Source organism: Leptinotarsa decemlineata, unplaced genomic scaffold, assembly GCF_025532065.1.
Source record: "Leptinotarsa decemlineata unplaced genomic scaffold, Ldec_3_MD MMD2_tig00026307_RagTag_RagTag, whole genome shotgun sequence".
In the NCBI taxonomy this organism is placed as follows: domain Eukaryota; kingdom Metazoa; phylum Arthropoda; class Insecta; order Coleoptera; family Chrysomelidae; genus Leptinotarsa; species Leptinotarsa decemlineata.
In genome coordinates this window covers 7735750-7859928 of record NW_027412681.1, presented here as the reverse complement: position 1 = coordinate 7859928, position 124179 = coordinate 7735750, and the positions used below count along the sequence as shown (strand labels likewise).

The window sequence follows — 124179 nt, the reverse complement described above, 5'->3', positions numbered from 1 at the left end:
TGTTTCGAAAAATTTCAACATGCATTATACTGCTAACGATGAATTTATGTATCACACACCGTTTTTCAGCTAATCCCACTATTGGTAACTCTTAAACCGGCCCACAAGGTCGGTTGAACTGGACCAAAGTTTTTTGTTTTCAGATCGAGAATATCAGTGGTTGTTTCCGAAATACTCTTCAAAAACTAGAACGTTTCGTCCATGCAATTTCATCATCAACTTTACTTTTTCAAATACGGACCCGAATTGTAATATATGGCTGAATGTGTTATCACAGAGGCTACAGAAATCGATGATCCATATTTGAAAAAAAAGTTGATGATGAAATCTATTGAACGAAACGTTCCATTGCAAATTAGTTTATACCAGATCATTATATCATGAAAAAGTATTGGAAGTTCTTCTGCATTATTTTATATCATTTTTAGTTTTTAGTTCTTGCCGAATATTCCAAAAACAACCACGAATATTTTTGATTTGGTGAAAACTTATCCTGGTTTCTCAAAGTATCAAACTTTTGGCCCAATTACCCACCTTGTGGGTCTTCCTTTTTTCGAGATAGTAATAGTATGATAAGCTATAATCAACGGTTTGTATATTAAGTCGATGAAGTTGAACAAATTCATTCTCGACAAAAAAAGTTTGAATATTTTCAACAATCAATTGAACTGTTGTAAAGTTCTTCACTTGCTGAGCTTTTGTTAATGTTTGTTCGATTTTTTCTCGAGAAAAATATTGTTGCGGATTATCCTCCGGTAAAAATAACGTCGGTCGCCGCTGCTCGTCATCAACCGACTGTGACATATAGTCCAGTCATTTTAGGTCGATATATGCCTGTATTTCGGAAAATTGACATACCCAGCTGTGAATTTGTATAAACTTCATATTTTGGCATCATAAAAGTATTCCCAAGATTCACATATCATTAGATAACCGCAACTTCAAAAATTGGGGGTGAAAAGTCAAAAAAACGACTTTCTGTAAGTTTTTTTCCAATATCTCGTTTCCAATGGGTTTTATGCTAATTGTAAACATTATCAATATTGTAGAGAATTAAATTCTCTACAACTTTTGTTTCAAACATTTTTTCATACGTTGAACCGTTTTTGAAATAGAGGGCAGCGCGAGCGCAAATTAAATATTATTTAAAATCAACTGGTTGTCCCGATCGAAATCAGCTCATTTGAAGTTCATAAATTGTTACTTAATATATAATTATTGATAATTTTCATTTTTTATCTACAAATACATTATATTCAAATATTTTTATCATTAATGAACTGATCTATGAATATGATTACTAGGCTTATTGAAAAATTAGGAGCTGTTGACATCAACACTAAACAGGCCAGAGATGATGCGGATGTTCTCATTATAGAGACAGCTATTGAAGAATATAAACGTCAAAGAACAGCAATTATAGTCGATGAAGATATTGATTCACTTGTGATTTTAATTGGGCGTACACTATATCTTGAACAAGAAATTTTCTTTAAAAAAGTTGGCAAAGCAAATGCGAAAATGGAAATATACTCCTCTAAGAGTTTCGACAAATATTCAAGTTCTAAAAAACACATTTTGTTCCTTCACGCTTTAAGCGGCTGTTATACGATTTCTGCGCTCTTTGAAAAGTAAAAAAAAACGTTTTTAAGAACATCAGAGAAAATATCTAATTTGGATGAACTTGCCGCAGCATTTGAAGAAGAAAACTGACCGGTTCAAAGATTATTTGATAGTGGATTGCAAACTATATTAGCTGTTTATAATGCTCCAAAGTCTGTAGATACTATCTCATTCATTATGAACAATATGTCAAGCTAACAAAGCTCAATAAACCTGTGCAGTCATCAAATATTCCACCAACAAGTGGAGAAGCTCACGAACATTTTAATCGTGTTTATTACCAGGACATGATTTGGAACTCCAGGAATGGGGTTTGACAATGCGTAATGGATTGCTAGAACCTATCATGATCATTTTACCACTTGCTCCAGATGAGTTAATCAATACGATATTCTGTAACTGCAAAAGTGGTTGTGGTTCAAGATGTGTATGCAGGAAAGCGGGGTTGCAATGCTAGTTAGATTGTGGCCAGTGTAATGGGCAAGCTTGTCTCAATGCTGTACCATGTACCATGTTAACGAAGATAGGTCCTTTGATCCAGAAATCATGGAAGAATTGGAAATGAATCTGAGTGAAGGTGACAATGAAGATGATAACGCCCTTGAATTTATACAGGTGCGAGGAGACGACGATGGAGAAGAAGAAGAAAAGTGAAATTAAAGCTCATTATTCTTTTAATTATTTTATCTGTTTTTGTAATTTCGACATTCACAAATGTATCAAATGAGATTTTTTAATGAAAATATTATTCGAAATTTTATTTCTGTTCTATTAATTTTTATTTATTAAAGAATAATTACTATAGATTAGATTTAAATTATAATGTAACATATATTTTTCCCTCTACAAATAATGAAAAAAAATTCAAATATAATGTATTTGTTAATAAAAAATGAAAATTATATATAATTATTCATTGAGTGATGATTTATAAATCTTAAATGAGCTGATTTCGATCGGAACAACCAGTTGATTTCAAATAATATTTAATCCGCGCTCGCGCTGCCCTCTATCTCAAAAATGATTCAACGTATAAAAAATTTTTGAAACAAAAGTTGTAGAGAATTTAATTCTCTACAATATTGATAATTAATACAATCAGCATAAAACCCATTGGAAACAAGATATTGGCGAAAAACCTGGAAAAAGTAGTTTTTTTTTTACTTTTGAGCCCCAATTTTTGAAGTTGCGGCCGTCGAATCATGTGAATTTTGAGAATACTTTTATGATGCCAAAATACAAAGTTCATACAAATTTACAGCTGGATATGGCCACTTTCCTAGGAAAACCCCCTAAAATGATTGGACTATTAACTACGTCACGCTCAACTCGACTTGCATTTCGCGATTGTTCTGAATGTCGCGTCGCTTCAAGAAACTTCCAGGGACTTCCCCAGCGGCTTCCAGAGACTTCCAGTACGATATATATCTGCCAATAGGCAGATGGGAAAAGTCTAGTTTAAAGTGCGGAACGAAGTGAGCTGATAAAACGATAGACATTCGAGTAATAGTGTAATGAAGGCAGTGTGATAGTGAAATGAAGTTGAATTTAATTTTACAGTGTAGTCAGTTATTATCAAACCCACGGGGGAAACGTAATAATATCAATCAATTGTTCCACTAATAATTGTGAGATCCAGATGAGAATTAAAATTTTTCTGTGTCTCAAATAAATGAAGTTACTCATATTTATATATTGGATTTGAATTATTCAATTTTTCTGGTTCAAATATTTTCTGGTTCTTTAGATTTAAATAAAAAATACATATCATCAATCAATTCCGCCTAGAACACTAGAATAATCCATTGCACTGCATAAAGGTGGAACATTTACACCCCTTTTTTTGAGAAATGAAGCCTTCATGACGCCTCTGGTTTGTCAGGAGAAAGGAATTATCAAAAATATTGAAGTATTTTCAGCTTATCTCGATATTATGTTCACAAATTGCGATTCAGTTACTTCCACCGCCACATCTAAGAATGAGCAATATCTACGATTGACAATAGTTTACTGTTTGCCGATAAAAACCTACATTGATAACAAGATACAACTAAAATAATTTCCATCAGTCAGGTACACATCATGCTGTTGAATTACTTCTCGCTAATTTCTGTTCTTATTGCAATCAAACTATGTTACGGAGATATTTCAGGTGAGTGCTTTGCTCAGCTTATAAACACCCATGTCATATATTTTTCACGAAATGTTTTTCACATCACAAAAATTCAATCACAGAGTCTCCATCCTGTGCGAAGTATATAAATAAATATAGTTTAAAAAACTGAAAAACACGCTTTTGAAGAACATCGAACTAAGAAGTTGAAAATATATTTTTTTTAATAAGCTTGAAACAATAATGAACCAAAATACTACTAGTATTATTGTGAAAAAGCAACGACGCATGATATACAAAAAATATGGCACAAAGCGCCCACGTTTTTTCACAAAAACACTAGTATTTTTCGTTCGTTTTTGTTTTAAGCTCATTTTAAAAAATATTTTTTACATTTTCAATATCCTTCAATTACTTTTTTGAAATCGACGTAGTGCTTATCGTGAAATGATGTTATGAACTCAATGATCAGCGAACACGAAAAAAGTTGCCTTTCATCATTTTTAACCAACATTCCTTTGACGACAATTCTGTTGAAAGATCATTTACTTTTAGCACATTTTCAAAGTTTGAACCTAAAAAAGGATGATAATCAAGTTGAGTAACATTTCTATACAGACATTTTGTATATAAGGTGTTCACGTTAAAAAGAGAATGACGTCATTTTTGGTAATTTTGTATATCCAACATAATAACGTTTAAATGCCCACTGAAATGCGTTCAAAAGCAATGAAATTAGTAACAGTTCATTTTGTAAGTTGCTCAGCAAAAATTTCGGACGTTGCCGAATCGAAAAAAACTCGAAAACTGTCAGTTGTTCTTTTCTTTTCAGAACTAATCATTTCGTTTGATAAGACCTGCGTATATTCAATATGCCTAAAACATTGTCGAAATAGTCCCAACAAATACTAAAAGAAAATAAGAATAATAGCAATAAAACATATCAACAGAACAAAAAAATTAAAAGTTCGAAATAGTGCACAGTTTGCAACGCCGTAACTTGTCATCTTGTGACGTCATTCTCTTCTTAACGTGAACAACCTATATCTCAACAACTGTTGATTTCAATTTCAAAATTGCTAATTTTCTATTCACAAAAAGAACACAAAAGAAAAATGTGACCTCAAACTTTGAAGGTGATTCAATACATCTCTATCAGGCATAAAACCAATATTTGTAACCTATAGACAGATAGACGTAAAACGATAAATCCTGATTGTAGCTAGAGATGGGCTTATCGATACGATATATCGATAAGGTATCGATAAACATTTTGAACATCGAATATCGATACAAAAGTAATATCGATAAGAATATCGATACAAAAAGTAATATCCATAAGAATATCGAAATAATTTGTGTAATTGATGACTTATTATGAAAAGAATGAATCACTTTTGTTGTTATAAAACGTTACTTCTTCCACGTTGCTATTAAGTAAGACGATTGGCTAGTTGGCAACATAGTTTCATTGTACAGCTCAGAAGAAGAAGTGAAGGTGGGAAAGAAGAGTGTCTGTCTTCGAGACTTGCAATTTGCAATTTGTCATTTGTCATATGACATTACTGTTAGGTCAACGTAAATTAAAAAATAGTTTTGTCACTTTATCCTATCTACTTTTTTTTTGACTTTGTTGGTTTGTTTCTATTTCCTAACAATAACAATCTTTCATCATCTTAATATACCAAGGAATATGACATCCCTTGAAAAAGTAAAAAAAGGAAAGGTTAAGAAACCCAGACAAAAACGCAGTGTATGCTGGATATATTTTGAAAATATTTATGGAAATGATTCATGGAGACAAGCCAGGTGTACAGTAATTCAATATTTTATAACTAAATACCAAATGGAACTGATTGTTATATTTTTTAGATATGCAATCTTATAGTTACACACTCAGGAAATAGTTCAAATTTATTACATCACTTGACTCGACACCACCCAGATGAACGTGAGGCTTTAAATGATGAAACGGAAACCGCCACAAAGCCTAGAAAAATGAGTCAGTTTCTAAAGCCAAGTATCTCTGTTCATAAATATCCTTCCAACTCGAAGAAACACAAAGAAATCACAAAAACGCTAATCAAAATGAGATGCAGGGACTTCGAGACTTTCAGTATTGTTGAAAGAACGGTATTTATTCAATTCATGGAAACTATAGACCCATCTTATAGTTTGCCAACTAGAAAATGGCTCAATAATAACGAGTTGAATGAATTATACAGTGATACTGCTGCTAGGGTGAAGAACGAGTTGATAAATAGGGATATATTGCACTGCACAACAGAAATGTGGTCAGATACGCATAGACAGCTGTCTTATTTGTGTATTACAGCACACTTCTGGTGCAAAGTTGAAATGCAATTGAAAACTTTTAATTTAACTACTTGTGAGTTTAAAGAATATCATACTGGTGAAAATATAAGAAAAAAATTAGAAGAAAACTTCGAAAAATGGGGTGTGACAGACAAGGTGTTAATTATAGTATCAGATAATGGTTCAAATGCAGTGAAAGCTGTCAAGTTGGGAAAATGGAATCACCTTCCTTGTTTTGCCCACACTTTGAATCTAATCGTTAAGGATGCTCTTAATGACGATCAATCTGAAACTAAAAATGTAATTCAAATTTGCAAACAAATAGTACATTTGTTCAAAAGTAGCAACAAGGCAACTGAGTTACTCATGTCCGAACAGAAGCAGCTAGGTTTGAATGTAAAAAGTTTGAAAAAAGATGTTGATACCAGATGGAACTCTACCTTAACAATGCTCCAAAGTGTTTATGATTTGAGGGAGATTCTACCCAGAGTATTAATGAAACTGGATAGAAGGGATGTTCCCAATTTGATTTCAACTGACTGGGTGTTAATCAAAAATTTAATTGATACCTTAAATCCATTTAATTGTATTACAGAAGAAATGTCTGCTGAGAAAATTGTGACCTCATCTAAAATTATTCCCATTGTTAAATGCCTGAAAGCTCAACTGAATGCTTTGACAAATCTTGATGAAAATACAAGAATTCTGAGAAATGGGCTTCTGGAAGGGATAAACCAACGAATGGGTTTACTTGAACAAAATAATACTTTAGTAATGAGCACTCTGCTGGATCCTAGATTCAAACAAATTGTTATAAGTCCAGAAGCTTGCAATAAGTGCAGAAATAAAATGAAGAATGAAATTATGAATAAAAAACAAGAAATTTCAATGCAAGTGAGCATTGACGGAGGGGTAAATAATGAAGAGAAAAAAAATGAGACTAATGAGAAGATTAATGAAAAGACAAATGAAGTTGAAGAAGTTTCAACTCATGAAATCAAAAATAACTTGCATCAGGCTATATGGGAATACTTTGACAATAAAATTTCTGCTGTATCGACTTCCTCCTCTTCCTCAGTAACTATTGATCTTCAAGCAGAAGCTGAAATTCGAACTCATTTCATTCACAAGACAATTAGTAGAAAATTAGACCCTATCCAATGATAGGAAAATCGTGGATAGGTTCATTTTCCAAATTTATACCAATTGGCAGTAAAATATTTGTCTATACCAGCTACGTCTATTCCATCGGAAAGAGTTTTTTCTAAAAGTGGACAACTCCTACGAGACCGTAGAACTCGCCTCAGTCCCAAGAGAGTTGCAAAAATTATATTTTTAGCTTCAAATTTGGATTAAGTTTCTAGGTATATATTTAGTTCATCCAGAATCATTGTTTTGTTTCATGTAAATATTTTTATTTCACAAATTTAATTTATTTAGGTTATGTTGTTACTTTTCGTTTTCCGATTGTTAGAATTTATTTAATTTATTTAGATTACTTTTTGTTTTCGAGTTGTGAGAATTTGATTTATTTAGTAATATATTTTACATAATGTATGTTTTTTTATCTATTATATATCGATAAAAAATATCGATACGAATTCAAAATATCGGTATCGATAAGATATCATATCGATTACCTCTAATATCGATAAGCCCATCTCTAGCGTCTACACTGATAGCGAGAGTTTTGTTGTATAACGATGAATGAGCAAATGAATAAAAACCGACCGGCGCGGCGGACAGTTGATAGCCGACAACCGATCGGTGTAGTATTGATAAAGTGTGTACATCATGCTGTTGAATTACTTCTCGCTAATTTCTGTTCTTATTGCAATCAAACTATGTTACGGAGATATTTCAGGTGAGTGCTTTGCTCAGCATATGAACTCCCATGTCACATATTTTTCACGAAATGTTTTTCACAGTACACAAATTCAATCACATAGTTTCAGTCCTATGTGCAAATTATATAAATAAATATAGTTTAAAAAACTAAAAAACACGCTTTCAAAGAACATCGAACTGAAAAGTTGAAAATATTTTTTTTGAATAAGCTCAAAACAACAATGAACGAAAAATACTAGTATTATTGTGAAAAAAGTGACAGGCGCCTGATATAAAAAAATATGGCACAAAGCGCCCACGGTTTTTTCACAATAATACTAGTATTTTTCGTTCCTTTATGTTTAAAGCTTATTAAAAAAACTATTTTTAACATTTTCAATACCCTTCATTTACTTTTTTGAAATCGACGCAGTGCTTATCGTGAAATGATGTTATGAACTCAATGATCCGCGAACACGAAAAACATTGCCTTCCATCATTTTCAACTAACATTCTTTTGACGCCAATTCTGTTGAAAGATCATTCGTTTTTAGCACATTTTTAAAGTTTGAACCTAATAAATATAGTTTAAAATACTAAAAACACCCTTTTGAAGAACATCGAACTGAAAAGTTGAAAATATATTTTTTAAATAAGTTTAAAACAATAACAAACGAAAAATACTAGTATTATCGTGAAAAAAGCGACGGGCGCCTTATATACAAAAATATAGCACAAAGCGCCCACACTTTTTCACAATAATACTACTATTTTTCGTTCATTATTGTTTTAAGCTCATTTAAAAAACTTGTATAAAGTTCTCCATTATAATTTTTATATTTTTTCAGATTGTGGAAGGTAACAATTACCCAAAAAAAAGGTCAATAAAAAACTGATTTTTTTCCTCCACAAAAAATGACTTTTGTTGAATATTAAAAAAGATGTTCTTTAAAAGCGTGTTTTTTTAGTTTTCCTAAACTATATTCATTTTTCACTTTTTAGTCCGATTTATTGTAAAAAATTTTTTTTTTAAGTTCTAGTCACTAGTATTATAAATATTCAACAGACGGCACACGAATGTAAAATTCCTCTCAAACAACATATTACAGTTTGAGGTCTCAAATTCTATAGAAATACTGAGATGCAGTAAGTCTCCAACAGAGGGTTGACAGTTGTTAAATTTGTTTCGAAGTAAAGAGGAAATTTGCAGTAATAATTTCAAAAAACAATTCAGTCTTGATGTTTTGATTTGAAGTTTCATTCAAAATATTAATGGACTAAAAATATTTTTTCAGTGAATAATTTTATTTTTCAAATCAATTTTTTGATATGATATGTATGTCAAGCACCTTAATTCTAATTTTTCGATTTTTTTAAATATTTGAGTAACTGAATTTTTTAGGTGTACAATTTACAATAAAGTGCCATTGTTGAAATCCAAGCAATAATGCCGATAATTCTGTCAATACAGATCCCGAGCTTGAGAGTTACAAACAAACATACATACAAATGAACAAACATACATACAGGTGAAGCTAATATAAAGCGTGTGAAAAAGGATGATAATCAAGTTGAGTAACTTTTAAAAATCTGTTTAAAAATCTGTTTTTCCGTTAATCAGCTGTCGCCCCCATACGAACGACAACTCTCAAAAATTGAAAAACTTGTGCGATCTAAGGACTAACGAGGTCTTACCTTTTCACGTGTGATTCCTAACAGGTACGATGCATGATTGATTCCATGTATGATGTCTGTATGATTCCATACATATATTTTGTATATCTCAACAACTGTTGATTTCAATTTCAAAATTGCTAATCTTCTATTCACGAAAAGAACACGAGAAGAAGAATGTGACCTCAAACTTTAAAGTGATTCAATGCATAAAAGAAAACAAATGCAATTGCAACCGTTCTCTATCACGCATATAACCAATATTCCTGACCTATAGACATATAAAACCATAAATCCTGATCACTTCTATATGTGATGAAGTTTTCTGTACTAATATGAAAAGTATCATATTTGGTGATTTCAACTTAAATTATATTAGTAATACTCATTATTGTGAAAAAATAAAAAATATGTTGAATATGTTTGGAGTTGAACAAATAATTAAGGATTGTACAAGATGTACTAGTGAGAGTTCCACTCTTGTAGATTACGTGCTCACAAATTTTGAAATTGATGCATATGTACATGATATACCAAAAATTACTGACCATTCTATTATTTCCGCTAATATTTGTAATAAAAACCCTTGTAGAACTGAATGGTCATGTACGATGTATAGAAATCTAAGTGTAACTAATATGCATAAAATTAATCTGGAACTAATATCATGTGATTTCATGCTGAATTGTGTCGATGTAAATATTATATATATAAAAATTCACTAGACAACTGTACCCACGTTGTGGATAAAATTGCACCAATGAAATCATTATTGAGCAGAGAGGATAGCTTACCTTATTATGATTACGAAATGAGAGTAAAGGCAAAAGAAAGAGATACAGCATTCAAACTATTCAAATCACAGAATAGCACGAACAACTGGGCCAGTTATAAAAAAATTTGAAATGAATATATCAATTTATTAAAAAGTAAAAAAGCAAATTACTATTTCAATAAGATAGATTTAAATAAGAAAGATCCAAATAAGATGTGGAAAACTTTAAAAAGCCTTGTCAACTCAAGGAGAAATGTTAACTGCTTCCGTAGAGGTATTGAATTTGAATACAATGGGGCCATAACAAAAGTTAATGATATGCACAGAATTTCAATTTTTATTACATTGAAAGCATTGAAAATATTTTAAATACTATTGATACTGGACCAGAATGGAGTGATCCGTACCATTTTGTATGTACCGTCTCTGATTTTAAATTAATTGGATTGTCTGAGTTAGCAAAATCGGTCAATGAACTAGACAACAAACAAGGCAGTGAAATAATAGATATGAGGTTCATTAAATCTACTTTTGGAGTCATTGGGCATGTGTTACTTCACTTTATTTACAATTCTTTATCGTATGGAAAGTTTCCAAATGACTTGAAAACTAGTAAAGTTGTACCAATACAAAAAAATCCAAATTCCATAAAATCATGTGAATTTCGACCAATTAATACATTACCGGGAACTACTAGAATCTGTCGTATATAAACAATTACTGAGATATTTGAATGTCAATAATATACTAATGTCAAATCAGTCTGGCTTTAGGCAAAATCATTCATGTGAATCTGCGCTTCAGTTAACAATAACTAAATGGAAACAATCAATAGACCAAGGGCAATATATAGTGGCTGTATTTTTGGACCTCAAACGTGCATTCGAAACAATTGATAGAAGAATTCTTATAATGAAGCTAAAAAGCATTGGCATTGATGGTAATGTACTTGACTGGTTTATTGATTATTTGTCAAACAGAAGCCAGAACCCCAAGAATTCGGAACAATCCTCTTGTTGTCCTAACTAGTATTTAGTAGACTTCAAAGACTCCAGGAAATCGGTTGGAGGGAAAGATGATACCTTCTTACGAAACTGCAGCTGCATGAACAGTTGTTTGAGTTTGATGAATAAGCAGGAAACATTCCCGTTCTCGTTCATCATTAAAACTTTGTTCTTGAAATTCTTCGTCATGAACAACACTTGTAAAATGCTATTCATGTAACAAGTGTTTCCTAAATTATCCAATCCATTTTTCTTCTCTAGATTTTTAGGACCACTCTCTACTGATTCGTAAGGAAGAACACGTTTCACAGAATCTCCATAAGAACCATTTCTCAAGCTGCGATCGATCCTTCCAAGTGAAAAAGGGTTTCGTAGAGGGATCGATTCGTCTCTTGCTTCAAGAAGCGCTTCCACTGAAATGGTACCAGTTCTACGAGGAATGCAACTCATTTTTTGGGGCCAAGAATGACCTGAGTCCACTGACCGCACTGAAAAAGAAGAAGGTGGATCAATCACTTGTGAATTAACCTTGATAGGAGACTGATAAATATCCACATATTTTGGCTTGTTTCGAAGAGGTTTCAGTTCCGTACTGAAATTAGGGCAATGCATGATCTCATCAAAATTATGTGAAGGAGGAATAGTTCCAAGTACTGAAGCAGCATTGTCACGTTGAATAGCAATACTAATTCTTTCTATCAAAAAAGAGGTAGAACGGTGATCTTTCGTTGCTTGGCCTATTCTCCTTCCGAGTTCATGAACGAATAACACAGACTCCGGGCCATAAACACCAAAAGTTTCAACCGATTCTGGATGTAACAGATAGTTGTTTCCAAGATTTTGGTATTTTTTCCTTTTCAATGTCTCGCCAGACAATGCTGCAGTTCCAGCAGACTTGGAACTTTCGGCTAGATGGGAAGCCGCGACCGTGTCAACGCAAGTAAAGTCCCATACCACAGATTTACCGTATTTCCATGGTATGAGAGACATGCCATCTGGTCGTTTACCATCATCTCTACTGGTACCTAAGGGTTCCAGAATCGCAGGAACATCCGCTGACAACATAGCTGTGATATTTTACATTTTTACTTTTTGAATCTACTATATGTGACGTATGTATACCGGGTGTCCCAGAGCTTTTATGCCAGCAGGTATCTCAGTCACCTGCAGAAAAAAATTGAAAAAAAATATGTATATCATAGAAGACCACCAGCACTTTCATGTAGCAGAGCAAAATCCCCCTCGCAAAATCCCCCTCGCGAGCAACCCCTGCGAAACCACCCCTAACTTTTGTTTTTCAAATGGCAACCCCATGTTGTTTGTCGTTCAACTGACAGCTCTTGTTATTTCTCAACCAACGATATTTCATAATTGTTCGAGAAAATTGAATACGTTAGTGGGTACTATTAACTGGACTGATCGAATTGTTCTGCATTGTAGACACCAGAAAAAGTGGACGCTGCGCAGAAAAAGAGGCGATAAAATGTTAGAACTTTTTGTGCTTCCTTTCATTCCTCTGATATCTGGATGACACATTGCCATCAGTCGTGATATTGTTGTTGTATATCAAAATGCCTTTTACCTTCACTCCCAACGAATACGTTGATATGCTTTTAATTTTTGGTGAATGCCGAAAGAATAAACGTGCTGCGGAGAGGCTGTATGGGCAGCGCTTTCCTGATCGTCGACAACCAGGTCGTAATACGTTTTCGTATGTAGAAAATACCATGCGAACGGGATCATTTCCAGGAAAAACAGATCAAGTACATCCTACTCCCGTGCGAACTGAGGAAAATTGCATAAATGGCCTACGCCGAAGCACATCCTCATATTTCGGTTCGTGCAAAGAATTTTCAAACAGTACAAGTATCATCCCTTCAAAATTCATTTACACCAAGGACTCAGACCTACCGATTTCGAAAGACGAACGGCATTCATTGCTCACATTCAAGTTTTAGTCCATGACAATCCAAACATCCTCAATCAAATCTTGTGGAGTGACGAATCCCGCTTCCATAATAATGGTACTGTTAATCGACATAACATGCACTATTGGTCACAGGACAACCCTCACTGGATTAGAGAAACCAATTTCCAAACAATGTGGGGTGTGAACGTGTGGTGTGGTTTACATAATGGACGACTCATCGGGCCCCATTTTTTCCAAGACATTTTGACGGGCCACCGATATTTACATTTCTTGGAAAATTGTTTACCTCCCCTCCTGGAAGATATTCCACTTGAAGAACGACAACAAATGTGGTGGCAACAAGATGGTGCTCCTGCACATAACCATGATGTAGTTACTACATTCCTCAATGATACTTTTCGAGACCGTTGGATTGGAAATAGTGGACCTGTGCGATGGCCTGCACGTTCTCCAGATCTCACGCCACTGGACTTTTTCCTGTGGGGATATCTGAAACGAGTTGCCTTCGAAACACAACCAATGAATATTGACGATTTAACCCAAAAAATTTTAGAGGCTTGTCATACCGTTACTCCGGAAATGATTAGGGCTTCCTGTACTCGCGCGCTGATTCGGCGACTTGAAGCATGTGTGGCAAGTGCTGGCCAACATTTTGAACATTTTCTGTAGTATCATGTATCAAAATACAGATGACCTTAAACATTAATATTTCATTTGTGTTTTTATTTTTTATGATTCTGCATGTCATTTTACCTACCATGATACATCATTGACCGAGAAATGAAAAAGACTGTAAGTTGAACCAAAACAAACATGGGCGTGCCATTTGAAAAACAAAAGTTAGGGGTGGTTTCTTGGGGGTTGTTTACCAGGGGGTGGATTTTGCTATGCTGCATGAAAGTGCTTGTGTTCTCCTATGATACATATTTTTGTTTTAATTTTTGTTCTGCAGGTAACTGAGATATCTGCTGGCCTAAAAGCTCTGGGACACCCGGTATACACTTCTGTGTAATGACATGAATAAAATATCTATCTATCTATCTATAATGACAGATTAAATCCAGAAAAGGGTCATCCGCCTGATTGGAGACGCGAACATCACGTGCCTAATAGCCTGGAACGCCAAAGAAAGGTTGGAGATTCGTCTCTCTTCTTTATATACTTTCACGGGAAGTGTTCAAGTGACTTGGCACATTTGATTCCACCAAGAGCGGTACATATAAGAAACACGCGGCGAACGACTCATCGTTTTAAGGTTTAACTCAGTACACCTTGAACTTCACTGTTTAAGCACTCTTCCTTTTGGAGGACTGCGTTCATGTGGAATAAACTTCCTGAGAACGTTTTCCCAAATGAATTCAATATCCAACGATTCAAATCCAATGTGAATCGCTACTTTCACACAGTCACCGCTCTGAGAGCGCCTTAAAAATTTTCCTGTAGTGCTTGTTGTTTTATCCTTGAAAAAATGCAGATTCCCATTTACTGAAACGTTCAGTCAATATCAACAACTTTTTCCATCCACCAGAAAGCGAGTTTTTATCTCCTCAGGACGCCAACTCGATTGGTGAAACGCGCGTCGAGAAGAGCATTGCATTTCTGGTGATTGGTAAAAGTGCTTGTTTTGCGTTCATTTTACGCCAGAGATTTCGGTTTCACCAGTTATTGATTTTTTCAGATAAACAATATGCCACCATGCCACCACTTTTCCACCAAGACAACTACGATCAGTGTATGCTTTTGGACGATGACGCTTTGTATTGTTCATTCACTTACAAAGTCAGATCGAAAACCAATGGTGAAAATGGTATGTGGAAGATAATCCAGGTAGGAAGCTTGTAAAAAATGTGTAACTTTTTGGCCTGGTCAGATGATAGTCCCAAAATAATTTTCTCGATCACTTTCAAAAAAAGGAAGTTCCTAATGATTCCTTGTACTCATTTGAAGAATAAGGAATTGATATTTGTACGAGCTCTACTCGAAAATTGAGGTGGAAGTTCAAATTTCGCGGGCTACGATTCGATAAACGATTTTTTTATGCTTTTATGTCGGTACACTCATCTGGTGTATACCAACATATTTTTGAGACAAGTGGATCAAATAATTTGCATCAAATTTCATGTAGAACATGGAATTAAGTGCTCAAAAGCACTTACAATACTGACAGTGGCATACGGTGATTGTACTCTAAGCCAGAAAAACGTTTTTCAAGTCGTACAAGCTTCTCACAGAAGGCCGAGAAGAAATGAATGATGATGCCCGCGCTGGACGCCCCAGCATATATTGAGAAAGTGAAGAAGAACGTCGAATCACTATATAAGGAAAGTTGCTGAAATATTAGTCTAATGCAAAACGCCTGCATTAGACTAATATTCAGCTTGAATTACAGAGATCATGTGACCCCTTCAATCAATCAATTGAATTGGTTAAAAATGCAAAACAGAAGAGAATTTGCATTTCGCCTGTTTCTTTTCGATTTATTGATCTTTTAGATACAAATAAGATAAACCACATATATACACATACATTATTACTCAAGAATGAATATTATACTATATATGTCGTTCTCCACGTTCAATACAAATTATGGTCCTCCTACTGACATCTGTAACTGCATTTTTAATAAATCGGGGATTTATATTTGCACAGCACTCGCGAATGGTATTTTCCAGATGTTGTATGTCAGTAAATGCTCTACTTCGGTACACTTTTTGTTCCAGGTAACCACACAAAAAAAGTCTAAAGGCGTCAAGTCGGGTGATCTAGGTGGCCAATAATGTTCCCAGTTACGTCCAATAACTTTGCCTCTGAACATTTGTTGGAGGGACTGATACCATCAAGCTGATACCATATGTGGTATTTAATATTTGATGGTTGAGATAACCGACGGATGATAAATTTTCCCTAAAGAAAAATGGCCCAATCATTTGGTCGTTAAGTATCCCACACCATACATTAGTTTTAAAGGAATACTGATCACCACATTCAACTGTGAAATTGGGATTTTCTTGGGCCCACCATCGGCAATTTTGAGAACTTTCCGTTCCATTTAAAGAGAACGTTGCCTCATCTGTCCATAAAATTTTATACGGAAATTTTACATTTTCTTCTCTCTCTCCTTGAGACCAGAATGAAAACCCAAAACGAACATCAAAATCTCGTTCTTTTAATGTGTTAATAAATTTTGGCTTGCAAGGCCAAAATTTATTCTTCTCTCGCTCTTGTAGTCGGTATTTTTTATAATATCGGTTATGCTCGATTGCCCGTGTTCAATAACTTTTAAACAAATGTTAAGTTGGGCCTCCTCATCATATTTACTTGGAGTGTGCTTTTTCTTAAATTGATTTGCTACGGATCCTGTTTCTCTGAATTTTGACATTATCCTTGACACAGTAGTTGAACATTTTTTCCTGGATGCCGTTCATTAAAAATGTTAGCTACTTGCCGGTATGGTGTATTCTCACCACATATTAAAACTTTTGCTATTCTTTCTTGAAGAGACATTATTGCAACAATAACTGTTAAAAATTTGACAAGTAATTCAACAACTTGACACTACCATAGCATGTATTTTGTTTATGAAGACCTACTTAAAAATTTTATTCAACGTGATTAAACATCCTTACCGCCCTAGTTAGTGTTTATAAATAATCTGTAAATACTGAATATTGAAATTTTAATGTAATTTCAACTCTAGTAATTTTATTAATACTTATTGCAGTGTTTGAGTTGTGACTGCTTTTTCAAAATTGAAGGTACTGACGTTTGTTTAAGAAAATAGCCAAGTGATTGAAACTTTGCACCAGTCATGTTGAAATTTTTATAGCACATTTTTAATTTCTCTCTAAAAATGTCTGTATGAGTCAAAATTTATCAGAAAAGTTAAACTCCATGATGAGTTTGTTATGTATACATGAACAACATGACAACTAACCGAACTTGTTTTTTAAAATAAAGGGGATATCTGTCAATACTAAGCAAAACGTTAACTTTATCCTAGTTGCATAAAATTTGGCATATGGATATAAAATTGCCGTAGACACAACTTTTTCAAGTAATTTTTTGTTAAATTCGATCTAGAAATGCAATTTTTCAATTAAAAAAAACGAAAGTTGAATTTAACAAACACTGAACGTCAGTGGGTCGCAGTTGGCCGCATCATTTTAAGTTAAATTTGAAGCACAAACAGGTGCCGAAGTTGAACTTCATTGAAACTTTTCGAAAAAAAGTTTCCCATATGGTGCGCACTTTAATGGTGACACTGTACATTATTTGTCTCGAATATTTTGAAATGAATCAATTGGTTGTATTTTATATTTTTTATGAATCATTCAGTAACCCTTTCCTTTTATTTTCTCATAATGCTTTCGTTCCATGTATACATGTGTTTAAAAATCTGTTGAGAAACTGTCGTTTGGTTAACCAGGTATCATTACTTCGTGAAACACGACCCCAGAACTCATGCGTGCTAGTGATTAACGAGGTTTCACCTTCCAACTAGCGATTCCTATCAAGAGTTGGACGATGTGCAGTAAAAATCGATGGTTCATCTTTTCGGTTCGAACCAACATTCAAATGGCAGTCGATTAAATTAATAAAACGAACCACTTACGATAACTAATTGACTAGCGTCTCTCCTGGTTTGACCCATATATTGCATCCACGATTTTTTTTCAGGAAGTAAGTTCTGACAAGTACAACTACAGGCACGACCATCTTCGACACTGGATTTGTGTTCCATCAACTTGCCCTGAAATTAACTTCCATGGCAAAAATCACTCGGAAGTTCAGAAGGACGTTGAACATTGTTATAATACGAAATATTCCCGATACGGGCTAAGGGGCAGTATAGAAAATTTCAATTGTGACAACAGATCATCAAAGTATCCAATGGATTGGCTTGATATTGTTGTGGCGTGAGTAAATTGACAACTTTGATACCATTGACAGACTACAAAAATTATTTCGAATATTTTTTCTATAACTATAATAGTTTGGGAAATTTACAACAGAAAATATAAATTTCATTGGCTCATCAAGTTTGGTCGGAGAAGACAAGTTGAAACTAGGTATTTGTTAATGATAATAAACAAACTGAAACAATTAGGTCGTAGTTGCTATTGTTTACGAAATGTTTGTTGAACATGAGATAGAAATCAAATATCCAGTTTTGTAGATCTTGAATTGCATTTTCTGTTCATGAATTATTCGGGAAATGCTATAAAATCATGCAATCTAATTCAAATTTTTTATTAATTTTGTTTGTGTTGGTATCTTCAATTTCAGTAGATAGGATATGAGAGTTCTGGCATTCTATAAAAGTAGAATAAATTCTCTTCATCTAAATGACTTTCAATGAAAAATATAATAGTGAAATGAAATCGTATATAAATTGTTAAGGAAACTAACAAAATTATCAATCGACCGAAAAATTCACCAATGGGAGATTAGTTGAAATGAACTCTGAAAATATTGAAAATGAACTGTATTTGTTGCCAAGGGAATTAATAAAACACTTCATTAGGATTTTGAAGTCATTGCCATGGTATGGAAAATTTTTTTCACAATTTTAATAAGTCGTATTTTCTATAAGTGGAGCTGGAATAATTCGAATTTTCCGGGTCAATTCTATAGATCTCAATGATTCTTGAAAAAAAGTTTTCGTGACTTTTCTCTTGAAGTCAATTGAGTAAGAATATGTCTGTACCTGTATCTGTAGAGTAGGGAAACTGAGTGTAGGTACACAGCACTAGGGCCACATGTGACCCCTTGTACATTCTCTCGAGGAGTTGTCCTCCTAGATCATCGTCCATCCTGTCCTTACCAGGAAGGTGGACAGGTCACTAGGAGACATCTCCTTTATTTCGGCAGGTGTAGGCCAATACTTGCCGAACACACACTCTCTTATTGACGATAACACCGGATACTCGCATAGGACATGCCTGACAGTTTCATCTTCCTGTTCATAGATCCTGCTCATCGCCAGATACTTCTTCGGCGCCAGCTTCCCGGGGCCAGGGTGATCCTGGCAAGATTACATCCTTTGATTCCATCCCATTTCTTTAGGGATCGAGCATGGGTGTGACGTTTGGCTAGTTCCGCAATTGTTGAAGTCTTCAGGTGGTAGGTGCCACTGGGTACTAAAATTTGGCAATGCGATTATCTCTACTCCTGTCGTGCCCTTCAACTCAGGATAATGTTATTATCTACCGAGGCTTTGGCTAAGTCTTGGTGGCACTCAAGTACTAGCCCTGAGGTAACACGTTGTCTGTTCAAGGCTAATAGGGCAGATTGTTATATTTTTGCCAGAAATTTGAACCACGCTGGTATTTTTTCCCATTCTCCACTCAATCCTCAGGCTTAGTGACTTTGTGTTCTGTTTTATTTGCATTTTGTAAGGTTTATTAAACACAAACCTGGTTTCAGTTGCAACACTGGTTGCCTGCAGCAGAGGTTGCACAGTAAGCGATTACTTGTCATAGGCTCAGTTGCCTCAATTGACCCATTCCTACTTCGAAGTTTACACCAGCCGTGCGCAATCGTAACATGGTCATTAACACAATCTCCTTAACGTACAGGTCCAGAGGGGTCAGACCAGAGTAAGAATATATTTCATCAGTTTGGAAACGACGTCATAGAATTTATACCATTATCATACTATTATCCGGTCAACGTTCGACTGCAGTATTTTCATAAATGTTAGCCAAAAATAGCTTTGACCTTTCTCTTGAAGATGATCACTTGGTGATGGAAACAAGTGTCGAGGTGTTAAAATAACGGTTTGGTGTTGGGAAAAAAAATTACGTAATTTTCATTACTACACCAAAGGTTCCAAACAGTGCATCACAAGTACTTTGAAGTTCGAGGTATATGACTCAAACCACCGTTGTATGGTCGTAGTATTTATATGTGATTTTTCACATGGGAATAGTAAGACTAAAAGACGTTCCATTCGAACTTTTGAACTGATCCAAGAAACATTTTATTGTGAGATTTTCGCTGAAAAGTTTTGCGCCACTGCCGATATGCGATATTTTTGGAGACGACAACTTCCTCGTAATCTTTGTTGAACCAAAGTTCGCCGTTGTAAGTTTGTTTCAATGAATAAGAAAAATATGAATCACTCAGCCTAAGGATAACTTCCGTTATTTCAAATGCACAAGTTGTCCCATTTGTAATCTGAGTAGTCTGTTGCTTATTGCAAAAGCCTCAGCTTCGCGAATTTCTTCGTTGTTGATATTTGAAAATTTGATCCATTCGATATGATGGACATTGAAGTCCCTGAATAAGGAAATTTCGGACCTGGGATGATTGATTTGTAGAAAGTTAATGGTTTGCAAGTAAAGGGAATAATGTCCTATATTTGTATCGCTCAGTGGTCGATAAACGCAGCATTGAATTTAGTGATCTTCTGCTTTACCACATTCTCATCGCATCTTGAACTTAATTGTATTATGAGTATATAAGAAAAATCATGGTAATTATTTTTTATTTCTTGTTCCACAGCATGATTTTCACACTAAATGTAGTGGTTGTTGTATTTGGCACATTCTACGAAGGAACAGCTCGGTTCAAATCAGAAGAGGAGTATCAAAAATCGACTAGTAAAGGTTGGAGAAGAATAGTATCTGCCTTTTCTATACCAAGGAACTGGCATAGACTAATAACCGTAAACATCACACCAGATAATGAGAAACTGCGGTCTATGCAAGGTATTCGGTTTTACACGAGCCTTATAGTTATTCTTGCCCATACCGTCCTGAGTGCAATGATGGGACCAGTCGCTAATACAAAATACGTGGAGATGGTGAGTATACTGATCTGGCATAACATTCGGGTTCAGGAGTTCTGAGTACTCTTATATTATACCAACCTTCACGTTGTTCAACATCCCTACCAGAATTTTCTTAGGATTAACAGGTGAACATGCCTTTCGATGACTCACCATCAGCTACGAATTCACACAAGAATGCTGAATTTTCAACCACAAAATCTCCAGATGATGAAGAGTCAATAAAAAAAATTCAGGAGTCTGAGTCAACTCAGTTTTCCGATACGCATATGTCCTTCGGCGTAACAATCAAAGATGATAGTAGTATATTACAGATGCAAAGTTCAAGGACTATTTTCGTTGCCATTTCTATCATTTGTCATACTAGCCTGCCTTTGAATATTGAAAAAAAAACTCCCGGTTTTCTAGCTAGTTCAAAACAGAGCTGTAGGGTTGAACAACTTGGAGAAGACTGATGTCAACAACTGTTAATTAAGTGCCGTCTGATACTGTAGATTTTTATGTGCTTGAGGCCAAGAACGATTAATTCAGTAATGTCTTTCTGGGGTAACAATACTTTTCGAATATTCACATTATTATTTCTTCATCATTCTTCTCTTGACTTTTGAGCTCAAATATATAGGGGAATTAGAAAAAAACCTCTTGCTGAACTAATTGTTCGAAATCTTTCTGGTCGAAGAGTAATGCAGTTAGTGAATATTTCACCAAGACAATGTCATAATCTTCAACAGCGGACGGTTCAGTACCAACAGCAGCGATAGAAACAACGAATTTAGTTGCTGTACACTCTGCATCCAAAACTACAATTGGCTTTCAAAGAAAAACGCCGACCACTCTTCTCCCTGTACAATCCCCAATGCCAGATATTGATTTTCGACTGTTTATTATCAGATGGACAGCTCAATATCAACAAACCTGGTCCTGATAAAGTTCTTGTCTACTCAAAAATGCACCAATAAACTAGTATCAGTTTTGTCTTACGAAAAAGGGGTTCCTTCTCGTTGGAAAACCGCTGGAAATCACCCACACCTAAATATAGCAAGAATGATGTTTTAAAAAACCATAAACCAGTTACTTTACTGTTGGTTATATCAGAAAATGTGAAGAAAGCAGGTAGTCGACACATTCTTCAATATACGGACTGCTCCAATATCTCAAGCGATCATGAACAGGTTTCTGGAAGCCAAGGTCAACGGACTATGTTCTTACATGAGTTACTCACATTCGTTCCAATGTAATACATGCAATATTTTCAAGGCCTTCAACCGTGTCTTGCATGATAGTTTACTAATTGAACTTTGATGTTATAGCTTGGCAATTCTTCTTTGTTCTTGACTTTTCAGTTTTCTTCAAAACTATGGCATTGATAGTTTTCTTGTCAATACCTTGCAATTAACGCTGGTACAATTATTTTTGGTACAATGAATCGTAGGAAGAATAAAAAAATACGTCAACCATAGTACATAGTTGATGTTACTACCCCTATCGCACCCCCCAAGAGCATGTCTCCATTTCTTTTTAAATGGATCACCCTATATTGTTTCGCATTATCCGATGCTTCATGATGATCAGATTTTAATAAAGTATAAAACATATGGTCTGAAGCTTATGGTTCGGGAGCTACAAATTATTTTAGTTGAAAACCTATAGTTGACGTGTTTTTTTATTTTTCCTGAAAAATGAGGATGAGTGAAACAATATTTGGGTGTTCAGCAGGCCAAAACATGTATTTTTATAACATACATTCCAAGCTTTTCACAATCTTCACTATGACCATCAGGGATACTACAGTATGGATAAAAAACAAATTAGATCTATTAAAAGAGATCACTCAATAACACAACTTACAGTGTGTGTGTGAGGTTAGGCTGCAGGATTGAAATGTGAACACAACAATAGATGTAGAGACCAAAAAGTAACCTCCGGAAGTTAAAGACAAACACAAATAATTAAGAAAATTCCTGTGGTTATTTTTTGGTCTCTACACCTATATATGTTGTGTTCACATTTTAATCATCTTGCCGCCTAACCTCACATGAACTGTAAGTTGTGTTTTTGACTGATCTCTTTTGATACATATAATATGTTCTCTTATCCATATTGTAGCATACCTGATGATGATAATAAAGATAGTCGAAGTATAGTAAATATATTCGACTATCAATTGTCGATGCACATCCTGGGCAAGAAGCTAGCGTTTCATATCTCAATGAGGATCTGGAAGATCAATATGGTGGATCCGGACATCATGAAGTCAGGGCAATGCTGCTACTTGCGCTGATCAATTTGTTGGTTATGAAATTGGATACCATTAGGTCTTGTCATAATCACGTTACTGGTATAGCGAAGTCAGCTTCTCAGAAACTTTGAGCTCTAACCAGAAAATTTTAAGCGTTTCAATAACTTCTAGAGTTTCATCACGATCGAATCAGACTGGATTTGAAATATTGCTCACATGCATGGAACTCCACTCCCGAGCATATCTTGAGACTGCTCTTGATTGTAGTCTCAAACATGACAAGTAACCTTAATAGCTCAAAACATCAAAAGATTTCAACTGATTTGGACCGCTTGATTTCACCAAGAGCAGTTTATACCAGAAGAAGATAGCCAAATATAGCTGCTCGACGTTCCAAAGTTCAACCCAACACACTCGTTCTATAGTTTTTAGTCCTGGTGGAAAGGACTGGTAATGTTTTTCCAAATCAATAAAATCTCACCATGAGAAACTTCTTTGACGATAACTATCAGCCATCTCATTCTAATATTCATCGCTCATTGTATAGTCGAAGTAACCGGTATTGTTAATAGTTAAAGCTGTCGGCGAGCTCACAGGTCAAAAAAACCAATACAAAGAAATGATGCCGCTGCAAACTAATCCGCGTGGACTGAAGAATTGGCGGTTCGTATTGGATAATTTTTACTAACCGAGTTTTATGATAGGCTGAAGAGTCATAAAATTGAATTTGAAGTCATGTTACGGTGACAAATAGAATGCGAGGATGTTTATACCCGGTTGTTGTCAATGTTCAGTTTAGGAACTGATCGCGATTTGAGTGTTGAAATTCGATATTGGTGCAGTTATAATTACTTAAAATTTTTGTTATCTGTTTAAAATGTGGCGTCCTTGGAGAAGTACTAATAGTAATAACGAGTGTGATAACAACGCAGACTTTTTCTTGTATAGTAATTTCAATAGCGATGGTGAACAATGCGAAAAAAATATACCAGTGAATAAGATTTGGATGCATTTGAACATTGAAACACAGAGAGTATGTTTCAATGTATATAAGAATCTGCATATCAAGTTTAGTTTCAAGGGAAACGAAATCATCAACATTAGAAAAACAATATACCACTGTTACAAAAGCAATGAGATTTCTAAAAGTGAAATCATTAGGAAGAAATTGAATACATCCGGCAATAACGTGAGCTGCTGTGGCAAAACTCTTCAGAATTGGATAAAGAAACTAGGATTTAGGTTTAAAATAATAAACAAACGTCAAGCAGTTATGGAAAGCATAAGAATAGTGGAATTGTGTGACAAATACTTAGAACAAATAACTGAATATAGACAAGAACAACGGCAAATTTTCTATTTGGATGAAACTTGGTATGAAACTCACGACACAGTTACGAAAGGGTGGACTGATGGTTCGGGAATGTGTACGCCTAACATGCCCGCAAACAAAGGATCGCGACTAATCATTGTGTATTGGGGAGGAGGAAGAGAAGGATAGGTTCCGAATTTTTTGAAATTATGTGGAAAAAAACTTGAGGACTGCAATGTTGACTATCATAAGGACATGGAAGCTAATTTTTTTGAGGAATGGTTTGAAAACACATTGATCCCAAATTTGGATGCGAATAGTATAATAGTTCTTGACAACGTTTCCTCTCATTCGCGACAGCTCATCAAAGTACCGAATAAAATATCAAGGAAAGATGATATACAAACTTTTGTAATGGATAGCAATTTGTATTTTGAAGATAACTAGGCCAAAAACCAACTAATTGAAGTTTTACAGACAAAAACATTTGAAAAAGTGTATGCCCTTGAGAGTATTGCTGAAAAGTATGGACACATCATACTGGGACTTCCACCCATTTTTGTGTTTTCAATCCCATCGAGTTGATTTGGGGAAAATTGAAACAAAGCATCAGGCGTAAAAATAATTTTCCAAAATTTGATAAGAAAGTAATAAAGCTAGTTGAATATTACCGAAGAAGACTGGCAGAAAAGGATTGAAAAAGTAATTTTAGTTGAAAAAGACTAGGTATATGGAGATTGGACACTTCCATCATTATCATACAAACGATGGAAATGAACTCATTATTGATTTATATGACGACAGTAATAGTGAAACAGAGAATATGGAAGAGGAATTATCAGAAGCTTTCAAAAAAAGTTGGATAAGTGTTTTTGAAGCGATCGATTTTGTATATAAATATATGTAATTAAGTAGTATTCAGAAGTATTTTCAATCATCACTCTGTTATTTGAGTCCATACTTTCCCACTCATCTATTATAAACAAAATTAGTTAGCTCCCCAACTATATTATTAAAGAGGAACTGTTCCACTAGGTAGGTTCCACTACATCGTTTACTTGCATTATAAAAACAATCATATACCTACTAGAGAATAATAAATGCGAAAATGAAATGTCCATGAGAGGTATGATGTAGAGCTCCAAATAAAGTTTTATGACTCCCTCAAACGTACATTGATCAAGTTGATATTCAGGAAATGATTTCAGTCCGAAATTATGTTATTTCCGGAAGTTTCCAATCAGGCAGTTGGAAGTTCAATTAGACTAAGTTCTTCATCAAACATATTCTGAGGAGGATTTAATATTGTTCTGCTGTATTCCGTAAGAAGTTTCAGAAATGAGCATGACGATCACTTCATGGCGACGCCCTCTTTGGGATCGACAGAAAACCAAAACTCTGTTTTCCAAAGTTGACTGATGTTGAAGCTTGACTTTAAATACAAATGATATATCACTGGCATTTCTTATCGTTCTACTCAGAATTGTTTTTATTGAAAACAATTGATGTTAAACGTTCATTCATAGCAAGTTGATTTTAACTACTACAATTTTTTTCAGATTCCAGGAACGGCAGTATCTGTACTATTGTCAAACGGTTGCCTAATAATGTCCTTATTTTTTTTCACGTCCGCTTTTTTTGTGATGTATGGACTTTTCTCGCAATTTGAGAAGAGAGAATTGAAGTTGAAAGATCTAGTCGGAGCTGTCATCAGTAGATATATTAGGTATGTAGTTCTTTTCATCAATATCAATTCATATAATGAAAGTGTTTGTCTGCTTGTCGGTGCGTTGAAATGCGCTAATTTAAAAAACAGACTAATCGATTTTGGTGTGGTTTTCAGTAATGCATTCATTTCAGTCGGTTGGTGAATGGAAAAAATGAGTCAATACTACTATGAGAATACCGTTGTTTAGGCTGAAACTCTTATCAACTCTATATTTTCTTTGTTAAACATTATTATTTTCAATCAAAGATAGGTGGCAAACACATGAGCTCTAGCTGTTAGAAAATCTTGGAAAACAAGTGTTGCGTGACTAGAATGATTGTCTAGCACTAGCAGAACTGGTTGATCTTGACTCGGTTTTGTGAATTTAACAAAATGCTTCAGCCATAACAGAAACATCTCATCGTTGGTCCAGCCATTGGATGTGACCTGATATTCTGCATCAGCGGGTCCGCCTTTAGCTAGTAATGGTGAAAATCGTTTTCTTCGAAACAAAAAGAAAGGTGGCACATATGATCCAACAGCACTCATGGCGCAAATTACGGTAATATTTTTGCCACGTTCCCAACTAGTTGCTGAACCCATTCTTTTATGCCCTTTTTTTGCTAAAATGTTTTCTGGTTCTTGATGCCGGTCTCATCCATATTATATATATTCGACTTTTGAAATTTATATTTGGACATAACTGCTTCAAGATTTTCAAAGAATCGTGTGACTTCTGTTTTGTTGAAACCTTTGATACGATTGATACTCGTGGCTTCGGGCTTACGGACACTAATGGTAGGATTCCGTTTCAAAAAACCTTCCAACCATTCTCTTCCAGCTAGCTGCCTCTGGGTATTGAATCGATGCTTTATCTTAAGATTTTCTGCGCATCTATAGGCAAGGCCACAAAATTGCCATCTAGATAGACCATAGAATATGTTAGAGAGCTTAATTAGATGGGCAGCCATTTCTTTTTCTTGTTCGAATGTAAAACAAGGACGTCTGCCTAATTGCGCCGAATACTGCAAGTTGCCTTCTTTAATCTTCTCTGGAAGGTTTGGTAGGGGATATTACATTGAAGAGCTGCTTTTCTTATACCCATTCCATTAGCCACCAACCTAGCACCCCTTTGGAGGTCTTCTACAAACCCTTATCGGTTTTTCTCTTCCACGTCCTAGGAATCTGAAATAAACATTAGGATAATGGGGTAATGGGAGCCATTAACAGAAAATCAGATGTGATGCAATGAAATTACATACTTTTACGAACCTATAGTGATAAAATAATATGGATTAGACGAAAACCAATAATACTTACCGCGCCAATAACTTGCACGAATCTCTAGAACAAGATTTCACAATTTCACTCCTCTCCGGTCAACAGTTTAAAACGAACTGATTTAAATAACAGCGGTATCTATGAGCCATCAACGCTCAAGGTGAAGCGTAGAGGGCGTTCAGAAGTTACAATCTCCCCATCTCCCCTACCACAAGTAATGGGACCATACTTTCTGGTGAAAACCCACTTCATTAGAAAATAATTACTTTTTGAAAAATTACCGTTGTATTTGGAGGATGTTGACGATCGGAACATGAATATTTTAGTTATTCACTAGGAGATGGAAAATCAATTTTCTTGTTGTACGTATTAGAAACAATATATGATGAACAGCACGTTTTTACCATAGTTGAGGAAAAGGAATTGAACAGTTTGAAGCTGATGATGAAATATTACATAATTTTCGGCCACCTGATTGTTCGGAAAAAAGATTTTCTTCCATCAATGAAACTTCAAAGTTTTGGTATTATCTCACAGAAATTTGATAAGTACTCAGATAATGGATCATAAATAAAATTGGCTGCATGCAATCTAAATGTCAACGGATCCTTTCGTAATCGCTGTTTTTTTTTTGGGAAATGAAACTAATAAATAATTTCAAGTAGATATTCAAATTGCAACGAATTAAAAAATCAACTGTCTTCACCTTCGCGGTGATGTCATGCGTTTGGTGTCTGAGACAACGGTCAGGGCCGGCTTCAGATTCATTACATTGCCCCCTTCTTAAAGACGTTTCGTCCCGAAATGTCATCCTTGGCGTGTGTCGATATCTGCACTGTGAAGTTCGATGGAAGTATTACTTGGACAAGTGGCGGTTTATGGTCTTATTCATTCGTTCCACCATTCCATAGGACTGTGGATGTAAGGCTGTGGTTCTGGTCTTTCGAATGTCCAACAGTTTACATATTTCTTGGAACAGGTTGGACTCAAAATTTCTACCCTGGTCCGAATGCAGCTCCAATGGGACACCGAATCGACATATCCATTCCTTCACCAGGACGTCAGCGACGGTAAAGGATTTCTGATTGGGCATGGCATAGGCTTCTGCCCACTTGCTGAAGTAGTCCATGGCTACCAGGATGTATTTGTTCCCATGGTTGGACTCTGGGAACGTTCCGGCGATATCGATGGCGATTCTCTCGAAAGGACTACCCACGTTATACTGGCGCATTGGAGCTTTCGGTCGTATCCTAGGTCCGTTACTGGCAGCGCATACAGCACACTTTCTGCACCAGTCCTTGACGTCGGCTTGACAATTAACCCAATAAAACCGTTGTCTTACTTTCTGGAGGGTTTTCGTTACTCTCAGATGTCCTCCAGTGACTCCGTCATGGATTTCTTTGAGCACATCCCGTCGTCTGCTCCTGGGTACCACTGTCTGGCGCCTTCTGCACCGTCTTCAGACTCCAACACCCGCTTCTGAACCTCGTTTTCCATGGTGAGGGAGTTTCATTGTGCCCAGTAGGACTTAACCGCTGGCGAATAAACTGCTATCTCGTGCCACGATGGTCTTCGGTTACTTTTCTTCCATCCGATAACTAAACCAAGATCTGGGTCTTTCTCTTGGTCTTCCTTGATCTTATAATCCTCCCAGTTGTCGTCCACAGCTCTAGTTCTACAAATAGCCGCTTTCTTCTCTTCTGCTCGTCGGCAATCTGAGCAGTCATCGGGGCATGGTCTCCATGATAGGGCATCTGCGTTTTTATGGCTAGTCCCAGCTATTCTATTTCGAAGTCAAATTCTTGTAGTCTCTCAATCCAGCGCGCTACTTGGCTCTCAGGATTTTTGAACTGCAGAAGCCATTTGAGAGCCGCATGGTCCGTTCTCAACAGAAATCTTCTTCCATACACGTATTTGTAGAAATGTTCTACACCTTTAACAATGGCCAACAGCTCTTGCCTGGTGACACAAAAATTGCGCTCTGGTTTACTGAGCGTTTTGCTGAAATAGCCAATAACTTCCTCCTGCCCATCCTGGATCTGAGAAAGGACTGCTCCAAGTCCCATGTTGCTGGCATCCGTATTTAAAATGAACTTGGCATTCCTCAGACCACTGGAACTGGATCTGCCCTTCTGTGAGTCGGGTCAATGGTTTGGCGATATTGACAAAACCCAGTACGTACCTGCGGTAGTAGGTGCATAAACCAAGAAAGCTCCGAAGCTGATGTATGTCTTTTGGAATAGGCCAATCCTTAACTGCTTTGGTCTTTTGTTCGTCCACTGCCACTCCATCCCCAGAGACACCGTGGCCAAGGTAACGGACTTATTTCTGGAACAGATGGCATTTCTTGGGACTAAGTTTAAATCCAGAACTTCTCAGGCGCATGACCACCTCCTCCAGATTTTTCAAGTGATCGTCGAACGATTTTCCGACCACGATTATATCGTCGAGATACACTAGACATGTTTTCCATGAGAGCCCCTTGAAAACCGTCTCCATCAATCTCTTGAAGGTCACTGGAGCATTACAAAGCCCGAGTGGCATAACCGTGAATTGCCACAATCCTGAGCCGATGGTGAAAGCTGTCTTTTCTCGATCTTCTGGGGCCAATTCAACTTGCCAATATCCACTCTTCAAATCCAAAGTCGAGAAAATTGTGGAGCCGGCCAGCGTGTCTAGGGTGTCGTCGATTCTTGGAAGAGGGTAGCTGTCTTTCTTCGTCACGTGATTTAGTTGGCGATAATCCACGCAGAACCTTGTCGAGCCGTCCTTCTTGTTCACTAACACGACTGGGGCAGACCAGGGGCTGTCAGAAGGTTCGATGACTGCTTCTTCTCCCATATCGCTGACTATCTTGTCTGCCTCTTCTCTCTTGGCAAGAGGGAGTCTTCTAGCTAATTGCCGGATTGGTTGGGCATACCCAGTGTCGATTCTATGCTGCACCACATTCGTTCTGCCGCCTTTTCCTTCGCCAATGTCGAAGATTTCCTGGTACTTCTTGACTAACTCCCTCAGTTTTGATCGGTGAGTTGGTGGTATGTCCTTGGAGGAAATGTCAATTAACTTCTCCAACTCTTCAGGCAAGTTGTTGGCTTGGCTGATCGAACTGCGTACACTCCGTATCACCGAGGAAATGGACGAGCAGTGCCCCAGAATTGTTCCCTTCTTCAAGGTCACGGAAAAGTAGTTGACATTCATGACCCTGACCGGCACAACTTTATCAACACGCAACAGGGTCTTCCCCAGTGCGATTCCTCGTCCAATTTTCTCGTCATGTATCTTGGGTTCGAACATTACCACATTTCCGCTGCTCGCACCTCCGTCCAAGCGAGCCTCTAGTATGGTTTCAGCCCTCTCAGGTATGCACACGTCTTCGGCCAACAGGACTCTAATCATCTCTTCGCTTCTTTCATGAAGCACCAGCTCTTCTTCGCCGACACGTAGGACGCCGTCTTGAAAATTCAGCTCGAACCCTCTGGAATTCATTATGTCCATTTCAATAATCGCATCCTTCTCGATGTCCGCCACCAATGCACGATGTTTCAATTTAGTGCTGCCCAACACCAATTCAATTGGTGTTTCTCCAAAAACAGTGGCTGGTTCCCCTATGGCGGTGCGTAGCTTCCAGCTTGACGGTTCAATTCTTGCCGGTGTTTTGGCAAAGGTTGGCCCAAGAATGTTTCTCGTCGCACCTGTATCTAGCAGCATGGTGCAAGGCTCGTTGTTGAAGAACGGCAACATATGCGTTTTTTACGGGGGCTTGCTGGGTAGAGGCCGACGTTTGCCCCGTCCCATTGACCCCCTCTAGTTTTCCTGATTTGAAAGCTGGACATTTGCTACGCACATGTCCAATTTTCCCACAGTTCCAGCATCTTATATTTTTTCTCTCAGGCAAAACTTCCTTCATTACTTTTCTGATGGTGGCCCCAATATCTGCAGGCACTTGTCCATCTTCCTCGATAACTCGAACTTTGCTCTGGCTCTTGCAAGATTGTTTTGCAGCCTCAAACTCCAGAGCGCTTGCCAGTGCATCCACGAGATGTTTGGGATAAGCTAGCGTCAAGGCCTGCCTCGTTTCTTGGTCGCGAAGTCCATCCATCCAAGAATGCCTGAACTGGTAACCGCTCCATTACATTTTCGGGTGTAGCAGGATATGCCAGACGGACCAATAGAGCTATGTCGGTTTCAAACTCCTGTAGGGATTCTCCTGATTTCTGGCAGCGGTTCTTCAGCTGTGAATGGTAAACGTGTAAAAGTTAGGGGTTTCCAGGCAGTTGAAAGTCTCTGACCATCATCACGTTTGTTCAGGCAGAAAGGTCGCTTCTCGATTTCGATGGCCTCGCGAATTATCCAAGCTTGTAGTGTTTTCGCTGTGGCGATGTTTTTAGTGTTCACAAAGTCCATGTTGTGTCCTGTCTCTTGATGATGTTTGGACAGGCTTGAGGATAGGTCTGATTTCCGAAAATCACATAGTGGTTTCGAAGTTTCGAATCAAAAAAGAAACAATTAGTGGACATAACATTCCAAAACGAAAAGGGGGGGGCAAACCGCGGACACGTGTTTCTATATATATATATATATATATATATATATATATATATATATATATATATATATATATATATATATATATACATACATCATTTCCTTGTTGAAGTGTGATTCATTTACTCTTTTATTCTTTTTAGGTTGACTCCATGCTTGTTGGTGATGATTGCCTTTTCCTCAACATGGTTTCGTCAACAAGCATGGAGTCAACCTAGACACGTGTTTCGAGCTTTTGGCCCATCATCAGTATGGTGCAGCCAAGTGTAAGGATGGGCAACACTTGGTTACCAAGTGTTGCCCATCCTTACACTTGGCTGCACTATATATATATATATATATATATATATATATATATATATGTATATATATATATACATACATACATCATTTCCTTGTTGAAGTGTGATTCATTTACTCTTTTATTCTTTTTAGGTTGACTCCATGCTTGTTGGTGATGATTGCCTTTTCCTCAACATGGTTTCGTCATTTGGGAGATGGCCCTATTTGGAGCGATTTCATCGACACACAATTCATCAGGTGTAGAAAAAATTGGTGGACAAACTTGCTTTACGTGAATAATTTTGTAGACAGTACAAATATGGTACGTAAAACTTCAAAAATCCTTGATGAATATAATCCTATACCCTTCCAAACCATATATTCACAAAAGTTTTCAAAAATAAGGTAACGGCATTCAATCATTTTCAGCTGAATCAATACACAAAGTTACTGCGATAAACTGTCTGTGATAAACTGAAAAACTACGAAACGGATTTTCATGTAGTTGCCTCTGGTTTGATTGAAATCAACAAATCAAAAGTTGAAAAAGTATTTTTAATTTTAGAAAAATTACCACCACCAGAAATAAATTAAATGATAAATGGAGCAGTTTCTTCAGATATTGGAGTTTTCAATATATTCTCCTTCAAGCTCTATACATTTTTCATAACATGGTCTCAAATTGTGGCGGAACTTCCTCAATTGGCCTGGTGTTATTCCTCCACCTTATGCTATCCTTCAATTCGTTAAAATTTCATGGTATATTTCTATAAACACTTTTTTTCAAATATCCCCACAGAATAAAAATCTAATGGAGTCAGGTCTGGTGATCGAGGGGGCCAACAAATAAAATGGCTGTTCCTTCCAATCTATCTTCCTCGAAAGTTTTCAACAAAATATTTCGACACAGCAATCACATTGTGAATGGAGGCACCATCCAGCTGAAATATAACATTTCTGCGTTCTTCAATGCTTAGTTCTTCCATGAAATCCAAGATTTTCGTTATCAAAATATTGCTAAATCCTCCACTGTTAAGTGTGTTTTCAAAAAACACTGGACTTCATATACGGTTTTTGAATATTTCTAGCCAGACACTGATTTTTTGTGAATATTGTCTTTTTGCATTCATCATCCAGTGTAGATTCTCCCTTGCCTAGTACCTGGAATTCTGAGTGGACACTGTACCGTTATTGGTAAATGTCATCGGTGAAGGGAATATCACCCAGAAAGTTATAATAATTGAAATATTCACCTTGGCAGAATAAACAGAATTCCAACCTTCGTTCCTTATCGCCTCTTTCTAACGTGTGCATCATTTTCAGTTCGAAGCAAATAACTTTTTTTCAAACATATGCGTATTTCAGATATACTAACGTGTAAATCTCGTGAAAACTGCCGCAAGCTATTTTTCGGGTGTTCTTGAACATACTGTAAAATTCGTCTATCTATACATTCCCTCTTTGTCTCAGTACATGTATTTCATTTAATCTCCCGGTTCTATTGAATAACGTATTGATCCTGGAGACGGTTGTATAGTGAATTGGTTCACGATCTAGATGTCTTCTGTCGAGTTCTTCCGTGGCCACCAGCGTGACCACATTTTATTTGAGAAATCTACCTACGGTGTCATCGAAAATCTACTGAAATATACTAATGTATTCGAAGTGGTGTACTCTTTGATTTGAAGTTTGAATAGCACCAACATTACCAACATAGTGAAAATTTGAATTTTCGACCACTAGAGGTTGCGCTTGTGAAGCCATTAGAATAGCATCACTAAATCTAGAAGGCCTTGGCCTTCTTACGGGTATGGCTAATGGGCGTGGTCTAATACTCGTACTTGAATTGGCAAGTTGATTTCTAGTTGGTTATTTCCAATACTTGGACTATTTCAAATATTAGATTTCAAGATTCAACAAAAGAAAGGTTTCATTTTTGAAATGAAACTTTCAATTCTTTGAAAGTCTGAAAACGAAAACTGAAATGAGGTTATGTATTATTACCTTATTCTTCTTCAGAGAACAGTCTCAAACAATCGGAAAATTCGACTAAGTTGAGATTTATCATTTTGAAAACTCGCAAAACTCTTTTATAACTGTCTTCACCAAATACTCGTGGAAAGCATTTAAGGATACCTAACTGTCAAAATTATAACAACGAAACAAGAAACAACTTAATTTCAAAGCATGCTATGAAAAACCGTGCCTAGCTTATTGATCCAATCATATGAATTTTGCCGAAATTTGTCACCTGGTTGAGACAAATGTTTAAAAAAAGAATACAATAAAGGGGTATTTTTATAATCTTTGATTGACCACTCATTATACCAAAAATCAAAAAATATTTCATCTGTTTCTCATTTCAATGGCTACTTCACCTTTCCTTTGAAGTGTATAGTTTGTTATTCAGGGTCAGTGAAAAAATCATAACTTTGGGAATTTGTCATCGTATAACTAAAGCACTGTATGAGATATTGGGCTAAAACTTGGTATATAGGTTACAGAGTTTCAAAACAGCGGGGACAAACCCCTCCCCTGAGAAACTCGTGCTACCCATGTCACTAATATGCTTGACAGTTTTTATAGTACCTTCAATGCAACTTGTTCGATTGATGACCTATTTATTTAGTGAAAATTCATATTGAATATAGGATAAAAAAAAAACTTTTGTCTGATTTCTATTAAGTGCACTTTTGTCAACGTGACACAAGTCTATTGATTCCGTTGGCATGGAAATTGAGTGCTCGGGATTCGATGAAGTCGACAAAAGCCGTTTTTGCCTGGTCCTGATTGGTAAAATTTCTACTGTTGAGGAAGTTATCGAAGTGCTTTAAAAGAAGGTACTTGGTTGGCGAGAGGTTGTTTGATTTTTTGACGATAGGATAGTGCTGTGTTGGTTTGATAGGGTTGCAGAATTTTATAGTAGATCACACCATCTGCTAACCACCATACTGTAGGTTAGGTTAGGTGTAAAGTGAGTGGGTCTATTCGACCCTTCACTGCAACCCACAAGAGTTTATTGTGGCTCACACCTATTCACACCCGACCAAATGAACCCAGCTTCTGAACGAAGCCGATTAGTTTGTATGGTGAGTGGCCTTTGAGGTCAGATGGTGAGAGTACGGCTTTACCGATCTCTAAAAGCCTGATTCGGTATCCAGCGGGGCAGACACAAAGTATGTGCTCTGCTGTTTCATCATTTTCCTAACATAGGCGACAGACACTGCCTTCCGACAGTCCGAGTCTCTGCATACGATGATTAACCTGTAAAAAGGCTTATTAAACATCGTAGTTCATTCCTACTATAGTCCAACAACTGTTTGAAATCAAGTTTCGAGGGTGAATAAACGCCTTGGGGTGAACCAGTCCTGGAAGATTCTGCCGGAAGTCCATAAATCTTCTTGCCCTCCAGGTGTTCAATCTTTGTTTGGCTAAGCCTAAAGCGATGCCAATAACAGGTTCTGGTCTGATGAAGCTGTTCGCAGTACCCTCTTCTGCAAGAGAGTGAGCAGCCTCATCATTTTTTAGGCCAGTATGACCAGGAATCCAGTTCAGAACCAATCTGTTGAGTCTTCCTATCGAGGAGAGCCGTTTTTGGCAATTTGCTACCAATTTAGACGTTGCTCGGTAGGAGCCAAGAGCTTCCAACGCCACTTGACTGTCCGAGAATATTTTCAATGACTTGTGTATAAGGTTGGATTCTTCTACTCTCTCCGCACACAATTCAATAGTAAATTTTCTCTTGAAATACAGTCACATAGGTTAATAGGCAGATTGATATCTCTGTCCTAGGTCTGCGACTGAAAACACCTGCACCAGAACCGGAAGGAGTTTTTTATCCATCTGTGAACCAACAACTATCTGCTCTCATTATTTCCTTCTCCCAACCATACAGTAACCATGATCCTTTTTTGATTTTTTTTTCGCCTTTGGGAAGTGCCTGGTTTACTCATCGATGTCGGACCTCTGTACTGTCCATACTTGTACAGTTATGTTTTCAAACGTCAAATTCATTCATTGAACCGATATTTCGTTTTGAAATATATAGTTTCTGATGAGAAACAAGTATAAGCCACCAAAAATTTCTAATGTGAAGTAAAAGTAATCAAAAACTCGAATACCTTTATATTACATTAACTTGTGCGCTTCTTCTTGGAGTAGTTATTAGAACATTAAACTTGAGTACCAGTGGTCCTGAGTTCAATCTCTTTGATTTGATTTGATACTAGGATTTGACATATCTTTCCTGAATGATTTTTCTGTTTTTTTTTTGTTTGTGTCATAGAAAAAGTATAGTACTTCATTTCATGGTCATTATTTGCTCAAATGATTCACTGTGCAACATTATTATCAAAAGTAATGACCCCGTTTTTCGCTCGTTCAACACGTTTTATGAGCTCATTAATCGATTGTTTTTTTAGTGTTTAACCCATACATGGTACATGGCTTCGGACACTCAATATTTCATAATAATGTTACTAATAGTGTGGATTCTGAAGAAAAATGAGAGATTAGTATGGCCCATCCTTGGTTCACTATTCAGCATTGCGGTTGTAGCTACATTTCTCGATAACTACGTTGAAGACTACGAAGGCCTCATTGTACCACTTCCAGAGTGAGTATACGAACTCTTTTTTCTAAACTGAAAAACTGATTAAAGGGGTAATGAAGTGTTTAGCTACCTTTACGAATAACCTTCAACAATGAATCTGGCATGACTTGATTCTTTATCGTACTCAGCTTATCAAACTGAAGTTCAGTCTGTCGCTCACCTCCTTGGAGCTTGACATCTTGTGTGGACATCTCAAGTCCAAGATTTTTGTGACACCCTGAAAATTTGAACGAACTACGTCAAAGAATTGTGAATGAGTGTCGTCAAATAACTCCAATTATACTGAACCATGTCAAAGACGGTTTTCAGTCAAGATTGTATTATTGTATGGAAGTCAATGGAGGACAATTTGAACATTTGATTGAACACGCAGATTTTACTTTTTTGAATGTAAGCATAATGATAAAACAATTAAATTTTTTCAAGAATGTGATTTTTTGAAGATTGTTTAAGTTTGTAAAAAGGGCTTAATAAAAATGGGCTTGTACATGTAAAAGTAACCAAATTATTCAAGGTGGCTCATTCGAGCTGCAAAATTGATTTTTGGCGAAAACGATTAATCAAATTCACGTTTTGAATTCACCGTTGTAAATAGGCTTCCAAGACCTTTCAAATATAGTATCACTCAAACCCTCTCCTCTATTCAAGTTTGAGGGGTAGAAGAGCCCCCTATTAGGGGGTTTCTCGTTCAAGCCTAAAATATACCTCAAAAGATGTCACCCAAACAAAATCATTTTACGTGTTTCGGGAAATTTTTCCACTCACTATGGGATAAGTAATAGAGGGGGTGGCTCGTCTGATATGGAACACCCTGTATAGTAAAATCCTAATTCAGCAGTTAAATTCATTTTCTATGTAATTATGAATGCAAACAAGTTAAAATTCATAACATAACAAGATAATTAATAGACTAATCAATCGTGATAGGTATTTGATTCTAGGGATGTTTGTTTGTATGAAATAAAGTTACTCATTTCCTGATTATGTAAGTGCAAAAATCAAAAAGTACTGTAAGGCTGAATAAAGAATTGAAAACTCGTGTGAATGAGGTAGCACACGCTATCCCTTCTAATTGAACATTTTTACAGACGTACTTCCCACGGGGTTGAATAATTTCATTGTGAAAATTTATTTTCATATACAAAAACTGACCTGTTCGATGATTTTCTGTTTGCATTCATATTTACGTATAAAATTAATTTATTCGGTACTTTAGGACCTCACTGTATATCAGGTAAAGTCGGAAGATAGGTCCTTGGGGAACCCCATATAGATGACGTAATTAATAAATTTTCACTTTTTCGGACTTCCATTGTCTACTTCATAAAATGATTTGAAATCCCTGAAACAACTAAAAAAGAAGAATTGAAAATGAATAGCTGAAAATAACAATTATATTAACCAAAATAAACCTGAAATGAAATAATAGTGAAATGAAATACAATTAAAAATAAAACAATTAAATAAATAAAAAATAAAAATAAAGAGAAGAAAATAAAATAAAAAGTGGAGAGATTCCAAGCCACGTTAGTTCACGACGTTTCGATTGTTAGTATTTGCAATCGTGTTCGGGTGATGACTGGACTGATTCCTCCGAGAGATGACTATTTATAGGTCGTTCGAGTACTTTCACTTATCCCCGCTTTCCATTTTCCGCTTCACTGGTTCCGTGGGAGATGACCGTTTTGGCGGGAGTTGGCCATTTTTCGCTTGATGATGGGTTTCCATATGTTGCGTATTTCTACGCTGGCTTGGCTGAATACGTTGTTGGACAACATGTATGCGGCTTCCTTGAATTTTCTCCAAAACCAATGTTCCTCTCTGTGCAAGATCTCAGCTTGGGACCACTCGATGTTGTGTTGATGGGTCCAAACATGGTCTGCAATTCTTGGAATCGCAGTCCGTGATTCCAAGAATTGCATTTACCGGATACCCTGTGAGTGCGGAGAATCCTATATTGGTGAAACTAAAAGGCCATTGAATGTTCGCATTGCCGAGCACAAGAAACACACACAGCGAGGGGAAACCAGCAAATCAGGAATAGCAAACCATGTTTGTACCCATCAACATAACATCGAGTGGTCCCAAGCTGAGATTTTGCACAGAGAGGAACATTGGTTTAGGAGAAAATTCAAGGAAGCCGCATACATGTTGTCCAACAACGTATTCAGCCAAGCCAGCGTAGAAATACGCAACATATGGAAACCCATCATCAAGCGAAAAATGGCCAACTCCCGCCAAAACGGTCATCTCCCACGGAACCAATGAAGCGGAAAATGGAAAGCGGGGATTAGTGAAAGTACTCGAACGACCTATAAATAGTCATCTTTCGGAGGAATCGGTTCAGTCATCACCCGAAGACGATTGTAGATACTAACAATCGAAACGTCGTGAACTAACGTGGCTGGGAATCTCTCCACTTTTATTTTCTTCTCTTTATTTTTATTTTTTATTCATTCAATTGTTCTATTTTTACTTGTATTTCATTTCACTATTATTTTATTTCAGGTTTATTTTGGTTAATATAATTGTTATTTTCAGCTATTCATTTTCAATTCTCCTTTTTTAGTTGTTTCAGGGATTTCAAATCATTTTATCTAGTAGACAATGGAAGTCCGAACTAGTGAAATTCATGAAACATTGTCAATCACCTTCAAACAAACGACGTAATTAGTATTAAATCCATAATATTTACTGATGGAAGAATTTTAATTTCAGGAAACTTTACTTGTTGAAGATGGTTTTGCATAATAATCAGTGGCACCACCAATCGAAAAGTTTTCAAGGAAACTTCATCGGAAGCATAGTGGGATTAGCCTTCGGATACCTGTTTTACAAAAACAGAAACAAGTCACCTTTCAATAAAAATGTAAGAAACTGCACCTTTTGAAAACATGAATGTACTGTACTTGAACCTGTATCAACTATCTGTGAATGTAAACTGGGCTTGTGAAGAAATTGATTTGAATGTTTTCGGATAGTTTCGTTCTGGTTCTCTGCCCGGACGCATATTCGTAAATACCTGACGTGTTATCAGCCGAAGTAGGTTTGTGTATAACAGACATGTCAGACTAACGCGTCAGTTATTTAAGGCGTTAATACTAGTAGTAAGGTAATCAATTAATAAATTATAAAGGTATGTGTCGCAATATTTTGTTTCCACAAAAAAATTGTGTTAATAACTATAACAGTTATAGCAGAATGTTGGACAATAATCTTAGAAACTAGAACATTTGTTTATATTGAAAGTATAATTATAGTAGAATAATTTACAGGATTTGTCCAACAATTTTGGATTTAAAAAACGATCAGCCATTTTTATCAGTGAGTTTAGAAGAACAGCAGGGACTTGAGGTGAATAGCAAAATGAAAGAAAATCAATTGATGACATAAAAGGTATATTTTCGGACGCTTTCTGAATTTACTAAATCAAAAAAATGTTTTCAAACAAGTTTTTTTACCCGACAGATATAATTCATTAAACTCTTTCCAGAGGTATGTCCTTTAACAAACGGAACATTTCCTCGGTGTAGTTATTGGTATCACTCCCTCTCAGTGGCAAATTTAATCTGTAAAAATACACCATATTTGTTCTTGATTAATATACGTTTGGCAAATAAATTCTTTAAAACCCTCATGCTCACAATCACACACGAGAAATTTTCTTTTGCTGCTTTGAGTTCATTTAGTGTTGTTGCGTACAAAATAAACTTGAAAAGTTTGTAATAGTTTTGGGCATCGTTTCAGGGAACTCCATTTTTGCTAGTGAGTATCCAACGCCATATCGCCTTATGAACATGAAATGTACACAATAATAGTGTTGCAAGAGGCCAATTCTTTTGCAAAACCTTACGTTCGCCAAGATGATTATCTGTCAAAATTACTTTCGACTGAATCTTTTTGGGCATTATTTCTATCAAGTCCACCACTGCTACATCAAACAAATCAGATTTTTGACAGTCCTCAGTATACAACCAATAGGTAATCCTCCCGCCGCGGTCTGAGTTACAAAAAAGTATACTTTGTGGTCATAAACGTCACAGTTGCCCGACGCATATAGAAACATGATATCGTTATCTTGATTCTTGATTCTTGATTCAGTTGATTCAGTACAAATAGCGACAGCACAATCTTCACGAAAACGAGATATATTATAAAGCACATTATTGTTTTCTTCATGTTTCGTTAATGTTTCTTCTAATTTTTCTAACATGCAACTACCAGTTCTGTCACCGAAGTCCTTCTTGAATTTCTTTTTCGACACATTGACGACATCATTTTTAGTTGGCATATAGAACCTGAAAATATACATAAGAGTTGGCTGAATTAAAGATGTTTAGCACCTTTAAGTTTCGCGTAAAAAATAAGAATTGACGATGAAACTTCGTATTGTGTACAGGGTGTCCCATAAAATCGGTACTTACCTATCGTATAGAATAGTTTCATAATCATCTCCATATTCTTCCATTTTCTCCGCACAAATTGTGTTATAGCAGAAGCAGCAGAGTGACCTCGGTTGAAAAGTTCTATTAAGTGACTTTTATAGCTTCGTCGCCTTATGCTTCCACAACATCAATCTTATGATTATGAGAATCTTGAAATTTTATCATACAAGGCCATTCTTCTGTAAAGTAGGTCTCCTTCTTTGACTTAGACTTCTCAAATATCTCCTTCATAACGACAATTATTTTTGCTTCCTTTTACGTTTATTGCTTTTAGTTTCATGTTCTTTTATTTTCAATTGATATATTTAAATGACATCTATATATTCTTTTGAATAAATTTCGAGGAGAATTAGGAGGCACCTTAAAAGTTTTCTAAATAGTCCATGTTTCTTTCGTAAAAGTTTGTAGGTCAGCCATCCATTTCTGTAATACAACCAATTTACCAAAATTAAACTTGTTTTTACAACATATTTTGCAATTTTAACAATAAAGTGATATACAAATTTACTACAAATTTGTTAAAGACGTTTTCTGAATACAATTTTTTGGAAAATATATTTTTTTTCAATGTGGTACAGCCACATTGAAATATCATTTCGATTCTGAAAGATTTCAGGAGAGGCTCAAAAGAACACTGTGGTTACTAAGTTCGCTATTGACATTAAACATAGCCCCTACTATATTGAACCGCTGCGCCATTTCGATACATTTCGGATATTGAGAATCCCACTTTCATTTTCAAACACAATTACATGCATACACGTTGAGAACATTGCACTATTTTTGCTATCGCGCATTCGGGTAGAAAATATACAAAATAACGTTATCAACTTACCTCAACATCTTCTTTGGACTTAAATTTGGTCATTATACATTACATTTCTGTCAATTATTGCTTTGTATTGATAGTTTTCTGGTAGATTACTTAAATCACGCATATTAACTTTTTAAATTAAAACTACGTGCACAAACGTTGAACTTCTGAACCTAAATGATTAATACATGAAAAATTGAGGGTAGAATACCAAACATATCATCATGATACGTCATGTATTAACCAAACGCTCGACCGCCGTCGAAATATCCCGAACGTTATCCGTTGGGATATTTCGCGTCGGCTATTTACGAATATTCTGCCCGGACTGTTCCTAACAGTCAGAAGAAGTCACCCAACTAAATACTGAGCATGTTGTCGCTTAAACCTCTCCAGTACACAACTGACTCACTGATTTTATCCGGTTTGAAACAGTAGGGGAGACCGGATATGGTTATCTCACAGGTTGGTTGTCACAGCGGCCATATTGAAAAATTGAACGAACGAAAGAGTTTATCGAACAAAATCGAAGGATCGCGAGAGCAATATCTCCATCCTAACGTCACTTCAGTTCACCCTCATACTGTTTCAGGGAAATACGTACATTTGTTTTTTTTGGACGGCAAAAGTAAATTTTTGTGCATTTGTGTCAAGTATCATAAGTATGTGACATATGTGGTTCATGATATCACTATTCGTTTTTATGAATGAATATCTATTCTGAGTTATTACAGGGGTTATATTTTGAAATGTGGTTTGGGGCTGGTTGTCTCAACTTGACGGGGGCTGGTAGTCACATGTGACAACCAACACCTATTATGTGTGCTGCATTTTTTGTTGACGTTTTGTGCTTCTGCTACATACAACTTTGTTTGCATGAGAAAATCTGATCGATTAGAAATGAGAGATTTTTTTGCTGGTATCTTTTCGGCAACACAGTTTTTGACAGATCACGCGTGAATCGTGTGTTGTGTCAGTGTTAAACTTGTTCAGTTTGGTCTATAATTTGACCACGAATGAACAACGCTTGCAAATTATTAAATTTTATTATCAAAATTCTTTCACAAATATCTCTTCTCAAAAAATGATGAGTTCAAATCTTAGCGAGGTGAAAGATGTAATTTGGGTAACCTAATCCTCAGGAAATCATCTGGGATCCCGTTGGTAATATAAAAATTGAATAATAGAAAGTACGGTAGGTTTTTATAACCATTACAGCCCTTCTCATAGCCGTAGAAGAATATAATAATAAGACTGCTAAAGATGTCTTGGTGGTGTCCTATATGGACTTTCTATGGATGTCCTTTAAAAGTCCATATCCACAGGAATAATTTACCATTTGCGGATATCTTGTATTCACCAATTTCTACGTGTCTACATTTCATGAGTACCCCTATCTTAAGGGTAGAGTAGCAAAGTGACTTCGACTTCAGACAAGCTCGCCCCCACCGAAACGCCTCGTTTCGGTGGGGGCGTCAGGGCGATTGGTTAATGTGCCTCCTGCCGCCAAGGCTTATGCACACCATTACATGGTTTTGATATTCAGGTCAATCAAATGATAAAATAACTGTCGATATGTTGTTTGGCTAGATACTCCTGGAAAAAGTTAATGAAAAAACCAGGACAGAATGTCCGTTAATTAGCTGTCGCCTCTCATGAACAAGCCTCTGAAGTTGAAACTTGTACGTGTTAGTGACCAACGAGGTCATACCTTTCAACGTGAGTTTCCTAGTAGCTCGAAATGAAATTTCATTTTTGTTTTAGGTGATGAATCAAATCATTTTTCACATATTGGTGTATGGATTAGGACTAGGAATGGCAATTCTGCCACCTGTTATCATCATGAACAAAGAAACCGAACACGATATATTTTGGGCTTCTCTGAACGTTGCGTTAGGTCGAACGATTTTCATAATTGCCATTGGATCTGCGTTGTTTTTAACATTTTTTGGAGTGGGATGTGAGTATAACCATGTTAATTCAAAAATTAATGGAGTTTTGAAATTTGTTTTTTGTTCATAATGAATTTTTTTCCCGGGATATCTCATATAAAGCGTGATCATTTTTCAATGACACAATATTACCCGCGTCCTGACTGTTTTCCACTTTTCAGTTGAATTAGCTTTGTAGCGTTACGTAACTAGTGATTTTTATTTTTTGGTCAACTTGTTTGAATAATAATAATGACAAACAATACATTTTTTGATTTTCCTATCAAATTCCGCATTTATTGCCAACTAGGTGAGGTTACAAAAATGAATCTCCTTCAAAAATACTTCATTCATAATGAATGGGCTTGTTTCATGATTTTTGGTTTATAGTTCACTTGATAGAAATTTTAAATTGAGAAACAGTGCACTTTGTTTCATCTCTCTAAGTACCGTAGTTTTCCCGTAATTAATTATTAAAAATCGAATGTGGTAGACCCCTATTCCCGCTTCTTGTTCGATTGACCAATAGGAAGAATAGAAATGATCAACATTGCCAAATCGTAAAAATTACGGAGCCTATAATTATCAATTTAATTATGGAAGTGTATATGAACCCGTTAACGTTTCAATTAATGGAAACTTCTCCACATGGAATAAAATGTACACGAAAAATCATGTTTGGAAATAAGTTCTATATCTAAAATCAGTACACAAAGTCGATAGATCACAAAATATTTACCTAAACTATGATTTTATGCATTATTCAATAATATACAGTTATGAAAATAAAAAAATATAGCAAGCTGGATTAAATAATCATTTCAAATATTCAATTTATTCTACAATCCTCATTCTGTACAACTGCAATTTATTATAAAAAAAAAATTCCTACATACATACTTCTTTCTAATATAGATACTAATTTCAAGCGTTATAGGCTCGCTTGGGTAATCTGTGGAATCTTCCAAAACTTGAGAGGAAGGTTGAATGAGGTCAAGTATAGACAAAATTGATTGTACTCGAACTGATCCAACAAAAGCTTCTGAGGTAATAGTACCATTAATCATATGATAAAGTTTAAATAATTTTATTTCATACTTTCAGTAACAGAATTAACTACAGATAATACTTTCTGTGGAGAATACTTGAAGTTGAAATAAAAAACTGTGTCATCAAAATCAATATTTTCGTTCCCCTTTCATTTAAAGTCACTTTTTGAATGATTTCTATAAAGTCTTGAAAGAGTAGAAGGATTGTAGTTCTCTCTTTTCAATACTTTCACCCATTTTTTTTCTCATCGTTTATCCTTTGGGTACCTGAACTTATTATATGAAATAACTAACTCACTTATAAACCAATGTGCTTTCTGTTTTCTTTTGCCTTTCCGCACAATTAAAATCAGCACAAGAATGCACCATATTGATATTCAAATATATCTCTAAAACACTTTTAAAACATACTAAACACAAACTAAACTCGATGAAAAAACGAATTTTTCCTACGCAAACTGTCAGGTAAGAAAAAGTTGAAAGTCAATGTTGCAAAAACAAGCAGAATGAATTCGATATGACATACATTTTCAATATCGAATAAATCATTGAATTGTGATATGGGTACCCCATTTTCCTGAGAAAATGAACGATCATTAAAATTTTCTGTAATTATTCATTAATTTTTTTAATAATAGAGTCAGCAAACAAATAAAAATACAATAATAAAATCGCTCGAATATTCATTCATTTCTTCAAGAATAAAGCCAGCAAATAAATAAAAATACACGAGAAGATCGCTCGAATCCACGAATTAATCATAAAAATGGTACAAGTAATATCTGAATATGATTCTGAATAGAATAAAACGAGCTGTATTTTCAAATGGTTTTCGAATGCTCATGAATCCCAATAAAATAAATCAATTATGCATTCATGCCATCCACCAAAAATAAGAAATTCAACGTTACTGGTATATTAGCCATATTGTCATCCAGTCAGGCAGCGTCCTCTGTAGTGTATGCGACAGTGTGCTATTTCTAATGTCAAAGGTTTCCACAAACTTTCACTTTCACAATGAATGTTGAGCCTAGTTATGTTAAAGCTGACTCCCGACAACTTACCAAGAGTCGATTTTGAAATGATCCATGAATTTCACTTGAAAAATTGGCAATACTTTGGTACCGAAATGAAGAATGAAAAATTGAAACGGTAGATGGTATATTTAGTAGGTCCCTTTTATTTATATGACATTCATTTCAGACTCTGAGACTTTGTCTTTTATCGAAGGATGGTTAGTTTTGATTTAATATTTATTTTATCTCGGCCAAGGAGCAGTGTGACACGGAATATGCAGCAAAATAGACACCCGACGAGACCTAACTTCTAGAAAAAAACGTTCTTTAATTAGATAATTGTAACAGTTGTATTCACACCGAGTTGACAACAATAACAACAAAAATGGCGTCTGCCAAATTGGATCATCAGATCTGTGAGTGGATATTAAAAACCAATACACTTGGCAACTCCGCTCTAGACATGATCAATTTTATTGGTCAACAGACAGGCGGCCAATTCAAATTATTGCTTTTCGAATTATTCTTTTTTCTGTAAATATAAAGAGATTTTGGGGCCGATTAGGCTTGATAAGTATAATATACCCCTAACTCGATCTGTCTATAAGCAAACCAGTATCATTTTCCATAGTATGAAACAAGCCCATTGATATGTTGTGGTTTGGATTGTAGTAACTAGGTGGAAATACGGATGATTTTCACGAACACTTCTATTGTGGCCAAATAGATATGTCAGTGCAAAATACGAATAGACTCAATGAATCAATTTCATTTTTCTCTCTCTGGAAGTTTAGTTTTTTATTTTTTTATGAATCAATGAAGAAGTGGAAAGCCTTAAAAATTTTCTTAGAAGAGCTTGTTGACTTCTATTCGATTTGGAATCGAATTAATAAAATGAATGTACTTGTATGAATGTAGGCTAGGTTAGGTTAGGTCCAAATTGAGTGGGTCTATTCGACCCACCACCGCAACCGCAAGGGTTTATTGTGGCTCACACCTATTCACACTCGATGAAATAAACCCAGTTTCTTAACGAAGCCGATTAGTTTGTATGGTGAGTGATCTTTAAGGTTAGATGGTAAGAGTACGGCTCTGCCGAACTTTAAAAACTTGATTCGGTCCCCAGCGGGGCAGGCAAAAAGTATGTGCTCTGATGTTTTCATCATTTTCCAAACAGGGGCGACAAACACTGTCTTCCAACAGTATGAGTCTCTGCAGCCTGTTAGACATCATGGTTCATACCCACTGTAGTCCAACAACTGTTTGGTATAAAGCTTCGAAGGGTGAGTGAAGGCCTTGGAGTGGAAGATTCTGCTAGAAGTCTATAAACCTTCTTGCCATCCAGGTGTTTGATTTTTGTTTGGCAAAGCCTAAATCGATGCCAATGACAGGTTCTGGTTTAATGAAGCTGCTTGCAGCACCCTCCTTTGCAAGGTAGTCAGCAGCTTGATTGCCTTCCAGGCCAGTATGGCCAGAAATCCAGATCAGACACATTGTGTTAAGTCTTCCTATCGAGGAGAGTCGTTTTTGGTAATTTGCTACCATTTCAGACGTTGCTCGGTAGGAGCCAAGAACTTCCAACGCCGACTGTCCGAGAATATTTTCATTGAGGTTGGATTCTTCCAATCTGTCCGCGCACAATTCAATAGCGTAAATTTTCGCTTGAAATACAGTCGCATAGGTTCCTAGGCAGGTTGATATCTCTGTCCTGGGTCTGCGACTGGAAACACCTGCAGCAGAACCGAAAGGTGTCTTTGATCCATCTGTGAACCAACAAATATCTGCTCTTAATATTTCCTTCTCCCAAAGGATCCAGTACTCTCTACTCGGGAACATTACTTATAAGGCAGTTCGTAGTTGATAGTTGGAGGCATAAAACCAGAGGTCATTTCCAGAATGCTGTGAATTCCAGTGTCAACCAACAGTCTGTTGCACTCTGTAGTAGCAATAGCGAATTCTGAACCATGGCGAAGTCTCAGAATTTATAGTTCCTACATAGGAACTAAGATACACTAAAGGATTTTTGAAAAATAAAGTATGAAAGTCGCTTTCAAAAGTCGTACACTTCAACATGTGTTGGGCAACCTGGATGACTGGATTTGCGAAATAAGCTGTAGAAATTGCGATAAAGAAGATGTTGGTCAAACTGAGCATACTATAATGAATTGCTTCAGAGAACATGTTTGACATAGACATCATAAGCCAGACATATAGGAATAGTGATAAAAGCCCAATAATCGTGCTTTTACGTTATTACAGGTAGAACACTGGTAGAAGTTAGGGATCAAACAGGTAGCAAATAACAATGGGAACAATAACAAAGAACCTCATCAGCAGGTTGATAAATTTGTCCAGATGCATATGGAGACATAACCATTGTTTCAAGCAGTAGTCTCAGTCAACTATTGATGGTGTTAACTTGATTAGCGAAACGTGCTCCGAGAAACAGCATTTCTGTTCTGAAGGGAAAAAATGTTTCCAATTCAAAGACTTAAGGTCTCACCAACAACCAGCTCAAAGTTCACATTGTGAAAAGATGATTTTTTTCGTTAAAAAAAACTGAAAATCAAGTATTTGGTTGTGAGAAGCCAGTCTCTTGCAAGTGGAACGAAGACACGAAGTTGTGAAGGTTAGCTGCTTTTAATTCAATTTCAAAAACTATTAAACCAATGAATCAAACTGAATACCATCGAAAATCAAAAATGTTTTTTAAAATGTGTGTAATGATATTTACATCAATCGGTACTACCTAATAAATACTCTGACTTGATGTTCAAATTCAATATTCACATTTCCTCACCCCAGAAATTTTTTATTTCATTTTCATACTTGAAAATTCTTAATAAACTACACGAAATTTCAAAAATCATTCAGTTCTATCTTACTACGAATAACTGATTGATGAATACATTTTCAGGGATCACAAAAGCTATTCTGGAATGGCATCCATCTTATATTTTAGCAAGATTATCCTTCAGTGCTTACTTGGTTCACACTACAATAATATACTACAGGGTGGCCAGTTCAAGATTTCCTACGTACGTCAGTGATTTTCATCTGGTAAATATCGCAACATTATTCGTGGCTCATAATGTTTATAATTCTTTAAATACGAGGTGAACAGGATGACTCGATAATTATTTCCCCAAATTATTGCGCTGAAGTGCATTGAAGTTCAATCAATAGGAATCCCAGATATTCCTGAAAATATATCGACCGACAATTTGAAATTAGCCTAACTAATATAATGCAGGTAATATTCAGAGATATCCAGACTCTTTGAAGAATGTTTTTCTAAACACAAAACGTCAGGTTAATTTCAATATTGTAACTTTTTCAGTGCTTGTGGAAAAAATTGTTATACAAATTTTATGTATATTATGTATTTAAGGGGCTGTATCTTAACAAGGGATGCTCCAATGAAGTTTCTTTATATGAAACTTCATTAGAAACTTCATATTAGAGGAATCACCTCCTTGAATGTCCTACACTTATTTAGTTACACCCTGTATAATGTCGATCACTTCACCAGCAAAGACTGCAAAAAATTGCGTAGACTCCAAATTCATTTATTATTTTCCTTTGTGTATGTTTGTCGATAGAATCATTACTTGAATCATATATTACGTTGTTTTATTATCACGTGTTTTTGTAGCTAGATATCTCAATAAATATTTATTCCACTATATTGTGGTATATACTATACAATAATGCTGTTATTTTGTCTAAATTTTAATTTTACACACCTATTTAGCTCATAACTATATGATATCGTTGAGCAATTTTTGACCATTTTTGTACGAATTCAAATTGACGTTGGTTTGCGAAATTTCATTTTGGAGAATTTATCTTCGGAGATGAGCCCCGAAGTAGTCAACATACAAAACATCAATGAAGTAATTGACCTACAGTAATCTAGGACGAGGATTTGAGGAGCCTGGTGGAGATTGACTCATCATAACGAGGCGTGGGATGGCGGAAGAACTGGTCGTCAGCTCCCGTGCGATTTTTGATGATTTGGAACGTATAGAAAAGGTCAAAAAGCTCGATCAGAGGGTGCTCCATGATTTGAACGATCGATAGAAATTGTCACATTTCGAAGTCTGTTTTTCTTCGGATCGGATTGTCACGTGTGATGAAAAGTGGATCCTCCACAACAGAAGACCTTGAGGATAATGGTTGGATAGCGATGAGCCATCCAGGCGCTTCTCAAAAGCGAAAACCCATCGAAAAAAGACCATGTTTACTGTATTATTGTAAGCGGCTGGTGTGATTTACTATAACTTTCTTCAACCGGGCCAAACCATTATAGCCGAGTCCCATCGTGAGGAAATCGATGAGATGTACCGTAAATTGATTTAGGAAAATCCGGCACTAGCCAACATAAAAAGTCCTATCCTGCTCCACGACAACGATCGTCCACACGTTTCACAAATCATCGTGCGTAAATTTAACGAGTTGAGCGTCGAAGTTCTGCCTCTCTCACCATACTATCCAGACCTTTGGCCAACCGACTACCATCTTTTAAAGCACTCTGATAACCGGTTCTACCGCTGGGAAAGTTATCAAAAAACAGTGAAAAACGGCCTTCATCGACTTCATCGAATCCGAGTATCCTACTCTCATGATGACGTTGGCAGAAGTGCACTGTTTCAAATGGTCCATTTCGATTAGATTGAATGAGTATTCACTGAGATATTGTAGTTCAAAGTAGACCCATGAAAATGAAGAAAACTTTTGGAACAACCTAATATTAGTTCATTCAATGTACATGTTTTCAAAGCTTGGAAATGATTTCATTTCAATATTCCACAAAATGTTTATGTTCTCCTGAAATGTTGTTTTTTATCGAAAAATATATATGTCACTCAAATTTCAAAATATTTACGAGATATTCTGACAAATATCGTCGATTTGCTCAACAGAATGTATTGGGACATGCCAGTGTATTATTTTTTTACTGTCTTCAAAACATGGTTTTTACTTCAATTTGTGATTGTCAACCAAAATGGCTACAGTGGTTGCATTGTATTTCTCCAATTGTAAAGCTATTATCATCAATTATAGTCTATTATTTAAAAAATCAAATTTGTCGGAAAGATTCAAATCAAAATCTCTAATAATAGGCTGAGTTAGGTCAATCAGTATCTGTAGCGTAGGGAGAGGGAGACCCACAGCACTTAGGCCACATGTGACTCATTGTACATCCGCCCGAGGAGTTATCCTCTTAGGTCATCATCCATCCTATTTTTTCCAGGAAGGTGGACAGGCCACTGGGAGACATATCCTTTATATCGGCAGGTGTAAGCCAAGACTCGCCGAACACATACTCTATTATTGATGATAACTCCGGCCACTCGCACAGGACATGCCTGACAGTCTCATCTTCCTGTTCACACAACCTGCATAGAGGTGTGTCCACTAGCCCCATATTATGGAGGTGTTTCCTTAGTTGACAGTGGCCAGTCAGAAATCCTACTGTTAGCATTTTTCCTGGTCATTGCCAGATATTTCTTCGGCGCCAGCTTCCCATGGTCGCCCAAAGTAATCCTGACAAGATTACATCCTTTGGTTTCGTCCCATCTCTTTAAGGATTGAGCAAGGGTGTAACATTTGACTAGTTCCGCAATTCTCGAAATCATCAGGCCGTAGGTGCTACTGGGTCCTAAAATTCTTAGTCCAGCCGCGTCCTTGGCTAAGGAGTCGGAAATGCGATTACCTTTACTCCTGTCGTGCCCTTTAACCCACCTCAGGATAATGTTATTATCTACCGAGGCTTTGGCTAAATATTGGTGACACTCTAGTACTAGCTCCGAGGTTATACGTTGTCTGTTCAAGACTAATAGGACTTCTCTGCTGTCAGTGCAGATTGTTATGTTTTGCCAGAAATTCCTTTCCTGGTTATTTCTTTTGTGGCGATTAAGATACCAGCCAGTTCTGTTTGGACCACGCTGGAATTTCTTCCCATTCCCCACTTAATTCTAAGGCTTAGTGATCTGGAGTACACTCCACACCCTGAGCCTTCTGTGGTTTTGAGCCGTCTGTATATATCTGTATACATGCGTATTGCATTTGTGTTGTGTTCTGTTTTATTTGTATTTTGTAAAGTTTATTAAACACAAACCTGGGTTCAATTGCATCAGTTGCATTTCTCGCCATAGGCTCAGCCTCAATTAGCAATTCCTACTTCGAGGTGTACAACAGCCGTACGCAATCGTAACATGGCCATTAACGCAACCTCCTTAATGAACAGGTCCTGAGGGGTGGTTAGACCAGTAATTAATCCCATTGCCGCGGTTGGTGTGGATGTAATATATTTGATATAAATTTTGGGTGGCTGTTGCTTGTAGAATTTTTGGTTCCGAAACAATGGCTTCGTACGTTAACATAGCTCTTATTATTGCAGTGTAGATTCAGGTGACTACACGGGGTGAAAGACCCCATGCGCGTCCCACTGTCCTCCGACATTGCTCATAAGCCACATATGCTTTTTTTGCTCTACTCCGTAGGTAGCTTCCTGTCGAGGGTAGCACCAAGGTATTTCACCTCTTCAGAGAAGTTCAGTTTGCTTTTAAAGATTTCTGGAGGTTTTAAGCCCGATAAACTTCTTTTCCTGGTGAAAAGGACCTTCTCAATCTTCTTGAGATCGATCGACAGGGAGTGTTCCTTACACCATGTTTCTATTTATTTGAGCCCTTTCTGTGTTCTATCGCACATGGTGTTCATAAATTTTCCGGTCTGCAAGATAACTATCATCTGCATATGCAATTGTGTAGAATCCATTAGGGTAGGTCAGAAGTGAGTAGTTATATTCGATTCTCCACCACAACCCGCAAAGGTTTATTGTGGCTCACACCTATTCAAACTCGACCAAATAAACCCGGCTTGTCAACGAAGACGATTAGTTTAAGTACTGAGTGATCTTTCAGGTCAGATGGTAAGAGTATGTCTCTGCCAAACTCTAAAAACCTGATTCGGTCTGCAGCGGGGCAGGCACAAAGTATGTGCTCTTTTGTTTCTTCATTTCACAAAAAGGGGCGACACACACTGTCTTCCGACAGTCCGAGTTACGACATATGATGATTCAGACGATTTTGACCTGTGAGAAGGCCTGTTAGACTTCATAGTTCATCCCTACTGTGGTCCAAGAACTGTTTGGTTTCAAGCTTCGAAGGGTGTATGAACGCTTCGGAGTGAGTCAATCCTGGAAAAGTGAGCTAATCCTGGAAGATTGTATCAGAATTCCTCCGATGATAACAATATTCTGCTTTTTGTAAATAGACGTTGAAATCGTTTTGCACACTAGATGGTCCTGTTCTTCAAAATTTTTCATATAGTTTTGCAATTACATGCAACAGAACCCAACATTCTGTTATTTATCTCAAAAAGATTGCAAAAATTTGACTAAAATTAATTTTTTTAGATTTATCAATCCTAAACCAGTTTTATGAAAAATAGTGATGCTCCATAGAAATTTGAATCTGTTTTTTAACTTTTTTGATGTGTGGGTTGAATATTTTCCAATAGTTATTCATTCATACAAGTTATACAACAGTATTCTATGACTTTTTGACTTTTATTTGTGAAGGACTCAATACTGTTTATTCGAGTATACAACCTTCCACAATCTGAAAAATAAACAAATCTAAATCACTAGAGAATCTGCTGATATTTACTGAAGGGAAAACTGAAAAGTCCACCCCAAAATATTACTGCGTAATATAAACCACTGAAAGTCCAAAGTCCAATTGGTCAGTGACTTGTCGTATCAATAAATTTTGGCTACAAATTGAAAAAAATCAATTGAGGAAATGAAATATCAATACTTAGCTTTCTTTATTGGTTGATTTTTCATAAAACAATCTTTCTCCGGTTTTGACATACGTTAAAAAAAATAAAGCTATTCAGTATTCGAAAATTGTGAAAAGGTAAAATACTTTTCTAAATAATCCAAATTCAAATTGATGTATCACAGAAAAACGTCTTTGAAGTAATGAATAATTTTCAGAAGTAATGAATATTTTTTGCATAAACATACCTAGTAAACTTATTTCCTTCCTTTCTTCGCTCAGCTGATTCTTCTTTTTCAGGACATACATACCCCAATAATATTGAAGTTTTTCAGTTTTCAAACTGATCTTCCTCTTTGATGTTGGGAAAAAACTCCAGTAATATTCATTAGTACACGAAAGGTTCCAAACACTGCATCACAATAGCCAAAGTAACAAAGTTGGGAAATTTTGTTGATTCATCCTGTATTCGCTCATTTCAAATGAATTGGGGAGATTTAAATAATTCATAACAATATATCGATAAGTTTCGGTAACTCATCTGATGCGATTATAATAGCAAAGAAGTTTTATTACATGTTCTATTATTTAAATAATGTTGGCAGGTATACTATTGGTGTGGAGATGTGATCACGTCCTACATACTAGGTCTTCTCATGACTCTTTTTGTTGAATTGCCAACATCCGAACTACAGAAAATGATGATACCGACTAGGTCCGAGAAGAAGGAATGAAAAATACACTCGAAATATCGCTCAGCGTAATGCTCCTCAGACAACAACAATGTAGATTATACCACATATTATTCGTTTACACAATTTTGAAAATGATTTATTTTTATCATCAAATCCTGACACCTGACACAATAGTTCAGTATTGAATTGAAGGGGTTATATTTTTAGGAGTGATTAATTTTTGGGAAAGAAAGTTTTTGGCTTTCTTCTACTCCATCTTGATTAGACAAAAAAAAGATGGAGTAGTAGAAAGCCAAAAACTTTCTTTCAGTATTGAATTTAATAAATGTGTAATATAATAAGAATTGTTGCAATTGACCTCGGAAAAATCATCAATATATTTTATAGTTGAAATATTGATTGTGTATACAATGGAAAAGTGACAAAGAAGAAATATATTACAGCTCATTTTTATAGTAATATACAGGTGACGAACTGTACATTCCTCAAGAGCTACTAACTGGAAAGTATATCATTTTTTTATTAAAATTCTCATATTTGTCATCCCATATGGGAGTTTATTGAATGTTCCGGATTATAATAAACTCAATTTCTCAAAATACAGGACGTCAATTTGAAAATTTCTCACCCTTAAAATCTTCTTTCCAGTAAACAAGATGGGAAAATGAAAAGAGGCTGTTTTTATTTGTTTGAAGGTGGTTGACAATGTTTCGTGGTGTATTTAATCAGTTCGTACTTCCATTGTCTAATCTAATATAAATTGACCTCCAGATATTCAGCCACTCAGAAATTGTCCAGATTTTTACTACCAATAATCAAACCACTGCAAGGTAAAACATCATCTTTTGTGAAAAATTCAAGGCATTTCGTTGAACTACTAGGGGAAATCGAAGTCAAAGAGCAGGATCAACTGATCAGTTTCGACGTGGAAAGCCTCTACACCAACGTTCTACACCAACGTCGAAGAAGCACTTCAAATCATGCAGAAGGAGCTATCCGAAGATGGAGACCTGAAAGGTGAAACATCGTAAACTCACTCACACAGGACAGTATCTGAACCAGTAATCCAACCCATCATCAATCGACTAAGAAAGGAATCATCAAGACTCTGCTAGACCGTGCTTTTGGGCTCTGTAATACAAAGCAACGTCTCGAAAAGGAACTAGGCATCATCAAAAATGACCTACAACGAAATGGTTACTCCAGAGTGATGGTAGAACAGGCATTAGCTAAAAGACAGCAAAAACTCCACAAGGAAGAGAAGCAGCCACAACCAGTACTTGTACTTCCCTACATCAGAGGATTATCGGAAAGGATAAGTAGGATTGGGTCCAATACAAAATTAGGACCTGCTTCAGATCTGGGAACACTATCCGTAACAGCCTTACGAAAACCAGGCCACCAAACGCGGAAACTAAGAGGCCATTGAAAGTTCGCATTGCTGAGCATAAGAAACGCACACAGCGAGGAGAAACCAGCAAATCCGGAATAGTAAAGCATGTTTGGACTCATTAACATAAAATCAAGTGGGCTCAAGCTGAAATCATCCACAAAGAGGAACACTGATTCAGGAGAAAATTCAAAGAAGCCGCGTATATGTTGTCCAACAACGCATTTACCCCGCAAGGTAACGAGGTAAGAAAGTTGAAGTATTGAGAAAACACACTTGCGTTCTAGATAAAAAGTAAGTTAAGGTAACGTCGGTAACCCCTGGTTTATAAAAACGCAAGGTAACGAGGTAAGGTAAGGTAAGAAAGTTGAAGCATTGTGAAAACACAATTGCGTTCTAGATAAAAAGTAAGGTAAGGTAACGTCGGTAAGGCAAAGTAACGCAAGGTAACAAGTCGGCTATTTTCAACTTTCTGCGTTGCGTTCTTACCTCCCACCAATCAAAAAGCGCCATACTACGAACTTTGACGGATATATTCGAATGGTGTAAAGGTAATGCCACCAGATAAACTTAAACGTCACATTGTGAAATTTGATTTTTCTTTTGATAGATATAACTACAAAAATTGCCGAGATCGTGTCAATAGTAAGTGTCTATCTTTTACTCAAGAGGAAGAAACAAAAAAGGAGGAGGTTTAATGTTAGACCCATTCTGAGAAGCAGAAAGACCAGGTGTACACAAGAATGAACAAAATATGTTTTGAACATCTACTTAGTGAAATTGTTAGCGCCTTCATTGTTAAAAAAAATTAGGATCGATATCTCCAGAAGAGAAATTGGCTATAACACTCCAGTAAAGTAAATTGTTGAAATTGTAAATATGTATCTAACAAAAATATGTTGAGCTATTTATCGCAAGAAACTTCGCAACAGTCGGAGGCGTGGGCATACCATTTGGGAAAGACCACAATCCATAAAATCATTAAGGAAATTTGTGGTGTTCTATGGAAAATTTTAGCCCCAATATATCTTTGACATTGCTCCTCTGGTAGCCCTTTTATTTTGGCAATCACCTGCTATGCCTTTCCTTCATTCATTTGTTTTGAATTTTTTTTATTATAAATTTTTGGGTATTGTTCTTTTAATGATATAAAATATGCGTCTTCCATAATATTATAGAAATGAAAGTTATTATTTATTTCATATGAATGATTGCTGCTGTCAAGATTATGGAAATGGAATGTTATGTCAATATTTTTTGTTTATGCATTCCTGCCAACCCCAAAATTACCAAAACCCATAATCACTATGGCAATTCTTCATACTTTACTTTATCGTGAACGTCAAAAAATTTATACCTTGCCTTACCTCTCTGCATTACCTTAACTTACCTTACCTTGCATTATTATAAACTAGGGGTAAGGCAAGGTAACGCAAGGTAAAAAGTTGGTTAATATCAACTTTCTGCGTTGCGTTCTTACCTCCGACCAATCAAAAAGCGCCATACTACGAACTTTAACGGATATATCCGAATGTAGTAATGGTAATGTCACTAGATAAACTTGAACGTCACATTGTGAAATTTGGGTATTGTTCTATTAATGATATAAAATATGCGTCTTGCATATTATTATAGAAATGAAAATTATTATTTATTTCATATGAATGATTGCTGCTGTCAAGATTATGAAAAGTCAATATTTGTTCATGCAATCCTGCCAACTCAAAAATTACCAAAACCTATAATCACTATGGCAATTCTTCATACTTTACTTTTTCGTGAACGTTAAAAAATGGATACCTTACCTCACCTTACCTTGCATTAGTTAGTCAAGCTAGCGTAGAGATACGTAACATATGGAAACCTGCAATCAAGCGAAAAACGACGAATTCCCGCCAAACGGTCATCTCCCGCTAAAAACCAATGAAGCGGAAAGAGTGAAGAGAAAATAGGTGAAAGTACTTGAGTGACCTATAAATAGTCAGATCTCGGAGGAATAAATCTGAGGACTTCATGCCGCCAACATCTCAGTCTTCAACCTGAATAAGGTCAAGATGACGTGCAGGAATGAGTCCAGTTATCACCTGAAGACGATTGTGGATACTTACAATAGAAACGTCGTGACATAACTTGGTTTGAAATCTTTCAATTTTTCATTTTTTATCAGCAATATTTTTTAATTTTTATTTTTCAGCCTTTATTAATATTTCAATTTTTTTTATCTGCTTGGTTGTTGCTTGTATGTAATTTTTTTGTAATTTCAGTTTCTTGTTCAATAAAATTGTTATTTTCGGTTATTCTTATTAAATTTTCAATTGTTTTCTTCAGGGTTTTCAAATCAATTTATATTAGAACTGATGTTCGGACTTCCATCATTGTCAAGGGAGACACTTTCGAAGCCCTCATGGTTCAACCCTATAGGAGGGATAGATAAGAATTTTGAATGGAAAGGGGGGTCAAGTGGCAAATCATTTTAATTGTCGTTCAATTCTGCTTTCAGTGGTACCCTGACCTGGTACCCGGAAATGAGTGTTCCAAACTAACAAAAGTAATTATTAGTACGCCTATACTGAGACGCATGGTTTGACCAGGATTGATAAGAATATTAGGTAGTGTCCTTTATTAGAGGGTTCGAACGGTACCACCAAATAATTTATATCAAAAAGTAATCTAACAGTAGAATGTAGATGGTAGTAAAGTTGTGTTAAGTAAATACTGAATTTTTATTTCTCATTACAAAAAGTGTACTTCTGCTGTAAAAAGTTGCTGTTTTCAGGCAAAAAATAAGTTCCCAATTTTGAACGATGTGGTAGTATTGTGCATATAGTTGTACCTGTTGGGCTGTTAAGTAATTACTTTAATATAAGTGTATAAACGTGTAAAAATGGTTTACATTCTCCAAGACACAATTGAAATGACTGTGATTTATGGGGAAGTTGGAAAGTGCACTCGAAGGGCGGTATATGTTTTTAACGGAAGACGTCAAAATCGTAATGTAAATCTGTATGTGCTTGATTTGGTAAATGAGTTTCACGAAACTTGTTCAGTGACGAATCAAAAAAATAACGCCAGAGTACTAAATGAAGCAGCTCAAATTGAAGTTTTGGGAACATTTGCTACAGAGCCCACAAGCTCCTTACGATCAGTATCAGAACAGACGGTGATGTCTTGCGAGACTGTAAGAAAAACATTGAAAATACATTAATTTCATCGTTATAAAATGCATTTTTTCCAGGGGCTCCACGAAGATGATTATGATAGAAGAATAGAGTTTTGTGAAATCATGTCTCATCTAGTCAATACAATTCCTAATCTTCTGTTAAACATGTGTTTCAGCGATGAGTGTTAATTTTTTCTGAAATTAACCCACATATATTTCAGAAAGGACATACGTATACACAAAACCTACAAAATGTCAATGTTTGGCCTCGTATTCTTGGAAATGCCATTATTGGTCCATTATTTCTGGAAGACAATTCGACTGGCACGCTGTACTTCGAAATGTTTGAAGAGACTATCGCTTTCACGAGATAGAAACTCGAATAGATGCAGAAAATGATGTACTTTTACAGGAGGGTCTGTTACATTTCCAGCAAGACGGTGCTCCACCTCATTATTTTCTTCCCATCCGACAGTGGTTAAACGAGAGATTTCCAGATGAATGGATCAGCAGAAGGGGAGCCCAAGCAATACAGAAAAATCCACAAGGCGCTCTAAGAGCGGTGCCTGTGCAAAAGTAGGGACACATATTGGATTTGAATTACTGGAGTTGAATCCATTTGTTCCAGACTATCAAGGTTTCAAGTGATATTCGTGTCTCCAATCAGGCGGATGACTCTTTTCTGGATGAAATTTAGCAGCTTCAGGGTATCCTCATTGGCGGAGATCCATACATGAGAACAATATTCCAAAGAAGAATTCAACACCCTCATATTTTTTTCGTTGGAGGCATATTCACTCCGTTGTTAATATATCCCAATCTTCTTATATTAAAGAACTTAAAGACGAATTACAGCGGCATGCCAGTCAATTCCTAGTGAAGTTTTCCGTAATGTTGAAGGGGAGTTCGAAAATAGACTTCAATACTGTTTAGAGCAAAATAGACGACATTTCGAACAGTTTATAAGACAAGCATAAGCAGATTTGATGTTTGAAATGTCTTTCTCGCAAATAAAAAGTCCCACACGTAAAACATTTCATTCCTATTCATTCAAGGGTTGGAACGGTTTCACCTACTCTCCTAACTATTTTTATTAAAAGGCCTGCATGTCGTCTTGATTTGGTTCAGGTTGGAGCCCAGCTCCCTTACCCTTTGAACTGATTTTTGTCGATGAAGGACAAATTGTTTCATGACTGAGATGTCGGCGGCATGAAGTCCTCAAACATCATTGTCGCCCTTCACGGTGTACCCCTACCTGGCTGGGGTGGGATGGATGAAAAAATTATTCATCTTTTTAACGGAAGACACAGGGGCCTCATTCGACAGAGTGTCGGGGCCATCTATAACGGGAGGGGTCGTCTACAGCATAATCTATAGCTTCCCTAACTAACGGATGGATGGCTTCATTCCGCACGAACCAAGGAGCATTCACAATCATCCTCATCAGCTTATTTTGCGATACCTCCAGAATGGAGATATTATATTTCTCCGCTTGTCCCCAGACGTCTGAAGCATACATGATGACAGGCTTGAACATCATGTTGTAGATGGTAATCTTGTTTTTCAAACTCATTTTTGATTTTCTGTTGATCAGAGGGTACAGACTTGCAATCCGACCCTCGATCTATGATTTGACGTACATAATGTGCGGGTTCCAAGTGAGCCTGCGGTCTATTAGAAGGCCGAGGTACCTTACCCGCGCTTGCCAGTCAATCTCCCTTCCAGAGATTCTCACTATTCTGGCCGGAGAAGATAGCAATCTTCCCATGGTTATCGCCTGAGTTTTGTCCGGATTCACTCGGATCCTCCAATAGAGGTACCAGCGCTCGAGGTCGTCCAGTGCACGTTGCATATAGACGACGCCGACCCATGGAAGATGAGAGGAGAGCCGTGTCATCAGCGTATAGAGATATCTTCACACGCTCGAGCATCGGAAGGTCACTGGTGTGAAGTGAGTACAGCGTCGAAGAGAGCACTGCTCCCTGTTTTATTGAAAGGAGTCAATACAGTAATCCATCTCAGAATAGGAAAATTCCAATTACATGTTTAAGTTTAGAATGATATTTTTCGGAAACTGCTCATCAAAAAATAAAACGTCAGGGTATCATTGGAAGCAGAATTGAACGCCAATCATAATGATGTGCCAATTGACACCATTTGAAAGTCTAAGGGTTACATCTACTCCTCCTTGGAGGTTGAACCCACATGGCCTACAAATATTCTTTGATTGTGTTCCCCTTGACTATAAAATTGACCTGATTTTTCAACACCCCCTTTTTTAACTAGAAGGAAGATACTGAGGGTGGGAAGTTTTCATTGTCACCCCGTGTATATGTTTCTATACCTAGTATTGAGTAGTTTTAATTCATGATTGAATGAGCATGTAGTGTAGTCGCTCTTTCTCAACGTTGCCTAATGTTGTAAGTTTCGTACAAACTGGGACCATTTTTCGTGAATTTCATCGATTTATTTTCAGTCTCATCTGTGATCTATTCATTTATACATTCTGTGGTTAATAAAATGTCCATGATATTTTCATTATATCGTCGATAAATAAATGATTAGATTATCTCAAGCAGATTTCTGCTTAGGCGATTCGGATATGGATAGTCCCAATTTCACTAAAACTCTCATTGAATATATAAATATGAATGAAGCCAAAAGTACACAAATTGATAGGAACGCCAGAACATCGACCATGAAATACTCGAAGAAAGTCATGTCAGCAGCTTCACTGCGGAGGTGAGGCGCACCCTTGTGTCTGAGCACGTATTCAATCCACCAGACCGCTTTCTCCACCCCTACCAAGGGCTCATCCAACAAGATTGACTTCGCTTTCTTGATTTGTTTTTTGTACCTGGAAAAAAGTTGTGTTGAAAGAAACTCCGATCGTGTGATAAGTTACACCCATGACACCCTCTCGAATTCAAAGTGTAAAATACTGAATGAAGTATCAACGTTTGAAAGTTGAATAATAATAATGATCTTTATCAACCCCAAGAAACAACAACAAAAAACAAACGTTGAACAGTGCGTTCTAATAACACTATCATTGCCAAATGCATGCTTAATTTTTCGGGCTCTTTCGGCAGCGCTTTGAGTAATGAGCTAAAGAGGCAATCTGAATAAAAATGAATAGCATCAGTGTATACAGAGTGTTTAACATTCGATCCTCACCATTGGGATATCGGAGGGGAGATAGGAAGATGGTTAAATTGGGGCAAAGTTGGGCATTTACCTGACTAACGATATGCCGTTGAGAAAGTTCCGAGTATATCCGGAGATATCCGGAAAAACATAAATTTCGGAAAATGGTTTTTATTTTTTTCAGCTTTATTTTTCGAACGATTCGAAAACAAATCGCATTTCCACATTGCCACTTTTTTACTGCTATATAATGGTGTTTTCAGATTTGCTATCCGACGTTTTGTCTTCCTGCCATCATCATCAACTTTATTTTTTTCTTATGAGCGCTACATTGGATTCTTTTTGTTTTGAATAGAACCAAATTTTACCTTTTCAATGATGTATCATAAGGTACCATTCTTTTTCGAAAAATTGGAGATATTGAAAAAAATGAATTCTTCTCATAATAGGCTTAGACGCTGATGTTTCTAAATTTGACTTCCAATTTGTTACACTCGATGACATTTTGTTATTGTACAAGTCATTGAATTTTTGGCGAAAAATGGCTTTCACGAATGAAGAAAAAAGAGATATGATACAAATTTATTACAAATACGATAGAAACAGTGTTAGGACATCGGAAAGGCGACAACCACATCGAACTATGTTCAAGTTATTAAATCAAAATTCCACCAAGTTTGGTTCATTTGAAAAGCTGAGGAAAAAATACTTAGAATTTCTGAACTTACTCAACGGCATATTGTTAGTCAGGTAAATACGCAACTTTGCCCCAATTTAACCATCTTCGTATCGCTCATAGTTTCCGAGATCCCAATGGTGAGGATCGAATTTGAAACACCCTGTAGAGAACGAAATTTTCTATCGATCAGTATACAGAGTGGCCATTTTTTAATGGGATTGTATTGGTAACTTTCAAACCATCAGAGTCGGAAGGTCGGTCAAATGGAGAAAAAGTTGCATTCATAGAAGCATTGTCAATTTGTTCGAATAGATCAAGAATGTCATGGCCGGTTATTGACATATCATGAGAAAAGTAAATTCTGCCATCTTGATTTTTCCTTTTTTCCACGTTATTTCAAATACTATTTGTTGGAGGACTTTTTAATTCGATAGTAAATTCTCCTCAATTTGGCACAATCAGATTTCGATTTCAACGTTTCGTACTCTCTGGCCACCCTCAGCATTTTTTTTTATAACTACGGACCTGCATATTTTATGACACTTTTCGAAATTCATTCAAAGTTAATTTTCAGGTGATTTTGGTCCTTATTCAAATTTTTTTGGGTTGGATCTGTATTACATTTACCTTCAGGTTAATTAACAACATGCAATACATTTTGATCGATAAATCAACTCGCTCATCTTGAACTGAATGGATACCATCAGATCAAAGGAAGAAACAAGTGATAATCATTTACATATTTCAAAAGAGTAGAAAAAAGTAATTCATAATAATTAAACGGAGCTATCATTTATTCGAAAAAAAAGCATTCGAAAGTAAATGAATATTAATGAAGTAAGTGTTCGAAATTTCATGTCGTCTCCTTGAATACCTTCTGTAGAGTCCAGAAGAAAAAACTAGCCGTTTAACTCCGGTTCTCTCAGTTCAATGGAAATTGTCAAATGAGTATCTACTGTTCGTACAGCGATTACTGCGAACCCCAACAACAATACAATTTATCGGCAAAAACTTTTTATTGACGTTAGTACATTGGCAAAAATTGACAACTCTTGTGACAGAAATAGTATTTTCAATATGAAAAAATATTACAGGGTGGTTTGGTACAATCCAGCGGATTCAGATCCGGGAATCTGGCAGGTCATGCTACTGGACCTCTTGTTCCAATCCATGAATCGAAAAAAGTTCGATTTAGATGATCTGTAACTATCCTTGGTTTGTATGGACCACATTCGTCTTGTTGGAACCATGGACTATTATGCCGAAACCGTACAGGATGATCATTCAACATTTCTTTTATAATTTCTGCAGTAATTTATAATTCAACAAACCACACTATATTTGAGTGGCATACAAATATTTGTTTTTTCGATTGAACATGCCAGAATTTATGAATATCGTTTCGTCTGCCCAAACGATTGTTATTATTCCGCACTTCCAATGAAACCAATTACAGAATTTCAAATTTCTTTCAGGATCATTACGATATAGTTTTCGCACAGCTTGGTATTTACACTCATGAATACGTCTTGGATTCATTTGAATTTGGGCCAGAACATTGCTGTCATTGATAGGCTCGTCTTACATAAGGAACTCTAGGATTAATGAATGAATTATGTGCAAGTAACGTTGTAGATGAACGTCGAAACATTTTATTATTTGGTGTTGTTTTTTCAGGATATGATTCATCATACCTTTGTTGTGCTTTGAACGAATGCCTACCTAGTTTTATGTATACTCCATACATATCTCTCTTTTCATTTGTATATCTTACCATATCGAATAAGTCAAATTTAAATCACACAGAAGAGTAGTCAATGACAAGAAGTTCTTGTAACACAATAATGAACGAAGTGATAAAAAATATGGCATTTCTTGTTATCTTTCTTTTTATCGACTGCCTATATTCAATAAATCCAGAGTTGTGTGTATGTAACAAAAAACAAGTCTATCAACGATATCAATGTTCTGACCCAAATTCAAATGCATTCAGAAAAAGATCGAGAACTGTGGCCAGTAGATGCCATTTATCAAAAACTGCTGTTAATAAAATAGTCAAGAGATGCGAATACAATGATTTTAAATTTTAATACCAAGCCTTGTAAAACTTATATCGTAATGGTCTTGAAAAAAACGTTCGATTCAATTTTTCTTTGAAATAAATGATAGTTTCGTTTAATTATTATCAATTAGGTTTTTCTCCTCTTGAAATTTGTAAATATTTATTATTTGTTTCTTGCTTTGATTCTGATACTTTTCATTCAGTTTAAGATGAGTGAGTTGATTTTCTTATCGAAATGTATTGCATGTTGTTAATTAAACTAAAGGTAAATTTAGTTTTCTTGTAAACACAAGATCTATTAAGTAAAACCACAAATGTGCGGCTGGCTCCTGCTGGTGGCTCCGTGCATTTGTATTTATTTCTTCTGGTAACCAAGTGTTGCCCATCCTTACACTTGGCTGCACCATACTGATGATGGGCCAAAAGCCCGAAACACGTGTCTATGGTTTGCCACTTCTTTGAGTGCTATGTCCGATTAAAAAACTCCTTTATCTATATCAAGACACTCGATAACCTTCGTATTTATATTATTTCCTGGACCCGGATGTCACGCAGGTAGCTATAGCTGCCTCCGTGGTGATTTTGATAGTTTTCTTGTAAACACAAGATCTATTAAGTAAAACCACAAATGTGCGGCTGGCTCCTGCTGGTGGCTCCGTGCATTTGTATTTATTTCTTCTGGTAACCAAGTGTTGCCCATCCTTACACTTGGCTGCACCATACTGATGATGGGCCAAAAGCCCGAAACACGTGTCTATGGTTTGCCACTTCTTTGAGTGCTATGTCCGATTAAAAAACTCCTTTATCTATATCAAGACACTCGATAACCTTCGTATTTATATTATTTCCTGGACCCGGATGTCACGCAGGTAGCTATAGCTGCCTCCGTGGTGATTTTGATAGTTTTCTTGTAAACACAAGATCTATTAAGTAAAACCACAAATGTGCGGCTGGCTCCTGCTGGTGGCTCCGTGCATTTGTATTTATTTCTTCTGGTAACCAAGTGTTGCCCATCCTTACACTTGGCTGCACCATACTGATGATGGGCCAAAAGCCCGAAACACGTGTCTATGGTTTGCCACTTCTTTGAGTGCTATGTCCGATTAAAAAACTCCTTTATCTATATCAAGACACTCGATAACCTTCGTATTTATATTATTTCCTGGACCCGGATGTCACGCAGGTAGCTATAGCTGCCTCCGTGGTGATTTTGATAGTTTTCTTGTAAACACAAGATCTATTAAGTAAAACCACAAATGTGCGGCTGGCTCCTGCTGGTGGCTCCGTGCATTTGTATTTATTTCTTCTGGTAACCAAGTGTTGCCCATCCTTACACTTGGCTGCACCATACTGATGATGGGCCAAAAGCCCGAAACACGTGTCTATGGTTTGCCACTTCTTTGAGTGCTATGTCCGATTAAAAAACTCCTTTATCTATATATATATATATATATATATATATATATATATATATATATATATATTTATATACATCATTTCTATGATCATCTCATCACGAACCTAATTGTTCAGAAGTAAATTGGGCTGAAAAAATCGTAGACTAACAAAAAACTTTCCTTTTGATAAAATTTGATTTCATTATTCCATACACTTGCCTTTGAGGGAGTTACAATCATTATAGCGGTAATACAATTTTTCAATGTCATTTTTATAGTATGATTTGTCTTTAACCTCAAACTAGGCCTTGGTTTTGACAATTATCTCTTCATCAGCGCTAAATCTTTTTCCAGCAAGCATTCTCTTGAGGTCTGAGAACAGAAAAAGTCGCTGGGGGCAGATCTGGAGAATACGTTAGATGTGGAAGCAATTTGAAGCCCGATTCTTGCAATTTTGCCATCATTTTCATTGATTTGTGGCACGGTGCAACATCTTGATGAAACAGCACTTTTTTTCTCTTCAAATGGGGTTGATTTTTCGCGATTTCGTCCTTCAAACGCTCCGATAACGCTGTGTAATAGTTACTATCGATGGTTTTTTCCGTTTTCAGGATAGTCGATGAATATTATACCATGCACATCCCAAAATACTGATACCATAACATAACCAGAAAACTGTCTTTGTACGCTTCGAAGTCGGTTCACCACGTGCAGTCCACTCAGATGACGATTGTTTTGATTCTGGTGTGAGATGATGGAACCATGTTTCATTCATTGTCACATATCGATGCATGAATTCGGATTTTCCATGGTGGAACAGCTTCAAACACTGCTCAGAATCATCAATTCGTTGTTTTTGATCGATTGTGAGCACGCGCGGCACCCACTTTCAACAGAGCTTTCGCATACCCAAATATCCATTCACGATATGTCCAACACGTTCCTTTAATATCTTTGAATCCTCAGCATGCACGATTAACTTCACTTTGCAGTCATTTGAAATTATTTTGTGGACTTCTTTGATAGTTTCGTCGGTAATAGTCTCTTTGGGGCACTGCGTGCATCGTCTTCGGTGCTCATTTTATCTCGTTTGAACTTAGCTAAGGACTTCTGAACGGTAGATTTTCCTGGTGCAAGGTCCTAATAATGTTTATCAAGCCAAGCCTTGGCTTCAGAATAACAAAAGTTGCTTCACCCAGAATGTTTTATCCCTCAAAATGATAGTCCGATAGCTGTGAAATTGGTACACGTGTCTTTTGAAGGATAGGGTTAACTAAAAATCATATAGATTCAATACTAGTAGTGCCATCTGTGTGTTAGTCTAAGAACTTTTCAGCTTGATCTATCGGCAGTTGTTATGGTGATTTCGATTCAAAAATCCATTCAGTCTGAGTGAAATCTGAATGTGTGAAATCTATCACTTCCAAGTACTGTTTTTTGTTACCTACAAGATATTTACCTACAAAGGATACATTGCACTTACTGTGAATTTGTTGCTACCTCCAAGATTGCATTTCTCAGATCATCCTTCGTTAGGGTATTTGGATCCAAACCCAGTCCAGCTCCTCGATCCATCATTCGTTTGACGTTTGCGCTTTGATCGGAGATGAAAGGAAGACCAATTACTGGTACTTCGTTGGCAATAGCCTCTTCCAAAGACTGAACTCCTCCTTGTGTTATAAAAACTTTGATGTTGGGATGGCCTGCAAAATCAAAAAAATAGTAATTGTAACAGCTGAAGATGATTTTTGTATTTATATTTGGAACAATCATGAAGTACAGAGAACTAAGTTTATAAAAAAAGAAAGAAGAGAGGAAAAAATACACCTCAAAGGAGCTGCTTCGTTCCCTCCTGTTCATAAAAGAGGATATATGCCTCATCACTCACAAGCGATCTTGGTGAAATTTGGGACACATGTGAATCATGCCACGTGCCACTACATGGGTGTCTACAATATGCTGTGTTATGCCCGTTGTGAGTAGTCCCACAATGATTTGAAAGTGCATCTAGATTATAACGACAAGGAGTCTGCTGTCTGCTGCATAATTGCTCATATCTAATTCATCTGAAGAAAAGTCAATGAAAACATTCAATTTGCCTCTGAATCTTTCCGTTGGAGAGAATCTTTTCAAATGAATTATTAAAATAAGGGGAAACTTATAGATTGATAGGGTACATTTTTTCTTTCCTTTCACTTCGAACACGTTGGTTTTTCATCTCCATCCAGAGTTTCCTCTCTTGTGAAGAAATCCAAGCAATGTGACAAACTCAATTGACCCGTTCTTTATGGTATGGGGAGAGACAAATCCCAGAGAGGATCGAAGGTTACTAATGAGTATCCACAGTGTGGATAATTGTGCCAGAGCTATTTTTTGTTTTGTTAACTGAGGTTTGCAACGAACCTTACGTTTTATCTACAACTGAGGATGGATAGAACACTTCGTCTGTTGCCTCATCATTTTTGATGAAGGTTACCGCAGTTGTATACGGAACGTTAGTCATATAAACCTGCCGGCTTTGGCTAAAAAATTCCAAAAACAGATTTGATACATTGAAATGTCGGTTACACTTTTCAGTATTACTCTTCCGCAGATTCTTTATTAGGAAAAGAGAAATGAAAATTTCTATGTTTTTTACCACTTTTTTTTGTAACTAACGTTTCTGCAGTTTCGTCCTATACGGACATTTCCAAACATAGAACACATAAAAAACATAGAAATTTTCATTTCTCTTTTCATTATGATTTTCTATCACGTGGGAACGGCTACATCCATCAATAGATTCTTTATTCATTTCGTAATTTTTTAGGAAGGTAGTGTTGAAAATAGTTTGACATTTCATTACCCTTCAGCAGATTCTCTATTGACTCAACATCGTTTATTTTTTCAGATTGTGGAGAGTTTAAAATAGTTTTGGGGTTTTAGCAACTAGAGAGAATCTGCTGGAATGTGAATAAGAGTAAACTTTTCAGTATTACCCTTTGGCAAATCATTCATTGATTGAGCTTTACTCATTTTCAGAATGTGGAAGGGCTAAAAACATAGTTTTAGTTTCTTTTCCAGTGTGTGACATATTTTGGTTTGAAATTCGTTACTTGTTTTGTGCATGTTACTCCTTCTACTTTCGAAATCCTAGAAATTCTTCACGTACAAGGTATAGGTAAATTGATTGCTTCTCAGTTTTCAATAAATAATATGAATATGAATATTATATCGTGTATCAGGAGTTCTTGCAACACGGTCATACAATTCAATTCTGAATTACAACTATACATATGAAATAATTCATATTATATCAATATAGTTTGAAAAACTATAAAACATGCTTTCAAAGAACATCAAACCAAAAAGTTTAAAATATTTTTTTAAATAAGCTCAAAACAATAACGGACGAAAAAAACTAGTATTATAGTGTAAAAAGCGACTGGCGCTTGATATACAAAAAGTATGGCACTAAGCGCCCACGCTTTTTTCACAATAATACTGTTTTCTTTTAATCGTTATTGTTTTAAGCTGATTAAAAAAAATTATTTTCATCTTTTTAGCTCGGTGTTTTCTGAAAGCGTGTTTATTTAGTTTTTCAAATCATATTTATTTTATATGAACTTTGGGATCAATCAGCCGTATATTGTTCATAAAAATGACTATTAATATTTTCCGATTCCGAAGAGGGGGCTTGAAATCAGCTACCAAGCCCAAGGCAGCAGGCGCGCAAAGGAGGGTTACTAATAAGCCAGCAGGCGTGCGTGTTAATGAAAAAATATTTTTTTCAAATGAAGAAATACATGTAAAGTGGGTTCAGATTATATCAAGGAGGTTAAGTATAGCGCCATCTACCCGCGAATAGATCAAGCAATAATGCCGATATATCAAGAAGGTTACGTACAACGCCATCTGCCCGCGAATAGATCAAACAATAATGTCGATAATTCTGTCAAATTCAGGTCCCGAGCTTGAGAGTTACAAACAAACAAACATACATACATACAGGTGGAGCTAATAAAAGCGTGTTAATCATAATTCATTCTGAATGAGTCAATGACACCTAGGCATACAAATGTCTGTATTGTGCTTATTCACAATAAATATTGATTCGAAATTTAGTGATTAGTACACATTAGTAGAAAATAGATGAATAAATAAAAAACATTGAAAGATGTTTTTTTACGACAGTTTTTGATTTATTTTTGTTATTGATATTTTTTAAGTTTATTGGAAGCATGTTAAATAGTTTTGGACCAAAGAAAAAGACGAGTCTCTGCGTATAATTTTTTCTGTAAATTAGTATTTGGATATTTGAGTTTTTTAAGAATCTTGTGGGTCTGGGTATATTATTTCTAGATTTGTCAATGTTTGAGAACATCCATATCAAACACTGGTAGTTGTACAGACATCTTACTTTTAATAACTTTGTTTCCTTGTAAAGTTTTTCCGTGGTGAAGCGCCAATTTTTTTCAATATTATTGAAACTACCACCCCATATTATAATACAATATCGAATTACTGATTCTGCTAGAGTTATATACTGTTAGCAAGTTTTTTCGTGAGAGCATGTCTCGGAGGTTGTAAAATTTATGCATGAGAAGTCGCATTCTTTCAATGATATTTGCCACTTGTTTATCTCATCTCAAATGCTGGTCAATAACTAAACCCAAATATTCCATGGATGCTGTGGGACAATTACAGAAAAACCGGTTTGTGCAACTAGGTTTATGTAGATACAATACGATATTGTTTAGTTGATTACTTGAATTCAGTGAGAAAGTCATGAATTTGTTTTTTTTTGCATTCAAACTCAGTAAATTATCATTTAACCACATCAGTACTTTCTGCAGTATGTAAAACATCATGCCATGTTTCACCTTTTAATTCTGAGGGTGTGTCATCAGCCCCTGAAAATCTCTGATCTCTGTAATACAGAATTGGTTCCAAAACTGTTCCTTGAGGTACACCAGCAGATATATTCAACTGCTTATTGCTTACCGATTTTTACTCTCTGTATCCGCTGTGATGAATAACTTTGCATCAACTGTAGAGCGTTTCCCCGTATGCCATATCCAAAGAGTTTTCTCAGTAGTATGTCATGTGACACAGTGTCGAATGCTTTTGCAAGGTCACTGAAAACCGTTAGGCATTTCGACGAGGTTTCCAAGGCTCCGACTGTTTGTACAACAAAATCTATTATAGCATTTTCAGTACTTTTGTTATTTATAAATCCTAATTGATGTTTCGTTATCACGTGATGTTTATTGAAAAAGTAAACCAATATTTTTTTCACTGACAGCTGGAATAATTTCGCGAAATTGGTAATCACGAAAATTGATCGCTAATTACTAATGACATTACGTTGGCCACTTTATACACAGGAGTTACTCTCGAATCTTTCCATTGATGTGGGATAGTTCAGTTTTTAAAGCATAGGTTTATTACATGAACAAGTGGATTCAATATTTAAATATGGACGATTTTAATAAGTTTCGATGATATTTCGTCTGGTCCTGGCGTACAATTGTTTCTCAATTTCGAAATGAGTAAAATTATTCGCTTATCTTGAGAGAAGCAATACAAAAAAAGTCTGTATTGTAGAAAAACAATTCATAGCTATTGCATCACGATAATGCACCTGTTCACTTGTCATTGCTTATTCGTAATTTTTTGCCTGAAACAACACTGTAATCATGCCTCACCCGCCACCGTATTCACTAGAGTTGATACCCTGTGATATTTTTCTGTTCCCAAGACTGAGGAAACTTGTGAAATAATGGCGTTTCGCGACGATTGAGGAGAATCTCCGAGAGAGCCCAAGGACATACCAAAAACTGCATATCAGAATGATTTCGAGAATTGGTAGAAACGCTGGCATAAGTATAATATCCCGTAAGTATAGGGCTACCTGTCGGACGCGTCTCCAGATGTCGGAAAGGGGAACGGTCAGGGGACTGAAGGCCCTGTCAGGGGAGCCTATGTGGCCTTACAGACGGGGTCGCCGGACTCCTGGTCAGTGGCAGAAATAAGTAGAGTGAGTGGAAATAAAACTCCCCAATAGCCTTTGCAAAATATGCCACCGTGGACCAGCCTACCCAAGCTGAGGTGTAAGGAATCGTGCCGACAGCTGAATGGCCGCAGGGTGATATGCGGTTACGAACGATCCCTTTGGGGAACTGGGGGGAAACCTCATTGTTATCAACTTATGTCTGGTAATGCGGGGCTCTGCCAGAGGTGACCAACTCTTTCCTTGCTACTCGTGGGAACCCACATGAATGAAACAAACACCAAAACAGAGACAACAAACACAAAATCCAATCCCGAGACTGGACAAGTGATCACCTCAATCTAAGGCGGTGGCTGGGGATCAACAGAAATGTCCACCCAAATCTACCGCTTGGAATGAGGCTGGACATAGCAGATCACCTCGTGATGTGATACAAAGCCCAAGGCGTAAGCGCATTTGCGGCCTCGAAGCCAAAAGGAGAAAGAGAGCGAAGAAAGCAGGAGTGGCAGCAACTATAAGTGTACTCTCCTCCTCTCCCTCAACACCTCCAATAGCAAGGGCACTTCCTGCGGTGAGTGCCAAGAGCTCCGCCTTGAATGAAGGCAAGGCTGCCTCTGCAGGAATGCTCCCTCTGCAGGAAAGCTCCCTTATTTGTGCACTCCCACGGAAATAATCCCAAGAAGGTTGAAGAAGCCGCGCAATCACAGTAATGTCACTGTAACCTCCAAAACCTTCGCGGAGGCCATCGTGAGACACCTTAAGGTTGCCAAAGAGAGTGTGTGTTCAGCGAGTCTTGGCCTACACCTGCCAATATAAAGGAGGTCACTCCTAGTGACCTGTCCACCTTCCTGGAAAGGACAGGATGGACGATGACCTAGGAGGACAACTCCTCGAGAGGATTTACAATGGGTCACATGTGGCCTAAGTGCTGTGGGTCTTCATTCACCCTCCATATTCTACAGATACAGATAAGTGTAATATATCTGAGGAGGACCCCTCACCTTATTTATTGAACAGCCCTCGTACTTATTCAACCGTCGAAAAGAAATACGTGCTGATGAAATGAGCTGCCAACTTCGATATTTTTGACCTGGAACCTGATTATTTATAACATTGTATAAATTCTCGTTTTTTAGTGTATCTTACTCTCAATTGCGGCAGCCACCAATTCTGTCTTAATGGAAATAAGATTTTTAATAACTTTGTAGTGTTGGTGAACATACAAAATATGCAATTTGGTCTATAAAAAAAATTGCTCTTGCATTAGTGTTCTGTTTCATTAGAAGTGTAATGAAGTCCCTTTTCTGCAAAAATCATATTAGAAGTCAGATTCTCATTCAGATTTAATGTCTCCATTCCTTTTGAACAAAATCTATTCTAAAAATAATTCTGTAAAGAACAGTAGTTTGAAATCGTTTTTTCCGCAATGAAATTTTAATATCTCCTGAACTGATTTCTTTCTCTCCTGTTCTGAATTGCTCTCGATCTGGAAATATTACATTGTCCACCCTGTAATTTCATTACCAATTTAAATAATGACGTAGATACTCGGAGTAGATACGGTTTGTCGATAATATTACGAAATAATCATATAAACATTATTCAAATGTGAATTCATATGAAGCAAAAGACGGTTAGATGAACAAACAAACATTATTTTCATAATAATGATATGTTATCTGAAAATAATAATATGTAATATGAATACGTTTTTTCATGAATTTGTCCATAATTATAGATAAAACTCCAGTTTTGAACATTATGTTGAATAACGCAGACTTATTCGTACCATATTTTAACTGTTTTTGTCTATTCATCGAGAATAATAATAATAATAATTAATGTTTATTTATAGAAACAACATCATATACAAAAAAGTACATTTTAATAATTCAATTTATATATATATATATATATATATATATATATATATATATATATATATATATATATATACACATATATACGGATACATATACATACATATATACACGCATGTATTATACAACGGTGTCAGAATCGGGTGTACTTGGGTCAAGGTCAGGTAGAAGTCTCAATTGGATACGAAAATGTGATTCTCTTTCGGTAAACAAATTTCAGTTATAGCACATACATAACAAATATGTCTTTATACATATACCCATAAACATATGCACACATATATACATATACATGCACAGGCATATCAGTCTGTCTGTTTACAATCTGATTTTTTGTTAACCAGCTGTCGCCCCCATCATTTCACTTGGCTGCACCATACTAATGATGGGCCAAAATCTCGAAACACGTGTCTGTGGTTTACCACTTTGAGTGCTATGTCCGATTATCAACTTCTGTATCTATATCAAGACACTCAATAACCAAGCGTACATTTCTGTTTCTAGTATGATGGGAATAAACCACTACTTCTGATGTAATATTTTTTCAATATCGTGGAATATGGATATTACTGGAGTTTTTTCCCAACACCAAGCCGTTATTTCAACACCTCGACATGTGTTTCGATCACCAAGTGATCATCTTCAAGATTAATCTGAGTTCGATTTTACACTTGTTTAATCTTCAAGAGAAAGATTAAACTCAGTTTAATCTTGAAGATGATCACTTGGTGATCGAAACACGTGTCGAGGTGTTAAAATAAAGGTTTGGTGTTGGAAAAAACTCCAGTAATACTCACAACACACTCCAGTAATGCATCACAAGTACCATTATCAAATATATTCGAACAAAATAGTTGACGTACATTAAGTACACCAGCTTCCTTGTAAAGTCTATTACTTTGTTGAGTTCTATTTTTATGTAGCATAATTTTAAGTATCCATTTTTGTATTGTCTCAAAATTGTTCAAGTAGTAGTCATTTATCTTTCCCTACCCTATTATCCCATATTTAGAATGGGCTTGTTTCATGATTTTTGATTTATAGCTCACTTGATAGAAATTTCAAATTGAAAAACAGTGCCCTTTGTTTCATCCCTCTGAGTACCGTAGTTTTCCCGTAATTAATTATTAAAAATCGAATGTGGTAGGGTGGTGACGTCACGCCCCTATTCTCGCTTCTTGTTCGATTGACCAATAGGAACAATAGAAATAATCAACATTGCCAAATCGTAAAATTTACTAAGCCTATAATTATTAATTTAATTCTGGAAATATGAACCCGTTGACGTTTCAATTAATGAAAAATTCTTTACATGGAATAAAATTTACACGAAAAATCATGTTTGCAAATAAGGTCTATATCTGAAATCAGTACGCAAAGTCGATAGATCACAAAATATCTACCTAAACTATGATTTTATGCATTATTTAATAATATACAGTTATGAAAACCAAAAAATATAGCAAACTGGATTAAAAAATCATTTCAAATATTCAATTTATTCTACAGTCCTCAATCTGTACAACTGCAATTCATTATGAAAAAAACGATTCCGTTTTTAGGCTCGCTTAGGTAATCTGTTGAATCTTCCAAAACTTGAGAGGAAGGTTGAATGAGATGAAGTATAGACAGAATTGATTTAACTCGAACTGATCCAACAAAAACTTCTGAGGTAATAATACCAATAATCGTATGATAAAATTTAATTAATTTTGTTTCATACTTTCAGTAACAGAATTAGAATTCAGATAATACGATAATACTTTCTGTGGAGACTACTTGAAGTTGAAATAAAAAAACTATGTCATCAAATTCAATATTTCCGTTCCTCTTTCATTTATAGTCACTTTTTAAATGATTTCTATAAATTTTCGGAAGAGAAGGATTCTAGTTCTTTCTTGTCGAAACTGTCACCCATTTTTTTTTCTCATCATTTTATCCTTTGGTAACCTAAACTCACCTAACTCACTTATAAACCAATGCGCTTTCTGTTTTCTTGTGCCTTCCACATAATTAAAATCAGCACAAGAATGTACCATATTGATATTCAAATATATGTCTAAAACACTTTCAAAACATACACAAACTAAATTTGATGAAAAAACGAATTGTTCCTACGCGAGCTGTCAGCTAAGAAAAAGTTGAAATTCAATGTTGCAAAAACAAGCAGAATGGATCCGATATGACATACATTTTCATTGCCGAATAAACCAATGAATTGTGATATGGGCACTCCCTTTTTCTGAGAAAATGAACGATCAATTCAAATTTTCTGTAATTATTCATTCATTTTTTCAAGAATAAAGCCAGCAAACAATTAAATATACAATAATAAGATCGCTCGAATCCACGAATTAAGCATAAAAATGTACAATAATATTTGCCTTGATAACTGATATAGTACAAGTTATATCTAAATATAATTCTATATAGAATTAAACGAGCTGTATTTTCAAATGGTTTTCGAATGCTCATGAACCCTAATAAAATGAATCAATTATACATTCGTGCCACCCACGAAAGAATAAGAAATTCAACGTTACTGGTATATGAGGCATATTGTCATCCAGTCAGCCAGCGCCCTCTGTAGTGTATACGACAATGTGCTCTTTCCAGTGTCAATGGTTTCCACAAACTTGAAATGAAATGAAGAATGAAAAATTGAAACGGTAGGTGGTATATTTAGTAGTTCCCTTTCATTTATATGACATTCATTTCAGACTTTGTCTTTTATCGAAGGATGGAAAGTTTTGATTTAATTATTGATTTATCTCGGCCAAGGAGCAGTATGGTGACTGAAAAGAGAAGCAAAAATATGTATAGTGAAATGTAGAATTACTCCAGGACATATCAATCCAAAAATAACCTGAAAAAATATTTTTCGGAATGAAAACTAATGGACAAGGAATATGCAGCAAAATAGGTACCCTCCGGGACCTACCTTTTACAAAAAAATGTTCTTTAATTATATAATTGTAACATTTGTATTCACACCGAGTTGACAACAATAAGAATAAAAATGGCGTCTGTCAAATTGGATCATCAGATCTGTGACTGGATATTGAAAACTAATACACTTGGCAACTCCGCTCTAGACACGATCAATTTTATTGGTCAACAGACACGCGGCCAATTTAAATTCTTGCTTTTCGAATTTTTTTTTTCTGAGATTTTGGGACCGATTAGGCTTGATAAGTATAATATAGCCCTAATTCGATCAGTCTATAAGCAAACCAGTATCATTTTTCATAGCATGAAACAAGCCCATTGAATTTGGCCAGCGTATCTCTGACATTTTTAACATGAATCAGTCGGCAGTCGGAAAACAGAATTATTTTATGGTTTGCACAACTTTTTTTATAATATTGAATAAAAATATATATCTACCCAATAAATCCTGCTGCGGTAGCCACTTTCTCGTCATAACGTTCTCTGGGCAATCTGGCAAATAATCCGATTCCCATTTCCAGAGGACATTATAAGGAATTTCTTCAAAAGCATTGATGATGACTTCCCTCAAATGTATGCTGAGATTTGCGCTTTTCACGTTTGATCCCAAACTGAAGTAAACAACACCCTGTGACGAGGAATCCAAATAATCCTGTAGATCCTGAAATAGAAAATGAAGAATGATAAAATGGTGTGGTTGTATAGATGCGAGGTAGGGCCACCCATTTTCATTTTTCTTTTTTGAAAATTGCGGTTCAAAGTCAAACACTTGACTCCGTATGTCTACTTTTAACTGCCTACTCCTTAGATTCAGTTGTAGGCAGATTGAGGTCCCAGCGTCAAGTAACATCAATTTCTTGAAAATGGTTCCAAAAAGGGAGCCGAAAGATCTAACACAAAACTCCAGACGCGGTTCAACAACGCGTTGTCGTTGAGTTTCGGTTCCCATTTTGGAGCCATTTTCAGGAAATTGATGTGATTTGACGCCGGGGCGTCTCCTACCTGCTCCTTAGATTAAACTAAGGTATCGTGTTTGCCTGTCTTCGATTAAATCGAGTTGGATTTTAAATCACTGATTCTTTCGTGCTCTCTGTCTGTGATATAGGCCTAGTTAAAACTCTGAAAGGTGCGATGCACGGTCGAGGCTAATTCTTGCCGCCGTGTTCTTTGTTGAACTCTTTTCAACTCGTAGCTTTCCGAGGTCATTAGCCAGTGACCTCACCTCGCGGAGATGTGAGGCCTTTTGAATCGTCCCTGCTCAATTATTTCAATATTCCTTTCAATATTATCAGAATAATGCAAAAAATAATAAATCAAGCTATGCAGCGATTACGAAATGATCAACTCAAACAAAATTAGGTCTATTATCAATAGCTATGAAATGATACAGCAAACACCAATGAAGCAGAAAAAGCTTACTTGAATTTCAAGTATAGTAATTGTAATCTGGAGAGAAATGGAGAGAATTGAAAAAATTAAATGTAATGATGAATAAAAATCACGGAATTCCAGATCATCTGAGAATATTGAGAACATGAATGAATCCTTCATTGAGTCCATGAAAATTGCCCCTCCCAGCGGTAGTTTGTTGAACCACTCCATGACGCAAATGATCACTGGGTCCAAGAATCATTTAGTCTGAGCAGACGCAATGAGCCGTTCTCTCTTCTCACCCGGAGCTGAAAACTCCATGACGAATATCGTCTTGCTCTTATGATGATTGAATATATATAGTAGTAGTACTATGAGTAGTAGTAGCAGAAGTTCATTTATGTAAATCACATTTCAGCAATAGAAGAAATCATAAGAGTTATATAAGAATCAGAAATATTCCCTCAATGGAATTTGACGCTCGTTTATGGGGTATATTCTTTATTGTGAACACTTAAAGCTATCGGCGCCTTCAAAGGTCAAAAAACCAATACAAATAGATAAAGCCGCTGCCAGCTAGTCCACGTGGACTGAAAAATTGGCGGTACGTATTGGATGACTTTCACTAACCGAGTTTTATGATTGGCTAAAGAGTCATGAAATTGAAGTTTGGAGTCATGTTACGGTGACGAATAGAATGCGAGCCGTCGTGTTGTCAATGTTCAGTTCAGGAACTGATCGTGATTTGAGTGTTAAAATTCGATATTGGTGCAGTTATAATTACTTAAAATTTTTGTTATCTGTTGAAAATGTGGCGTCCTTGGACAAGTACCTACTAATAGTAATAACGAGTGTGATAACAACGCTGACATTTTCCTGTGTAGTGATTCCAATAGCTCTGGTGAAGAATGCGAAAAAGAGATACCAATTAATAAGAATCGGATGCATTTGAATATTTAAACACAGAGAGTATGTTTCAATGTATATAAGAATATTCATCTCAAGTTTGGTTCTTTGAAATTATGTGGAAAAAACTTGAGGACTGCAATGTTGACTATCATAAAAACATGGAAGCTAATATTTTTAAGGAATGGTTTGAAAACACATCGATCCCAAATTTGGACGCGAATAGTGTAATAGTTCTCAACAGCGCTTTCTATCATTCGCGACAGCTCATCAAAGTACCGAATGAAAATTCGAGGAAAGAAGAAATAAAGTTTCTTAATGGATAACAATTTGTATTTTGAAGATAACTATACCAAAAACTAACTACTTGAAGTTTCACAGACAAAAACATTCGAAAAAGTGTATGCCCTTGAAAGTATTAAATTATGGACACACCATACTGAGACTTCCCCCTATATTTGTGTTTTCAATCCCATCGAGTTGATTTGGGAAAATTGAAACAAAGCATCTGGCGTAATAATAATTTTTTTAAATTTGATGGAATATAAATGGTAGTGTATCATGATTTTAAGAAATATTGAGAGTTCTATGGAGCCAGTTTTATTAATCAGACTATGGAATAAAATATGAATTATTTTACTATTAAATTCAAATTTCAAATATTGAATTGTAGACAAGCGAGTAGGTGACAGAGTTTTTGATAAAATTCATGTTAGCTATACATTGAAAATTTCCCTCTAGCAAAAATCCATCTACATATCTATATATTTTGAATATATTTTGGTTTCTGTTAAAAAATTCTCGAAATATTTCATGTACATACCAACAAGAAACAGAGAAAGGGGTGATCCAGTTTGTGGAATAGTTTCCAGTCTAACTAATCTTCACAAAAATAAATTTATTCAATATTGTATGCACTCACAATAAAAAGTATTTCTTAAAAAGAAGATCATAGGTTGCTTTGAAATTTTTATCTCTATCGGAAAAACTATTACTTTATGCCCACATCGCCATGTTCCACCAGAAAATCACTCTTTTTTCAACAAAGAAGTAAAATTTTTTGCCTTTCAACGACATCATTCGTTTGATCCATTGCGAAGATGAACTATTTTGAATCAAGAAAATATAATCATCTCAAAATCCACCACCTATTTGAAGGAAAAAATGAACTGTTTCAAATGGAGAGCAATATCAACTTGATCTGAACACAGTGTTTGTTTGAATTTAATACTGTATCCCTTCAAATAACTCAATTCGTTTAAAACCAGAGTTTTGTGAATCTACATACAAAACTATATTATGATCGACTGGAAACAACAGGAATTTTGTATAGAATGATCAGGGTTTCTTTCAATGTTTGAAAAAAACTGTGGTACTCTGGTCTTTCTATGACCCCCTTGAGTGAGAGAGAGGGGAGCGGGGAATTCCGTTGTAAGCATCGCGTACGCGCCAGTATGTGTTGGAAAGTGATGTTGGTGTGTTGCGATTTTGAGGAGGAAGTATTTTATGTGTCTGTAGGCAGTGCAATTTCTTTCCGATTATTTTGTATCTATCATAATGAAATAGATTTTACAAGACTGAGGTCTTGCACAGTTGAAATATATTTTCATGGGTAAGTATTATAGTTGGATAAAACTCCGCTATATCAGTAAGTACCGCGTTGTATACGTAGTACCGAAGAGAAAGTGGTAAGCTTTGGCGGCAACTCTTAATTTTGTCCTCATTTTGCGAAAATTATACCAATGCCTCGTAATTTTTCACACATGCATTATTACATTTACCGAGCTCTACAAGCAAAGTATATTAATTTAAACTGAAAAATCCTCCACGTTGATTCAAATTTGCCAATCTCTTGTTTTGAACATACATTTTATCGTGTTTCAAATAAGAGCATTTTCTCTAAATAAAATTTGATTTTCTCTCAGACCGAAATCATTTTTTATTGAAAGATAGAGGTACATATAGTTTCGACAATAAATTATAATACAAAAAATACCAAAATAGGCACCAGTAGGTATAAAAAGCTTCTATATGTGACAGCCACTTTCTGATTTCAACATGTAGATATTTCTATGTTTTTTATCACTTTTACTAAAGTGGTAAAAACATAGAAATTTTCATTTCTCTTTTCATCATGATCTCCCACCACATAGTTAACGGCTACATCCATCAATGTAAATATTTGTTTAATTCCGAAACGTCTTTGCTTTCTGTAATCACTTCAGAAATGTTTTCATGTTATTCATTGGGAACAAATTGAATAAACCCTACTCAGCTTATTTCATATATTTCCTTTAGGAATGTAAGAAATAGGTAGAAATATTACCAAACTCACTAGAGATGAAATATGAATTTCCAAAAACGTGAAACACTTAATACTTAAACAGTGTTTTATTGAAAAAACATTTTTTTTATCAAGTCGCTGCTGTTTTCATATTTTTAACTTTCTAAATATTTGAAATAGTGGCTAAGGATGATGTGCTGATTTCTTCTTCCGTTTCAGAATCCAAGTGATATTCCGGCAATTGTGGATAAACAAAAGCAGAATGCAGAACTTGATCGACGATAGTGATTTTTTATTGTTATTTACCAGAATGGCATCTAGTTTCAAAAACTTCATTTGTGTAAAATTATTAATAAATCAATTCATTTTCTTGTCTGAGTTGTAATGTTGTTTATAGGCTTCAATTTTATTTTATTAGTTAATTTGCAAATTGTCAAGAATATGTCCTTTTTTATATATGTTTTCTTATTGAATATTTATTTCTGTTATTTGTATAATTGTATGATCTCTCAAAAGTGTGCGGTTGGAATATGATATTTAAGCAAAGATTTGCAAAGAAAATTCAGTTCTCTATTACGTTTTGTTTTTTATCACATGCTTTTTCAGGATAATATTTATGATTTGCAACTGCTTCAAATAAACCAATCATAATGTGTAATGTATTATTTAGTTTATTTCCTTACCACTTATAGCTGTTCATATTACAGATGAGATACTTTGGATTCAAGTAACTAAATACATCCAAATGAGAGGGACAGTTTATAAACAGAAGCATAAGTTTGTCTTTGATGAAGTAAATGAGTTTATTTGATTTATACAAATAGAAGCGTTTCAATGAAAAATGCTTCTCTTCAAAGGAAAACAATTAATTTCTCATACGGAGACATTTAAATAATGTTCCAAGTAAACATATCATTCCTTCAAAACCCAAAACAGTTCTGCTTTGAGATTAATTTTGCTCAGACTGAAGGATGCATACTTACTTCTCCTGAGCTAATATTATTATTCCTATTGAAATGTATGCACAATTTTGGTGGAATATTTTTTTTTCACTTAAAAAAAGCATTTATTCAGTCTATTTGAAATAATGATTCGAATTCAACTTGAGAGAATATGTTTCTCAGTTTAAAAAAATATTTCTTCATGAATATAGGAAAGCAAGGTTTCTTTAAATTGAGATATTGTTCTTCATTTTGAGATTTTTATTTTTACTGTGCTGAAAATTTTTTCCAAAAAGTTTTTCAGAGGTGAAATATCACAGTAGTTATCATCTATACTTGACAGAAATAATATCCTGAACAAAACTTTCCAAACCAATTGCTTACCTTTGGAAGGGGTTTCTTCTTCCTGATATGCATCTGACTCATGGGAATCACATTTGGAACGTTAGCTCTAACTTTATGAAGAATACAGTTGACATTTACTAAAAACATACTGGTGTTTTTGATGACGTCTCCGAGATAAGGCACATCTTCACCCAAATACTTTCTCGTTACTTTATCAGCTTCGGGAAGAATATGCCAGTAGTATATTGCTCTGTACCAAATATGGAACAGCACGCTTTTGACTCTTTCAACGAATGACAATTCCTTGTCGAAGCCATTGTAAACTATTTCTGGAGAGATGATGGGGTGAGTAGGGTTTCCGACGGCATCGTGGAATTCAAGAAATATGTCGAAGGATGACACCCCTGAAAAAATAAGTACATATATTCGTGTCTGACTTTCGGAAGACAGGTGACCAAAGATCGCTATCCAGGAATAACGTTGAGTTCGTGATTACGTTTTTAAGGATTAGTTGTATTCCATTCACACTGATATCAATTAAACTTAAACAAAGATTTCTGGCTGCTGTTCTACCAAAGAGCATTAAATTCAATTTCGATGCGTTCACGTTGAGGCAATATTTACTTGATAAAGATATTAGAGTATCAAGAATTTCACTGGTTTGCTGTAGAGCATGGTTTAACAGATTCTCTTCGAACTCTAGGTATAACTAATAAGATTCGTCAGCACAACTGTGTGTAGTTGAATATCTCAGAGTCTTATGTAATTGGGTAGTATATAAGACCAATTATGAAGGTCCTAGTATTGAACCCTGAGGACCACCAAGTTTGACTTCAATAGATTTATATTCATTATTGTTTGAGACAACCCATGCGGAACGTCTGTGGAAATAGTTCTCAAGTATTGTTACACCATCAAACCCACATAATTAAAAGCGAGTTAAAATTGATTAATGAAATGATTGCGGAAATTATGTAATTATTGTCTTGGATAGTGTTGATGATTTTCATCAAGTAACGAGTCAGTCCATTCATAATAAAGAAGTTCACATATTGTATATAAAATATGGAAAAAGTATGTTATTTTCAACATGGAAGTGTCCTATTCTCTTCTGAACATTCTCTAAACGTTACTTTCCTGGCTACGCTTATCGAAACAACATAACTACTGATATATTTCTCCACTTACCTACAACAGGCGCTCGGAATTTAGCCGCAAACAGATATGTCAAGGGTGTATCGCCGGTGCCAGAAGTACGTCGAAGTGACTTTCGTCATATGTCAGAAGTTTCGCGACATTCTTCTGTTGTAGTTCTGCGTCTACTAGGGCTAAAATTGTTTCGTGGAGAAACATAACTTTAAAATAGGTCGAAAACCCTTTACCCATTTGAACAGTCATGTTCCTTCGAGCCAGTATATCGTAGACGAAGCGGACGTCAATTTCAGTTAAGTTTTTCAAGGTCGGATCATTCAATGGATTTGGAGTTATCGCTGTGACCTCATGACCCCGAAGAGAGAGTTCTCTCGAAAGGGCTTGGAAGGGACTCTGATGACTGATAGCGGGATACGGGAAGAAGCCCAAGATCTTTGCAGAATCTCCAAACCAGAAACAAAGAAGGAAGTACAGCCATGTCGTAGACATCATCACACGCGAGGACAGACTATGCGTGTTACAATGTTTCGAAATATATGGTTATTGCTATTCATTATCAGAAAGCTAATCACTCGTGAACTAAATGTTTTGAGAACTTGAATACTGAGCGGTTAAATAAATTTCACATTATTCTTTGAAATTTGACAAGGAATAAGAGTTGTTTTGATATACTTGTTTTCGAAAATTACTTTCATCCTTTGTTCTGAGTATGAATCTGTTTGATACTACTACAACCTTGTGATAAAAAACAGTGAACCCGATAGTGCTATTAGTCTCTATTGTATATGTATCGTTTATTTAGCACAAGCTAATGCAGTTACAATATTAGTCTCAATCTAGGTTAAAAATTTAAATGTCACAATTAAAATTTAAAATTTAAAATCATGTACATTGAAACATATAAATAAAAACAGCACAATAAATAAAATAAAAAGAAGAAAAAAAACTGTATTAGCAGGTTCCTATACTAAACACTTTGTAGGTCTAAAAGGTGCACTTTTAATTTTCTTTCAAATATATTTAGAGAGGTAGCATTCTCAATATCCTCCGGTAGTTCGTTGAATGCTTGAACTCCTTTAATGAAAACTGTATTATTTGAATTGACATTACTAGTCTGACGTATATGAAAGTTATTGCGACTTCTTGTATTGTATTAATGATATTCAAAGTTATACTTTAATTTGTCACGTAGATATACAGGAACATCACCAGTTTTAATTTTAAAAATAAATATTAATGCTAAATAACGAACGTAATTTTTACTGATAAACATTTTAATGTATTCAACATTAATGTTATATGTGTTCTTCTATCACAAGATAATATTACTCTCATTCCTCTATTTTGAAGTTTCTGAAGTCTTCCAATTTCATTTTGGTTTAGTAAGTACAAGATGGTTCCACAATAAGTAAAATGAGGTAAAATCAAGCTATTATACAAAAGTAAAAGCGACCATTGGTTTAAGTGCTTAGATTGCCTACTTATGTAATTAATTTTGAATGCTATTGTTTTAATAATATATGAAGCATGTTCCTTAAAAAACATTCTATCATCTACAATTACACCCAAATATTTAATTTTTCTTACTAACTCAATTTTATCATTTGATATTTTAATATTGTAATTATATTTTTTGAAGTCATGGTACTGCTTGTCATTTCCTATAATCATGAATTTTGTTTTATTTTTATTAATTTTTAACGAGTTGAAGCAGCACCAGTTATATACAGATTTTAGTGTCTCATTTATTACATTAATTATATCAAGCAGATCATTTGATGCATAATATATTAAAGTATCATCTGCAAACAGATGAACAAAGCATCTATCAATTATAAATGAAATATCATCGATATACAATAAAAATAGAAGAGGACCTAACACGCTACCTTGCGGTACACCACACTCGTTTATAATTTCTGAAGATAAAATGTTATTTAATTTTAATTTCTGTTTTCTATTATCTGAATATTCCATCATCCATTTTAAAGCATCATCAATATTATTATACAAACTATATATGTTATAACTGAAGTATCGTCGATAGAGAGTGGTTCGATGGAGCAAAGTGGAAAGTAACCCTTTAAACCTCAAATTTAAAGTATGTACATTGCTACGAAATCTCATTTTGTTATACAAATAGGATGGACATTTGTTGATCAAGTAAGTAAACATGGAAAATCAAATGAATTTGCCACTTAACTGTATTTTACAATATTGACATTTTACAATATTCTGCTAAGAAAAGAACTTTCTCAACATTTCTGTCCATTTTGTTTTATTTTCATAGGTAATTGTGAATTTAATTATTTTAAAAATAAAATAAATACAACAATAAAAATTAATTGGCGCTCCGGGGCGACTTCATTGATTCCAGTGGCGCATTTGCTTTTTCAGCAGCAGGAAAACCCGGAAAAACCTGCAGCACCACATCATCTGAAGATCTTGATCTAACAATGTCCTCTCTCTCATAAAACAAAATGTGAATGATAAGATTGTTAATCATATTCATGATATGAATCTCGTGTCGATATTTTGATGACAAACCAGTTTCGAGTGGATGAGAATAAAAAAAATTAATATGAGTTCAGTTGAAAAAATATTAACCTGTTATAATATTTCCAATACCAATTGGAACAGCACAGAGAAGGAATTCCTGCCTCGACATAGGCGTCGGCATATTAATTTTCAGTGGTAGTTTTTTAGTTACTTATTCTTCATAGGTATTTTAGCTCCTTGAATATGCTCCATATTTCCAAAAACAATATAGGAAAGATATCAGATAAGATAGGAAACATTTATAATGCGTTTTCATTGTATCCGTTAAAATTTTTCGAAAGATAAGGTGTCATATTTTAATATATTTATGTTTGTCATCTCCAATGAGAGGTAGTTGTGTAGTATTTGACTCACCTATTATGGGTGCTCTGAACTTAGCTCCGGTAAAATACATCAACGGGTGCAGAGATTGCACCAGGATGACATCAAAATGGTTTTCATCTAGTGCCATCAGCTCTAAAACGCTCTTCTGTTGAATTTCGGCTTCAGTGATGCTGATCAACATGTCGTGGATAAAAAAAACTTTAAATAGAGTAGAAGTACTCGTTCCCATGCTACCGGAAAAATTTTTTTTAGACAGCACTTCATAAGCCGAACGGACATCAATTTCTTTTAGGTTTTTCAGACTCGTATCACTCAAAGGATTTGGAGTAATCACTGTGACTTTGTGTCCGCGAAGAGACAGTTCTTTCCAAATGGATTGGAAAATGATCTGATGACTCACAGAGGGAAACGAGAAAAATCCGAGGATTTTGGCAGAGTCGGCGTACCGAAAACACAAGAGAACATATAGCCACAGTGTAGACATTGCGATATAAGGATAGAAACTAATTTTGCCTTGATTTTTGTACGTATCTTAGCAAACACGAGGTCAATGCAGTGAATGATAAGATTGTTAATCATATTCATGATATAAATCTCGTGTCGATGTTTTGATGGCAAAACAGTTTCGAGTGGATCAGAATAAAAAAAATTAATATGAGTTCAGTTGAAAAAATATTAACCTGTTATAATATTTCCAATACCAATTGGAACAGCACAGAGAAGGAATTCCTGCCTCGACATAGGCGTCGGCATATTATTTTTCAGTGGTAGTTTTTCAGTTACTCAATCTTACAATCACAGCAATTGATCACCCCATGAAAAAGTTATCTCAACTGAATTTTTCCACAATGGTTGATTATAAAAAAACTTCGAAATTTAAGGTAGTTGATTTCCGAGTCGAAAACTCCAAAATACAATGAAAACACAAATAATCACACCAAATTCTCGTCAAACATATATTTACAACATAATAGAGGCCAACAAAATTGCTAGAAAAATCGAAATTCTTCTTCGCTTTATTCGAATGAGGTGGAATAATCATCGTGTTGAATAACTTTGCAAATAATATTTGTTCTCTTCTTTCTTAACGTGGGCCACACAGGTCTTCCACACATCACTATTACCTACTTCATTCACCACTCGCTTTATATTGTCAAGCACTACAGCATTCAAAGTCGGTGACTGATTACATTTCCGGAAGCTTTCTTTTATTGTGGCCATTTCAATTGGATTGAACACACAATAGCATGGAGGCAAACATAAGAGAATATGACCACGTGTTTCACACATCGAATCAATAATATACTCTTCTTTGAAATTACGTTGTTTTATGGTCGCCAGTAATACCTTTTTCGTTGGAATCTTTTCGGGTATTTCCATTTCATGATTTCGCACGAATTCAACAATATCTGCTTTTTTTGTGTTATTGTTTGCTATTGTAGTCAATAACCGAGAATGATATGAAGCGTTATCCATAACAATAACCGAGTTTAAAGGAATATTTGGGAGAAGCTGCTCGCTGAACCAGGTTTTGAATAAAACCGTAGTCATATCTTCGTGGGAATCAGCAGACGAATCTTTCATATTTTTGGGCGACAGAAGCAAAGCGTTAGATATGAAACCACTTTCATTCCCGGCATGCAAAATTATAACACGTTTTCCCCTTGAAAAAGGTGTATTCAAAGCACAAAACTTGGTTTCGTCTACCCAGCCATATTTGACAACATGGGTGTCAAACCAAGTTTCGTCGAGGTAGATTATATGTCTGCTGATTCTCGGTAGCTTTTCATTCGCCTTAAATATTCTTGTTGGAGTTGAACACTGCGTGTCGATTCCATTATGACCATCCGATTGTTCAATTTTTTATATTTGAAACCACAAGGCAATAAGACACCTCGTAGAGTTTCTAAAGATTTGTAATTGTAATCGAGATAGTCGAGTTATTTATACCAAATCATTTCCAAGGTTGGTACTTCATTGTTTTTATATATACCATAAATTGTTCGCCGAATCATATCTTTTGTAGCACCATCAACGTTTACGAATTTTTTATTCCTTTCTTTTCGTTTCATTGCATGGTCAATGACATCCCCTATTTTGATGTCTCGAAGAACTGTCAAACGAGATAGTTTCGTTAACTCGCATTATCTATTCACAATAGCATTCTGTGAAGTGTGACAGTTTTCCTTCTTCAACCATTCATGAATATTCAAAATAACTCGCTGAACTTGAACATGTAAGTCCTTATTTTCAAATTCCGGATCCCTGTCGATTGACATAGATTCCTCACACATAATGTTATCATTTGTTTCAAAAGGTCTCCAGAAAGCCATATTGATGAAAGTACCCAAAAACACTAAGATTTTCACAAAAATCGGTTTGAACGATGAGATTGGAACCTTTGGTGTAAAAGTTGAAAACATTTTCTAGAGATCAATTACCCTAACACCAAACTGATATTTTTGCACTCGACGCGCGTTTCGCTAACAAGGCTAGCATCTTCAGGAAAAGCAAATTGATACTGAATCTGAAGACAAGGGTTAGCTGTTTATACGCACTTGAAGTTTTTTGGTCCGATGTAGACTTTGTTTGTTAAATGTTGATAATCCTAATTGATTTTTCGGTAATTAACTCGTGGAACCACTACCTACAAATTAATTTGTCCGCTTTTCAATCTATTGTTGACAAATTAATTTGCAGGTAGTAGTTCCACTAGTTGATTACCGGAAAATCAACATAATGACACGCCGGAAGGTACTTTTTGGTAATGCCCAATAAACGTAAATGAGTAATTTGATATTGTTGGCTAGTCGAAGCATGGCTATAAAGGGATACCTAATACATAATACCAAAGGTACATTGAACATAGTAGACAACAAGCAGGCAAAACTTCCAACTTCAAAACTGACCAATTTTAATACAATCTTTGAACCCCTATTTTTCCCCTTGGGAGTGAAAATTCATGTTTCTATTTCTTGATATGCCAAGTGCAATAAGTACTGAATAGCTTCGAAAATCGAATGATGTTACCCATAAAGAAATTCGTAAAACTAACACAACCGTCAACGACGACTGCTCTCACGCGTCTGCCCGCGTGAGAGCAGACCGCCTCTCTACCTTTACGCATCGTTTCCTGTTGTCTTATAGTAGACGCGACGCGTAATAGCTTACTGCGTTGCGTCAAGTCAATCTTATCGTGATAACTTTTAAACGATTCGTCCAAATTACTTAGTGTGAAAGCCAAAGTATATCTATAACGAATACATGAAACGACAATGGGGAATGTTCTTCAATTTGGGTTATTACAGCAAATACAAGTTTTAACAAAATAAAGATGAGTTTAATTCATGAGTTTTTCAAATTCACTTCGAGAAGTATTCAAATTGATGTTCCAAATGTTGGGTTTTAATTTTCAAAGGGATTTATTTCTAATTCACATATTGGCAACAGCGTCTATATCAAGTTGAAATAATTTATACGTACCTAGATATTCTACTTTAAAAAAGGAAAATTATCTTTATAAATCAGCAATTAAGGCAAAATATAAATTATAGTTCAATACCACCTCCACAAGCCGCATAAACAATAGTTGTTTTGTTATTTATTTATATAGAGGAAGATTGGTTAGGTGCACAAAATGTCATATGTCACAGAATGTCTCGGAACTCGGAACATAAGTAAACAGAACAGCACGCCTCTGAAATATGTCTTCTTTGTTTGGTAACAGGTAACAGATTCATTGTCCTTTATTAGCTATAACCGATATTGCCAAATGGTGAAATAGAAACGAATCGCTTCAAATGTTGAATGCATTATTTCATTCCTCTTTTTTAAGTATTAAAATATTTTTTTAAAGAAAAAGATTGAAATGATGAGTTAAAATGCATTGTTTAAGAGGTCTTTAATGAAAATTACTTGATTTTCGTCAGGAGGAACATTCTCCATCGTATCAATTTGTATACCAGTTTGACTGATATTCTAAAATGTGCATTATAAAAAGCAATCCAATTTAATTGTATTTATGGCTCTGTACTTTTCATATAGTGTATCCGCAAAGTATGGAATAAATTCGATATTTCTAAAACTAAAGGTCGTTTTACAAAAACCTGAAACTCGTCAATTTTCAATTTTAATATTCTACGTTTTACAACAAAATTTCATTACACAGGGTGATCCATATTAATGTGTATAGATAATTCGTAATGAGCTGATTCCGAAAAGATATGATACTTGGGGTCTAACGGACAGAATTTGAGAGATGTGTGCTTAGAAATCAAATTTTATTGATATCTAATGAAAGTAGAAATCAATTAATAATTTAATATTTTTTTTCTAATGATTAATTCAACAACGGGAAAGTTATCCAGTAATCAGTACATGACTTTATTGTAAATGTTCGAACTGTAGAACTTGCTGTAGTTGACAGTAACCATGCTAACAAGTATATTAATTTATTTCAAAAAACTAGGCGGCTAGTTTTTTTGTTATTCTAAAATGTCATTATTTCGATTGACGTTCAGTAACTGTTAAATAGGACAGTAGTTGTCGTATTAATTCGTGAATTTTCTGTAGTATTGCTTCGAATTACTTTGAAGTAGTAATGAATTTAAGTGTAAAGCAAAGAATTGAAATACTTATGATGATTGGCTATGGAGACAAATCGCGAACTCATATGGAAGTGTGTAACTTATTTAATGAAAAATATCCAGAAAGACGCATAACACAGTCGTCAGTAAGTAAGATTGAAAAAAATTTCGAGAAACTGTTACAGTTGAAAATACACGCAAATCAGGTCGTCCTTCCGTAAATGATGATACAAAACTAGATATTCTACTTGCTTTTGAAGAAGATGTGCACACTTCTGTTCGTAAGGTTAGTCGTGATTTCGATGTCAGTAAAACAACTGTACATAAAGTATTAAAATTGGAAAAATGGCATCCCTTTGAAATCGAACTTCTACAGGAATTAAACGAGGATGATCCAGATAGAAGAATAGAATTTTGTGAAGCCATGGTGGATAACTGTCACCGAAACCGTGTCCTCTCGTAAAAAATATATTTTTTTCTGATGAAGCCATTTTACATTGAATGGTGACGTCAACCGTCAGAATTATAGGTACTGGGCCAAAGAAAACCCCCTCTGGATGCGTGAGCATCATATACAATACCCGCAAAAGGTAAATGTATGGGCTGGCATTGTAAGAAACAGGATCATCGGACCCTACTTTTTCGACGGTACTTTAGACGGGCCAACATACCTTCAGTTTTTAAGGGGATATTTTGTACCTATTTTCATTAATTTATTCCCCAGTAGAATTAATCACGGAAGTTTTGATGAAAGTTTATGGTTTCAACAGGATAGTGCGCCTCCACATTATGCTGCAGATGTTCGAAGGTATCTCGACCAAATGTTTACGAATCGAAGGATTGGTAGACGTGGACATATTGAATGGCCAGCGAGGTCGCCAGACCTATATCCGTTGGATTACTGTATGTGGGGCCATCTGAAGAATGTTGTTTATAAAACGAAACTAGCAAATATTCTAGAATTAAAAGAGAGAATTCGAACATAAATAAACAATATTTCTCAAGGTTCCAGAAGAATTCATTCAACGTTCAGGTAACTGTCAAATACAGCAAGGACTACAGTTCGAACATTTAAAATAAAGTCATGTATTTATTACTGGACTACTTGCTCATTGTTACATTAATTTCTACTTTTATTAGATATCATTGAAATTTATTTTCTAAGCGCACATCTTTCAAATTCTGTACGTTAGACCCCAAGTATCATACCTTTTCGGAATCAGCTCGTTACAGATTATCTTACACCAAGTATAGGGTGTTGCATTTAAAAAAATTACCGATGACGTCATCACATTAATATGTATAATGCACCACCTCTGCATAGAGGTGTATCCACTAGCCCCATATTATGAAGGTGTTTCCTTTGTTGACAGTGGCCAGTCAGAAATCCTACTATTAGGCGTAGATTTTTCCTGGTCATCGCCTGATATTTCTTCGGCGCCAGCTTCCCAGGGTCGCCCAAGGTGATCCTGGCAAGATTACATCCTTTGATTCCATCGCATCTCTTTGAGGATTGAGCATGGGTGTAACATTCGACTAGTTCCGCAATTGACGAAGTCATCAGGCCGTTGGTGCCACTGGGTCCTAAAATTCTTAGTCCAGCCGCTTCCTTGGCTAAAGAGTCGGCAATGCGATTACCTTTACTCCTGTCGTGCCCTTTAACCCACCTCAGGATAATGTTATTATCTACCGAGGCTTTGGCTGAATCTTGGTGACACTCTAGTACTAGCCCTGAGGTTATACGTTGCCTGTTCAAGGCTAATAGGGCTTGTCTGCTATCAGTGCAGATTGTTATGTTTTTACCAGAAATTATTTTCTTGGTTATTTCTTTTGTGGCGATTGAGATACCAACCAGGGTTTATTGAGCACAAACTTGGGTTCAATTGCATCACTGGTTGCCTGCGGCAGAGGTGGCGCAGTGTGCGCTTCTCGCCATAGTGTCAGTCTCAATTGACCCATTCCCATTCCGAGGTTTACACCAGCCGTGCGCAATCGTACCATGGCCATTAACGTACAGATCCAGAGGGGTCAGACCCGTAATTATTTTTATTGCCGCGGTTGGTGTTGTTCTCATGGTTCCTGTGATGTTTAAACAAGCCAGTCGCTGTATTTGATATGATTTTTGGATGGCCGTTGCTTGTAGAACTTTCAGTTTCCATGCAATGGCTTCATACGTTAACATAGGTCTTATTATTGTAGTGTAGATCCAGGTGACCACACGGGGTGAAAGACCCCATGCGCGTCCCACTGTCCTCCGACATTTCTCATTAGCCACGTATGCTCTTTTTGCTCTACTCTGTAAATGACAGTTCCATGTTAGCTTTCTGTTGAGGATAGTACTTTAGTATATCACCTCTTCAGAGAAGTTTAGTTTGTTTTTGAATATTTCGGGAGGTTTTAAGTCCGTTAAACTTCTTTTCCTGGTGAAAAGGACCATCTCAGTCTCCTTGGGATTGATCGACAGTGAGTGACCATGTTTCCATGAATTTGAGCCCATCCTGCGCTCTATCGCACAGTGTGTTTACAAATTTGCCGGTCTGCAAGATAACTATGTCATCTGCGTATGCAATTGTGTAGAATCCATCTTTGTTAAGGTGATCAAGAGGGTATCCAGAACTATGTTCCAGAGAAGGGGTGATAAGATCCCTCCCTGTGGACATCCCCTCATGACCAGTCCTTTCACTGTGATGTCTTCTACATTAATACTTATTGCTCTACTACATTCCTAGAGTGTAGATGCTGGGTGATTGTTGGGAAAGTTGTTTTATCAAACGCTCCTTTGATATCTATGAATATGTTTGTTTCATTATAAATATGATTTCCCGTCCATTTTCCCATTCCCATTGGGAAAAATTATAGGTTCTTTCTGACGAGTTATTCATATTTTACATCACTTTTCTAAACTGAAGTGGAGTTTATTCGTGCAGCTCCATTCATGAATTTTATTCAGTTTTTTCTGCAATAACACCCAATCTCTGATTGTTTGTATCTGCTCGAATATCTCAAGATCATCCGTAGAAAGTAAACATTACGAGAACTTCAAGATAGACGGCAGATCATTATTGAATATAACTAAAGAAAAGGCCTAGATTAGGGCCTTGTGACACTCCAGAGCTAGTAAGAAATTTACCAGATGTGTTAACACTATGTCTCACTGTGAGAAATACCGGGTGTCCCACATTTTATGTGACAGGCAATATCTGGTTTGCTGGAGGAGATACACAAAAATGTTTCATACAAAAGTTTTAGTAGTTCATGAGAGCTATATTTTGATATCATTTTTAAATATACAGGATGTTTGGTGTAGGTGATACAGACTAAAATTCCATTTTTTAAAATAGAACGCCCTGTATATCATTACATATTCAGATGCTACGTTAAATTCTGATATCATTTCATGTTTGGTTTTCGAAATTCGGTTACGGCGTTGTTGAGTTATTGCTTAATATGTAAAGTCTTGAGAACGACTATTATTTTTTTAAATATCTCATACAATTATTCTCTCTGCATCAGATCACATGAAAATTAGTCAAAATTTTGGGTGTTCGAAGTAATGGTTTCAAATCATTTCATAAGAATGGTAGGTACCTAGAAATAAGTCATAAAAATTGTTCAAAGTGATGCCCATTAGATATTATACAGGCTTCGAAACGTCGAATCACTTCTCTCGTACAAGTCGCACTTATAATATCAGGCGTAATATCACTGCACGCTAGTCGAATTTTCATTTTCAGATCATCCACATTCAAAGGGGGAGTAGTGAAAACAATATCTTTCAAATAACCCCATAGGAAAAAATCAAGCGGTGATAAATCTGGGGAGCCAGCCGGCCACCGAATTGGACCCTTATTACCAATCCATCTATTTGGGTACGTTCTATCCAGATATTCAGTAACAATCTGTGAATTGTGAGGAGGAGCACCATCTTGTTGCCACCAAATTCCTTGTCGTTCTGCTATGGGAATATCTTCCATCAACTGGATCAAATCATTTTCTAGAAAATGTAAATGTCGCAATCCATTGAGATTTTCATTGAAAAAGTAAGGTCCTATGATGCGGCCATTGAACAATCCACACCATACATTAATACCCCAAGTAGTTTGAAAATTACTTTCGCGGACCCAGTGGGGATTTTTTTGAGACCAATAGTGACTGTTATGTCGATTCACAACTCCATTATTGTGGAATCGCGATTCATTGCTCCACAAAATTTGACTGAATATGTTAGGACTTTCATGGTAATATTACCTGAATACAAGCAATGAATTCAAGTCGTCGTTCAAAGTCCGTGGGTTTCAAACCTTGTACCAACTGTTTTTTGAATGGGTGGTATTTATTTTCTTTCAGAATTCTCTGTACATTAGATTTACTCACACCGACTTCTTCTGCAAGAGTACGGATAGAAACATGTGGATGAATAATAATATAAGCCAACACATTGATCTCTAAATCTTCAGTTCTAACAGATCTCGTATGATGACGATGCTTTATAGTAGAAGGAAATGACTCAGTTCGCAATTTTTCTACAACTCTCGAAAAAGTCATTCGTGACGGAATGGGTCTGTCTGGAAAACGTTCTTGGTATGGACGTTGTGCTTGACGGCAGTTTTTCCTGAAGATGGTGCAATCACTTGGACTAAACGCGAAAGACATATTGGAGTTTTCGCACAAAGAACACAGTTACTGTTTTGCAAAGAATCACTGAATCGAACTGACAAGTAGATACAATTCAACAACATTTGTTACTATGGCATCAACAAGCATAAGCTACTTGATGAAATTGTGCAATATTTATTTCTCGTCATATTTATTTCTCGTGGTATGCAACCCACTATATAGGTAGTTCAATGTTGAAATATATATCATGAAAACTATACCCCAACGATAATATAATTCGGATGAAATTCAAGCCAGATTGTAGTTGATTGCATACTTATAAGGAAGTGAGTGACCATGAAAAACATTACGTGGCGGAATTTTGGCAGGTAATCAACCCTTTACAGAATGGTCCAACTTTTTACGTTAATTGAAGTTGGGCTTAGAAAAATAAAATGAGAAGCAGATGGATTCCAGAACGTCAATGACTAGACGTAGATTTTTTTGAGTTTTGAATAAACGATATAATGCGCCGAAACCGTCGAAAAGGCCACAAATATGGTGATTCTGCTCACCCTAGCCGGGATTTAAGGTTTTTTTTCTATAAATATTTACGTAACCGGCAGCAATCTCAACCCAGTGTGGCTAGTTTTCTCTCTACCACCAAGTTTATCACTCTTAACCCGGGGCCGCACTGCAGGATGCTTGATGGTCACTTGGAAGGTGGATGGTAAAGGTGGATGGTGGAGGGGCAATGCATCCTGGACGCAGTGAAATGAAGCCAGTATTCAACTGACAGCGGAAAAGTAACAATCATGCCTGTGGCAAATAGTGTTATAAAAAAACCGTGAATGCATACTTACAATTTGAGGCGTCAACAGAACGGAGAATTAGTTAGAGTCTACAAAAAAATTACGACAACACCCTGACAAATTTCATTTGTATTCAAGACCTACTTTTGAAGTTGACTGAATGCAAATCGCAAAGAACTTCAAACGAACTTCAGAGAAGCTATATCAGCAGTGTCGTCAAAGTTTTTGAATTTTTTCTTAATGGGTCTGCTGGGTCCCAAATTGCCCTTCTTTTGTACACAGAACTAATTACGCATTCCTCCCCAGCTAGGCTACCCGGCTAGAATATCAAACACAGCTGATTAGGTTGGATAGACGCCTTGCGTACCTTCGGATGGTTTCTGGAGGTTGAATGGTAGTGGGGGGCCACTGCGGCCACCGTCTTTCTGTTACTCACGTTTATAAATAGCAGGATGTTCGCCAGGCAGCTATCTACCATCCACCATCCTACCAACCTTCCTGCAGTGCGGCCCTAGCTTTAAGACGCTATGCCTGATCTGTCACTGTCAAGAGATACGCCCCCTGCTCGCCAAGAAGAAAGGCACGTCAGGTGGGGTAAATTCATTGGTTATAACTATGTACACGTAAGTAGCGATGATGCGTACAATAATTTTGTCTATTCTATTTGCATGTGTTGCAACTGAATTTCGGAAAGAAACCGGAGAGTTGGGTCAACAGTAGACTTGACGTAGATCCGACGGACTTCACCTAAGAGGAGTAAGTAACCCTAACAGCATACAACCTCTTTGAAAAATCCATTTAGGTGCATTTATGTCCATTTCTTCCGTGGACTATAAGTGTACGTCCCGTGGATGTCAAATATCGGACATTGGCAGGAGGAACGCCACAAACGTTCTTGATGTACATGACAGTGACTAATTACAGAATAACAAAACAAAAGTTCATGCTTTTTCGGTTTCTCTCTCTCTCTCTCTCTCTCCAAGTTGCCAAGTTGACTTGGGTGTCACACCAATAGGTGGTTCCACTTATGTTTCGCTTGCGTTTACGCAGCTATTTTTATCAAGTACTTTCTTGGTTTTTTCTCATTTTGTCTTCAATCGAGGACCGCCTGCCCGGTAGTGACGATGCCCAATAGGCTGAAACAGCTGTATACCGGTGGCTCTTAAATTGAAATCAATATGGGAATGATCAAAGAGTACTTATCTATTTATTTTTTGATTTTCATGGAATTATTTTCCAGCAGCTTGACTGCATTAACCTTTCTAGATTTTATATATATATATATATATATATATATATATATATATATATATATATATATATATATATATATATATATATATATATATATATATATATATATATATATATATATATATATATATATATTCCTATCCGTGAAATCTGAAGTTTTCACGGATAGGAATATGCTGAACTGGTTTTTCCGGGTATTTGATCCGTGTATGTGATATTATCTCTAATTTCACCTGAAATTAGAGATAATATATATATATATATATATATATATATATATATATATATATATATATATATATATATATATATATATATATGTGTTCAGGCATAATAATGACCACATTCAACGCCAGAACCACAGTGAACAATGACTGCATGAAGTGGTCTGCTAGATTGAAGTGTTCATCTATTTCGAACCTTTGTAAGAGTTTGGTGCTTCCGTCAGAGGTTGAGTCATGTTTGAAATTAAATGTAATGAATTCGATACAAAATACTATGGACATACTTGAAGATATATAAAAATAAGATATAAGGAACACTTAGCATACCTAACATATGGAAAATTATAATAATCAGCAGTCGCCCATCATATTTCGCAACAAAAACAATCCATAGACTTTAGTTCATTAAGATCAGTTAGTCAAGGCATCTAGATGCCTGTGAGAGTGTAGAAATGAGTAAACATAATAATATAATGAATAACGATGCTAGACCAATACCTAATATTTTACTGTAGCTTGTTGAAATATTTTACTTATTAGATTTATCTGACTATTAGGGCAATATCGTAAAACTAATTGAAGACAATCTATGGTATGAATAAGGACAATATTGTATGTAATTTAGTTTGATCTTACTCTTTAAGATGATCAGTTGGTGATTGAAACACGTGTCGAGACGTTGAAAATAACGATTTGGGGTTGGGATAAAACTCCAGTGATATTCTTTCTACTCTGTTGTCATTAGAATTTTGTATCTTGTTTATTTTTTTCGTTGTATTATATTTTCATTTCAGGTTTCATTGCTCAATAAAATTGATATTTCAGCTATTTATTTCGTTTGTTCTTCCATAGATTTGGAATCATATTAGGCAATGGAAGTCCCAACTGATGAAATTCGACAGTTACCTTATTATACTTTCAGCGAAATATCTCGATAATACTGTCGATCTGAATTTTGTTCAAGTTTGACTCACCTACAATGGGCGCTCTAAATTTAGTTCCTAATAAATACGTTATTGGGTGCGAAGCCTGCACAAGAAGCATGTCAAAGTGATTTTCGTCGTATGTCGAAAGTTTAAGGACATCTTTGTGTTGTATTTCTGTTTCTATCAATTCCATCAGAGTTTCGTGAAAAAGGATAACTTTGAAGTATGGCGAAAACTCTTTTCCAAATTTACTGATGATACCTCTTCGGGCGATTACATCTTGTGCGAAGCGGACATCAATTTCTGTGAGGTTTGTTAGACTCGAATCGTTCAATAGATTCGTGGTGATCACTGTTACTTCATGTCCTTGAAGGGAGAGTTCTTTCCAGATAGCTTGAAAGATGCTCTGATGACTGACAGCGGGAAATGGAAAATATCCCAGGATCTTAGCACCATCGCCGAAATGGAACCCAAGAAGTAAGTACAGCCACAAAGTAGACATCGCAATACGTGGGGACACACTATTTTTGTCAGGGATCAGTACAGTATTACAAATATTCCTAACGATATGTTGATTAGTATTTCGAATGATAAGGCTAATTGCGAACTGATTGTTCTAGAAAACCAAATACCGCGTGATTGAATAAAATCGCTATTTACAAACGTCTCTGTTGATTTTTGAACATGATATTAGATTTGAATACAACCTGAAAAAATTGTAGAGTGTCTCATCATTTTCTGAAGAATAAACTAGGCGAAAAATTATTTCATAAAAGACATTCACACTTGTCAAAAAAAAATTATAAAATCAATATTATTCCTTGGTTCTTACACCCAAGTTATCACGTGGCGTTACTACTGTTGAGACTCACCCCTATTTCAAACCGAGTTCCAAAATGTATATGATTTTTGTCAAGCAGGGAAAAGTACATGAATGAATATACGATCTCAGTACTATTTTTTCGAGGACAAAACAAAAGTACTACAGAAAAATCCTTAAGGCGCATTAAAATCGGTGTCTGTGCGAAAATAGCGATTCACGTTGGATTTGAATCGCTGAAGATTAAATTCATTTGGGAAAACGTTCTTAGGAGGTTTATTCACTTGAACACCTCCCGTGAAAGTATCTATAAAATAGAGACAAAGCTCCAACCTTTTTTCGATGTTCCATACTGTCAAGGTTGCAAATGATGATCGTGTCTCTCAATCAGGCGGATGACGCTTTTCTGTATGAAATCCAGCAGCCTCAGGGTACTCAATCGAATAGGGTGAGTCAGGGATAGATGGACCACCAGTATAGTTAGTCCAGTCGAATATTTCACTGCTCGGCCACAGCAACGCTGCTGTCGATGTCTGTAGTTGTTCATTGTTGGTAGAGGGATCCGTGTTTAGTTTCATTTGTGAGTTCCATGTGTATTTCAGGAGAAAACTTCATTTATTTTTTTGTGAATTGAAAAATATTTTATACTAGATTTCTTTGTTATGTGGTTGAGTTATTTTAAATGACTTCAACGTAAGATCCATTCTATAACTTGGATACAATCTAAACCTGAAATGGCATGATGGGAAACTTGCTTGGCTGAACAAGAAGCTGGTCCATCTATCCCCGACAATTGGGATAGATGGACTAGATGGAATTTGGGATTGTTGGCCCACTTGAAAACTTGAATTTCTATATAAATGAAGTACAAAATACTCATAAAAAAATCATTTCAAATATAAAGGTGTATCCTGATGAGTTGGGACTTTTTCGGTTACAGAAAAATGCCTACTTTTTATAAAAGAGAAGGCACGTAAGGAAAAGGAGAATGGTCTGAATATTATATGAAAATTGCAGACAAAGCTGTTAAGAACAAAGAAATGGAAGTTAATGCTGCAGCGAAAGAGTTTGGCATCCCGAACACTACTTTGAAGAGACGCCCTTAATCTCAGAGTTTCATTAAAGGTTCGATGGGGAAAAATTCATTGTTGGGGATCGAAAATGAAAAAAAAATCGTTGGACTCAATGAAAAATCGCAGTCAACGGGGTTTACTCCAAGTAGAGATTCAGTACGTTCCATTGCTTATTATTTAGCAGAAAGCCTGCAATTAAAGCATAATTTTAATCAAGAAACGAAACAAGCAGCCTACGACTGGCTGTCTTCTTTTCTTATACGTAATCCTGAGCTTTCCATCCGGGAATCTGAAGGGGTACCTATTGCAAGGGCAAAGAGCCTGAATAGAACAGTTGTCAAAGACTACTTTGACCTCTTAAAGAACGTTTTGGAAGAAAACAATCTCATAGATAAACCTGGGCACATTTTCAACATGGATGAAACAGGTTCACAACTTAACAAAAAACCTGGAAAAGTAGTTGCTTTGAAAGGTTCTGAGAATGTGACTTCTGTTATTTCGGGGAAAAGGGTGGAACAATCTCAGTTTTGACATGTGTGAATGGAGAGGGTTGGTTCTTGCCACCTTTTGCATAATGAAAATCTAAAACTGAACGGTTTGCCACCTGAACCTGAAGTGAAAATGTCTCCAAAGTCTGGTTATGTAAATGCTGAATTAATTTTTGATTGGAATGAAACTAAACAAGATGAAGATTGGATTAATTGTGTGACCTGCTCCCGCTAGACACATGAAGGCTGCACAAGATTCGAAAATCAATGTGATTACTGTAGGAAGCGAGATTTTCGAAAGGATATAACTGCAAAATGATTAAATTTTCTGAACCATGAATAGATTAAACTTCCTATAATTTCAATTTCTTTTGAAATAGATCTTCAGATGATGTGGGGCTGCAGGTTTTTCCGGGTTTTCCTGCAGCTGAAAAAGCAAATGCGCCACTGGAATCAATGAAGTCGCCCCAGAGCGCCAATTGATTTTTATTGTTGTATTTATTTTATTTTTATCGTTGTTTTAACACATTGTAATAAGTTTATAAATCTGTAAATATCACTTTTCGAGAAGTTTATAGCTTTATACTTTAAAATAAATATTGTTTATACCTTTGATAACCTGTATTTGTGTTACATCCTGATTTGGTAATGCATAACAGTGGACTATCAATCCCTAGGAGGTGGTCCATCTAACCCGAAGTACCCAGGATAGATGGACCACTGAGTAAAAAAAAGAAAAAATCATACTTTAAGTGTGATCAGTGTAACAGCTGAAGAGGTGTATACAATTATTCATGGTCATATATACATATTATAAAAATATATATCAAACACTAGATATAGCAAGGTTTTCGAGAAAATGACTTTGAAAAAATGATCCAACTATCCCTGACTTATCCTATCCCGTCAACAAAATTCTAAATATAAATTCTTTGTTTCGTAATATGAAATGCTTCTTAAATTGGAAATTGCGGATCAAATCGACCTCAAAAACAAGTTGGCAATGTCTCTCGCATAGTCATAAAACTTATATAAGAAAGAAGAAAATTAAATCATGAAATACGAATCATTTTGAGACAATTAAGACGCAGGTACCTAGACAAGTATCCATGTTATGAATAAGGACAATATTGTATGTAATTTAGTTTAACCTTTCTCTTTATCATCAGTTGGTGATTGAAACACGTGTCGAGATGTTAAAAATAACGATTTGGTGTTGGGATAAAACTCTAGTGATATTATTTCTACTCTGTTGTCATTAGAATTTTGTATCTTGTTAATTTTTTTCGTTGTATTATATTTTCATTTCAGGTTTCATTGCTAAATAAAATCGATATTTTAGCTATTTATTCTTATTTCGTTTGTTCTTCCATACATTTGGAATCATAGTGAAATCATATTAGGCAATGGAAGTATAACTCACCTACAATGGGCGCTGTAAATTTAGCTCCTAATAAATACATTATCGGGTGCGAAGCCTGCACCAGAAGCATGTCAAAGTGATTTTCATCGTATGTCGAAAGTCTAAGGACATCTTTGTGTTGTATTTCTGTTTCTATCAATTCCATCGCAGTTTCGTGAAGAAGGATAACTTTGGAGTATGGCGAAAACTCTTTTCCCAATTTACTGATGAAACCTTTCCGGGCGACTACATCTTGCGCGAAGCGGACATCAATTTCTGTGAGGTTTGTTAGACTCGAATCGTTCAATGGATTCGTGGTGATCACTGTTACTTCATGTCCTTGAAGGGAGAGTTCTTTCCAGATGGCTTGAAATATGCTTTGATGACTGACAGCGGGGTACGGAAAATAACCCAGGATCTTAGCACCATCGCCGAAATGGAACCCGAGAAGTAAGTACAGCCACAAAGTAGACATTGCAATACGTGAGGACACACTATTTTTGTCAGTAATCAGAACAGTGTTCAAAATATTGCAAGCGTTATGTTGATTAGTATTTCGAATGATAAAGGTAATTGCGAACTAATTGTTCTAGAAAGCCAAATACCGCGTGGTTGAATAAAATCACTATTTACAAACGTCTTTGTTGATTTTTGAACGTGATATTAGATTTGAATACAACCTGAATCAAATTGTACAGTGTCTCGTAATTTTCTGAAGATTAAACTAGGCGGAAAATCAATATTATTCCTTGGTTCTTACATCCAAATTACCACAATCGATATAATTGTGACGTCACTACCGTTGAAGCTCACCCCCTCTTTCAAACCGAGTTCCAAAATGTATACGATTTTTGTTAGACAGATAAAAGTACATGAATGAATATACGAAATCAGTACTATTTTGTCTAGGACACAACAAAAGTACTACATCTTTAAGGCGCACTAAAAGCGGTGTCTATGCGAAAATAGCGATTCACGTTGGATTTCAATCGCTGGAGATTAAATTCATTTGGGAAAACGTTCTCAGGAAGTTTATTCACTTGAACAACCCCCGTAAAAGTATCTATGAAAGAGAGACAAAGTTTCAACTTCTCTTCGATATTCTATACTGTCAAGGTTGCAAATGATGTTCGTGTCTCTCAATCAGGCGGATGACTCTTTTCTGGATGGAATCCAGCAGCCTCAGGGTATTCAATCAAATAGGGTGAGTCGGGAATAAATGGACCACCGATATAGTTGGACCAGTCGAATATTTCACTGCTTGGCCACAGCAACGATGCTGTCGGTGTCTGTAGTTGTTCATTATGGGTAGATGGATCCGTGTTTAGTTCCATTTGTGAGTTTCATATGTATTTCAGGGTAAAACTTCATTTTTTTTTTTTGGTGAGTTGAAAAATATTTTATACTAGATTTCTCTGTTATGTGGTTAAGTAATTTTAAATGATTTCAACGTAAGATCAATTCTATAATTTGAGTGTATACTTGGATACAATCTAAACCTGAAATGGCATGATGGAAAACTTGCTTGGCTGAACAAGAAGCTGGTCTATCTATACCCAACAATTGGAATAGATGGACTAGATGGAATTTGGGATAGTTGACCCACTCGAAAACTTGACTTTCTACATAAATGAAGTACATTTCGACACGTGTCGAGATGTTAAAAATAACGATTTGGTGTTGGGATAAAACTTTAATGATATTCGTTGTACTCTGCAGTCATCTTAATTTTGTATCTTGTTCATTCTATTCGTTGTATTATATTTTTATTTCAGGTTTCATTGCTCAGTAAAATTGATATTTCAGCTATTTATTTCGTTTGTTCTTCCATAGATTTGGAATCATATTAGGCAATGGAAGTCCCAACTGATGAAATTCGACAGTTACCTTATTATACTTTCAGCGAAATATCTCGATAATACTGTCGATCTAAACTTTTTTCAAGTTTGACTCACCTATAATGGGCGCTCTAAATTTAGCTCCTAATAAATACATTATCGGGTGCGAAGCCTGCACCAGAAGCATGTCAAAGTGATTTTCGTCGTATGTCGAAAGTCTAAGGACATCCTTGTGTTGTATTTCAGTTTCTATCAATTCCATCGCAGTTTCGTGAAGAAGGATAACTTTGAAGAATGGCGAAAACTCTTTTCCAAATTTACTGATGATACCTCTTCGGGCGATTACATCTTGTGCGAAGTGAACATCAATTTCTGTGAGGTTTGTTAGACTCGAATCGTTCAATGGATTCGTGGTGATCACTGTTATTCATGTCCTTGAAGAGAGAGTTCTTTCCAGATAGCTTGAAAGATGCTCTTATGACTTATAGCGGGGTACGGAAAGTATCCCAGGATCTTAGCACCATCGCCGAAATGGAACCTGACAAGTAAGTACAGCCACAATGTAGACATTGCAATACGTGAGGACACACTATTTTTGTCACGGATCAGTACAGTAATCTGAATATTGGAAGCGATAGGTTGATTGGTATTTCGAATGATAAAGCTAATTGCGAACTGTTGTTTTAGAGAACCAAATACTGCGTTGTTGAATGAAATCGTTATTCACAAACGTCTCTGTTGATTTTTGTACGTGATATTAGATTTGAATTCAACCTGAATCAACATTTGTCGAGAAAAAATGATAATATTAATATTATTCCTTGGTTCCAAATGTATATGATTCCAAAATGTATATGATTTTTGTTAGGCAGAGAAAAGTACATGAACTAATATACGACATCAGTACTATTTTGTCAAGGGCAAAACAAAAGTACTACAGGAAAATCTTTAGGGCGCACTAAAAGCAGTACCTGTCAGAAATTAGCGATTCACGTTGGATTTTAATCGCTGGAGATTAAATTCATCTGGGAAAACGTTCTCAGGAAGGTTTTTATTATATGTATCGTTTATTTAGCACAAGCTAATGCAGTTACAATATTAGTCTTAATCTAGGTTAAAAATTTAAATGTCACAATTAAAATTTAAAATTTAAAATCATGTACATTGAAACATATAAATAAAAACAGCACAATAAATGAAATAAAAAGAGGAAAAAAAACTGTATTAGCAGGTTCCTATACTAAACACTTTGTAGGTCTAAAAGGTGCACTTTTTCTTTTAAATATATTTAGAGAGGTAGCATTCTTAATATCCTCCGGTAGTTCGTTGAATGCTTGAACTCCTTTAATGAAAACTGTATTATTTGAATTGACATTACTAGTCCGACGTATTTGAAAGTTATTGCGACTTCTTGTATTGTTTTCATGATATTCAAAGTTATACTTTAATTTGTCACGTAGATATACAGGAACATCACCAGTTTTAATTTTAAAAATAAATATTAATGCTAAATAACGAAAGTAATTTTTTACTGATAACCATTTTAATGTATTCAACATTATTGTTATATGTGTTCTTCTATCACAGGATAATATTACTCTCATTCCTCTATTTTGAAGTTTCTGAAGTCTTCCAATTTCATTTTGGTTTAGTAAGTACAAGATGGTTCCACAATAAGTAAAATGAGGTAAAATCAAGCTATTATACAAAAGTTTATTCACTTGAAAACCTCCCGTGGAAGTATCTATGAAAGAGAGACACATTTCCAACCTCTTTCCTAAGTTCCATACTGTCAAGGTTGCAAGTGATGTTCGTATCTACAATCAGGCGGACGGCTCTTTTCTGGATGAGATCCATCAGTTTTAGGTTATTCGATCAAATATCTCATCAACGAAATTCCCAATATAAAGTCTTTGTTTCGTAATATGAAACGTTTCTTATATCAAATGATAGTGACGTCCCGACCATCGTCAGAAAACTACTGACAAAAATATTGTAATAATAATGCGTAGAATAAATTCTACGCAATTGCATATGGAGATGACATATTTATCATGCAGATCGGCAGATTTGTGAACACACTGTGCCATTGAGCGCAGGATGGGCTCAAATTAATAGAAACATGGTGTAAGGAACACTCACTGTCGATCAGTCCCAAGAAGACTGAGATGGTTCTCATTACCAAGAAAAGAAGTTTTTCGGGCTTGAAACCTTTCGAAATTTTCAAAAGCAAACTAAACTTTTCTGAAGAGGTGAAATACCTAAGTACTATCCTCGACAGGAAGATAACATGGAACTCTCACCTACAGAATAGAGTAAAAAGTGCATATATGGCTTATGAGCAATGTCGGAGGACAGTGTGACGCGTATGGGGTCTTTCACTCCGTGTGGTCACCTGGATCTACACTGCAATAGTAAGACCTATGTTTACGTACGGAGCCATTGCATGGGGACCTAAAGTTCTACAAGCAACGGCCATCCAAAAATTATATCAAATACATCGACTGGCTTGTTTGAACTTCCCAAGAGCCATGAGAACAACACCAACCGCGACAATGGAATTAATTACTGGTCTGACCCCTCTAGACCTGTACGTTGAGGAGGTTGCGTTAATGGCCAAGTTATGATTGCGCACGGCTGGTGTGAACCCCGAAATGGGAATGGGTCAATTGGGGCTGAGCCTATGACGTGAAGCGGTCACTGCGCAACCTCTGCTGCAGGCAACCAGTGAAGCAATTGAACCCAGACGTGTGTTTAATGAACCCTACAAAATACAAATAAAACAGAACACAGAGTCAGATGCTACATATATACAGATGGCTCAAAAACCAAAGAAGGATATGGATGTAGAGTATACTTCAGATCACTAAGCATAAGGATTAAGTGCAAAATGGGAAAAAATACCAGCGTGGTTCAAATAGAACTGGCTGGCATCTCAATCGTCACAAAAGAAATAACCAGGAAAAGAATTTCTGGCAAAAACATAACAATCTCCACTGATAGCAGACAAGCCCTATTAGCCTTGAACAGGCAACGTATAACCTCAGGGCTAGTACTAGAGTGCCAACAATATTTAGCCAAAGCCTAGGTAGATAATAACATTATCTTGATGTAAATTATATGGCACGACAGGAGTAAAGGTAATCGCATTGCCGACTCTTTAGCAATGGAAGCAGCTGGACTGAAAAATTTAGGACCCAGTAGCACCTACGGCCTAATGACTTCAACAATTGCGGAACTAGTCAAATGTTACACCCATGCTCAATCCAGGAAGAGATGGGATGAAATCAAAGGATGCAATCTTGCCTGGATCACCCTGGGCGACCCTGGGAAGCTGGCGTCGAAAAAATATCTGGCGATGACCAAGAAAAATATACGCTTAACAGTAGGATTTCTGACTGGCCACTGTCAACTGAGGAAATACCTCCATTATATGGAGCTAGTGGACACACCCCTATGCAGCATGTGTGAATAGGAAGATGAAACTGTCAGGCATATCTTATGCGAGTGTCCGGAGTTCTCGTCAATAAGAGAGTGTGTGTTTGGCGAGTCGTGACCAACACCTGCTGATATAAAAGAGATGTCTCCCAGTGACCTGTCCACCTTCCTGGAAAGGACAGGATGGACGATGATCTAGGAAGACAACTCCTCGGGAGGATGTACAATGGGTCACATATGTCCTCAGTGCTGTGGGCCTACACTCACCCCCCTACTTTACAGATACAGATACAGAAAACAAGGTACTCATTATACACGTAGCACCTAAGCGATAATCTCAATATCAGTCTGAAGGTTCAGCCAGAGGTCAAATTAAATGACAAATATTCAGGATAGTTCTTGACAAAAAATCTTCGGAAGTCTTAAAAAAACCGTTTCGATTTTGTTGATGGATTTTTGACTTCTTGATATTTCATATATTTTTTCAAATGAAAGAACTCTCAGAGCGAAGATATGTCATTTACGTAAAAAAAGCTTTCTTTGAAATACTTAATGAAAATTTGAACACTTTTGATGTTGGTATTTGACCAATAAGAACCAACCTTCAATAAGATATCATTTGGGTTAAGTCTACCATAATCTCATTATCCGTTAAATTTTTGTATATGCTACATATAATTTGTTGATAAAATACTACCTTCTTGAGTCATCCGCGAAAAATCTTCTGATGGGTTTATTTGTAGAAAATACAACATTTCGATCTCCTGTGCTTCTAGCTTCATTTCGAGAAAAAAAAGTTGAAACCCTTCATTTTGAGCTTAATGAATTTGACTCTTCTGTCAAATACAATCAAGTACCTCCTCACCTCTTCGAAGACCTGCTGATACTGATTGTTATATTGTCATATCAGTAAAATTGAAAGTTATCAAGTTGTCACCAATGACAAGCATTTCATTATGAATTATTGAATAGGAATTAAATTAAATGAAATGACCTAAAACATTTCGCATGCTGCATACAAGATTATGTGGAACTGCAGGTTTTAATGGAAATGCAGGCGGTGGAAGACTAGAACCTGTAACAACGCCTGAATTATAAACTCAACCTAATACGATAGAAGAAGACCTTTCGAAAAATACCAGGAATATTGCACTGCAGCTTGAAGTCAGACTGAAAACCATTAGAATAAATATAGTTTTAAAAAAACTAAAAAATACGCTTTTAAAGAACATCGAACTAAAAGTTAAAAATATAGTTTGAAAAAACTGAAAAACACGCTTTCAAAGAATATCGAACTAAAACGTTAAAAATATTTATTTTAAATAAACTTAAAACAATAACGATCAAAAAATACTAGTATTATTGTGAAAAAGCGTGGGCGCTAGATATACAAAAAATATGGCACGAAGCGCCCACGCTTTTTTCACAATAATACTAGTATTTTCCAATCGTTATTGATTTGAGCTTATTTAAAAAAAATATTTTTAACTTCGATGTTCTTTGAAAGCGTGTTTTTTTGTTTTTCAAATTATATTTATTTTCAAATTTTCAGTTCGATGTTTTTTAAAAGCGTGTTTTTTAGTAGTATATGTATTTATTTTGATTTTCTTTTGAACAACCTATCAACGAGGTTACGTACAGCGTCATCTGACCGCAAATAGATCAAGAAGTATCAAGGAGGTTACCTACAGCGTCATCTGCCCGCGAGTAGATCAAGCAATGATGCCGATAATTCTGTCAATACAGATCTCGAGCTTGAAAGTTACAAACAAACGAACATACATACAAACAAACATACATACATACATGTGAAGCTAATATAATGCGTGTAAAAATAAAATAAAAGCATTCTACATCCATATCACACACTCCAAACTCTACTGCTTCGGAATTTCCACTCAAGATTATTGTTATAGAGGAGGTTGATTCCGAAAATGGCACACGATGCCATAAATCAAACAAGCTATTAAAACCTAATAACTTGGATGAAGAAATGATGTTCATACAATCTTTCATTTTGAGTTAAAGAAATTATTGGACATTTAGGTGGAATTTTTGTTGTTTTTGTTCGTCAGGATCTCGAAATCATCTATCCTCTATGCTTTTGTTCATGAAACTTTCCTACTAGATGTAAATGACTTGAGAAGTCGAATGATTGATAATTTCCTTGTTATAAGGATTACTCCAGGTTTTATTTTTTTGAACAGGTCAGACAATCAATGAAGAGGTTGAAAATTAATAACACTATCCATGGTTATTAAACAATCTTCAGAAACATTTTTATTTTCATGGAGACGCGTTTCGTAGCTTCCGCCTACCTCTTTTGAATGGGTATATCTTCAGAAACATGTGTAAGAGGAAATCTCCTTCACGGATCGGTGAGCTACATCATATAGCTGTTCCGATCATTCCACAATGATCTCGGATGTTCTGTATATTCGGATTTCCGGATTATTCCAGGATTTTCTGGGATTTTCTGGCGACTACCATCAATCAACCAAGAGAGGAATAGTCCAAGACACTAAAAGAGGTCTGTAAGGCTCTATAAAACGGAAAAAAGTTTTGACGGGGATTTAGGTCGGTAGTGATCTTCAGCAGAAGACAACAACTGTCCCACGTAGAAGAAAAGTCGTCACAGCCAATCTTCCATCTTTGCGGTAGAGGGTTATCGAAAAGGATGAGATTGATAAAATTAAAACCTACTTCGTAGCATCTTCACAAAAACAAGCTACCAAATCCTGACAGCGAGTTCAAGAATGACATGTACCGAATACTATGCGATTTTGTTTCCATAGATTTTCAGTGTGTTGATAATTTTTTGAACAATGCTTCTAATCTATATTCATTCATTTCTATTAAAAGTCGTGTTAAAGATACGGCCCGCGATCGCAATGTGTCACAGAAAGAAGAATAATGTTTTTACAGTTTCGATTCCCTTATTAGCGAAATAAGCGAAATAAGCGAAATAGTGTTAGTTAGGTACCTATTTAGTTCCAGTGAACAAATGAATCATAGGCAGTAACGCCATTCCCCGGCAACAAGCGGAAATACCCTATTATTTTTGTTGAGAACAATATAATCTTTCACGGGCATCGAGCCTAGACCAGAGTATTTCTTATCAATATAAAAGAAGTGCGTCGGCGCGATATGAGTCTGTTGAGTCGAGTAATCGAAGCGATACGGTCGGAGACAGATTCAAGTTGTACTGCGAGGTAGTGATTGTGAAGGTAGTGTGCATTTGTTTATGTCGCGTGCGGTATCCATAATTGATGTGTCGAGTTCCATAGATGAAACGATTTTACGATTGCTACAGTGAAAAATAAGAATGGACGCATTGTCATCTTCAAAGTCTTAATTTCAAGGTCAACAATCGATGTTTGCTAAACCTAATACTGATTTCCGTGCATTTTCACTAACGGGGGGTTCCAGAATATTTCCCACGCGATTTGAATGACTTGGCTTCGTTTTGGCGCTTTTTAATGCTGTGTGACAGATCTTTGGTAGATATGTTCCCTCGTCCTTTCTGTTCGAAATGTCTTTTCATTATCTGAATAAGACGGTCATCATTAGGAAACGATTGTGAATCTCATAATCGAAATGTCGTGAAATAACTATATTTCAAGTCTTTCATTACATTTAGACAATTGAAACCTCCACATTCAGGCTGAATATTTCTTCATACCCTCAATGCACATTTGAAGTATAATTTCACGAAACACGAAATACCTCATATCTCAAATGGTGACATTGACAATTTCAAATAATTAATGCGAAAGGACATGCCTTTTTACAACTATGATTGAAAAACAAGTATAATTAGTTGATAATTTTCTAATGAAACAACAACAAACACGACCTTTTTTATCAAAAACTCCATTGTTTTGCAAGGTAAGAAAAATATTGATAACAAAGCTTGGTTTGATTCTGATAACCTATAAAACATGAGTGAAAAATGAGGTGTATGGTGACTTCATTTATCTTTACCCATATCACGGGAAAATTCTTTGGACTAATGTATCGAAGGCGATAGAAAGTGGTAAACTGTAAGCGTTTGCAAATGATCTTGTCATCTTGGCAATGACCTCGTCGAGAAGAATAGCCTTCAATTATATGATCCGAGCTAGTACTCAAGGAAGCAGATATCTGTGAACCACACAGGACTGTGAAAGCCTCTTCACCAGAAAGAAGAACCCAGATGATTCTCTTGCATTTGCACTGCACTTGCACTTGCAGTAGATGGACACTCAAGTCAACTAGCCAACTTTTTTATGTCAGTGTTGGTGATTTGACCAATCAACCGACAACTGCGGTGGCAGAAATTTGGGAAGCTAACCTGGAATGTCATCGAAAAACGAATCCACATGTTTCTAGAAATGATATGAATCGAGAAAGGTTAATGCAGTCAAGCTGCTGGAAAATAGTTTCATGAAAATCAATTTAAGAGCCACAGGTAGGCAGCTGTTTCAGCCTATTGGGCATCGTCAGTACCGGGCAGGCGGTCCTCGATTGAATACAAAATGTGTCGATAGTCATCTTTATCTTAATCAGGTTGGAAACTTATCCCTTACCCTTTCAACTGTCTTTCGTCAGGAGGACGAGTGGTTCATGACGTAGGGTGTCTTGGTGGCGACATAAAGGTCAATAACATCTATGGCGCTCTGGCCTTGTGTACCCCTTCCTGACTGGGGTATTTGATGAACAAACTTTTCATTTTAACAGACGTCGTGGGGCCTAAACTCAACCGAGCGACGGGGCCTTCTGAATCGAGTGGGGTCGTCTATAGTGTAATCTATAGTTATCATGAGTTTCCGCTGACTCGAAAACTCTCTGATTTCTCGACTGAATGGACTGCCGTATAGTTAACAGCTTCAAATCTCTGCGGATGGCTTCATTCCGCACGAACCATGGAGCATTCACCAGCATCCTGAGAAGTTTATCTTGCAACCTTTCCAAAGTGGAGAGGTTTGACGGAGCGGTTTGTCCCCAAGCGCCTGAAGCATACATAATGACGTGCTTGAACATCGTGTTGTATAATAAAATCTTATTTCTAAGACTCAGCTTAGAGTTTCGAGTGATCAGAGGATAGAGTTTGGCTATCTTCATTTGTACTCTGTTCTCAATATAGTCGATGTGATTCACCCAGGTGAGTCGGCGGTCTACCCAAAGACCTAGGTATTTGATTCGCGTTTGCCATTCGATCTCCCTGCCTGAAATCGTGACTCTTGTATCTGAAGGAACGTTATGCCTTCCCAAAACTATCGCCTGAGTTTTTCCTGGGTTCACCCGAATCTTCCACTCCAGGTACCAGCGTTCGAGGTCGTCCAATGGGCGTTGCATGTAGACGACCGCCAACCCTCGACTCATGGAAGAAGCGAGGAGAGCCGTATCATCGGCGTATAGGGAAACCTTCACGTGATCGAACCTCGGAAAGTCGCTCACGTAAAGGCTGTACAGTAGTGGAGACAGCACAGCTCCTTGAGGCACTTCAGCTTGGATTTCCCTGACAGGAGACAGGGTTTCTTCAACTCTGACCTGAAATGTTCTGCCCCCCAGAAAGGACCCAATCTACCGGATCAGGCTCCGAGACAGGTCGAAATCGAGCATTTTATGTAATAAGCCTTCGTGTCATACTCGGTCGAAGGCTTTCGAAATGTCTAGGAAGACAAGATGGACTGTCTTCCTATTGTTAAGCTCTGAGATGGAGTTTTCGATCAGTCTCAAGGCCTGCAGCTCGGTGGAGTGTGCCCTCCTGAAGCCGAATTGTTCATCAGGCAGAACATTTCGATCTTCAACTCCATCGGTTAGTCTTTGCAGCACAACACGTTCAGCCAGCTCAGCCATTGAGCAAAGCAGACTAATCGGACGATGATTCTCGGGAAACAGCGGGTTCTAGCCCTGTTTCGGAATCATAACAACTACGGCATGCTTCCATCTTCGAGGGAAGTATCTGAGGGCGATTGAGCTGTTTATTATATCCAATAGATATCTGATAAAGTTCTCCGGGAGATGCTTCAACAACCTATTGTTGATTGAATCAATTCCCGGAGCCTTGTTGGGCTTGGAGGCCCTAATGTACCCCCTCAGTTCTTCCTCCGAAGCTGGACGAATCACGCCGTCATCATTTTCCCTAAGGATTCGCTGAATTCGTTTCTCCAGCCGTTGTATCATCCGGGTCCACGTTAAGTTGGAACTGACTCTCCATTGTGTCTGCAAAGGCCAACGCCTTCTCGGCGGGGAGTAGCAGATACCGCGCTGTCCGTGAAGAGGGGGGGGACGGTTTTCCTCTTCTCGAGCCTGCGGGTGACTCACCATAGCTCATCATCCCCAGGTTCAAGAGATTCCTAACACTCGGTCCACCTCTAGTTTCTGTAGTCAATGATGGCCTATTTAACTTGGTTGGCCATCCTGCTAGCAGCAGCCTTGTCTCCAGGAAAGATAGTCCGCTGATAAACTCGTCTGAGTCGGTTTCTCTCCCGAATAAGGTTCTTTATCCTGGGAGGAAACTCATTATAGCTTCCCAGAGGACACTCTCTCCTGGTGTTGCTGCGCGGAAAGCGTTGTTCACAGACAATTCGAAATCCGTCACTGCCGCGTCGAGACCGTTGCGAGTTTGGAGCGCCTCACGGTCCGTACGTGTCTCCACTAGATGAGCCTTGAAGGCTTCCCAATCCGTGGATGATCTCATGCGATAGTCCTGAGGAGGGGGATCATCACCCAGCATCAGGATGACTGGATTATGATCTTAGTCTAGTTCCGACAAAGTGTACCAACGAAGAGATTACCAACCTGATCAAGATCAAAATTTTGTGACGACTGTCTTAGGCCACCCTGTATGGCAGAAAAGGAATTTTCGGATTTATTTTCGATTTCGTCGACTGACATGTCTTGTTCTCTGTCTACGGAGGATTCTGTTGTCGAAAGTTCCGACTCAGAAGCACTGTTTCCAGCTTTATCTCGAAGCTTTGTCTTCTTAAGTACTTTTTTAGGCTTCGTGCCGGTGTTTTTAATAAACCAAGCAGCTCGCTTGGAAGGAACAGGAGGAAACTCCTCTGGAAGGCGGCGATTTTTTTAGCCGGTTCTTGTGGCTATTCTTCTGCTTTCCATAAGTGCTCGACGTTTATTTATTATTTTAAATCTAAATCCTAGTTTCTTTATCCAATTCTGAAGAGTTTTGTCACAGCAGCTCACGTTATGGCCGGAAGTATTCAATTTCTTCCTCATGATTTCAAGAATCTCATTGCTTTCGTAACAGTCATATATTATTTTTTTCAATGTTTTTATTAGATGAACATCTAAAGGTTTTGCTAATCCTGTATCACATCACGTGTTGCGTTCATAAGGTTTGTTTTTGACTATTTTACGTACAGTTGAGAAAGGAATTCCGGTCAAATCTGATGTAGATGTAGATTCTTATATACACTGAAACATACTCTCTGTGTTTCAATATTCAAACGCATCCGAATCTTATTCACTGGTATCTCTTTTTCGCATTGTTCGCCATCGCTACTGGAATCACTACACTGGAAAAAGTCTGTTATCACACTCGTTATTACTATTAGTACTTGTCTTAGGATGCCACATTTTATACAGATAATAAAAATTTCAAGTAATTATAATTGCACCAATATCGAATTTTAACACTCAAATCGCGATCAGTTCCTGAACTGAACATTGACGATACGGCGGCGATAACCATCCTTGCATTCTATTCGTCACCGTAACATGACTTCAAATGTAATTTTATGACTCTTCAGCCAATCATAAAACTCGATGTATTGGTTTTTTGGCCTTTGAGAGTGCCGCCAACTTTAAGAGTGCACAATATCATTCACTTCTACTATACTTGTAGATGCGGGATTGGGTAGTTGACCGATAACTTCATTGGGCGAACGCCGTGTGCTCTGCCCCAGAAGCCTTTCATGATATAACTTACCGTTCTGATGAAAATCGTGAAAACCCGTTTTTGTGACTTTTGACCCTAAGTAAATTTTTCCACGTATTGGGTCGATGAGGATTCCTCAGATTCCATTTATGATGGTGTTTTGAACAATCCTACCGATTTTGAGGTGGGTGCTATTTTTTGTACCCTCGGATGTCTATATTGACCGGTTTATTATTGATTAGCAGATAGAAAGCAGATTCTCCGTACCGAAAACAATGCCACAATATGAGCATCGAAAAACATGAATAGACCAAATCTTTTCTGGAAACTGCCTCAAGCGAGGGCAAATAATGACAGTAATGATGATAATCAGCCAAGCTACTAATGAAAGTTTTAGAGGTTGATAATCGGTAATCTAAATGATTTTGACAAATTAGGAACTATTAGCAAGTCAAATCTTATTAGTCAGGGCCAATAACTTCGAGAATAAATGAAGATTTGAATGTTTGGCGTCACTTAGATAAATAATGTTAATAATTTTTTCTCATCACGATTTTCCATTTGCATTACTAGATAATGCTTATTTGGATTATTTGTTAATGTTTTGCTGATAATAAGGCAAATGTTATTTTTGAGTGATGTTAGGAACACGAATATGAAGGATTACTTCATGATAAGTGAAGGAAGGCCGTTTGAATAACGGAAAATGTATGAATTCATTGAAATATTTGGAAATTTACACAAGACAGCTCAACATTTCGAGTACCTACATATGAAATATCAATTGGTTACTGTCAATATCTGAATTATATTTATCCTCATATTCAATTATCACATAGGCCGAAATGAAATTTTCTTGTTGCCTGAAATCAATATCTGTATAGAAAACTTCCATGATGTCTAATTTATACTAAGATTATCATTTGTTACGACCGGTTTCGGTTTATTAGACCATTTTCAAGTAACTTCAGTAACTTCAGTTACTAAGTATTTCTTAACAGTTTTATAGAGGTAACATAGAAGCTGAAATACGTTAAAATTCTTGGTATTGATAATAAATTATTTTATAGAAAGACATCATTTTTAAATGATAGCAGTCCGTTAGACAGTAGATGAGTTGAAAATATGAAATACCGCAGCTGGAAAGTGCATAGATATTATAAGATTGTATTATTTAGAACAAACTGGGTTAAGTTTGCGTCGACAGAGTGAATTTTTGTTTAATTGATAATTTTTTCCAAAAACATTAGTTAATGAGTGACACGCTAATGATAGGCTGTATATTTGTCAGTAAAATATATTTCGCAGTTGAAATATCAATCTTTGAAGCACAAACAGTCTCTTCAACAGTTGAAGTACAACAAAAAGGTTATTGAAATGGCTTCAACCTTTCCATTTGTTAGTTTTCAGTTTGTGACAACATATCTGTTATATTTTCCTAACGCCTTTATGAAGACATTTTTAACACTTTCATTTTATTGTTATCGTTTTAAGCTGCATTATATTTTTAACCCTCACTCGAAACTACTGAAAAACTCTTATTAAATTGTCTTCAATTTTATTTCATAAACTACTTTTTAAGAGTGTTAGAAAAATTTGATGGTTACTGCCGAAATTTTTATAAAACTGTTTTGTAGTGTTTATAAAAGGCCTTACAAAATATTAATGTTTTATAAAATGGTGCCAATTTTCTACTCATAGCTATTTTATAAATCCATTGAAAACATTTTTGGGAGTAATTCAGCAATAAAATTGCTAGTTGGGTCAGAGCTCCCTTCAGCAACGATATTCTAGAATACGCCACCTAGTTTGGGAGGAACACTGTCCATGTTTCTTTTCTTAATGAAAAATCTGCACCAAGTTATAATTTGAGAGTTGTTCTGTAGATCTTTCTTTAATAATTCACCTGAGGGGGATAATGAAGTAATGGAACCAATCAGAACAAAATTGCTGAATTTATTCAAGAAATTTTATTCATTTTACCATAATCAATGGGTGCAAATATTGTTGAACCTGTTGCAGATAAACTTTTCGATGGAATTTATCTGTAACTTAGTTCCTATGTTACATTTGAACAAAAATTATATGATATGCGCCATTCCTGAGAGCAAATCATGAAAATATTCGAGTAATCAACATTTTTAAGCTCAAAGATAGTTATGGAATTATAAATTAATAGTTCATAATAATGTTCATTCAATGGAATGAACATTATTACGTGATCTTGGATGAACAAACATAAATGCCTATGTACAGTACTTCATTCTTTATAAAAAGAATAGAACATAGATTTGATGGAGAGAAAGTTCTACAAACATGGAAAAAATAGATTTCAGTTAGCTTTGCCACAACATTTAAATAAATTTTTCGTATTCATCATAATCATGTTTAAAAGAATATTCACTTGTAATTGTTGTAAAATTTATTTATAATCGCTATACAATGGTTGGAACTCGTTTAATTGTTTTATCGGTCTTTCTGAGAAAATTCTCTTCCACAATTAAAAAAAAATGACATTTGAAATGGAGAATTCATTAAGAAAATATCGATAAAACCACTGATTTCGTTCACAAAAAATGCATTATCGCATTCAGTTAGTTACTTCGTCTCAATTATGAGCAGAATAAATAGTTTTCATATTGTGGAAAAATTTCACAGTAAACATACTTTCATCTGAATTGATGATTTTTCAATATTCTCTGCACCATTTCGTGTCTTATTATGCCAAGTTTGACGTGTCATTTTTGTTTCTGTATTGTGCTTTTTCATTAACGCAGCTAAAATTTGAATCAGTTATTATTCCATCTGTCTATACATACAGCGACCTCTTTCATCCCTGTCTATGTTTTATACAGGGTGTAACTAAATCAGTGTTAAACATTTAGAGAGGTGATTCCTCATCGAAAAATAAGTAGGATATTTCATATAAAGAAATTTAATTGGAACATCCCTTGTTGAAATACAGTCCCTTGAAGGGGAGGGGGTACATAAAATTTGTATAACAATTTTTTTCTAGCACTAAATAAGTTACAATATTGAAATTAACCTGACGTTTTGTACTACCAAAAAGACACTTGTCCAGAAATTTATTTGGTTTACCCCATGGTTGTAAGGGGTGGAAAACGCAACCCCTAAAATTTATTTCCAATATAACTTTTTGTTTTATAATTTGTTTACCATTTAAAAATTTATTTTCTAGAAGATATGCTGAAATGTATCCTCAACGGCAGCATCCTTCACATAGAATATTTGCTCGACTTCATCAACGATTACGAGAATATGGTTCATTCGACAAAAGAACGCAGGATTGTGGTCGCCATCGAGAAGTACGAACACCACAGTATTTCGAATTTAAAAGGAACAACCCTTACCATCTGCAACGAGTATGTTACCGCGAGACTTTCCGAACCGTCTTGAATTTTGCAATTGGATGCTGGAAATGATTAGAAGAAATTGTGACTTTCTGAAGACGATAGAATTCATAGACGAATGTAGTTTTTCTCGGGACAAGATTATTAATTTTCATAATTACCACATATGGGCTGATGAAAACCCTCACGCTTTTGTCGAAACTCACCATCGAGAATAGTTTTCTCTTAACGTGTGGCTTGGAGTTATTGAGAATGATTTAATTGGGCCTCATTTTCTACCTCCTCGATTAAATGGTGAGGCATTCGTTCAATTTTTGAGAGAAGTACATCCAGTACTACTGGAGGATGTTCCTTTGGGCGTCAGAAGGAATATGTTTTTTATGCATGATGGGGCTCCCGCCCATTTTAGTCAAGTTGCACGTCAGCATTCAACTGAAACATATGCAAATCAGTGGATAGGTCGAGGAGGACCACAGAACTGGCCCGCTCGATCCCCGGATCTCAATCCTCTCTATTTCGCTATTTGGGGTCATTTACAGCATTTGGTTCATCGCACTCCTGTTCGCGATGTAGAGGACTCAAGAAACCGCATCATCGATGCGTGCTGGGTAATCAGAGAGACTCCAGGAATATTTGAGCGAATACGTGGCTCAATGCGTCGACGTCTAGACGCATGCGTAATGTCTGAAGGTAGACATATTGAACATTTACTATGATTACATGTTGTGTGTTTTGTTATTAATAAATTAGTTTTGTTTATTACCCTTTAATCGTTCAATGCAGGTACTAACTACAAAATAACAATAAATCCAGTTCGCATTTATGACGATGTATCTCTGTAGTTGTTCGTAAAATAATTTTTTGCTGCAAACTGGTTTATTTTGGGTAAAAAACCCAAGAGATATTTTTTGTTTTGGATGAAACAGGCTATCGGAAATAAATTTTTGAATGTTAAACAAATAATAAAGCAAAAAGTTACATTGGAAATAAATTTCAGGGGTTGCGTTTTCCACCCCTTACAACAATGGGGTAAACCAAATAAATTTCTGGCTAAGTGTCTTTTTGGTAGTACAAAACGTCAGGTTAATTTCAATATTTTAACTTTTTCAGTGCTTGTGAAAAAAATTATTATACAATCTTTCTTTCTTCTATCTTTTTTTCGATGAGAATCAACTATCTGAATGTTTTACACTTATCCAGTTACACCCTGTATATCAGTTTCTTGGAACTTCTGTCCAAGGGTACCGAAAATTATGACCCAGGGCTTATTCGATTTGGAATGAACCCTATCGACTTTTGGAAGATTTCAAGAGGGCCTCGAAAAAATGGCAAAAGTTATAAACTATTTAGTGAAAAAAGGGGGGTTTGATTTTTTGCAAACATCTTGGAAAATATTGAAGATATCCGTAATTTGTAAAAGATCCTCAAAGAGGAGGAAATTTACTAAAAAAATCCCACCTCCCGGAACTCTATCCCCAATAGTCATAATTTTAATTCAGAGGCGAGAATAGCGCTGAAAGCGGGCGACCGATACGGACCTTTAGACAATTAAAAATATTTATTCAATAAACAATTTGTTTTGAACAAATTGATTTTTACGATACATATTCTTCAAATACTACAAAAAAAAACGAAAACAAAAACAAAAACAATAGATAAAAAAATTGTATCTGTTTTTTCAAATTTTTCAATATATTTCTTTTTTCACATAAAATATGGTTGTTTTTTTTTTGGTAGTACTCAAAAAAATATATCGTAAATGCGTTTTCATGCAATAACATTTTTTTAAGAAACGATTTTGTTTCAAAAATCTTAATATCCATCACTGATAAAAATCCCCCAAAAAAATTTCAAATTTCTTATAAACAGTACATTCGTTTATAACAATTTCTCAAACGAATAGAGCTAAAAATTATAAAAAATAATTTTTATGTAACTTTAAATAATGAAAATACGAATAAATTTGAATATTGAAAAAATGTTTCATTGTTTCAATAGAATTTTTCACTTTTTAACGTCTTTGATTATCAATAACAAAGTGGAAAATCAAAATATTTCAATTTTTCCAACGGAAATCTTTTTTGAAGGCTTTTAAGATAAGCTTCAAGGAGTGTACAAAATTTGAGGTTTTCAGTTTAAAAATCATCAGGGTTTTTATGTAAATTTAAAACTTGTAAAAATTAGTTAATCAACTGAAATGAATCGAATAAAATAATCAAGACAAAAAAATTTTCTCATGGATTCTCGTTGATTCAAGTGTCTAGAAGGTATGTGAAGTTTTTCTCTAATAATATATTCAATGGGATGAAATAATTTTAATTGTTCGAAGGTACGTATGGGTCAGCACGTGCGGGACGCGAATGGCCTGCTTTTAGCGCTATTTTCGCCTCTTGATTAAAATTATAAATATTGGTTATAGAGTTCCAGAAGGCGGAACTTTTTTCTAGTAAATTTCTCCCTGTGTAAGGATCTTTTTTCAAATTTCAGATATCTTCAATATTATCCGAGATATTTGCAAAAAAAAACCAAACTCCTTTTTTTCTTACCAAATTATTCATAACTTTTGTAATTTTTTCGGGCCCCTCTTGAAATATTTCAAAAAGTTGCTAGAGGTCATTCCGTATCGAATGAGCCTGGAATCATAATTTTCGGTGCCCTTGGAATTCCAAAAAGGATCTTGTGACTAATACTGACTCAATCATTCCTGTTATCATTAGTATCATCATATGACACAATTTTTCACTACGACATTTATTCTTCACAAAACTTTGACTTACCTACAACTGGTGCTCTGAACTTAACTCCGAAAAAATACATCAACGGATGCAACGACTGTACCAAAATCACGTCAAAGTGATATTCGTCATATGTCAAAAGCTTTAGGACATTTTCGTGTAGAATTTCTGCCTCTGTCAATTCCATTGCAATATCGTGAACGTAGATAACTCTGGATAGGGCTGATTTACCTTTCCCCATATTACCGGCAAAGTTTTTTTCAGCTACTATATCGAAGGTGAAGCCGACGTCGATTTCTGTGAGGTTTATCAAGCTCGGATCATTCCACGGATTCGGCGTGATCACTGTGACTTCGTGTCCTCGAAGAGACAGCTCTCTCCAGAGGGCTCTAAAAATGCTCTGATGACTCACAGAGGGATATGAAAAAAAACCTAGAATCCTTACGGACTCTCCGTACACTAAGCAGAGAAGGAAATACAGCCACAATGTGGACATCGCGAGGCGTAAGAAGAGACTGCCTTTGGAAGTCCTCATAATGCGATTACAACTTTATCATTGTTGTGATGATTACACGTGTTTCAGATTAAAATATAAAGAACTGCAAATAAACTTTTCAGACTTTTCAGTACAGAGTGGTGTAATGAAATAATCGTAAACAAATTATTATATGTTGTGTGTGGCCGATTGTTTTAGAAGTGTTTTCTCAAGAAACTCTCAAGGATAGACAATCTTCCGAAGGTAACAGAAAGTTTTGATAGCTATCGAGACACTGTCTAGTATTCTAGCTATCGAAATCAACGATATTATTGGCAATTATGAATTGAATATATGGGCTACCTGATACATTAGAAATCAAGCGGTTATGCAAAAAAACGTTTTCAACCATAGAAAAATTTCAAAATAGTAGAACGCATAGTTACCAGTGAGGATGACAGTGTTCCATGTGAGTGCAATTTGTTACCATTCATTAAAAGTAGAACTCATCTAAAGTAGAACGAATCTTTGAAATACAAACTGACTAGAGAAAAGTATCTTCTGTATAATTCAGTGTTCATATAGAAGTATTTGTTTCGAAATATTTTTTTTCTTTCGTTTAATTCAATGTTGATATGGAAGTAGCTGTTTCAGGAGGACTTTCTTCCAGTTTGTGTCTGAAAGTTACTTCTTTGCATGATCTACACATCCATGTACAGAGTAACTTATTTTCAAATTGATTACTTCCTTCCTTTCTTTGGAAGATTCCCTCATCCCCTTTTTTTGTATCAAGATGGAGTAATAGAAAGCCAAAAACTTTCTTTCCCAAAAATTATTGACTCTTAAAAATATAACTCCTTCAATTCAAGCGTAGTTAACGCTTTTAAACTCACCTGAGGAAAATTTCAATTCAAGCTCACAGAAGAGATGAAACAATTTCATTACTTT

The 124179-nt window shown here is 36.0% G+C and overlaps 3 protein-coding genes and 2 long non-coding RNA genes across 11 annotated transcripts; 2 read left to right on the top strand and 3 right to left on the bottom strand.

Moving 5' to 3' along the window:
- The first annotated feature begins 3589 nt into the window (after positions 1–3589).
- On the top strand, positions 3590–56948 carry LOC111508812 (nose resistant to fluoxetine protein 6). 4 transcript variants are annotated; one of them, XM_074181313.1, is made up of 11 exons: positions 3590–3775; positions 14941–15089; positions 17940–18178; positions 20769–21069; positions 26165–26331; positions 32575–32743; positions 36843–37036; positions 39752–39902; positions 44057–44252; positions 49206–49348; positions 54684–56948. In XM_074181313.1, exons 1-11 carry the CDS (start codon positions 3706–3708, stop codon positions 54810–54812), a joined length of 1908 nt encoding a protein of 635 aa, XP_074037414.1. In that variant the 5' UTR covers positions 3590–3705; the 3' UTR covers positions 54813–56948. The 4 variants fall into 4 exon arrangements, 2 of the variants coding, with proteins under 2 accessions (XP_074037414.1, XP_074037413.1); XR_012467058.1 differs by lacking the exons at positions 3590–3775; positions 54684–56948 and adding exons at positions 7751–7916; positions 48548–48917 and having other exon boundaries at positions 49206–49343; XR_012467059.1 differs by lacking the exons at positions 3590–3775; positions 54684–56948 and adding exons at positions 7751–7916; positions 48552–48917 and having other exon boundaries at positions 44057–44256; positions 49206–49343.
- Positions 26067–27706, bottom strand: LOC141485168 (uncharacterized). Its single transcript, XR_012467060.1, has 2 exons — positions 27634–27706; positions 26067–27498 (listed from the first exon to the last, which is right to left on the bottom strand). It is a non-coding gene; the product is annotated as an uncharacterized lncRNA (long non-coding RNA).
- On the bottom strand, positions 40205–42085 carry LOC141485167 (uncharacterized). Its single transcript, XM_074181318.1, has 2 exons — positions 41458–42085; positions 40205–41331 (listed from the first exon to the last, which is right to left on the bottom strand). The coding sequence occupies exons 1-2, from the start codon at positions 41499–41501 to the stop codon at positions 40965–40967; spliced, it is 411 nt and encodes a 136-aa protein (XP_074037419.1). The 5' UTR covers positions 41502–42085; the 3' UTR covers positions 40205–40964.
- A 4820-nt stretch (positions 56949–61768) lies between the features above and the next one.
- Positions 61769–123306, bottom strand: LOC111508810 (UDP-glycosyltransferase UGT5). 4 transcript variants are annotated; one of them, XM_074181314.1, is made up of 5 exons: positions 122799–123306; positions 83316–83680; positions 77868–78090; positions 68092–68311; positions 61769–62180 (listed from the first exon to the last, which is right to left on the bottom strand). In XM_074181314.1, the coding sequence occupies exons 1-5, from the start codon at positions 123289–123291 to the stop codon at positions 61895–61897; spliced, it is 1587 nt and encodes a 528-aa protein (XP_074037415.1). In that variant the 5' UTR covers positions 123292–123306; the 3' UTR covers positions 61769–61894. The 4 variants fall into 4 exon arrangements, with proteins under 4 accessions (XP_074037415.1, XP_074037417.1, XP_074037418.1 ...); XM_074181316.1 differs by lacking the exon at positions 122799–123306 and adding an exon at positions 103514–103982; XM_074181317.1 differs by lacking the exon at positions 122799–123306 and adding an exon at positions 99758–100226.
- Positions 77104–77525, top strand: LOC141485169 (uncharacterized). Its single transcript, XR_012467061.1, has 2 exons — positions 77104–77149; positions 77201–77525. It is a non-coding gene; the product is annotated as an uncharacterized lncRNA (long non-coding RNA).
- Positions 123307–124179: the final 873 nt, after the last annotated feature.

Coding starts and splice junctions, on each gene's coding strand:
- LOC111508812 (XM_074181313.1), top strand. CDS start 3,706: ATGCTGTTGAATTACTTCTCGCTAATTTCTGTTCTTATTGCAATCAAA. Junction 3,776..14,940: donor ATGTTACGGAGATATTTCAG/GTGAGTGCTTTG, acceptor TGATTTTTTCAG/ATAAACAATATGCCACCATG. Junction 21,070..26,164: donor ATACAAAATACGTGGAGATG/GTGAGTATACTG, acceptor AATTTTTTTCAG/ATTCCAGGAACGGCAGTATC.
- LOC141485167 (XM_074181318.1), bottom strand. CDS start 41,501: ATGGAAGAATATGGAGATGATTATGAAACTATTCTATACGATAG. Junction 41,332..41,457: donor GAAACTATTCTATACGATAG/GTAAGTACCGAT, acceptor GTATATTTTCAG/GTTCTATATGCCAACTAAAA.
- LOC111508810 (XM_074181314.1), bottom strand. CDS start 123,291: ATGAGGACTTCCAAAGGCAGTCTCTTCTTACGCCTCGCGATGTCCACA. Junction 78,091..83,315: donor AGAAGAAACCCCTTCCAAAG/GTAAGCAATTGG, acceptor TTTCTATTTCAG/GATCTACAGGATTATTTGGA. Junction 68,312..77,867: donor ACCGCAGCAGGATTTATTGG/GTAGATATATAT, acceptor TTGATTTTGCAG/GCCATCCCAACATCAAAGTT.